Here is a 135,371-nt window from a genome sequence, read left to right as displayed (position 1 = left end):
TCGTGCCGCAGTGTCTGTCTGTCTGTCCGGGCTTCCTGTGGCTGGAGCCATCTGATACTGCGGTGCTTCACCTCTGGGCAGGGTCTGAGTGAGAGCCTGTCTGGGTTTGCTGCTGGAGGATAAACAGGCTGAGTAACAACATCCCCGAGCGCTGGGAGCTGCCAAGGAGCCGCGGCTCCGCCTCCTCGGGATTCCACGGGAAAACCTGAGTGTCCCTTTTCCACCCCGGGAACACCTCCACAGGTGTGGGACCTCGGCTCAAACCCCGGCCCTGACTCCTCTCTGATGGTTTGTGGGACTGACCTGGGCATGTGGGTGGAAGGGACCTTCAAAACCATCCCGCTCCACCCCTGCCATGGCAGGGACACCTCCCATCACCCCAGGTTGCTCCAAGCCCTGTCCAACCTGGCTGTGAACGCTCCCAGGGATGGGGCAGGGCAACCTGTGCCAGGGCAACCTGTGCCAGGGCTTTAGCAGCCCTCACGGGGAGGAATTCCTTCCCAAAATCCCCTCTAGCCCTGCCCTCTGGCAGTTGAAAGCCGCTGCCCCTTGTCCTGCACTCCAGGTCCCTCTCCATCTCTCCTGCAGCTCCCTCAGGGACTGGCAGGCCACAATGAGGTCGCCCCAAATCATCTCTTTTCCGGGCTGAACAGCCCCAATTGTGCCTAAAGGTCCTCCAGCACGGCAAGGACACAAGCGGGTAAAGCTGGCAGGGGTGACCCCGGTGTGGTTCAACTCCTTGTCCTGCCCCGAGTCTCCATGTGACATCAGGAGAGTGGTTTGAATGACCCGGGACAGGCACACCTTCCTGGGCAGCGCTCCCCCCAGGAAACGCAACAAAAAAGGTTCACCTCGAGGTGAACCAACCAGCTTCCCAACAGAACCAAAAGATCTGAGGCCGAATGGACCCATTTTCATCAGACAGCACCCCCAGCCCGCTGAGTGCTGACTCCGGGCCCTCCACACGTCCTTCCCACGGGGACCCGACACCACCAGCGCCGCTCACAGGGGAAAGGGGGGAAGAAAAGAAAGAAAAGAGAGAAAAAAACCAAAACAACACCACGTAAAACCTTCCAAAAATGTTGCACGAAAAGTGGCCACTCAGCAGAGCGAGGTTTCCTGCGCAGTGAGAGTTGGCCGGGGACAGAACAGGAAATCACTGCTTCCTGCCTGCAGAGGAAGCGCCTATCTCATGCCCGTGATCAAAAACAAACAGCACTTCAATTAAACAAACAAAGGACCGAAAACTTCAACAGCTCCAGCCTGGGCCGGCTCCAGCCGCAGGGAAACGCGTCCAAAAATGAGAGGTTTGTAACCTTGAGAAGGCCCTGCGCCCCCTGAGCAGCGGGAGGGACGTGGCACCTCCAGGCGGGGATGCCCCTCCAGAGATGGGGAAGGGGGTCCCACGCTGGGGGCTGGGGAAGGAGCACGTCCGTCTGTCCGTCCGTCAATCCGTACCTCCATCCCCATGTCCATCCACACATCCATCCACGGGTCCATGGACCATCCGTCCCTCCATCCATCCCGGGGTCCCCCGGGCCGAGCCCCAGAGCCCCAGCGCTGCTCATTCCCCTCGTGTCCAGTGCTCTGGGGCTTTTCCAAATCTGGCCTGGCTGGAAAAGCTGCCCTCCCAGCGTGGAAGTGAGCACAGAAAGAAAGACAAGGTTGTCCTGGGACTGTGCTTGCATCTCTCCATCCCCCAAGCAGCGCCTGGCGACCCCCGAGGCTCCATCTCCTCCTGCTGCCCCCTCACTCCGGGGGTGCAAGGGCAGCCCCTCGAATCCCACCTGGCTCTGCTGTAGGTTTGTACCAGGATGGGTTCTGCAGGCACGAGGAATTCTCCTCCCCCGAGTTTTGCGTTTGCAAGATGCCAAAACAACAGCAAAGCAGATCCAGCTCCAGACTGAGGGAATAACTATTCCAGAGTCACCGACGGCCCCGCCATGTCCTGGACAGCCAATTCCAAGGATGGGGGAATGCGTGTGGCCACAAGGGTCTTTCTGTGTGGCCACCACACAAAACCTCATTATTTCGCAGTTTGCTGGTGATCTGAGAACCATCAGGTGCAGCCACCACTAAAGGCTGAGCTCAGAGTTGATTTTTTGTTGCCTTACCCGCCTGGTTTGTTCAGGCAATAAATAACCTTACCTGTTTCCTGGCTCTATGGCTGCTCGCTGCTTTCATTTGCTTTGAAAGTAAACTTCCTGATGAATTAGCCAAGCCTAATTAATATTTATTTAAAGTGCATCGTCCTGATGATGCAAACACAAAGCTGTGTCTGTCCAGAAGAGACAGACCGAGGGGCAGATGGAAATAAGGTCATGGAATGATTTAGGTCAGAAAAGGCTCCCAGGCGTGCTGTGGCCTCCTGTCCCTGTGCACCATGAGGGTGCTCAGACACCTCCCATCACCTCAGCCCCACTCCAGGGGCCATTTCCACCCGCATGGGACAACCCCAAGCTCAGCTTCACCACGGGAATGCGGCAGAAAGGCCAGGGCAGTGAGTGACAAAATCCCTGCAGTCCTTCAAGAGGCCAAGAAGCTCCCCCAGGTGGGACCCCGAGTGTTCCCAGGGATGGGAAGCCCAGCAAGAACAGCACTGAGGTCCAAGAACCAGGACAGGGTTTGAACCCAGAGCTGCTGTGGGTGTTTGCCCTCTGAACGCTCATCTGAGGCTTCCCAAACCACGCCTGCTCCTTCTTCTGCAGCACCTCAGCCCCGGCCTGGTGGATCCGAGCGTGGCTGATGCTGTTCCACCCCTCGCTGGAAAATCCATGCAACATCCCTGGCAAGTTGATTGCTAACATGGAAACGCTGCCCCGTTTCCTCATTGCGCGAGCGCCAGGAGCTCGGATGGGCTCCCTTTGGGGAGGCTGCCGGGAGGGGACCGGGCCACAGAGCTGGGGGGACTTTCAGTGGGGGTGAAGTTCTTGGTGCCTCCTGAAAAGCGAGAGAGGGGAATTCTGCCTCTGAAAAGCTCTGTTAAATCTGAAGGTTCCATCTGCATTTATATTAACACAGGTCCTGCTGGAGAAATGCCCGTCCCAGCAGGAGCACAATGGTTTCGGAGGGTTCCTCCAGCCACGGACCTGAGCTCTGCTCAGTGACAAACCTGGACGTGCTCATTTCACCCACCCCATTCTGCTACTTTAAAGCCCCATTTTACCCACGTCCTTCAGCTTCAGTGCATGGGATTTAAGGTCAACCTGCCGCGCTCACCTGGAATCCCACAACACCTCGTCCATTGTCAGAGAAACCAGAGAGCTGCCCAAAATTGCTGGATTCAGCAGAGACCAAGAACAAGTGACGCAAACACACACAGCTGCCCTGGGGCAGAAGGAACTGCCCCCAGTTAGACCAGAAATGGGATTTTATGGAATGAAAAACTTAAAACTCTATCAAACCCACTCTGAGTTGCCCCACGACAGTCTGCACAGGCTCTCTAAGGTCTTTGCACCAACCATGAGCTCTGCATGTCCCCTAAAGAACTTCCAGCAGTGTTTTGAGCAGTTTTGTGCTGCAGAACACGGGAGAATTTTTACATTTGTACTACAAGAACATGCTGTGCTCCAGCAGCTACCTGAACCAACACAGAGCCCCAGACGGTCTTAGTGAAGCCCTAACGAGCAATAAAAATGTTCTTTTATGCCTCGTTTGATCATTCCCTGTTTACGAGGCCCAGGATCCTGTGAATCATGTTTTATCCCAGCCAGCAGACTCTGGAGACACACGGGATGAAGAGGAGAAGCTCAGGGGCGGCGGGGGGCAGCAGATAACAACATCTGGGCTGTGTTTGGCTGCACGAAATTCCCTCTTCAGCCCGGGGCTCATCCCACCCGGGCTGCGTGATCCACCAGCACGCCACAGGCCCCCGTGGGAACCAGTTCCAGTTTCCTGGGAGGGTAAAGGGTGGGATCCCGTCCCGGGAGATGCCCATCCAGATCCAGCAGCAGCTCCATCACCTGCCCCGAATCCCCTAAACCAACACGCGCCAGGCTCCTGCCCAGCCGTGCCGGATTTCGCCTCCTGCTTGGGATGATCCGAGCAGATCCCCGGGGCAAAGGCAGACCCCACGGCACACGCCGCGCCCCTGCCCTCCTTCTGCACCCCCAGAACCCGCCCGAGGCGTCTCCCCAAACCCCAGTCCAGCATCCCCGGCGTGCGCAGCCCCGGAGCAGCGAGCGGGGCAGATCTTCCTCCCGCAGCCCGGCTCAGTCACGCCTGATTGCATCATGTTTGTTTTTCTTTGCCTTTGAGGTCGGGATTCCTCCCACCTTGCCCAGAGCCAGGTTTTGCCCGGTCTCGCACGGCGGGGAGCCCGCGGTGACCCAAAGCCAGGGACGCGGCCGGCTGGCAAAGCCTCTCCGGCGCGAGTCTGCTGGAAACAGCATCCAGGGGGACAGCGCCAGCGCTTCCCCGGGGGGTACCGGCTGGCTTTGGGGGGTTTTACACTCGCAGCTTCTGCTCCTGTGCTACCTGATCCCTCCGGAGCCGGGGCCAGCGAGAGCAGCCGGCGCTGCGGGGACGGACGGTGCGGGGACCGGCAGAGCCAGCAGCAGGCTACTCACCCTGGCTTTGTCCTTGCATCCAGAGGAATTAAAGCCCTTGGAGAGGAGGTCTCATTGTTCAAGCTGTGCTCAAGGGAGGCAGCTGCTTTCTTTATATCTCAAGATTCACTAAAGTTCAGGAAGAGAGAGAGAGAGAAAGAGAGGGGACGGCGAAGGGGAGGGACTGAGCGCAGGGCCCAGAGGCCGTATAGAATGACAATGGAAGGAAATGCTTTATCAAACCTAGAAAGCCAACCCTGCCCTGGGAACACAGAGGGAGAGAAAAAAAAAAAAAAAGAAAAAAGAAAGAAAAAACTTGCAGAAGAAAAGCGAGTTCAGCTGCCCCGGGTCCCTCCCTTGGCAGCAGAGCCCTCCCCCCCAGCCCCTCACTACGAGCACAATGAGAGCGCCGGTGGAAATCGTCAGGCTCAAACACTTTTTTTAATTTTTTTTTTTTTTTTATTAAACAGAGAGATGTTTCAGTTCTTTAAAAAAAAAAAAAAAATCCGACAACCAAACCCTGCCCGGGAATGGGAATGTGACGCTCTTCCCCCTCCCCCGGCTGCAGCCGTCCAAGTTTCTATGAGTCAAACGTTTGCAATGTGTTACCGAAATGTTACCAAGCTGGAATGCAGCATCCAGAGGGCTCAGCTCGTAAAACTTTTGTTTGTTGGCCGGGAGAAAGTGTCACCGGCACAGAATTCGGCTCTTCGTCTTCTTGCTTTTGTTTTTCCCGTCCCGGAGAGGGTTAAGCGGCTGAGCAGCGCTGACACCCGATGGCGGCGGCTGTAACCCAGCGCTCCCGGTCCCAGCGGGAAGGGAAACTGTGGTGTTGGGGAGAAACGAAGGGAAACGGGGCAGCCTGAGAGAGCAGGTGGGAAACGAGAGAAATAAAACCCTACAGACACAAAATCCTGCCATGGTTTGGGTTGGAAGGGGCCTTAAAGCTCAGCTCGTTCCACCCCTGCCCTGGGCAGGGACACCTGCCAGTGAATCAGGTTGCTCCAAGCCCCATCCCAGGCACGGCCAGGGACAGACCTCAGCTCCTGAAACACAACTTCCCGGACAGGAACTTTGGGATTTGGGGGTCGGAAAAGGGCTGTTTCCTCATCTGACAGTCCTGGGGTTCGGCCTGAGATGGGAACTTCCACCCAAGACAGCAAAATCTCTGCCCAGCTTCGTCCAGCAGCATCTGCTCTGGGTGTGCAGAAATGCTGAGGGACAGGGACACAGCAGCATCTGCAGGGTCTGAAACGCTGAGGGACAGGGACACAGCAGCATCTGAAACGCTGAGGGACGGGGACACAGCAGCATCTGAAATGCTGAGGGACAGGGACACAGCAGCATCTGCAGGGTCTGAAATGCTGAGGGACAGGGACACAGCAGCATCTGCAGGGTCTGAAATGCTGAGGGACAGGGACACAGCAGCATCTGAAATGCTGAGGGACGGGGACACAGCAGCATGGGCTGGACCTGAAATGCTGAGGGACAGGGACACAGCAGCATGGGCTGGACCTGAAATGCTGAGGGACAGGGACACAGCAGCATCTGCTGGATCTGACGGGAGTTGGGGCCACAGCTCTGAGCTTTGCTCTCACGGTGGGGGCACAACCTGGAAGAGCTCGTGAGGATGATGAGTGCAAGAAGGAAAGCAGGAGAGAGGGGAGGAAACCAAGACTCCTGCTGTGCTTGCAAGCCTGAGTCCTTCCAGGAGGTGGCTCCTTCCACCTGGAATTCCCACCCCCAAAACCTTTCCAAGGGTGCAGCCTTCACCTGGCTGAGGGACCTTCAGGGTTCAGCTCCAGGAGGAGACAGGGATGCTCTTCCTGCCTCGCCCAGCCCTGTCCAACAACAGCAGCTGGCCTCGCGTGGGGCTGGTGCAGGTTTCACCTCTGTCCGAGGGAAGGAAAACCTCCAGGAGCCAGGAGGATCCTCCCGGGAGCCTTCCAGAGGGACAGACTCCACCTCATCCGCTGAGGCTGCCCTGCTTTGTGCAGAGAGCACAGAAACTGTCCCGGGAGAGGAGCTGGGCTCCCTGCCCCGCTCCTGGGCTGGAGAATCACGGTCAACCTGTCCTGACAATTCCAGCCCGAGCACTAATTATCCTTTCATGCCAAAGGCAGTGGAAAAGGAGGACTGTGGCCATCCTTCTCCCTCTAAAAGCCAAGTGATGCCAGCCCTGCAGAAGTCCCACGGGTGAAAAAAAAAACTGTTCGTGGCATTTTTATGACACCGTTCTCAGATAAAAGAACCTGGTATTCTGAAACAGGAGGGAAAAAAAGATAAAATAAAGATCGCGGGGAAAGATCTGAGGGGAAAGGCAATGGCCATGGGCGAGAGGTGCTGAGGAGGGAGTTTGGCCACCAGCCACGCTGGACTGAGTGCCCAGGCCAGGGTCACTCCTCTCCAGGGCTGAGCCAGCCCCTGTAATGAGCTACAAACTTTTGCCTAGTTGGACCTTTGCATCATTTGCATGTCAGGTGTAAGGAGAGGCAGGAGCTGCCAAAAGCGGAGCTGCTCAAAGGCCAGGAGGAGATAAGGGACACTGCCCCCTCAACAAAGAGACATTTCCCGACCTGAGGAAGTGAGGCAATCCTGGCTAATTGAGATGACTGACCAAAGTCTCCCAAGAGGAAGAAAGAGGGTAAAAGATGAAAATCTATGTGTTTCAAAGGTGAAAGGACCAGGAGAGCTCACCTGGGAAGGTGGGAGGTGTCCCTGCCCGTGGCAGGGGGTGGGACTGGATGGGCCTTCAGGTCCCTTCCAACACAACCCGTTCTGTGATGAGCAGGTGGAAGATCCAGGCTGCTGTTTCTGCCTCCAACGAGGCCACAGCAGGTCCCAGATGGTGTTCAGAGCATAAAGGTGCAGATGGATTTTGGAAAACCTTTAGGTAACAGTTTGAGCTTTGCTGAAAACCCCGTGCCCGTATCTCCTTCAGGACCTCCTCCCTCCCAGTCCAGGCACAGGGACCAAGCTGTGCTGCTGGGTCCCAGGGTGCTGAGCCTGGTCAGACCCATCCCAGTCTCGGCTCCAGCAGCCACAACCCTGCTCCCACACCCCTGAGATCCCCTCCCTGCCCGGGGAGCTGCCAGCAGTGCCCTCAGACACAAAGCAGAGCAGCCTGAGAGGCTGCAGGAGCAGCAGCGTGGGCAGCAGCTGCCCGAGGCAGGGAAGGGGAGCTGCCTGCAGCCACATCTCTCCATAGAAGGCAGGGAAGGAGCAGTTTTGTTTCTGCAGGAGGAGAAGAGTTATGGCTGGGAGAAACGGCGGCTAAAAATACCCCCGAGGACCCGGGAGGTCACTTGGGAGAGACCCAGGCCCTCTGCATGTCTGGGGCAAAGGTGGCAGTGCCACACGTGTGGCACCGTGGCCTCCTGCCAGCCACTGCGGGGAGGATGCTCAGGGCACCCAAGGGGCAGAACTGGGATGCCCAGACCCCCAGGAGAGCCCTGCCCTGTGCCCCTGTGTGAGGCTCTGGAGGCAGCAGCCTGGCCCAGCCTCTTGCTTGGGAATTAGGGCACAATTTGAGCTCTGCAGGTGCTGCACACCAATGTTGGGATTGAGCAGGGAACAGAGTTATGGAGCCCCAGGGGACTCTCAGGGTGCCCCAGCTCAGAAAAGGGCTCCGTGTCCATGTGACAAACACCAAGAAGGTTTTGGATATGAGACGTCCGTGCCCCTCGCACCTCTGACCCCAGAGACCTTCCCTGAGGGATGCACTCATTGACTGGAGAACCCCAGCACGTATTCCTGGTTCAGGGATGTCCCCACTGTTCATCCAGGAGCCCCAGAGGGGAGCACAGCCAGGCTGAAGTCACCTGTTCTGTTCTCCCAGCTCTGAGCTTCTCAGCATGGAGGAGGCATCACCAGCATCCAGCCCAGCACCGCCCTGGAGACCTCACCCACCAGCAAATCTGCTTGAGCCATTTCCCCTCTCAAGTTCCAGCTGCAGAAAAGGCATTTCCAATCATTTCTCCTCTTTTGGAGGGGCTGCTCCCTGTGGACGGCTCCGCAGCGAGGGCGTGAGGAGGATCGCGCCTGGCCTGGGTCCCAGTAAATCACAGTTCAGAGACAGCTGAACTCCATTTTATGATTATTAACCCCAGCCCTGCTCATTTGTTTGGCCTGTCTGAGGCTATATTTAGTGATGGGTGCAGGCATGGCCAGGGGGGAATTTTGTGCAGCTGTTAAACACAGCCCCCCCACCTTCCCAAAAAATGATTTAAAATTAAATAAATAAATAGAAAGCTAACAGAACAGGAAGACTACGCTTGGAAAATGAGAAGCAGCTGTGAAGAGGAGGGATGAGGTGTCATACAGGGAGGACTGACTTCAAACCTTGCAGGAAATGTATGAGAAATTCCCCGGCCACTTTTGTAATCCATCATCCCCCCCGTGTCCCGTGGTGGCTCTTGGCTCCTGTCACAGCCTGCCAGTGCCAGGGCCAGGAGCATCTCGGGCTGGGCTCAGCAGGAGCAGGCACAGACGTGGCTGTTTGCTCTCGCTTTGCCATCAACAAGGTCCTGCTGTGCCTTTGTGACAGTCCCAAATCACCACAGATGGATTAAATGTCACCAGCAGGCAGGTGCTGAACCAAGGGAGCTCCAGGGCTGCTCCTGGGAGTTTCAGCAATGGAAAGCTTTGAGCAGGGGTGGTGAAACACTCGGAGCTTTCTCATGTGCTAAGGGAGTGCAGGGCACGACCAGGATGGAAAAACAGAGGTGGAGAAACACGGAGGGGCCTTGCTGAGATCAGTGTCCTCTTCCTGCCCCCTCCAGGCACAGATCCTGACACAGAGGCTGCTCTTCCTCGTCCTGGTTCGTTGTGGAGCTGTCAAAGAGGGGTAACCCAGGCGAGGTGGGGTTGTCCCTGTCCATGGCAGGGACATGGAACGAGATGGGCTTGAAGTCCCCTCCAACCCAAACCATTCTGGGGTTCTGATTTATTCCGTGTTCCTGGAGGAGCTCAGAGCTGGAAGGAGCATTGTGGAGGAGGAGAGGGAACGTGACTTACTCTGAAGCCCTGGTCCCAGGCAGAGTGGCCCTGGCATGGAGGAACCCAGGGCTGAGCCCATCTCTTGGCTCTTCCCCAGTGTTCCTGGTGGCTCTAACGGCGGGGCTGGCACCTGAGCTGGGGCAGGTGCTGCAGCAGTTTAACGTTTCCTCTGGAGGCAGAGCTCAGGGGAGGCAATGCCAGTGCCCAGCTCATGCCCTGCTTTGGCTGGGGATGCCAGTGCATCAGCTGGCCAGGTAAACCCGAGTGCTGGCCTGGAAATCACTCACAGGTGGGGCCTGGCGTCCATTCCTGGAGCCTGCACCCTTGCCCTCCCACCCTTGCCGGTGTTTCCTGTTTGCCCATGGCTTTGGGGTGAGAAGGGCCTGGCTGGGTTTGTTTTGCTGCAGCACGGGCTGCTCTCAGCGAGGCTCAGGGAGCTGGCTTCCCCAGGGCTGTGGTTTCAGCAGCTGCCGGCCCCGGCCCCGCCGCAGTCAGGTGCGAGCGACCGCACAGGAGCGCAGGGGAGCTGACATCAAGGTGCTCATCTGCAAAGGAAGGGGCTCCCAACTGAAGCACCTCCTGCGTGGTCGGCTTGTGGTGACCCAGCCCAGCCCTCCCTGGCAGCGCCGGGCTCAGCCCCACGCTCTGGTTCTGCACCTGCTGCCTCCAAAGCTCCTCCCAGGGACAGGTCCTCGTTTGATTCTCAGCCAAGCACGAGCAAAGGTCTGCCATGGCAGCGGGAGATCAGATTCCCTCTGTGCAACTGTCTCAGGCTCACCATGGTTTTCATTCTTCCAGGGTGACAGGGACTGTCAGTGTCCTTCCGTGTGCCCTGGGGAAAGAGCGCTGAGTCACAGAATTCCAGAATCCCTGAGGCTGGAAAAGCTCTGAGGGATCATCGAGTCCAAGCTGTGCCCAATGCCCACCTTGTCACCAGCCAGAGCCCACCCAAGCTGTGCCCAATGCCCACCTTGTCACCAGCCCAGGGCCCACCCAAGCTGTCCCCAATGCCCACCTTGTCACCACCCCAATGCCCACCTTGTCACCAGCCAGAGCCCACCCAAGCTGTCCCCAATGCCCACCTTGTCACCAGCCAGAGCCCACCCAAGCTGTGCCCAATGCCCACCTTGTCACCAGCCCAGAGCCCACCCAAGCTGTGCCTAATGCCCACCTTGTCACCACCCCAATGCCCACCTTGTCACCACCCCAATGCCCACCTTGTCACCAGCCCAGGGCCCACCCAAGCTGTCCCCAATGCCCACCTTGTCACCAGCCCAGGGCCCACCCAAGCTGTGCCCAATGCCCACCTTGTCACCAGCCCAGGGCCCACCCAAGCTGTGCCCAATGCCCACCTTGTCACCAGCCCAATGCCCACCTCGTCACCAGCCCAGAGCTCTGAGTGCCACCTCCAGGCCTTCCTTGGGCACCTGCAGGGATGGGCACTCCAAACCTCCCTGGGCAGCCCCTGCCAAGGCCTGAGCACCCTTTCCATGGAGAATCCTCCCCAGAGTCCAGGCAGAGGTTGTGCCCCCTGCCCACCTGTGGCCAGGACCCCCTGTCCTGCTTTGGGGCTCTAAGCCCAGGTGATTTTCCTCAAGAGAAAGCAGAGCTGGGCAGTGGCACAGCCCTTGAGAAACTCTGGCTCTGTGCAAACACATTTGAAACCCAGAACTTCTTTTCCATCCCGAATTTGCAGCAGCCTGGAGGGATTTAACCCCTTGTTTTGCTGCTCCATCTCAATCCCATGTGCAGGCAGGAGAGGGAGAATGTGGGGAGAGAATCTGATTCACTCTGCAAATCCCCAGCAGGGAGAAGGAGTTTGATTTACCAAGGCCAGGGGTAGTAAAGAGCTTGGACAGGAATCTGCACTAAACCTTTGACACACAAGACATTTCCCTTTCAGGCCAAGACAAACAAAGGAAGGAAGTGTCTGGGACTTTTAAAGCGACCTAGTGGAGACAGGTAAGGGCAGATAAGGGCTGAAGGAAGAGTGGGCTGGGCAAGGGAAGGATCCAGTTTTACAGATTTGTTGGAATCCTGAGTGCTCTGCAAATCAGGCTGAGGGAAGGTAAATCCACCTGGGGAAGGGCCCTTTGCAATGGGAGAAAGAGGCTGAACATCCCCAAAGTGCTGAGCACGGCCTTTCTGTTCACTCCCTGCCTTTTTTCCACTCACTTTGCAAAGTTCTCTGTGCCTGAGGCTGGCAGGGTTTCGAGGCTCATTAGCTGCTCAGCAGCAGGCTCTGCAGCCTCCTGTCAGACCCTGGCTCATCCCTGCCAGACCTCCCGATTTCTCAGCATCGTCCTTGGTGTAAAAGAGTCTTTGCCCCTTTCCTGCACTCAGCTCCTGCAATAAAAAAAGCAGCTGGAGCTGCTCCTGTGAAAGGGAGATAGCTCTGTGTGGTGGAGAGATGGAAACAATCCCACGTGATAAAAAAGCTCCTCATTGATGCTGTTCTCTGTCCCCACACCACCTGTACAGGGGACACGAGGGATTCTCCCGCTCCCAGGGCTGGGAATGGGAGCACAAGGAGCTTTCTGTGGGGCAGCACTCGGGAGTGGCTCCCCTTGGCTGTGGCATCTCTGCCTGACTCTGCCAGGAAGCCAGGCCTCCCCCCAGCCTGGCGAGCAGTGACTTTCCTGGTACAACATCCCTGATCCCCCATCCCTGCTGAACAGGATTGCCTCAACATCATCCCAGCTGACAGATTTTAAATGCCAGGCTTAACCTCGCCTGTACAGGGTTAATTTCCCTCTCAGGATTTCAGTTTCTCCCTGGAGTCATCTCTTGGTGACTCCACAGGTTCCCCCCATGAATTCCTCTGGGAACATTTTGCTCTTTGACCTCAGATCTTCCCCTTCTCCACCAAATCGCTCCTGTTTCTTTTTAACCCTTTATTCCTCGCTCAAGATACAGCACAGTGAGGACCATGAGGAGGCCCCGTGGGATCCTCAGAAGGGATGGAGGATAATTGGTGAGACCCCCCCCAGGAGCAGGGGGGTCCTCAGTGCTGTCCCCACAGCCAGAGTCACTGACCCTGCTCCTTGGCCTTATCTCGTGGTGAGTTTTGCATTCTGAGTCATTAAACAAACACAGGCTCTGCTCTCCCTGGCCAGGACTCCCAGGGCCCAGAGCAGGGCTTGGATGAGGTTCCTCCACACGCCGAGCCTGAGACCATGAAAAACAAAGCTGCTGCTGCTTGCTGGGTTATTTATAAAGCAAACTGCACAAATAAACCTTTCCTACCCAGAACGGTCAAGGCTATGAATCCATAATTCTCCTTTCCTACGGGGACCTTGTTTGTGACTCATTCCTGGCCAGCCTCGGGGGCTCCCAGTGCATGAGCTGGGAACGAGGAGCTGCTCACAGCGAGGAAGAGCTTGGCAGAGGCAGCCGAAGGCTCCCTGCAAGGGCTCACACCCTCCTTCCTTACCCCTGAGCCCAGAAAAGCCATCAGTGGGACAATCAAATCCTTTCAAATCCCAGAAAATTGGCTGGAGCACCATCTGGAGGCAGCTCCTGGAAGGCGTGGGCAGAGCTGTGACACCTTTCCCGGGATGGGGACGTGGGTGTCCCTCTGTCCCCTCGGCTGGGGTGACGTCCCCATCACCAGGGACCCTCCATGAGGAGTTCCCATCCCACCAGGACACAGCAGGACCTGGGATTCAAGTCCCTGAGCTGCAGATCCTTGTCCTGCTCTGTCTCTCTCTGACCAAGTCTGTTCCTGGATACTCTGCCCAGACATCAGCTGCTCTGGCAGGTGGCCCCAAAATGAGGGTTTTCCACACCCAGTCTCTCTCTCCCGTGTCCCTGGGACCCTTGGATCACATTTTTTTTCCTCCAATCCCTGCATTTGCAGCCATGGTGAAACTTTTTGCCCACATTTCTCTGCCCTCCATTAGTTTGTGCTGCTGGGGCACAGACGGATCTGCCTGGAATTAGGGAGTCCTTCTCCAGAAGTCCTTGGTCTGTTTGGGCTGGATTTGCTATCGATTTTTGCTGGCCTTGATTTGTTATTGATTTTTCTAAGATTTTCTTTCAAGGACCAGTCTAACCAAAAGTATCTTCTGCTGGGTTTGACCACAACTTTGCTATCCTGCTCCATCTCCCTGATAACACTCGCGCAGCGCCGGGTGCCATTTCCCTCTGCTCTGGAGGTGGAAATGACTGCGTCGTTAAATTCTGCTGATGCTGAGAGGAGCTGTGATTTCTAAGAAGCGATGCTGTGCGTGCCCTGACACGTTTCATGTCTCAGCACTCAGCTGTGCTCTGAGCCTTCAGTGAAGAGCCTGGAATTGGTTTTTTCTTCAGGGATTTGCTTTCTGTAATCTGATCATTCATGTTGTTCACAAAGACAACTTGATTGTTCAATATGTGATCCGCTTTCTCCACGGCTTCCTGCACAACGAGCTGACTCTTTCTTTGTTGCCAGTTCCTGAGGAATTCTCACCAAACACGGGCTTAGGAAGCGTTTGCCTGGCTGCAGCTCCGTGGCTGCTTTGGGATGCCCACCCTGGGCAGCTCAGGGAATGCTTTTAAGGCTGATGCATCCCCGGGTGTTGTTTTTCTCTTCATCTCCTATGTCCATAGCATTAAACACTTCCTTCCCCTTCAGCCCTCGAGGCTTTTCTCAAAGCTGGAACCCCAGGGGCAGCTTGAGCAGGGCCTCCCTATCACCAGGATCTGCTTATCTGCAGCTCAAAGGAAATTCTGCTGGGCTGCCGAGTTCCAGCTCCGGATGAAATGATGAACTGCCCGCACGGCAGAGCCTCAGAGTGAGGGGCTCAGGAGCTGCTCCCCAGGAAGATTGGCTGGGAAAACAATCAGGGGCTCTCCTTCCACGGGGTCAGAGCCAGCCCAGTGCCACGGGACTCGTCCAAGGCTCTCAGGGCAAGAGGTTTCAGGATTTCGGTGCTTCAGAGAGAGGGAGTCGAGGGACCCGATAAACATTTACGTGGGGAGAAACGTCTCAGGGCTGAAACATCAAATAAAACCCCGTGGAATGAAATACGACCGCAAGGACTGGATGAAGCCATTAGAAAGTCTGGGCAGGTTTAAGAGCTCACTTGTGTGGAAAAGGGGGAGTTTGGTATTTTCAAGTGTTTCTACACCACTCACGGCGTTCCCCAGGGGCTGGAGCGTGCTCGTGCTGCTAAAAATAAACCACTCAGGAAGGCTCTGACAGCCTTCTCAGAGCTTCAGGTGCTCTGAGCTGAAAAAGAGGAGAAAAAGCCAGGAGAAAAAAAATGGATGAGGCTGTTAGACGTGCCTGGGTGAGAAATAACCACCTCCAGCTCCGCTTGACAGAGGAGTGAGCAGGGAGCCGTGGTCTCACTGGGGAGAAATTATAGTTTAGAGACAACAGCTCACCTCTGTCCCTTTGTTTCCTGAAAGCTGATGGAGGAAGACTCAGAATTAGGGGGGGAGAGAGAGAGTTTGTTTTCTCTTTCTAGAAGACACCGCATGTTTTTATCCTCCCCGTTCTTTGTGCGTGTGTTTAGATAAGTTAGGACACAAAGGCTTTGCTGGGTTGGTGCCAAGCTAAAGCTCAAGAAAACAAACCTCAACCTTCAAGGCCGAGAGGTTCAGTGGGTCGTTAAAGCCAGTCCTGCTCGCACAGGAAATCACATCATGTAATCTCTTGTTTGGGACTTTGGCAAAGGTAAGATCCTTCCCAGGAGGGAGCGCTGCCATTCCGGAGAGCAGCGGCCCAAGAGAAACACAGCATTTGAGGGAGCAGGGATTTTTCAGGGTCTGTCTGCAGAAATACCCAGGCTCCATCCCTGGCTGGGAGAGCAATTATTAATTTCATGGCACTTAAAATTACCTTCCTTTCCATGCTATCTACAGAAGCCTCCACCAATAGAGGTGAGAAGCGAACATTCCCCTGCCCAACCCAGAACCTGCTCCACTATTCCTGATCCAACTGTTTAAGCTCCCAAAAACAGGCTTTCCTTCTTCCCTTCTGTTCTGCAAGGAAACCACAGACAGTTGTCCCTCTGTGCAGGGCTTGTCGCAGTCTTGGATACGCTCTGGAGCGATTTCATCCGAAGCATTTCTTTCTCTTTCTCATGGGCCATGTGGAACAGTATCAAAAGCCATAAAACTTTATGTATTTACAGCCTCTTCTGGGAGCACAGCGCTCAGAACATCGTTGTAGATGTAAATTAGCTCAATTATCTTTGCTTGGGATGGTTGGATCTTGCCCAATTACCGTTGCAGTTTCTCATTCTCTGTGGTGCTGACAAACAACGCGTTTAAGTGCTTGTTCCGCTGTTTTCCCAATCCCAACACCATATAATTCTCTCTGATCTTCAGCCTCTGTTTTAAGAGAAACCTTTGGCATTCTTCCTTGACTATTTTCCACCCTCTCTGGGTTAAGGTTCCCTTCTTGTCGTTCTGGCACCTGCAGAGTGAATTGAATCATACCCAAATCACCTGAAAGTGCACCATGAATTCTAGTGCATCTCTATCTTGTTCCTTCCTTCCACACTGAGATTTCTCTCCTCCCTCAATTGTAACCCTCATCTGATCCATCACCCTTTGAAGTTTTGACATTTCTGCCTTCTTGGCGTTACCCTCCATCAGCTCCTTGTCTGGAGAACAACTGAGATCCACAGATTCCTTCCTCATACAGAAACTCCTCTGTTAATTGCCAGTGAGAACTGCTGCTGCTGCAATCTTATCAAATCTGAGCACCGCAATTTTTCCTTGCGTTTATGCCATGATAGCAGGGCCACGTGCCTTTGGACCGGCTGCTGGAATCAGAAATTCTGATTTTCCCTCGTGCTCTGGTTTTCATTAGTTAACAACACCAAAAATCCCATGGGTTCTCTTGTACCCTCTCCTGGTGGGCCTGGTCACCTCCTCATCGATTCATTTCTGGAGTGAACAACAAAGAAAGAGTAAAAAGAGAGTGGCTGCTCTCTCTGTGCCCTCATTGTGCTCTGAGCTGAACCATTCCCAGTCCCCTGGAATGACTGAGCAGGTCCTGGACGTTCCCACCACTGCAAAACCACAACGCTGACACCCTCGAGGGGTGTCTGAATTCAGGGACTGCTCCAAGTGGAGCTGCAGGAGCCACTTCCAGCATTTCACACAGAATCCCTGAATTATTCAGGTTGGAAAAGCCCTCTGAGACCAAGCTGTGCCTGATCCCCACCTTGTCACCCCCACCAGAGCACTGAGTGCCGCATCCAGTCATTCCCTGGACACCTCCAGGAGGCCAGCCCCTCCCAATGCCATGAAGAAATTCCTTCTGAATTTTCATTGCCTTTTTTTTTTTAACTTTCCTTTTTGAATTTCCTGGACTTTTGTTCCCTCTGAGATGGGGTGAAGGCTGCAGCCCCTCACAGGGCAGGAGCTGATCAAAAGGGAGAGTTTGAAACCCCCAACATCCCAACCTCTCCCAGTGCTCCCCACCAGGGTGCTGCTGCTCTCCCTGCCCCAGATGAGCCCCTGGGTCTTCCCAGCCAGGCAGAGCAGCAAATGCTCCGGGTTTATCACCCCATCAGAGCAGTTGGAAGACAGTTGAGTGTCTCTGGGGTGCTGATAGCAGGGAAGGCTTTGCTCTGGGAGATAAGCTGTCCTCCCTGAGCAGCCAGGGGAGGCCGTTGGTATCTCGGGGTCTTCCAGCCCCTCCAGACACACCCTGGCTGCTGGGGATGGCGAGGAGCTGGGGGCAGTTAACTGAACCCCCGCTATCATCGGCGCTCTGCTCCCTGGAATCGTTCCTCGCGCGCTGATCAGGGCTCTGCAGTGACCCCGCTGCCTCACCCAGCTGTAAACAGGCAGCCAAAGCCTCCTGGTTTTGGAGATGGATTAATTCAGGAGAGAGAGGCGCTTCTGGAAGGTATTTGAAAGGTTTTGAAATGCACAACAGCTCCATTTTCTGCTTGAGTGGCTGCCCAGGAGAGAGAAGCATCACAAGCATCCCCTGTCGGGTTTGGGGGGGAACCAGGGGTGTCTGGAGTGCAGCTATTCCCTGCCAGCTGCAGCCTGAGCTGCCTGTGTCACCCCACAGCAGCAAATCCGGGCTCTGGTGGTCACCCAGCACTCAGGTGTGAGCAAGGCAGAAAGTCCAGGCCAGCTTTATCCAGAGCAATGCGTCGAGCCAAGCACCACTGCTGGAGCGAGGGCGTGCACGGAGGCTGCCCACCCAAAGCGTCTGGAAACAAGGAGAGCAAATACTGTGGGGAGGCAACAATCTTGGTTTCACAGTTTCTGCCTATATTAGATTAAAAATATTTCCTTTTTCATTTTAAACACTGCCCAGTCCTGCCCTTGGGCCCTGCTCAGCTCAGGAGGATGAACACCCTCCCCAGGCAGCTCTCTAAGGTCCCGCTCTGTTTTCTTCCATGGGAAACCACCTCTTTGCCAAATATAGATATTTTCATCCAAATAAAGGGGAGGGGGTTGGAATATTGTTGAAAAAGAATCCAGCTGCGAGGCAGCAATGTAAAAGCGGTGAAAAGCATCGCTCTTTTTCACAGGCCGGGGAGAGAACTGCACTGCAAACACCCAGCAGTGTCATCCGTGGGGAGCCCCTGCCATCTGCTGGCAGCCCTGCAGCAGGGCCCGCGCTCGGGAGAGGTTGGCAGCCATCAGGCAGAGGGAAAATGGCAATTTTTGAAGTTCCTAAGCCTTTTTCTGGGAGAAACATTACCTGGTTTGGTCTCATCAAAAATACTGAGGTCATAGAAAGTTTTTTATTGGAAGGAACCTAAAAAGCATCCAGTTCCACACCCCTGCCATGGTTCCATCAGATCAGGGTGCTCCAAGCCCTGTCCAGCCTGGCCTTGGACACTTCCAGGGATGCAGGGACAGCCACAGCAGCTCTGGGCACCTGTGCCAGGAGTTCAGCACCTCGATAGCAAAGGATTCGCTCCTCGAGTTTCCAGGCAAGTTTCTCTTCCTCAAGTTTCCAAAACCTGAGACCTCAGGTTTTCAGGCAGGGATTTGTACAAAGCCATGAATGAAACACCTCTGTGAAAGAGTTAAAAGTTAAAGATCGGTAAGGTTTAAAGTCTGCTTTTGCACCTTCTTTCCCCGGAGAGGTTGGAACTCCCCATGGGAGCAGCACAGCCAATTGGAGCTGAAAAGGTGCCACAGAAACTGTGACAAACAAAAAAAACATCTTTTTGTCACCTGTCCTCTTACTCATAGCGGCCTCACCTGGACTTGATGCCAGTAAGGAAGTTAGAGACAATTCACAGATGTTCAGCCAGGACTGTGTCAGGGAAATTCTGCAGCCACACCTCAAAGTATTTTTAGCTCTGGCCTAGGTTGCTCAGATGGAGCTTCCTGAAGCTTCCCAAAGCTGCAGGCGCTCTTTGCAGAACAGCTTTTCCAGGTTCTGGCTTTCCTGCTCCATGGTGCAGCTCACCCTGGTGGTTCAGAGCCCCTTCCTCGTGGCCCAGAATCAGCTGAAGGAACTTTATTAACAAACAGGAGCTTTCTGGACAAATAAACCAGGATTTCCTTTCAACCAGCTCAGAATTTGATCACTGTTATTTGATGTAACAGAATGTTTTTAAGCCAAGGACTGTTTTCAAACCACCAACAAAAATATTTGTATTATTTTTTCCTCTGCATCTCATTGCAGCTCTTTTGCTTTTCCTTCCCACCATTTATCTTTCACAACACCAAGCCTTGCCTGTACTTCCTGTTTGGCTGCTGGTTGGTAGTTTTCTCATTTGCTGTTATTTTTGACTTCCATCCAAGCTTTGTATGATATTAATAGCTGTTGCACAGAACTGTAATCATCCTCAAACCAGCCCTAATATTAGCAGGAGTAGCCAAGAACTGTTGTCAAGGCCTGAGGGACTGGAGCAGTGAATTTTCTCCTCCATCCTGCCAGTTCTGCCCCAGCCCAGGGAGACAAAACCTCTGCCCAGCACCCAACTCACACAGCCCCATCCTGGCCATCCCAGGCAAGACAGAAGCAGCTCGGTCAAGCCCAAATGCACAGAAAGATGCTGAAAGAAGATGCTGATGTGAAGATTCAAGAATTAGATGTTGCCCGTTGTCTAATTAATGCTTCAGCCTAATCAAGATAGAGCAATCACTCATTGTTCATCCAGCAGTGCTAACACTAATAGCCAAATTACTCATTTTCTATTAAAGGTTGTCAGCAATAGAGAAAAATAAACAGAGGATAAAAGCATTTTCCCTGCCCCTCCAGCAGCAATTCTCCTCCTTCCTTTGCGCTGCTGCAGTGACTCATCAGCATCCTGAGGGGGAAATAGTGATGGGTTCTTTCTTCTTTGCTGGGAGGAATATGATTCTGAGGCTGGTGGTTTCTTCCTTCTCTGTTTAGAGCTTACTTGAGGCTACTTTTTAAAATGTATTTTCTGCTATTCTCTCCACTGGGATCTTTCTTCCCAGGGCTACAATTCCCAGTTACACCGAGACATATCACATGCCCTGCATTTTACCTGTATTTTTTCTGTCACTTCCACTGGTTTCTGTTACCTGCCAAAACCTCAGTGGTTAGCAGGGGCTTCCTGGTGAGTTGCTGACAGCCCTGGGGCCATCTCCAGCTCAGCATCCTGTGCTCTGTCAGCACTTCCTGCTCCTTAGGGAAGGAGTTGGGATTTTCCCCAGGTGCACTGCTGTACCTCACACCAAACTGTGCAACTGCAATTGCCATCCCCTTTTTGTTGGGCAGTTTCTGTGCCAGGCAGATGAGAAACTCCAGCAAAACTGCCAGGGCAGATCCAGGCAAGCCCTGGGGACAAAGTCCTGCAGAATCACATGGAGCCTTTGGCTCATCACTGATAACGGTGATGTCATGTTTCCATTCTGATCCTCCATCACCTTACACCAGATACTTGCTAAAAGCTGAACACCAAAGTCCTTTTCAGCAGGGAGCAGGTCTCCAGGGTGGAGTTCAGACCCTGCTGCTCTGACCCCAGGGTTCCCTTTCTTCCCCAGCGTCATTTTATGAAGGCAAGGTGATAACTTCCAGATAGGAAGAGAATACTTTCGTTTTTGGTTTAAACTCTTTCAGTTTAGTTTCACCCTAGATAAGTGGTTTCATTTCACTCCACCCAGGAGAGAACTTTCCTATTTAAGGCTCAGTCTCCAGGTTTCAGACTGTCCTGCCCAGGATCTGCTGCTGGGTGAAGAGGTGCAGCCAAGCCATCGTGCCTCGACAGTGACATGATGCCTGCATCAAAACTGAGGTGAGTGCACAGCATCCCTTCTTGTCACAGCTCCCACAGCCACAGGGTCTGGGGGGACAAGGCTCAGCACAGCACCCTGGCTCACAACCTCACCATGCTTAAGGCTGCAAAGGGCCTCCGAGAGTCACCTTGTCCATCCAGACAGCTCTGGGGTCTCCCTGAGGGTGGAGACTGCACAACCTGTCCAGGAAAACTGTGCAAGGCCTTTCTTCTTCTCACAGTTAATTTTCCTGATGTCCAGATGGAGCTTCCTGGGCTTGTTTGTGCTCTTCTTGCCCTGGCACTGCTTTGCACCCTCCCTCCAGGTATTTCTGCGGCTCTAAGGTGATCCTGAGCCTTCTCTTCTCTGAGCTGAACAGTCTCAGCTCTCTCAGCCTTTCCTCATGGAAGAGACACCCCAGCCTAACATCTTCCTTACCTTGTTGGGCTCTTTCCTGAGCCATTTCTTCACCCTTCAGCTGAAGACACAATCCCATAGAAGGTGCAGAAGCTTTCACTGTGTGGGTGGGGCTGGCTCTACTCTCCCTTTTTGCAGCCCATCCCAGGGCTTTTGCCTTAGGTGAGGGAGCACGGGTGACTCCATTCCTGGCTTGCTGCTCTCCAGTGGGAAGGCTCACAGAGGGCTCCCTGAAAAACAGGCTGACTGGAACAAGCATTTGCAGGTTCCTTAGCAGCCTGAGTGCAGGGGGTGTGTTGAGCAACTGGAGAGTCTCCTTCTTCACCTCCCCTCCTCTTCTCCTGCTGTGTGGGCATCCCAGGGTCCACCCTTCAATAACTCACCATTTCCTCTTTGTAGCAAGGAGCAGCTGAAGGAGAGGCTGGATGCCCTTCAGTGTCACTTCACCTGGAAGCTGGGTGTTGAATCGTGCAGTCCTCAGCATCTCCTGCAGAAGTTGGATGTTGAGATCAAGCACACAGACCACCAGAACCAGGTGGCCCTCCTGGGGCTCCAGGCCTACCTGCACCAGCTGAACAACCAGAGCGAGGAGGCTCTGCAGAGCCTCAGAGCTGCTGAGGAGCACAACGAGAAGCACGTACCGACATCTACTGCTGCCTCTTTGACCATCTACGGGAACTACGCTTGGATCCACTACCTTCAGGGCTCCTACCAGGAGGCTGAAACCTGCCTGGGACGAGCTCAGGAGCTCTGCCCATCTCCCTGGGATGCGCAGCTGATCCCGCACATCCAGGCCCAGAAAGGCTGGTCCCTCCTGGCTATCAGAGCCCGAAACGGGGAGCGGGCAAGAGAGTGCTTCAACGTGGCCTTGATGCTGGAACCAGAGAACAGATCTTTCCGTACTGGGCTTGCAGTGGCTCTTTATTTCTCCTGGAATTCCTCCTGGCAACCTGATATTGAAAGAGAAGCCAGAATCCAGTTGGAAAGAATTGTCAATGAGCAGCCAAATAACTACAGAGCCAAAATATATTTGGCCAGGCTACTTGAACGAGTAGATGGGAAAAAGTCAATTGGCTTGGTCAAAGAAAGTGCAGAGAAAAGCTCTGACCCCGAGGTCCTCAAACGATCAGCTTTGTTCTGGATGCCACGGTCGCCAGAGCGAGCGTTTGAGATCATCCAGCGAGCCCTGCAGCAGGACCCAGGCTACCACCTTCTCTACCAGGCCTTGGCCAAGTGCTACAAGCAACAGTGGGTCAAAGCAAAGGAGGAAGACAAGAATAAGATACGGTGTAAAGCCATCAGGGACCTCCAGCAAATTATTCAGACACATCCAGACCTTGACCTTACACTTGCCAAGCTGCAGCTGGCAGAGTTCATTGGTGCAAGCGACCCAGCAAAGGAAAAAGAGATCTACATGGAGCTGCAGAAGAAAATCAACACCCTGAGCCTCAGGTGCCAGCAAGCCTTGAGTCTCTCCTGGGGGAAGTACTTCCTCTACCGAGGGGGATCCCAGGAGAGGGCAAAAGCCAAGTTCATGGAATGTTACAAGATTCCCATGCAGACAGACCACAGGAGGGACTGCAGGCGCAGGCTGCTAAAGATGGCTGAGGCCTACAAGTGGAAGGGTGACACCAACGCTGCCAACGCCATCCACCGCTTCCTCCAAGAGGCCGACCGGCACTGCTGAGGGACCCTGCTGCGCTCGGTTTAGATGATGAGGATCACCCCGGCCCACAGAGAACTGGGCATGACTCCTCCCAAGGCTAGAAGGCCAAAAGGACTGCCTGGCTCTGCACAGCAGGCCCATCCCTCACGTGGACATGGTCCTCTCCTCTCGCCGTCCCATTGCTCAGCCGTCAAATGCAGGCCCACTCGTGGGTAACCAAGTGCCCAAACCTTACACACGCTGCTGTGTCCCGCTTCTCCCAGAGGGAATGAAAACAAGAGGGAAGAATTTGTCCGATGGGGTCTCAGCACAATCTTCTGCAGGTGTGGACCTGCATCACTCCCTTGGAGCTGCCATTGATCAGAACCGAATGCTGATTAGGGCAATGTGAGAAATCAACTCGTTAATTGTAAGAATTCTACTGTTTGCAGCAAACCAGGAGGTGAATTCCTCCACAAGATCAGTGAGGAGCCATGGTGAGGGTGAATCCTTCTGTACAGGACACAGATGGTCACTAGCCCGTCCAAATGCATTAAATGCTGCTGATTAAGGAGCCCACAGAGGTGATTTTATCTGCATTAATCCTCAGAAGCACACACATTCCTGCCCCTGTCTGGACATAAACCAGGAGTTTTTTGTACTGGTTCCCACCAGGAGTGATATTTTCATCCCTGTTTCTGAAGCCAAACTGAGACTTTTAAAAATCTTTGATTAATAAATATTTCTCTGCGTGATTTCTCCTTGCTGGTGTCTTCTTGCAGCCTGAAGCATCCAGATCATGGAATGCCAAAGATCCGCCCTCTCCTCACTCTCCTTCCCCCCAGGCCCTTCCCATCTGGAATTTGTGCCCTTACCTGCAGGCACAGGTGGGCACTCCCCATGCCAGAGATGTGCCCAAGCACTGCCAGGGTCACTTTTGTGCCCAGCAGTACCTGAGTGGGGGTGGCTTCCTCAGATGTCCCCAAACCTACTGTCCCCACAAAGCAGTGCCACAGGGACCAGGGCAGATGTCCCTCAGCAGTTCCCACGAGCAGGACCATGTTTCTGCTCCAGTGAGGAACAGGCAAGGCCCTGGTCTGGGAGAAGATGCTCCAAGAAAGGACCAAGTGTGCCCAGAACGAGAATCAGGGTAAGGAGAACACACCCTCCAGAAACACCCCCTTGCTCAGGGGCCCCGGCAGTGGGTCAACACCAGCGTGCAAAGACTTCACCCCCCACACCTCACAATCAGGGGAGAGAGAAACCTCCCAGGCCAGCACACCTACCCTGGCCTATTTCACCTCCCAACACAACAGTGAGGACCAAACCTGTCATCCTCCTTCCTCCCTGGCCCCAGGAGCCACAGCCCAGGGCAGGATCCTGCCCCCAGCAGCACAGTTGGCTGGGATCAGTCCTTGGGGCAGAGAGCAGCCCCTCAGCCTGCAGTGAGACCACACATGCCTGGGTGAAAATACTCGAGTTAAAACCATGAGCCAGAGAACACAAAACCGTGGGTCGTGTAAAGCATCAGGATTTACTTAACTGCACAGCCAGGACAGTTTTCCAAAGCTCAGTAAAAACAGCCACTTGATAAACTCGTGTGTGTTGCACAGGTGTCTTCACACAGCACTGGGCAAGGTCCCAGACCCTGACCTGGCAAAGCAGGACTCCCACCCCCACTGAACCACCCTCCCCTCACCAGCAGAGCAGCACTAATTCCTGTGGGCTACCCAGGAATCCTTTGGCTTTGCATCTACGGCCTCCTCTATGGAATTCAGCCCTTGCAAACACAGCACCAGGAAATGTTCCTTTAGAGGAGCCACAGTCCCTCGGGCATTCCTTGAGAGAGGCTTCTGCCCACCAGCCCAGTCCAACACTGCCATCCTCAGGATTGCAGCTGCACCACCAGCCAGGTGGGACTGACTGTGCTGATGGAAAGCCTGGATTCTGACAAAGTTCAGACACTGCTGTGCCAAGAACATCCTACAGAGTCCTAAAAACCCTGACCAACTGACCCTCATTTGTGCCTGCTCTACTTCACACAGGGAGAAAAACAGATGTTAGTGAAAATGCCAATTCTCTAGGTTTTTTAATGATTAACACTGAACAAATCCTGCTTGTTACTGTCTTCACCGATACTACATTCAGCACAGCATTAGATAATAAAAATAAATTGCACTATAAAATCCCATTAGAAGTCTCAGTTAAGCTCAAAGATAAAAGGCAAAACATTATTTCATATAAGCTTCCAGGGGCCACAGAGACAACTGTATTTCTTCTACTTGTGAGCATTGGTGTGCAAATGCCAGGACAAGACCAATTCCCAGATCTTCACTTCAGCATAGGAGAGGCAAAGAAGTTACCCTGATGCCCAAGCTGGGTTGTTGACTTGCTTTTGCTCCCAAATCTAATTCAAGAGAAACACAAGAATATCAGTTTGGAATTCTGGACATAGAGGTTCAACACTCTCCCTTTTCCAGGGAGCATTCACCCAAATCTCATCCCCCTCCCAATCCATGTTCCTCTCCCTGCCACGAGAGGATGTTTGTTCCCCAAATCTGCTGCTCCCACAGCACGGATTGAGGGAGGGCTCACTGAGTAGTAACTGCAGGCTGCCCCCAAATGTCTCAGTTCTCCTCGAGCACCCAAAATCACCTGCAGTCATCCCAAACATGGGATCCCAAACAGCACGCCCTGGCACTTACTTGGGGGTGGTCCTGCTGAAGGTGGAGCGGACCCTCTGGGACAGGGAGCTGGACGAGGGTGTCTTGGAGAGCTGGTGTTCCGGGGTGGTCAGAGGTCCCAGGATGCTCACTGCCAAAAGAGAGCAGCACAGTGTGGGGACAGCTGAAGTTTTCTTTGCCATGCAGGGAACATCAGGCATTCCCTGGCATCTGTGAAAAGCACTAGACAAATCTGGCATTTCCTGGCACGCTTTGCTTTTCCCTCTGCCTCCATGAAGTGAGAAGTGGCTGGCTCTGAGAGCCTCCCAGGCTGTGAGAATTGAGGCTTGTTGTTTTCAGTAACAGAGCAGAAGGCAGGATTACCTTGGACCTCGGGTGTCCGTGGAGTGGCGTAGGCGTTGGTGTTCTCAATCACGTGTGCCGGGTCAATGTTCTCCTGCTCCACCATCATCAGCTGGCTCCAGTAGTCCATGGGCAGCAGCAGGAGTCGCTCCACCACCTACAGAGGCACCTGTGAGTCACTGACCACAGAACGATGGCATGGTTTGGGTTGGAAGAGGGAAAATCACCAGGTTTGTGCTACCTTGGGCTGACGCTTCGTGTCTTGCAGCAGGGTCACGGGGTCAGGATCTGGTACCGCGTGGGCAACTATTGTGGGGCCAAAGACTTTGGCCAAATTGGAGATGTCCATTTTGGTGTCTGGGCTCTGAGCCACCCTGCAGTAAAAGAAATACGGAAAGAATGTAGCTTCCCCCCTTCACTTGTGATACAAGTCCCCTGTCCCACGCACACTTGGCCTCTGAGTGAGCAGGTCTGTTCCTGAATGAAGACTTCATGCTCACAAGCAGTAATCAGACCCCATTAGAAAAAGCACCAGTGGGGTAACCTTCCCCTTCCAAATCACAGAATGGCTTGGGTTGGGAGGGACCTTCGGGATCACCTGGTTCCAACCCCCCTGTCCACCAGAATGTACCTCTGCAGGTGGACCATGAGGAAAGCCAAGGTGTCCCTGTTGGCCTGAGGAAGTTCTCCGACTGCTTGGTACATAGCAGCGATGCTGTTATCCTCATCTGGGATTTCTAGCAGGAAAAAATAATATTTAGACCTAAAGAAGTGCTCCCAGAAGCTGCAATCTTCCCCTCACAGCCACAGCTAGCCTGAGAAATAAAGAAGCCAGAAGCTTCAAGCTGTGCTGATAATCTTGTATCCTGCCCGACTAGAACTCAGGCACAAGGGCTCCACAGAGCACCAGGGGCTGCTGGTTCACTTGACAGCAAAACCACAACCACTGAGCCTCAGGAAGAGCTGGAGATGCCACACAGCAATTCCTCACCTGCAGCTTCCATGAAAGTCTTGTTTAACCGGAAAGTGAGCAGGGGCTCCTTCAGGCTGCGCAGGAAGTCCTTGAGAAGGCCGCAGATGGCGTGGATATCGTCCACCTTGCTGAGCAAAGGAATGTTCTTTGCTCTGAGAAACTTCTCCTTGAGTTCCCTCACAGTCTTGTCACAGCCAGAGATGCGGTAAATGCCTGTCTGTTGGCACAAAGCTTGGCTCAGAGGAGGAGGTCAACTGGCTCTCTTCCATCCCCACACCTGAGTCACCCACTGAGCAGCACAATGCACACCATAAATAAGGGATATCTGGGTTAACAATTTGCTTCCCTAACACCACAACCCATTTCATTGGCACTGTTTCACACCTCATTTTCTTCTTACCTCATGCAGCCCTCGTTGCTCAATCTCATTAACACAGTGCACGATGATGGAAGGGATCATTGGAGGAGTAGAAGGGACAAAATCCATCAAGGTGCCCTAAAAGGCAGGAGGGAAAGTAAAAAAAAAAGATGGATTCAGTCACCAAGACATGGAAAATACTCTCTCAGGAATTCACAGCAAGATCTATGGTCTGAAAACAAGAATTGTTGCTCTTCTCAGGACTGATGAAGAAACATCACATCCATCAGCACAACGCTGCATCGCCTGCCCAGAGCTGCCACTTTCCCCACTCAACGCCCTCCTACCATCACACCCCTACACCCCCTCCCTGCTTGTGCAACGATGCATTAGCGAGCTCATTTGCATGTCATTATGCAGCTCTGAGCAACAGGAGCTTTGCTGGGGAAGGCAGCCTTGGAGCTGAGCAAGCCCCGAGGCGGGCTGGCCCCTCCGGTGGGCAGCCCCGAGGCAGGCTGGACCCTCGGGCGGGCAGCCCCGAGGCACTGACCCACCTCCCCGATGCGCACCGGCGTGCCCGTCAGCGTGGGGATGCAGGGCAGGGGGCAGCGCTCCCGGCACTCGGGGTGAGCCACCACCCGGCAGTCTCTGCACTTCAGGGAGATCTTCCCAAACTTGACTCTTTTTCCACAAGGAACGCACGATTCTGGCTTGATAACCTGGTGATCCAGAGCACACAGATGGGAGAGATTAGTGCAGCGCAGTAACTCAGCAGGAATTACACTGGGTAACAGCTCTCTGATCCATGCGGGTGACTGGTACGGGTCACAGTGACCTGAGACTAATCACAGAATCATGGAATAGCCTGAATTGGAAGAGAGCCACAGAGATCACCAGTGCAGCTCCTGGCCCTGTACAGACACCCCAACAACCCCACCCTGTGCATGCCTGGGAGCATTGTCCAAACCCTCCTGGAGCTCTGGCAGCCTTGGAGCCATGCCCATTCCGTGCATGACCCCCCCCGGGAGAACTTCTTTCCAATATCCAGCCTAAACCTCCCTTGACACAGCTGGCAGCCTCTTATCACACACATTTCAAGATGGAAGGAGATGCTTTTCCATCTCCTCCTGCTGTAGACCCACCGTCTTTGAAACAAAGTCGTGCAGCCTCACTCCCCCGTTGTGCTGCGGGGTGCTGGAGCCATCGGTGTCCTGCTTGGACTCCAGCTGCTTACTGCCTATGCTGGACTCACTGTTCCAGGGCTGCAAAGGACCTGGAAGACACAAGAGGAAGAGGCTGGAATGACTCTCTGCCCCCAAAAGCACGGGCATTGTAAACCAGAAGCAGCTGCCAGGTCCTGGAAGGAATAAGGAACATTTCAGGATAACCTCTGTAGCTGTGTTGGGACAGGACAGGGATGTTACACCTACCGCTCTTCCTCCGGCTCCTCCGAGGGTAAGGCACAGTCTGGATGGTAGAAATGGCTTCAATTGGGCCACCATCGTTGGGGACCATCACAGTGGTCTTTGCTACTATGGATTCATTAGCCTGGAATGACAAATACACCAGTGACAGGAGAGCTGACAGAACACGGGAGCTCCAGCGGCCCTGGAAACAGGCAGGAGCTGTGGCCAGGTATACACAAACCCAGCTGTGACCACCATACCTGGTCTGCTGTGTTGCTGATGGATCTGGATTTCTTCTGAGGAGCTGGGGGGCCTTCAGCAAACTGCCTGGAAGAGCGCTGAAAAGAGAGCACATCCTTGTCTCAAAGCAGGAATGCTGCTCACTCGGCATTACGCTGGCCCAGGATGACCAGAAGGACTGAACACTTCGTGCATCTGTGGTGTGTGCAGGCAAGTCCTTCAGGGCAACCTCTGCTTCGTGGCAACCTTGGCGGTGCCAGGAAGAGTTAGGGAACCTCTTTCTAATAATTTTCCTAGCCAGCTTTATAATTCAGATCAGAAAAAAAGAAACCCGACCTGAGAAAGGAGGACAAAAAAGCCTCAACAAACCCACGAACTACACACACAAAATCCAGCAACTAAGCAAGTCCCAGACTCTTCCCAGCTCCACTCAGGGATGGTTTCAGGCTCCTTCCCACCTGTACCCTCTGCTTTAATCTGCAGAATGAGCACAAGCTCCTTAACAAAACAGAAAAGTGTTCATTTCTATTTCCCCCTAATCTGGGAGCTGTTAATAATCTCCAGTGTTTTCCTGCAAACCCAGACTGTAAAAACCCAGGATACACAGAAGTCCCCTCATTTTCAGCACACAAACAATGACACCAGACCTAAATTTCAATCTAAACCCACACAGCAGCAGCACAGCCATGCGAGGTCTGACTGTGTTTGGTGGCTCAGAGGTCACTACAGGTGGCTGTGAGGTGACAGATGGTGGCATTGTGGCAGCCGGGGGGAACAAAGGAAACTGTGTGACAGGAACAATTGAACAATACCCGCTTCTCTCTCCTCTTCAGCCTGACAGCTTTCACCATCGAGGAATCCCAGTCCTGGGGAGAGACACAGCACTGGTTAATGGTAAACAGCACTCAGCCCCTGGCCACGGCTTTCATCACATTTTAGCCAACAGCACACTCGGGAAATGCAAATCGGCTCAGCCAGGTTAACATCCCAGGAATCCAAACACAAAGGGTCCCTGGAGATCAGCCCCCTCCCCTCGGGCTTTAAGGGGAGGAGAACTTCACAAATGGAGTTACATTACCAGTGAGTCATCGCTCTTGTCAAAGCTGATGTCTGACAGAATTGAGCCAGATTCATCTATTGTAGACAGCCTGAAAAACAAAAATTAGAAGAAGCTTGTATCAGTTTGGCTTTCAGTCAGTCACGGTTCCAGAACAATCCCACTGACTCAGAAGAGCCGTATTTTAAAGTGGAACAAAAAGGGAAGCTGTTGACACGGGTGAGGAATGTGTCACAGGGGCCGGCAGCTGGATTGATGCCTGACACCTCCGATAAAATGCTGCTTCCCTACCTTTTGTTGCCTGCACTTCCCACAGAAGCCCGTGGCCTGTTCAGGAAGGCGAGGACAGACTTCTGCTCCTCGCTGAGCTGGATGCTGCCGGAGGCATCACACATGAGCAGCTCCCGAATCAGCTGGATTTGCCGCTCCTGCGAGCACAGATAACATCAGCAGCTGGACGCGCTGTGTTTAATTACTGTAAGACCCGAGAGTGCTTGAGATAGCAGAGATAACTCTGGCAACTTGTGTCAATGGACTGCTAATGGCTGCAGGCAGGTAATGGCAGCTCAGACAGGGACCGGCAGCTCAGCTCCAGCAGCAGCCAGTCTCCTCTCACAGATCAAAGCAGAAGGCAGCTCTGAGGAGCCGAGCCAATTCCTCGCTTTTTATTTTTCCTTTCCTCCCCATGAGTGCCAGTCCTTCTTTGCCACTGATCAATGCAGTTTAATCGCCTTGTCTCCACTCTCGGGAGCTGATGGGTAACACAGGAATTACTCACCAGCTTCTCACAGTCCAGTTCAGCTTTTTGCCTCCGTTTGATCTCCACATCCACCTGATTGCGGGCGTGTTTCAGCTTCACGTCCAGAGCACTGCGCTCAGCTTCTGTCTTCATGAGCAGATCTTTGTACCTGCCCAGCTCCTGCTCTGTTTTCTGCCATTTCCTCCGGTTCTCCTCAAAGCTCTTGGCTAACTGAATAAACTCTGGGGAGAGAGCAGGTGAAGCCTTAGCAGGGCAAGCAGAGGAGCAGCCGACAGCAGGCATCTGCTCACACCGAACCCCAGGATTCCTGAGGCTGGAAAAGACCTCTAAGAGCACCGAGTCCAAGCTGATCCCCACCTTGTCACCCAGCCCAGAGCACTGAGTGCCTCCTCCAGTCATTCCTTGGACATCTCCAGAGATGGACACACCCCTCCAATCCCTGACTGCTCTTTCCAGGAAGAATTTCTTCCTCCTGATGCCCAACCAGCCCCCAGCTGAGGCGTGGAGAACCCAACCTTTGGGCCAACCCAGCCACACGAGAGATGCCCACGAGCTCTTCCCTTTTTCAGACCAAGCCCTTCCTGTCAGCACCAGCCAGAAAAGCTGGAGCACGAAACAAAGCCAGTCTGCTACAAGCAGAACGTGGCCCTGCACAGAAATTCAGCTGGGACTTGATGTTTCTCCACAAAGGAAAAGCCCAGATCAGACTGGTTTTAGCCTCTTCAGCAGATTTTTCAGGAACAGAACTCACGGCATTCGTTCCCTTCGCTCAGAAGCTCGGCCTGGCGCGTGAGCTGCTCGAACAGACCCCGCAGGTTCACCACGGCAACCTCCATCCTCCTGCCAAAAACACACAGCTAGACATGCAGCCCAGCCATTCCCCCCCGGAGCAGAAACCAGCCCGAAGGAAAGAGAACCACTGGCTGTAATGCTTCCAGGCGGGTTCGAGAAGCTGCACGAACTGAACTCATGTTTTATGGAGATATATGCATCTACTTTTTTTTTTCATTGGGAATGAAAATCCACAGCCCTGCACAGTTTTTGGATAACAGAGCCTTGGAGAGAGGCAGATCTGCCCACCTTAGTGCTACCACTATCCCCCAGCGCAGCACAGAACCCAAGGCAAGATGAGGGATCCCAAGTCCTTCCCTCCCGAAAGGATACAGAACACAGCCCGTGCCCTGTCTACAAATAACTTGGTACTATCTAGGCCACTAAAAACCTGCAAGTTTTCAGCACTTTGTAAGATAAAAATAGGAGCAACATTCTGGAGAATTTTAATACAGTTTTAAATTTAGCTGCATTTTAACTTACAGCTCCTCCTGCAAATAGCTGTTAAAATTCAACCAGTCAGCACATTTCTCTCAAACAGCAGTAACAACGGCATAAACAGAGGCAGCGAAGGGGAAAGTCTCCAGCTCAGCAAGACAGAAATGACTTCACGAATGCGAGAGGTGGCTGGGGCAGGCAGGGCAGCCGGGGCTGGGACATGGGCTGGCCTGGGAGAGGTGCCAGCAGGGAACACAGCAGGCTTTGAGGGACCTGTTCCACGGGTGCAGAGTTCACAGGCACACCGATACCTCGGGACTTTCTCTATTAATTGCACTGCGAGGTGCGGAAGAGCTGTGCCCTTGTGCGAGCTCACAGCACGGGGCACACCCAGCTCGGTGCCTCAGTTACCAGCATCGCCTCACCGAGCCCACCGCGACCGAGAGGCCGCAGGGACCGGCCCGGCCCGCAGAGCGCCCTCAGAGCCGGGCGGCCGGGGCTCCGACACCACCGGCGTGGAAGGGGCCTGGGCGGGGTCCGCTCCCCTCAGCCCTCAGGGGCCGACATCACCGGGATGGAAGGGGCCTGGGCGGGTCCGGGGTCCGCTCCCCTCAGCCCTCAGGGCTCCGACACCACTGGCGTGGAAGGGGCCTGGGCGGGGTCCGCTCCCCTCAGCCCTCAGGGTCCCCGCACTTCCCCGAACCCCCGGTAGCCCTCGGCCCGGCCCGGACTCACCCGAGCCCCCGGTTCCCCTCGGCCCGGCCCGGACTCCCCGAGCCCCCGGTTCCCCTCGGCCCGGCCCGGACTCCCCCGAGCCCCCGGTTGCCCTCGGCCCGGCCCGGACTCCCCCGAGCCCCCGGTTCCCCTCGGCCCGGCCCGGACTCCCCCGAGCCCCCGGTTGCCCTCAGCCCGGCCCGGACTCACCCGAGCCCCCGGCTCCCCTCAGGCTCCCTCACCCGGGCCGCGGCTCCGGCCCCGCGCTGCGCGCAGCCCCAACGGCCCCGCGCTCCGGTTCGAATCCGCGCCGCCGGCCAATCGCCGCGCGTTCCACCGCCCCGCTCCCGGCCTCCCATTGGCTGCGCGCAGCGCGCTCCTGAAGCCAGCCCGCCGCCATGTCTGCTGAGGGCAGGGTCTGTTCGCTCGGCGGGGCCGCGCGTGGGGCGCGATGCGCGTGTTGAAGCCGCCCTGGCGCCATTTTTGCTGCTGGCGGCAGCGCGCGTTGCTTGGCAACGGGGACGCCGGGAGGGCCCGGAGCCTCAGGCCTGGGCCTGCTCCGTGTCCGCCGCTCCAGAGGGGCAGGAAAAACCCTTCCCGGGCCAAACCTGGCCGTTATTTCCAGCAAAGCCACTGGCACAGGGCTCCTGTGGGCCTGAGCCCCCCGCGCCGGTTCTGCAGAGGGTCAGCGCGAGGGCTGGGTGCAGCTGGGGAGCGTTGAAATTCGCCGCCAGGCTGTTTATGGAGTGTTGTCACTCGAGAAATACGACGCCTTGCCTGCTTTTCGTCTTTAAACGTTGATTTGAGTAACAGCCGGCAACTTGTGCCAAGGGCGAAACGCATTTCAAGCCACATACGAGTCTTCCCTGTGCAGGCGTTTAATATGCAAACGGATAAAACCCAAACCTAACAATTACACAAAGGGAATTGACATAATCATAAAGCAACAACGCGCTTTAGTCTTTGAAATCTGAAACAAAACAGCGGGTAATTGAAGAATGGATATTAGCAATTAGAAAGCGGAACTAAATGCTGAAAATTGCGCAGTGGAAAGGGGAGTTCATAAAGCAGATTGCTCTCATCACCCAGCTGCTTTGTTGGAGCTGCTTTATTTAGGGTATATAGTTTGTTTTAACTTAATAATAATTAATTTGTAAAAAGCCTCAAGATCTGTGGAAAAGTAAACATTACGGAGGCTTCCTTGAAGAAGAGAGGGAAGTTATCTACATTTATGGGGGAACTGAGGCCTAGACGAGACACAGCTCGTCCTCTGAGCCAATGGCCAGTGAGAGAAAGGTTCTGACCTCGATGTATTACCTCACAGTGCAGGAAATGACCCAAAAGCCCAATTTGCCCCTGTCTGGGAAGAAGCTGGAGGTTGAAAGTCGCACCTGGCTCTGCCCAGAGCCTCTTGTGCAGGTACAGCCCCCATTTGTGGTGAGGCTCAGCTGTTCTGGGGTCAGCCCGGGGCCTCCTGCAGCTCCTGCCTGTAATTAAATCTCCACACTAAGACGTCTCTATTGGCAGATCGTATTTCCAGGCAGGCGGGTTGTTTTAGTGTCGTTCCGAAGAGTTAAGGAGGCTTTTGCTCATAAGCAAATTCTGTTCTCTCTCCAATTGTCATCCGCAGTCTCGTGCCAATAAAAAAGCACATTATTTTAGAGGGTTGCCCCCGCGGTGCTTGTTGTGAGTTACTGCAGTAGGTGCTGGGCTGCTGCTACACAAATCACATTTCTTCCGTATGCGCTCAGCCGTCGTCCCTCCAAACCCTCCTCTGAGCCAGGGGGGTCTGAGCACCCCAAAAAGCTCCTCAGAACCCCCCCACCCGCGATGTGGAGCTGGCAAATGGGCTCCTGCTCAGTGCCGGGCTCTAAAACCATTGTGGGGTCTCTGCTGCTCCTGGGCTGATGAATGGTGAGAGCACGGAGGTCAGCAGCACCTTTCCCTTGAGCTTTATTCCACGGCAGAAGAAAGGCAGAAGGGCCGAGGGCCTTTTCAGGAGCTGCTTTATGGCAAAGTAATTATATTCCCTTTCTGTTTGTGTCAGGAAAAGGGGGGGGGAGAAGCCTTGAAATGTCTCATCTGGGAAACCGTTAATAGAATTTATGCTAATTTGATGATTCCGGCGATTGCTGGCGGAAGCACTTCACATTCTCAGGCAGCAGAAATCCTCCTGCAGCTCCTCCCTCAGCTGGGTCGGTCTCCAGCCACCTGCAGCCACCCCAGACCCTTCCCTGGGCAGCAGGGGCTGACCCCAGAGCGAGACCCTGGGGTGTGACCCCGGGATGTCACCAGGCCTGGTGCCGACCCCGGTGGCATCCCCGGTGACCCCATTCCTCCATCTTCTGGGGAAAATGGAAGGAAACCTGCCCCAGTGAGAGCCAAGAGCAAAGGCAAAGCCCTGGCTGCTGGCTCGTCCTCTGGTGAAGCTTTGCAAACACTGCTCTGCCCAGCTCCTGTAATTAACTCTGCAATCGCAAACCCATTTGTGCAGCTTTGTGCTCAGGGGAAACCTTCATTAAGTTCCTTTTAATCCGAAACCAGTTAGACTACGATGGTCTTCATAAGCAGTCATTCAAAAAATAAAAAGGCAGAGGGAAGCAAGGGGAATTAGAAACTTTAAGACAGCAACCTTTCTGCAGGGGGAAAAAAGGGAGAAAAAAACGATCTCAGGTGCATTTCTCTTGGTGCACTCGTGCAGCAGGGGTGTTAAAAAGGAGTTGCTCAGTAGCGTGAGGAAAAAATCCATCAGGCTGAGCAGGGAGGGCAGCCGGGTTTAGCCAGAGGGCGATGGACCTTTTAGGAAATTAATTTCTGATTTCTCCTGGCTGGCCAGAGGCAGAGGCCGGCAGATGGCATCAGGCTCATGTGCTGGGTGGGAGCTGCAGGGCAAAATGTGGCCAGAGCATCCCCCACGGGGGGGAGGAGGGGAAGAGCCCAGGGGGTCTGTGAGGAGGGGATGAGGAGCCCATGGTCTGTGAGGAGGGGGATGAGGAGCCCATGGGGTCTGTGAGGAGGGGATGAGGAGCCCGTGGCCTGTGAGGAGGGGGATGAGGAGCCCATGGGGTCTGTGAGGAGGGGATGAGGAGCCCATGGTCTGTGAGGAGGGGGATGAGGAGCCCATGGGGTCTGTGAGGAGGGGGATGAGGAGCCCATGGTCTGTGAGGAGGGGGATGAGGAGCCCGTGGTCTGTGAGGAGGGGATGAGGAGCCCATGGGGTCTGTGAGGAGGGGGATGAGGAGCCCGTGGCCTGTGAGGAGGGGGATGAGGAGCCCGTGGCCTGTGAGGAGGGGATGAGGAGCCCATGGGGTCTGTGAGGAGGGGATGAGGAGCCCTTGGGTCTGTGAGGAGGGGAATGAGGAGCCCATGGGCGTCTGTGAGGAGGGGATGAGGAGCCCATGGGGTCTGTGAGGAGGGGGATGAGGAGCCCATGGGGTCTGTGATGAGGGGGATGAGGGAGCCCAGATGAGGAGCCCGTGGCCTGTGAGGAGGGGGATGAGGAGCCCGTGGCCTGTGAGGAGGGGGATGAGGAGCCCATGGTCTGTGAGGAGGGGATGAGGAGCCCATGGGGTCTGTGAGGAGGGGGATGAGGAGCCCATGGGGTCTGTGAGGAGGGGATGAGGAGCCCATGGGGTCTGTGAGGAGGGGGATGAGGAGCCCATGGGGTCTGTGAGGAGGGGGATGAGGAGCCCATGGGGTCTGTGAGGAGGGGGATGAGGAGCCCATGGGGTCTGTGAGGAGGGGGATGAGGAGCCCATGGGGTCTGTGAGGAGGGGGATGAGGAGCCCATGGGGTCTGTGAGGAGGGGATGAGGAGCCCATGGGGCCTGTGAGGAGGGGGATGAGGAGCCCATGGGGTCTGTGAGGAGGGGATGAGGAGCCCATGGGGTCTGTGAGGAGGGGATGAGGAGCCCGTGGCCTGTGAGGAGGGGGATGAGGAGCCCATGGGGTCTGTGAGGAGGGGGATGAGGAGCCCATGGTCTGTGAGGAGGGGGATGAGGAGCCCATGGGGTCTGTGAGGAGGGGATGAGGAGCCCATGGTCTGTGAGGAGGGGGATGAGGAGCCCAGGGGGTCTGTGAGGAGGGGATGAGGAGCCCAGGGGGTCTGTGAGGAGGGGATGAGGAGCCCATGGTCTGTGAGGAGGGGGATGAGGAGCCCAGGGGGTCTGTGAGGAGGGGATGAGGAGCCCAGGGGGTCTGTGAGGAGGGGATGAGGAGCCCATGGGGTCTGTGAGGAGGGGGACAAAGGGGTCCTGGTTTTGCCACCAGTCCAACAACAAGCCGGGTTCATCCGGGATGTCTCACCTGAGAGAACCCGGGACGTTTCTTTCATCCACTTCAGGGTGAAGATCACGTGGATGGGGTGAGCCAAACCCGCCATAAACGGTGCATTAATGTCAGCAGAGAAGCCACGGCCTTATCCTGAACTCCTTAAAAGACAAAGGGAGTCTCTATTGCCTTCATCTGGCTTTTAATGAATGACCTCTTGTCGCCGGGAGCTGCGTGCGGTGACAAAGGACCTTTGTGGGCCGATATTTATGATTTCATTTAAGCCAGGGAGCAAGCTAAGGGAGAGGGCTGGAAAATAAGAGCTGAGCTGATGGTTCTGTCTTTAAACTCAAGGGATCTTTATCTAGTTTTTGTATTAATACAGTTGTCATCTCTTAAATATTTGAGCGACTCACAGCCGTGAGGGACTCCGGCTCTCCCCAGCCCACGCCCTCCTCTGGACCCGAATGCTGGGGAGGAGGGAAGGGTTTGCATTTTCTTGGTGCCCCCCAAGCCTTACCCACCCATGAAGCGTGCTGTGAGCGCCCACACCCCGCTCGTGGGGGGCCCTGGGCTCCGGCACCCCTCCCCACACCAGCCACTTGCCAACACTGATAAATTTTTGCCTTTTCCTTGGGCAGGCCTTGGTGGAGGATTAAACAGCTGGGAGTCGGGAGTGAGAGCGTGTCCCCTCTCCTTTGCCATGCAAACAGAGAAAATTAATCTTCCAGCTTCCTCTGATATTTGGGCTGAATTACAAGCTGGGAGCGGAGATAAAGCGTGGGCGAAGGAAGGCACAGGTACAGCGGAGCCGGGCTGCTGGCACAGGCCTTTGTCCGTGCAGATAACGCTCCCCTCCTGGAGTCATGCATAATTCAGCAGCCTGCCTCCCTCGTCCTGGTCATCCCTCCCTCTGCTCGCTCGTTCTCCTCCCTGAGCAGCTGGCAGCTCCATGTCCGAGCGTGTGTTTGTGTGCAGAGCCGCATCAAACCTCGCCGACAGCGTGGGTCTTGCTGGGACAAAGGTGAGGGGACCTTGTCCCCTCTCCCTGGAGGCTGACGGAGCTGTGGGTGACACCCCCCAGCCTGTGCTGGCGTGGGACTCCGGTGTCACCCTGCAGTTCCCACCTGGGATCCAGCCCAAGCACAGCAGCATGGCCGCTCTGCCAGGCCTGGGCTGTGTTTGCAATGCCCAGCACATCCCAGCTCTGCTAACCACGCCATCTCCCTAAATCCCTCCACGTCCTACTTGGATAGAGGTTACATCCTCCGGGACACCAACCCCAGCATTAACAGACACCAACTGCATTTCATTTGGTCGATCACCCGCAGGCTCTTGACAGAACTGTGCCACACAGAGCGGGAAAGCCACGGAGGTTTTCCACAGCCACCAAGAGCTCCTCTCCCAGAACAAAGCCAGGAGAACCTCGGTCACTCCCAGCCAAACAGCAAACACACACACACACACACACGCACACACACACACGCACACACACGCACCTGCTTAATGATTTTTGCTTTGTAAACGAAAGCGGTGCCATGAGTTTAATAACCACTGCTTGGGAGTAATTGGGGCGATTATTGTATGGCCCAGGGGGAAAATTGCAGCTTGTTATCTCCAGGGAGTAGCATCAGGATCCAGCAGATAATCAGACCGTTATTTGTTGCACTTCAGATGACATTTCTCATGGATTTAGAAACGATAGTGATCAAGCCATGTTGTCAGAGCCACTGCCAAACTGCGGAGTCCAGAGACCTGGAAGCTAAATAGCACCTGAAGCTGCCTGGGACAGCTGCTCTTCCAGCAGGAGAAACAGCCTGATGTGCCACACTGAGCTCAAAGACATCCAGACCTCAGCAGCACTCATCTCTTCTTTAATCTGAGCTTCTCATGAGAGAGACAACGCTCAGGACGAGGATGCCAAGGGGGGATATCAGCTCTAACGTGCCACCAGCCAGATCTATACCCATACTCGGGTTTCTTTGAGACCTTCCCTCCTGTTTCTCCCTCTCCATCCCAATCGATGGCCTCTGCCTGTGCCCTCGCCTCCAGCAGCCCTGAAATTTGAGGCTTGGGCAGGAGCTGCAGCATCAGGGCTGTTGTCAGCATGGTCCTGCAGAGACCAGCAGTGCTGGGCACCTTCCCCGTGCCACGACCCCATCCCATGAGCAGCTCCATCGGTGCCACATCTCCCCAAGATATTTGTGCACCCCCAACAGCAGCTTTCAGCCCCTCGAGGGTTTCTGAGACCCAGATGGGGCAAGACACAGCACAGTGACACAGCTCCAGTGACACAGCCCCAACAGCAGCCCCGTTCCTGGCACCCCACACCGTGCTCCCCCAGCTCCCGGCTGCAGAGGGGGTTTTTTAGCAAGGCCAAACCCTGCCAGAACCCCTGGCACAGTCTCTTTTGTAGGTTTGCTGCCCAGGAGCATCCCCAAATCTCCTGGTTTGGGCTCTGCTCCCAGGGACGGGCTCACAGATGACACGGCAGCACCTCGGCCCCCCCGTGACGCCAGCGGCGAGGATCCTGCCAGGCCTGGGGAGCTGAGCCAAGGCAGCTCCGCTATTGATCCCCGATCAATGACAGCTCAAGGCCTGGAAATGACAGCGCCTTTCCCCGGCCCTCAGCTCCCAGCCCAGGCTGGAGGCTCACGCAGAGGTTCAGCAATAATCCGAGGCAGCAGCGGGGACGGGAAGAGCCTCCTGCAGCAGGTGGGTTGTTCAACAAATTGGACACATAACGAGACAAAAGGCACAGAGGAGGGAGATCTGGTGGGACTGGACCTTTATCTCTGGCACGCTGGCCGCCAAATCTTCGTGCAATATTTATCAAGGGTGAGCGGACAGGAGAACTGGCAGTCGATGCATAAGTGAGGAATTAAAGCCACTGCCATCCTTATCTCCCCGGCAGAGCGGCGAGGGGAGCGGTGGGCGGGAGCTGCGAGCCAGCCCAGGGCAATCGACTTTGAAACCATTTGTGGATTTAACGAGTCCAAACTTTATTAGCTCAGCTGATGGGGAGCAGAGCAGAAGCACCAAGAGGGCAAACCAGCACATCCCCGTCCTCCGGCTGCGGAGCTGAGCGCTGCCTCCGGGCAGGCGTTTCACTGGAGAGTCCCTTGTGTCACTGGTGAGACATTGCACGGCCGGGGGACGGGGCAGAGCCGCCCCAGAGGCCCCAGGTAAAGGGTCTGTGGTCTTTCGAGCCCAGTTAAAATCACTTTTTAACCGAGGAGCTGCTGCACTTTCTCTCCTAGTTTCTCTCAGCAGTGAGACAAAGGCAGACGATGCTCTGCCCTCGGGACAGTCACGTTTTGCACAGTCAGAGGCACGGCTCCTGGGGAGAGCAGACACCGCTCGGCACTTCCAGCCACCCTGTGGATCTGCCCCAAGGGACACAGCCAGGAAAAACCCAGGGAAGGGACGGATACAGCCCCCATAGCCACAGAGCTCCAGGTCAGTCCGTCGAGCCATCCCCAGGGAGGGCAGCTCAGCCCCCGGCCAGCTGCGGATGGCGAGCAAAGGGCTGCTCCATTGCCAGCATCCCCTGGGAATCCCCCGCGATCACATACCGCCTGTAATTAACTCGATTATTGGCTTTTCTTTTGCTGAGACTGCACGTTCAAGATGGGCTCCATCTGCTCCTTGCATGGGCCTGGCTGCGCGGGAGGGGACAAAGCCGCTCCTTCCAGAGAAACGTGTCCTTTGTGCCAGCGGGGGACAAGGACAAGGCCGTGCTGGGGGGCAGCAGCAGCCCCTGGACAATGGCTGTGGGTCCAGCTGCCCAACGCCCCCAGCCCTTTCACCACACACCAAACTCTGCCAGCCAGCCCTGTCCCCCTGGGCACCCATCAGCCCCAGAGCCGGCTCCACCGGGGCCGTCGCTTCGTTAAATTGTTTAAGGGGATTTGCATCTCTCTGTTTAATTTCTCTTCGATGCCAACAAGAGCCCAGGAAGCCAAGTGGGAGCTGCCGGACTGCGTGCATCGGGTGGCTGCTGGGAGGAAGATGCTCTGATCTCTGTGCCTGGAGCATCCAGGGCCACATTCCCCCCCGGCACCGCACAATCCCTCCCGCAGAAATGGGACACGAGCGCCGAGAAAGCGTCAACACCAGCGTAATTCCCAGCTACAGCCCTTTCCAGGCAGGCTCCCCCTTTGGCCCTGCTGTGGTTCTCATAAATCCTCCGCAGGTTATTCCAGCCGCTGCCACGGAGCCGTGGCAGCAAATCTGAGCTTAGCTGGGAGCGGCGCACGTGGCGCCCGCGGGTCCCCCAGCACCCATCCTTTGTCTCCGCAGCCTCTGAGCCGCTCTTCCCCTCCTCTCTGCTGCAAAGAAACGCATTAGTTGCAACATGGCTTTAATTTGTTTGCCAGCTTTCGGAGATGGAGAGGCTCCTGCTCCCATCGGTGCCGTTTGAGGATGCCGGCAGCGTTAACCCTTCGGCTGCCGCTCCCCCGAGCCGCTGGAGCGGCTTTGGCACACCCGAGACACGCGAGCCGCCTCCTCCAGCCCTGCTCTGCAGCCGACCTGGCACTTCCCAGATGGAGGGATCCATTTCCCCTTCCAGCTACCCTCAGCATTTCCGTAATGAGATGAGTTTTGTTGTGACCACAGCCGGTGTCAGAGGGAATAAAAGACAAAGTGATCCAGACGGGGCTCTGGCAGCGACAAGGACATGAGGACAAACAGCCACCAGCAAAGCCAGGGCAGTGCGGGTGGAGAAATGCTGCGGGACGAGGGGGGCAGCTCAGGGGGACGGGCTGGATCTGCACCCAGGGAGGGGCTGGGGGTTCCTGTCGTCCCGTGCCACGCACGGCCCATCCCGGGATCTCACCTGAGCACACACCTGAGTGCCATCACCTGCTCCTGGCCTGGGTGCCAGCAAGGTGCCAGCTCTGGGAACACCAGCGTGGCCCAACAGGGGCATTTCTGCTCAGGTAGCTCCAAACCAGCTTCTGATAGGGATATCAGAGCAGGAGGAGAGCAAGGAGCCAGGAGGGATGGCCTGGGCAGCACTGCAGGGCCGCTGGCAACCGCACAGATCCCTGCCTGACCCTGTGCCCTGTGGAATGAGTCTGTTTGATCTCTGCCCCACACTTCCACCTTCAGGTCCCGTCCAGCCTGAGCCTCTTCAGCCCCTCCAGCCCAGGGCAGCAGCCCCAAGGCTCTGTGTGTCCCAGGAGCAGCTTTCTCTGGACACTGGGTGGAACAAGTGGGGACGGCAGGAGCCCCCCAAGGTGGGATTTGCGCACAGGGGAAGCATTTCAGGACAGTGGTTGAGCAGGAGCCAGTGGTTTTGCATCGCCTCATGCTAATTGCTCGAGCTAATGAAGCCACACACCCATCTTGGTGATTTTCCACAGGGTTTCCATCCGCCTTTGGTTTTTAAGGTGCTGTCCACAATTCCGGAAAGATGCAGCTGATTGATTGCAAGATTCCGGGATGGAAAAAGAGTAGAAACAACCCTGAAAGGGCTGCAAAAAACACACTCAGCCCCAAAGCAGGCGAGGGGCACCCAGATGCAAGGGTGACGAGCAGCAGGAGGAGGAATTCCCAGCTATCCAGCCCCAGGCATGCCATGTTGGTGCAACACAGACACAGCGTTACGGCTCTTGCCAAGGCTCTGGTGAGGAGGTGTTCCTGCCCTCCCACAGGGCACCATCCCCGGGGAGTTTCCTGCCTGGCTCTTGGGGATGGTTCCTGCTGCCAAAAGCCCAGGAGAGCCCAAGCCACCTTCCCCATGGCTCCGTGCCTCCGCCCTGCACTGCAAGGTGCACGGTTGTTAAGCAGTTCAACCCCCTTTTCATCCCGAGCGCAGTTCTGAAGGTTTAAATAGAAAGATATCAAAATAAAAGATAATTGTTGAGAAAGATGAATAGGGGGAGAAAAAAACCCCATCAGCACGGAGGAACTCTTGTCTAATTTCTCACCCACGCAGAGCACAGCGATATTAGTGCCTTCGACTCTGGTTCGTAAAAGCTTTCATGGCTTTATTACCAGCTCCCCGAACAGCTTGTCCTTTTAATAAGCCAAGGCCTCCAGATAGCAGATCTGCCCATGGGAGATCCCATCAGGACGTGGTTAATCCAGGCAGAAATAGCACAAAGCATCATCACACTCACCTGACGGAGGAAGCCCTTGTCTGAGGCAGAAAAAGGTTAAAACCCACCCCAAGAGGCAGGGGGAGAGAGGAGGGAGGGAGAGCTGAACCTCCTCTGAGGCGGGTTAACCGGTGCTGCTGGGTGTCCTCACCTTCTCCATCAGCCCTGCTCTCCACAGCCGCTGGCACTGGCGATGGAGGCCTTTAATTATCCAAACTGCTGCCCCTCACAAAATTAAATGCTGCTGAGGATGACTCAGTGTTTAATGGACTGGCTGCTCCTCACGCCGGGAGAGCCAAGCGGGCGCAAGCGAGAGCACGGCACAACACGGCATAAATCACCCGGAGACACCGCTCACGGGCCCGCTGACCCAGCCGCCTGGAGCAGCCTCTGCTGGGCTTAAACACTGCTCTTTCCACTCAGGATAACCCGGGGGAACTCCTGGGAGCAGCAGCTCCAGGCGTTGCAGCTCGACCCTCCACCCAGGCTGGCTGCGACCCTTGCCCAGCTACCACCACGTGGATGTGCTTGATTTGGAAATCCCACGGATTCACCGGGCTGGCTGTGCTGGCTTCTCTGTTGCCGGGATTTAGATGCGGTGGTTTCCTTTGGAAAGGTCTCAGCAATGGTCAGATGTGGTCTAGAAGGCAAACGGGTGCCAGAGGATGTGATAGAAAGCTTGTCTCTGCCTTTGCACCACGCTCGGGCCAGCCCAAGCCAGCATGGCAAGAAGCAGCTCTGTTAATAGCCTCGTTAGTCTCACCAAGATGCTGAGGCTTGGCTTCCAGCAGATAATTAACGATGTGCTCATGAATTAGGAAACCCTGGACCTCTACCAGGATCTCTGTGGAGGCTCGTGGTTCAGAGCTGGAGCAAAGCGCTGCCTGGAGGAGCAGCACCAAGCAAAGGGCACGGCCAGCAGGGACTGGCAGAGGCCTTCTTTGCTCCTCTTTAATGGCAGGACCAGCTTTTCTCCAGGTACCCAACACCTGGAGCTGGCAAACAGGAAAAACTTCTCCATGGAAAATGCTGTCAGGCCCTGGCACAGGCTGTGCTGGGCAGCGGCAGAGGCACCATTCCTGGAGGGATTTAAGACACGTAGATGTGGTGCTTGAGGACAGTGTGGTGGCCTTGGCAGGGCTGGGGCAGCAGTCAGAGGATGATCTTGGAAGCCTTTTCCATTTAAAGGATTCTGTGTGGATGCAAGAGTCCCTAATGCTGGAGCTGCCCCACCCCTAAGAAGTCCTAGTAAGGCCCCACGGTGCCTCGTTTGAATACAATTTACTGTCGCTAATGACGCTGATGGTTGTTTCCCCAAGCTGGGAAGTATTTGGCCCCAAAATGGGCTCCTGGAAGCAATTTCAGACGGCAGTCTGTAATGCTGGAGCTGATGGAAGCAATTTGCAACCCATTAGCAGGGATGGGCTGTGAAGATATTTCACACATCGCTCGGTCCAGGTTTGAGGGGGGAGGGAATTTTTACCCCCTCTCCTTTGGAAGTTTTGTCCTGGATGGGGTGAACACCTGAGCGCTGCCTCTGCAGCCCCAGCAGCTTTGCCTCGTGCCAGTGGTGATTTGTAAATTAAATCCCTTAAATACACAAATACAGTCCCAGGCTGCGGGGCCAGGCACCCCCAGAGCCCCGTGCTCCAGGAAGGGAAACAGCAGCGCCCAGCACCTCCAGCACCCACAGGACTAATTGACCATTATTAATTAACTTGCCTCTGCACAGCAGGGGATGCAGGCAAAGAAGCAATTTGCAAGCCAGAGCTGCCTCCATGGAGGGAGCAAAAGCACGGCACAACCCCAAAAAAAAGCATGGAAAAGCATCACTTATCCATCCTCGCCCTGGGGATGCTCTTCCAAGAAGCAGGATGGGAGCTGGTTTCCGTAACTGGGGTGTGTGTGGTGGAGCAGGGACCAGCTCTGCTGGGAAGGTGAGGAAAGAGCCCCAGGCCTTGAGTTATCCCTTGGCCCAAGCTCCCGAGGTGCTCCCCAGACACGTCTGGGATCCTGCCTGTCTGCCAGAGCCTGTGCTGGGAGCCTCAGCTCTGCAGCACCTTCCCTTAATTACTTTTTCCATTCTAATTAGATCTGAGGGCAGGCTGAGGGGAGCCCTGGTTGCTGAATCCTCTGAGCACCCGTTTTGAACAGGACTCCACCACAGCCACTCAGGCCCCACCACCCCTCACCAACGCACCCCTTGAAGCCTTTGTGTCTTGCAGTCATCACCTGGGGCTGTTGCCTCCTCACCCATCCCACAGCCCTGGCTGGTTCCTGTCTCTCCCAGCAGGAATTAACACAACCCTCACGTGGCTTCCCCAAAAAATAACACGGAAACGCTCCCAGTCCCCACGCTCCACTCGATTCCAAGGATGCAGCTGCATTCTCCCTGGACGAGGGCCAGCGGTAAGGAAGTTTCCTCTGCCTGCTCTCCTCCTCCCTGGCTCCTGTAGAAAAGGGGTTTGGGGTGTTTGGGGCCCCAGCAGCTCCACGAGACTCCCCCAGGAAAGGTTCTCCAGCCAGGGGAAGCAGCAGAGCCTCTTCCCTGGGGCTTCTTGTGCACAAGGAATCGAGGACTCCCAAGAACGTCCATGTGCTCACCTGCTCCAGCCCCAGACCTCCTCCCTCCCTGCCCAGCCCGCGCTGCCGGGGATTTACTGTCGATAAAACCGCAGCACAGAGCGAAAAGAAGGAAGAGGGGGGAACAACCACTCTCCAAACGTCCTTATCCCAGCAGCACATCCTCCTCCGGGCTCCCATCGGGATGCTGATGGAGGGACAGCCACCAAGCAGGCAGCTGTCGGCCCGGCAAGGAGCGGTGCAGAACAGAGCGGGAAGGGAAAGGCAGAGCTGGTGCCAGCTGGGAATGCTAATGCTGCTCTCCCGGCCTCGCAGCCACGTCCCCAAGCTCCGGCAGGGTTGTCCCTGAGCCTGGCAAGGGGGGCACTGGCTCGGGGATGTCCCTGTCCCCAGCTCTGTTGCTCTCAGGTGCTCCCGAGCAGGTCCTGCTGTAAAACCCTGCTGCTCCTGCTGGGGCAGGGGAGAGGATGCTCCAGAAAAGGACCAAACCAAGTGTGCCCAAGCCGAGGGATTTTGGGGACAGGGTACGTGTGCCTCACCCTGCTGTACCCCCGAGCGCCCACGCTCCCGTTTGTGTGGTTCAGGTGGGGACAGCGTGCTGGGAAGGCTCCTCTGGGCAGGGACACGGCCTGTGCCGACCCTGGGGTCCGGCCGTCCCTTTCCAACATCGCACTCGTAAAGGACATGGAAGCATCCTTTTCCATTTGACCGCGGCCACCTCACCGGGAGCAGCGGGGGGCTCCTGCTGCAGCCTCCGCACCCAGCGCCGCTGCCGCGGGGGCTCGGCCCGGGTGACGAGGGCACCCCGCTCCCCGGGGCAGTCACGGGGCGCAGGGCGAGATGCGCTGGACTGGGGGGAGCTGGGCGGTGCAGTGCAACCCCCCCGCTCTGCCCCGGGGAGCAGCGGAGCCCCCGGCGCCTCCCGCCCCGGGAGCAAGCCGGGGACAGCGGCAGCAGGACGGTGCTGGGAGAGGGGCGGCGTGTCCTGAGCGAGGCGAGGGCCGGCGCCTCCAGCAGGGTCAGTCCCTTCATCGTGACAAGCGTGACAGGCGGCAGCCACAGGCAGCGGAGCGGGGCTGCACGGGGGGAGCCCGGGCTGGACACTCGAGGACACGTGTGCCCCTGGGCCAGAAAAGGGCTGGAAGCCACCGGTGCCCCCCAAAAGGACCAAGCCCGGGGTGTCCCGGCACCCGCCCCGGCGCTGGGGCCACCAGGGGTGAAGGCTGAAGGGCGGGCGAGGCAGAGGCGGGTCAGGGCCGTGGGATGGGGCCGGGGGGCTCCGCGGAGCGGGCAGCGAGGAGCCGGAGCATCCCTGGAAGGCGCTGGGGGATGGGAGCGGCACACGCACACGCACACACACATTACCCACATGCACACGGCAGCAGCACCAACAGCCCCTGCCAGCGCCTGCAATCGCTGGAGCGCCGCTCCTGCGCCTCTCCCTCCTCCTCCTCCTCCTCCTCCTCCTCCTTCTCCTCCTCCTCCTCCTCCTCCTCGCTGCCCACCGGCCTGCGGCACCCCTCACCCCTCCGCGGCCTCCGGCCCCACCAGCGCTCAGACAATGACTTCATGCGGATTATGCATCTGAAGAAATCACCAGCTCCCAGATAGCCACAGGGGGAGGTATCCATGTGTTTGGCAGGGAAGCAGCCTCCCGCTCGCCTTCCTTCTCCTCCTCTTATCTCCTCGCACACGGCAGCTGCCTCCTCTCCAGCGATGGTCGCCTGCGGTCCCCCCGCGCGGCGCTGAGCGAGGCCCCGGCGCATCCCCGCTCCCACGCTTGCACCAAGGTACCAACGAGGCTATTTTTATTCCCCCCCCTTCTTTTCCGGTTCACCCTCCGCTGCCGGGCTCGGTGCCTCAGCACCCCCGGTGCCTGCACATCTCCCGCTCCCGTGCTCCCAGCCCCGGCTCCCACAGCGGCAGCAGCGCCAGCCCAGCTCCAGCCACGGCCGCCGGCCCTGATTCCAGGTTCGCATCCTTGATTCCTTCATCTGTTTGTCGATGCGACAGTGCCATTTGTGCGAGGTGGAGGGGGAGCGGGGCAGGTGGGAGGGGAGGGGGAGATAAGGTGATGGGCGGTGGGGTGGGCACAGCTCCTCAGTCCTGCCGTGGGATGGGGAGGGCAGGGAGGAGGTGGGAGGGGGGGAAATGCAAGAGGCTGCATCCAAATAAATGTATTTATGTATATATGTGTGTGTGTATATATATATATATATGTATATATATGTATAAATATATATATATGTATGTATGTAGGCTTGGGGGCAAGAGCAGGGCACAGCAAAGCATCTGCCCCTGGCGGGCGCTGCCAGGCATCCAGGCACATCCCTGCCCGGGGCTGCCGTGGGCTGGGCACCCACAGCACCCACGAGGCACCCACAGGCTCCCTTCTCGGCAGAGTGGCCACCCCGGGGTGCCGGCACTGACCATGATGGACCTGAAAGTGGACGAGGAGGAGGTGGACAGCGGGCAACCGGTGAGCATCCAGGCCTTCGCCAGCAGCTCCACCCTGCACGGGCTCTCGCACATCTTCTCGTACGAGCGGCTCTCGCTGAAGCGCGTGGTCTGGGCTCTTTGCTTCCTGGGCTCGCTGGCCCTGCTCGCCCTCGTCTGCACCAACCGCATCCAGTACTACTTCCTGTACCCCCACGTCACCAAGCTGGACGAGGTGGCGGCCACCAGGCTCACCTTCCCCGCCGTCACCTTCTGCAACCTCAACGAGTTCCGCTTCAGCCGAGTGACCAAGAATGACCTGTACCATGCCGGCGAGCTCCTGGCCTTGCTCAACAACAGGTGGGTGCCGGTGCCTTGAGGTGGCCCCAGGTGACATCTCAGTCAGTCTGGAGACAGCCAAGAGCCACCAGGTCCTGCTGATGCTCCTGGGCGTGTGGCTCCACACTGGGCTGCCCCAGATGGCTCCACAGCTCCCATCCCCAGCGTGCAGCATGTGCAGCAAGGCCTGGGCCACCCCCCCGGGTTCCCGTGGGGCTGATCCAGCACACCTGGCTCCAGTGCCATGTCTGGGTGCCATCCCATGCAGCATGACCCACTCCCCAGCGTGGTGCCATTCCTTGGGCTGGGGAAGCCCCTCACCTGTGGCTGTGGTGGCTCCTTGGTGCTGCCAAGCCGCTGCCAGAGCCTGCTGTGCTCCCTGCCCATGCCAGTGCCAAGGGGCTCCACTGCTGTCCCCACTCCTGCCCCAGGGAGGGGTTTTCAGGCGTGACAGCAGAGCTGAGACCTAGCCCGCTCAGCCCCTGTCCCACAAGGCCACCACCTCACCAGGATGCCACCAGAGGCACAGGGCAGGTGGCTGGGTGGCCTCAGCCAGGGCTGGTGCCGCTGGACCAGCAGTGGGACGAGTGGGATGGGTTTGGAAGGTGGCCACTGCCCAGCTTGTCCTCATCCATCCTTCTGCCATCTCTCTTGTGCCTCTGGGCCCCTTTGTGCTGCTGGATGCTCTGGAAATGCCACGTGCAAGGTGGGGCTGTGCCGAGCCCATGCCGGGGGCGCTCCTGGGAACCCCAAGTGGCCTTTGCCAGTGGGAGCAGCCACCACAGCCGGGCCTGAGCCTCTCCCTGCTCTTTCCCCCAAGATACGAGATCCCAGACATCCAGACAGCCGATGAGAAGCAGCTGGAAATCCTGCAGGACAAGGCCAACTTCCGAAACTTCAAGCCCAAACCTTTCAACATGCTGGAGTTCTATGACCGGGCTGGCCACGACATCAGGGAGATGCTGCTGTCCTGCTTCTTCCGTGGGGAGCAGTGCACCCCTGAAGACTTCAAAGTGGTGAGTGACCTGTGGGCCCTGCCCAGTGCCACCTTTCCGCCACGCAAGGAGGGCGTTTGCCCACCTGTAGCTGCTCCTGCCTCCTCCCGGCTTGGGAAGGACCGGCAGCACCGTCACCAAGGGGGTGCCGTTGGGTTTTGGAGGTGCAGGCTGTCCCCAGGAGCACGCGTGGCTCCGTACAGCTCCGTGGGCTGCTCCCACGTGGGCACAGCTCCCCGGGATCATTTGGGCTCTGCAAAGCAGGGTTGTGCCGGGCTGGAAGCTGCCATGGTGAGGAGGCTCCAGTGGAGAAGCAGGGAGAGCACGGATGGCAGAATCCCTTGGGAACACAGGTCCCAGTGGCTCCGTGCTGCGCCCTGCCATGGAGGTTGTTCTTGCGCTGGTGGATCCAGCACACAATAAAGCCTTTATCCTTGCTCTGCCTGGCCCCATCCAGCTGGGAACGAAACAGTGCCGGCTATTCGGGTGCTGCCTAATCAATTCGGCAGCCGCCGCGGCTGTTCCCGAGCAGCTCCGGCGTGGAGCCCGTGTCCCCAGGTCCCCATCCTCGTCACCAGCCCAGGGATGTCCCCCTCGTGTCCCGCGCTGAGCACGGCCGGGTGTGTACAGAGCCCAGGTCCCGGGGTGTTCGGGTGATTTTAATCATCGGCATTAAATTCCCGTCATGGGCTCTTTCCACGAGCAGGTGTGTGTTGTCAGCCATGAGGCATTTTATTTGTTAAATGGAGGCACGTTGCAGCCCGGAGGGGGCTGGATCCCCTCCAGCAGGGCTGGCGAGCAGGGCCAGCTCCAGCCCCTGCCCGGCTCGGATGCTGCCTCTTGCCAGGGCACGGTCGCGTTTTCTGCGCCGAACCATCCTCGGGGACCTTCATCCCCGCTCCCTCCCTTCATCTCTTGGGTTCCAAATCCCTGTGTTCTGCCTCCCCTTCGACCGGCAAAAGCCAAACAGACTCGCAGCTGGTTTGTTATTCCTGCCTGGATTATTCCTTGCAAGCAGGTTGGGATGATTGAATGGATTTGATTAGAGGAAGCTGGCTCTCTGCTGCATCTCTGCTGCTCTCTGGGGTCTGGCACAGGGAGGTCTGTGTGTGGTGGGGCTGGGATGGGGTCCTGGCACTCTCAGAAGCTTGTAGGGGATTGTCTCAGCAGCAAATTCCTGCTCCTTGCTGCTCCTTGCACGGGCTGAGCCGAGCTCTGGGCCTGTGGCCCCGGCTGGGGGTGCTGGGGACCAGCACCTGGGCTTTTCCACCAGCCCACGCTGCCCTGGTGGGGCCCCACCTTCCCTGACGGGGGCTGGGTCCCCTCTGCTCTGTGGGAAGCCCCTTCAGTGTCCAGGGATGCTTTTGCACCCCGTTCTCTCTCTGATGCAGAGGGATCTGCCAGGGGGACTTCGGGGGCTGCCCAAACCCCACAGCCTGGGGCAGATGGGGACAACAGGAGGGTGATGGGGACAGCCTGGGGGTCAGTGGGGACAGCCGGGGGTCCGTGGGGCCAGGCGGGGTCCCGGGGCCAGGCGGGGGCGATGCTGATCGGCACAGGAGCGGCGGCAGCGCCCCCGACGCGCCGCGGTTCCGCCGGATCTGTCCCGGGAGAAGGGAGGGCTCGGGGCAGCCGCGGCGAGTGCAAACGAGGGGCTGCCCGAGCCCAAACACCCGGGGTGACGATGAGGCAGAGGAGGAGCCGCCTCCTGCCGGGTCCCCCCGCACCGCTGCAGGGCTGGGGGAGCAGTGGCACCGGTGCAGGGAGCTCCCCGTGCTGGGGGCACTGCCCGAGTGCCCCCCAAAGCACCCACCTGGAGCAGCCCAGGGGGGCTGTGGGCTGGTCTCGCCCCCCAGGCCAGCTCAGAGCATCACCTGCAGCCAGGACAGGGTCCCCTGGCACAGGGGGCTCGTGCTGGGTGCTGTGGAGAAACCCATCCTGGCATGATCTGAGCTCTCCCCACCTCCTCCTTCATCCTACCTCATCTCCAGCCACATCGGGGGTCCTGGCATTGCTCAGCCCCCTCCATGTCCCCCCCAAGCTGAGTGCAGGGCACAGGGACACCCCAGTGGAGCTGAGCAGGCTCAGACTCATCCCAAACTGCAGAGTGAACCCTCTAAAAAGATTGGGGGCACAATTGGCACACCCCAGCTCTGCCCTGGCTCCTCACAGCCCCTCCAGCACCAGGGCAGTGTCTGGTGCCCACCAGAGCTCCCCCCTGCAGCAGCCCGGGACAGGGACAAGGATGCACTGGGAGGTGCCCTGATCTCCTCCCCAACACTCTGGCATGACCTCAAAGCCTGGAGGGGCAAACGCAAAGCTGAGGGGCAAGCCTTGACCCCCCTCAGGACATGGGCTGAGGTTTCCCATCCCCAGGGCTGTGCCCAGAGCCCCACACGGGGATGGGGACAGACACGTTTTCCTTTGCTCAGGAGGGGGCTCGCCCTCGCTCTCTCCCCGTTTCGGGGCCACGCTCCCTGGCACCCTCATTAGCAGCACGGATCCGTGTTTCACTCTTCCTACTTCATTATTTATGAGCTGGAGCCCTCCCTCCCCTGCGGGAGCTCTCGGCCCCCCCTCGGCTCCCTGCTCGCTCTTCCTCGCTCTTCCTCCCCTCACCGGGAGGTTCCCCCGGGGCCTCGCACATCCACAGGGACTGGCGCCTCACCCAGCAAGGGAGAGTCCTGCCTCTGGGCTCTGAATCCCAGGGGAAAAGGAGAACCGCAGGGGATGAGCTTCCTCTCCACACGCCAGGCTGGGAATTGTGGCTGCAGGAAACCTCGGGAAGGTGCCCCGTGCTTGGGGAGCGCCTTTTGGGTGGTCGGTGCAGCCGGGGGGGGACAGGAGTGGCTGTGCCTGGGTGGCACAGTGTGAATTTGCAGCTTTTCCTTCTGACACGCTGTGAACCCACCCCAGGGAGAGCCCCGTCCCTGTCCTGCTCCGGGCACGGTGGCAGAGCCCCGAGCCCTGGGCAGCGTGCATGGGACAGCCTGGAGGAGCTGGAGAGGATTAAGACCTCTGGACCATTTCCATGAGGCTCCAGGGCTGAGCTGGCACTGGGGAGAATTGAGTTTGACGTGGAGATCATGCTGCTGCCTTTTGCATCGGATTCTGCATCCTCTGCCCTGGAAGCACCGGGCACAGAGAGACAGAGCCAGGCAGGGAGCAGGAAGGGGCTGCAGCAGTCCCAGCAAACCCCAGCCGCGCTCCTCCTCTCCTCCTTCCTCCCATCGATGGGGCAGAGCAGGAGCTCCCGTGATGGAGAACAGATCCTGTTCCCCACAACACCCCACTGCTGCTGCTGGGCCTCCCCACCCTCCTTCTGACCCCACTGCCCCTTGGTGAACCCCACTAGACGCCTCTGGATGCTGCTGCACCCCGCAGACTCTGCTAAGCCCCACTGGGTGCCCCTCTGCACCCCCAAAACCTCTCTGCACCCCTGGGCTCCCTGCTCAGCCCACAGGCACCTCGCTCCAGCTGGGGGGTGTTGGAGCTCTGCTCCTGCCACCCCAGGAACATGGTGGCTTCTCCCCCTGAAAAAAAAAAAACCCTTGTGTGGGTCAAACCTGCCCTGGGGTGTCCTGCAGCCCCCGTGGGAGCTCGGAGGGGTGGGCACAGTAGGACACGCTCAGGGGCGCTCAGCCGGGGGTGCTGCTGCTCCCCTGCTCTCCCTGGCTCTCATCCCTGCGGGATCCAGGCCCCAGCCCCTTCCCCAAAGCCGGCCCCGGCCCCCCGTGGCCCCCCACGGCAGTCACAAGGCCGGAGCCCCGCGGCGAGCGGAGCTCCCCCGCGGCGCAGCGTTAGTGGATAATCACGGAGCCGGAGTGAGAAGCATCTCCAACACAGCTGGAGAGACCGGGCGCGGGAATTACTGATACCCAGACATTTCCTGGAGCTTTTGACAGTTAATAAACAAACCGCATGGGTCCATCTGGCTCTGGAAAAACAACTCGGGGACAGCGTGTGGGCAACCAGGCACGGCCACTGGCCCCAGACAGTCCCGTCCTGGTTTGGGGCTGGTTCCCGGCAGCATTCCGAGCCCCAGCAGATCCCACCGCGGTCCCCAGCGGAGCCGGTGCATTTACAAATTCTGTAAGACATCCGAGTGATTTATGCAGATCACTTTTTAAAGCGGCACACAGGCTCCTAAATAACTTATAAGCGTTGGAAACTGCTGGCACGTATCCGTTGTTTCTGAGCACTGATTCACCTCGGGCATCCCGGCGGTGTCCCCAGGGACCCGGCTCAGCATCCTCACCTGGATCATCGGCAAACCCCGCCCGGGCTCTTCCCCACATCGGCCTCTCCCCGCGGCCCAGCAGCAGCAGGGTTTGACCCCCGAGGTCGCCCTGTTTTCCAGGCGAATGAAGCAAACCCAGCGGGACACGGGCGAGATAATCGGGGGTGATGGAGCAGAGGAGCCGCACGCACGGGACCGCAGCCGTTTGCTGGTGGTGACTCGGCTCTCCCGGGAAGCGCAGCGGGTTGGGAGTGCCCCAACTCTGTTGTCTGCTCGGCAGCTCGGAGATTTTCCCGTATCACTGTATTTTGCTCAAAGCAAATCATCCGGAAAGCAGCCGTGAGCTGTTTCGCCCTCGGGCACGGAGCAGAGACACTCAGGCGTTGCTCCTCAGCTGCCTCCTTGTCCCAGCTTCACCCAAGCATTCCCAGACCCGGCCAGGCAGAACGGGGGAGCCCAGGGCTGAGGCTCTGCTCGCCCCACACTGACACGAACGTGGATGGGAATTCTCATGGGAAGCTGGCTGCTCTTCGCTCTCCCTCTGCGGCAGGACAGCGCTGTGGGAGCAGCTCCACTGAGCCCACCACCACTGATCTTGGCCAAGATGGGGCAGAAGAGGATCAGGAACCAGAGGGAGGAGAACGCAGGGGCACGGTGAGAGGCCACCACGTGCCTGCACCCCACAGCCACTTCATTAGAGCCGTGAATGGCGCCTGAACCTCAGAGCTCTGGAAAACGGTGGGATTGGAGGAGAAGGACTTGCGGGATCAGGGTCAGGCTCAGCTGGGGTCATTCAGCCCCAGGCTCTGCCCGGGGGCCATGCCCAGCCCCAGCAGCTCCCCCTGCACAGCGGCACCGCGCGCACCCGGAGGGGTCACACACCCCCAAAGCTCTGCACACACCCAGAGGGGTCACACTCACCAAAAGCACCTCGCACGTGCGGAGACGTCACACCCCAAAGCCCTTTGCACACCCGGAGATGTCACACCCCAAAGCCCTTTGCACACCCGGAGGTGTCACACCCCAAAGCCCTTTGCACACCCGGAGGTGTCACACACAGCTGGAGGCACCGCGCACGCCCAGAGGTGTCGTGCCAAGAGCTCAGAGCATCTCAGCTTCACCTCTGGCCAATCCTGTTCCTCTTGCAATGCCTTTGCACATAAAGACTCATTAACAAATGAATTATTAATGATCATTAATAAGCTGTAATGGCATCTGTGGCTGCTGGAGGAGATGAAGAGGCTTTCGAGTGGTATCCGACCGCAGTGGAGGTGAGGATTTCACGGCTGAGGACAGGGCACGTGCGTCCCAAGGGATCCAAGGCTGGAAGCACAGCCCTGGACAGCACCAGCAGACGAGGGGTTCCAGGCTGTTCCCCTCAGCCCCCCTTTGGTGTTGGCACCAGCCCCAGGCTGGGCAATAGCGAGGTGCTCTCTGAGGATTCCAAAGGACCTGCCCAGGAACCTCCTGGTGCCATTTTCCCTCTCTCCCCGATATCAAGTGGGGAGAAGCCACGCTGGAGGGGGAGATCCCCTGAGCCTCTGGAGCCACAGATCTCCACAGGGAGACCAAGTAATTAACTGTCTCGTGGCCTTTTTGCCTCAGTTTAATATCTCTGGCTGTTTAGAGCCACCTGTGTTTATTGCCTGTGGAGCTTGGCCGGGGCTCCCGAGGCAGAGCTGCAATTCCTGCTCCAGCCAGGGTTCAAGGAGCTCCTCACTGGCTCTTATTTATTTATACAGCCCTGACACTTGGATATTATAACCGATTATTTATTTTTGGAGGGTTTTTTTCTGTATGGAGTGTTTGGTGTGTTTGCATCCAGGCTCTCAGCCCAAGGAGGGAGCTGGGGCAGGGTGTTCCCACCCACTCTGTGATTTATCAGGGATTTTAAACCCCTGCTCTCCTGGCAGGGACAGGGAGACCCTTCCAGAGCCACCACATGCCAGGGCTGTGTGACTGCTCTGCTTGGATTAGATTAGATTTGAAAAGCGTGATCCGTGCGGAGCCGGAGCGAGCGAGCGCAGCAAGGAAACCAGACCGGAGCACCGTGGGCTTTCCCCCCTCCAATAAAACCGCCGGCTTGAATCTGCCTGCACGAACTGGCTGAGCCACGGTGAAGGATGTCAGAAAAAATCACCACCTGCTTACGGGTGACTCGCGACCGGCAGGAAACACGGGAAAGCGTTGGGATAAGGGTCGGCGGGAATAATCCTGGAATTAGCGACACCTCGGCAGCGCCTTCCACGTCCTGGCAGAGCCCTGGTGACCCCTGCACGGCACAGAGGGACACTGCCAGCGGGGAAGTCACCGCCAAGCTCTCAGCAGTACAAACAGGTTCAATTATAGCGTAAACAGATCCTGAGGAGGAGGATGCAGAGCCGTCACGGCGGATCACAGCCGAGGCTCCAGGGACACGCTGGACTGCACACGGAGCTGCGGGGGGGTCCCGGCCGAGCCCCCAAAACCCCGGGCCAGCGTGGCCCTCAGTGCCCGGGGCAGCAGCACCGGCACCCGGCAGGGCTGGCTGGGAAGAGCTTGCCCAGGAAAGCTTTGAAAGATTAATAGAGTTTAAATGGAAGCGTTTGGAGAGGAGATAAGGCTCATCTGATATGAAATCATATGGAACAACGGGATCCAGGGAGGCCCTGGCTCTATAATGAAGTCCACTTAGCACATTACTCTCCATAAAGTGCTTTTTATTAAAGTCCTGTGCTGCAGGTGCTGAGTCTGCAGCCGGGAACACGGGGCTGGAATGGCACAGGCACCTGGAGTTCCGGACCCCGCCACCAGAAGCAGCCATGGGATGCGGCGTGAAAAAGGCACCTTCGGCTTCTCGTTTCCCACCCCGTGTGATCCAGGGATGCGACTCTGGCATCACCCAGCGCCGCGGCATCGCCGGTGCCCGCGGCTGGGGCTGGTGGGCCTGCAGGGACGGGGTGGAGAGGAGGCGGAGGTGGGGAATAATACAGAGGAAAAACTCCTTTTTAATCATCAATTTTTCTGCATTAGAATGTGACATGCTAATCCACTGTGAAGCGTCTAATCTGGGGGATAAAGGGCCGGATAACACAAGCTGCGCCCGGCTTGGCTGGCGGAGCGAGCCGAGGCAAGGTGGCAGCATCTGATAAGGGGTGCAGGATTAGTCCCGGCACAGATCCCGCCTGCCCGGGCAATCCCACCTTGCTTGGCTGCCTCTGCTCTGTCTCTCGCCAGGGTCAGGGAGGAATCCGCAGCCCTGGAGCCGTCCCAGAGCGGCTCATCCCGCCCGGAGCGGCGGTGGCAGCGCTGCCGGTGCCTCCACCACCATCTTGGCAGCTCTGGGAGCTGCAAAGCACATCCCTGGGCCAAGAGACGTGGAAAACCTCATTTTGCTCCCTTTCGATTCGCACACCCGGGTGCGTGGTGGGAGCAGGACAACCCAGCCGTGGGGTCTCCATCTGCCCCAAATGTCCACCCCCACGTGCTGCTTTGGCTGCCTCATCCCACCCCTCATCCCATCCCTTCCTAGCACTCCCCGGGATGACGTGGGCAGCTCAGCCGCGGCTCAGCCAGTCTTTGGCAGGGATGGGCAGCGCCCGTCACAAAACCGAGCGGGTCCATCTCCCGGGGCGCTTTCGGCGACAGCCTCCCCGGGGCTCCGAGACCTGGGATAACAGAGCTTGCAATGTTGTTTTCTCCTCGCCTCCTCGGGGATTGGTTTATCTCTATGAATAACTCCATCCCGGCTTTGATCTCCTCTGCCATTAAAGCGTGACAGGCTGTGAAATGTGCTGTTGCTGCCGTCAAATCCCGCTCCCGCTTCCCCCCCGCCGCCTCCGTGCTCCCCCGCTCCGGGAAACCTCCTTTCCCAGGCCCGTGAGGAGCCGCAGAGCAGCGAGCGGGGCCGGAGCGCCCCGGGACAGCGGCCGAAGGCGGTGCTGGAGGCAGGAAAAACCCATCTCCTCCTCCCATCCCACCCCTCTCACCGGGGAGGGGAGGAGGGCGCGGAGCATCCCCGGTCCCAGCGCCCGCTCGGGTGTGGCGGCATCACCCCGGCACCCGCCACGGGGGCTGATGTCACGGCTAATTATAGCATCCCCCGTCCCTCGCCCCCGCCAAAGCTTTACCTGAGAGAGGGTAAAAATAACTGCCGGCGAGGGAGGAGCTGGAACGAGCCCAAGGACTCCTCCAGCATCTCCAAAACTCGCACAAACCAGGACGGCACCCCCCTGCCTGCAACGCACGGCCGCACTTTGTCCCCAGTCCGGGGGTCAGGACGCGCTCCCCTTGGTGCCGCCGTGCTCCGGGCTGCGGCTGCCCCCGGTCACCTTCACCCCGGCTCGGGTGTCGGCGCTGGGACAGGTGGCGGTAACCGGAGCCGGGCCCTGCCGCTGGGAACCAGCCCCGGCGCACCCCGCGAGCTGTTTAAGCCGAGCGAAGCAGGTTAATGGCCCCAGTCGATGATGGAATGTTTTCATTACGGCATCTTTCTCTCTCTCCCCGCTGCAATCGCTCCCAAGAAGACACATTAAACCTCCCCGCGCCGAGGGAGCGGATCCGCCCCTCGCTCGCACCGTCAGGGGCTGCCTGACGCCCCGGGCAGCCCGGCTCACCTGCCCGAGCCCCGCCGGGGCTGAACAACCCCCTCAGCCTGCAGTTCCTTAATTCCGTTTCCCTTCTCCTCTCGCCCCGACAGCCGTGGCACAGGAACCCAGGGCCAGAGCTGGGAGCAGCAGAAATGCCAGCCCAGCCCCGGGCAGCTCCTGCCTTCTCCTCCCTGTCCCCAGCATCCTCCGTGTCTGTGTGGGATCAGCCCGGTGTGTTCCCAGCCTGCTCCCACGGGGCTGGACCAGCCCAGCCCTTCCAAACGCCCTGCCAGAAGCAGCCCTAATGCCCCCATGGCCTGGTGGCTCCCAGCCCCCCAATTCACCTTCCTGACTCTCTCTTCTAGGAAGAGTTTTCATCTCAGCTTCTCTGGGATGCTCCCAAAAGGTGTAACCTTGATCTTGGCCTGATGAAATTTCATCTCGTGGCTCTGGTGCTCGTTCCCAAGGTCATCCACTCTTTCTCCCAGGTCCCCGAGTGGCATCTGCCAGTGTCCCTCTTACACAAGGGCCCTCTTGAAGGGAATATTGAGCTTGGGGAGCCCCAGGATGGGACGCCCCAGTGTCACATCATGGATCATCAGGCAGGGATCCCCAGCGCCTGTTCCACCAGCATCACCTGCCCAGGAATCTCAGATAACTGTGCTGATATCAGATCAGATTTTTACTGAGCTCCTGACTGATTTGTTCTCCCAGTTTGTGGTGTCCATGTGCGCCAGGATGTGCTCAGGGACCAGGAACCCCGCAGGGTGCACAGGGAAGGAGACACAGCAGCTGAACTGAGGGCTTGGGGTGAGCTGCTCCCCCCCAGGCACCAGCCCAAAGCTCCCATCCAGCCCCTGCACATCCAAGTGCTGCCGGATTTAGATTCTCCCCGGAGCCGGGATGGGGCTGGAGATTGCTCTGTGGTCTCTGGATGCTTTTATGAAGTGCTGAGTACAGGAAAAACAGCAAACCACGAGAAGGGGCTGCGCTGCTGCAGAGAGGAGACGCCCGTGCTCCCGGCAGCTCCATCCCAGCATCCTGCACCAGAGCTGCTCCCTGGGACCCTCAGCCCGGCTGGATCAGCAGCACAAGGCCTGGAGCCATCCCTTGAGGGAAGAAGTGGCTTCCCGTGCCCCACTGGAATCCAAAACATGAGGTGACGTGCCCAGCACTGACTGGGCTCTGCAGGAGGACTCGTTGCCTGGACAGCACCCAAATCCTGCCAAGACCAGCCCTGCTGGGAGGAGGACAGACCTCACTGCACTGGGAACGTTGGGTTTGCCGGATTCTCACGCGCACACGCCGGTGCCCGGCAGCACAGGGGCATGAGCCTGCAGGGATGGGCACTGCCAGGGCAGGAGGAGCATGAGGACACCACGGCATCCTTCCCCCCACCTGGACCACCACTGAACCACGACAGTGTCACAGGCATTTTGGGAAAACCTCTGGCTCCAGCTGGCCTGGGGACGAGTGCAGAGAGCCTGGCATACGGCGGCTCTGGAGACAGCCGGGGACCCAGCAGGGAGGGCTGGGCCTGGCTGGAGCAGCCGCTTGGGCTGCCAGGGCCAGACCATGCAAGGATGGAGGGCACGGCGTGGGGATGCGGCGCCGGGTACCTGCACACCTGCACACACCGTGTGCCCCCGGCCTGGCAGCCCCTCGGGGCCCCAGGCAGCACCGGGAGCTCCCACGGCGCCTCTGGAGCCGGTGGTGTCTCTGCTCCGTCCTGGCAGCCGGAGCCGGGCGGTCCCAGGGGGCCCGGGGAGCCCGCGGAACCGCCCCTCGCTCCTCCTCCCCTCCTGCTCCTGATATACCCTCCTCACTCCGAGCATCCCTCTGCTCCTCTCCCTCGCTCCCGCTCGTCTCACTCCTTTTCCCTTCTGCGTTTCTCCTCTCTGAACTTGCCCCTTCCCCCTGCCCTGCTCTCCCCAGCCCCTCTTTGCTGAGGAAGTGACTGAAGACCCCCAGGCTGGGGCAGGGCACAGGCCAGGACCCCCACACCAGAGCCAGGAGCTCCACACTGCAGCTGGGACCCCCAGGCTGGGCAATGCCTCTCCAGATATTCTGCACCATCTCCTTCTCCAGTGAGGAAGCACCAGAAGATGCTGCAGATACTGGGAAGGGAGAAGATGAAGCAGACGAGTTCCTGTATGGGCAGGAGGAGGATGAAGAGGACGAGGAAGACGCAGGGGCAACCACGGACTTCGTGGCCTTTGCCAGCAGCTGCACCCTGCACGGGCTGAGCCACATCTTCGTGGAGGGCAGCCTGGGCGCCCGGCAGGCGCTGTGGGCGCTGGCCTTCCTCCTCTCCCTCTCCGTCTTCCTCTACCAGGTGGCCGACCGCATCGCCTACTACCTGGAGTACCACCACGTCACGCTGCTCAGCGAGGAGGACAGCCCCGAGATGACCTTCCCCGCCGTCACCTTCTGCAACATCAACCGTGTGCGGCTCTCGCAGCTCAGCCACGACGACTTGCTCTACCTGGCCCCTCTGGTCGACTACGAGCCCGGGATGGAGCTGGGCTTCACCCCGGCCCAGCCGGGCCCCTGGGAGGAGGACGAGCCCCTAAATTTGTACGGGTTTTTTAACCGCACTTGCCACCAGCTGGAGGACATGCTGCTGAGCTGCAGCTACCGCGGCCAGCGCTGCGGCCCCGGGGACTTTGCGCCGGTGAGTAGCCCCAGGGTGGCCCGGCACGGGGAGCAGCTCCGGAGCTGATCGGTGTCGGATCGGGCACGGCAGGTGATGCTGCCCTTGGAGCTTGTTCAGGGACGGGCTGATATTTCAGCCCATCTGCCAGAGCTGGGGACGGCACCGGCTGTGGAGATGCTCTGGTGGGACATGGAGCGTATCCCGGGACTGTGCTTGCTGAGGTGGTGCCTGGCACCTCCATCCTGGTGCCATCAGGGCTTGTGGGGCACCATGTGGTGAGAGCCCACTGCCCTCACATGCCCCTTGCCCAGGCTGGCAGCAGCTCCATGGTTTTGGGGCCATGCCGGCTGCCGGAGGTGAGAGCTGGAATGGCCGAGGAGGGATGGGGAGGTTCAGGATTCTGTCCAGCCCTGTCCTCTGCAGGGATGGAGGAGGGCTTGGAGGAGGCGCCGGTGCAGGCATCAGGCCGAGTGCCACCACCCTGGGGAGCCACAGCTGCCGTGGGCAATCTGGGGCTCTAAATCTGCAGAGTCTCCTCTGAGTCCACCCCTGTGGGAACATCTCCTCTATCAGGGCCAGGATGGGCAGCTCCAACACTGAGAGATCCCGTGGGTCAGGAGCCTGGGTCGGACCATGCCCAGGCTGGGATGGCTGAGTTTTGGGGCTGGGGACGCTCTCCTGGCTCTGTGCTGTGGCTGCACACAGAGGGGCCTCAGCCTCAGCCCTGTGTCCTCTCCTGCAGGTCTTCACCCGCTATGGGAAGTGCTACACCTTCAATGCGGGGCAGGACGGGAAGCCCCGGCTCATCACCATGAAGGGAGGCACTGGCAATGGCCTGGAGATCATGCTGGACATCCAGCAGGACGAGTACCTGCCAGTGTGGGGGGAAACAGGTAACCCACTGCCCCAGTGGGCCCACTCAGCCACCGGCAGTTCCTGGGGTGCTGCCCAGCCCCTACTCACCTCCCCAGCCCCTTCCCAGCTCCCCAGACCAGAGATCCACATCCCTGAGGCTCCCTTCTCTTCCCTCCTTCCATTTCTCATCACTTCTGGTCTTTTCTTTCTCTTTTCCTCCTTGTCTTTGCTCTTTGCCATGGCAACTCCCCATCGTTTAGACACGCAGCCATCGCTTGTTTATAAATAGAGTCAAATACTTTCCCTGCCACACTCCTGGGTGTGGAGCAGGGGGGTCGGGGCGGAGGGGACAAGGACATGGTGCAGCAAACGGATGGACAGATGGATGGACACGTGGATGAATGACTTGGCCCAGGGGAAGCACGGGAGGCAGGAGTTGTGGTCCCTCTCCCAGCAGGCTCGGCACAGCCCCTCGCAGCAGGGACAGTGCTGTGCTCACCCCACTTCTGTCTGCCACAGATGAGACCTCGTTCGAAGCCGGGATCAAGGTGCAGATCCACAGCCAGGACGAGCCCCCTCTGATCGACCAGCTGGGCTTCGGGGTGGCTCCCGGCTTCCAGACCTTTGTGTCCTGCCAGGAGCAGCGGGTAGGAATGGGCAGGTGTGGGATGTCCCCTCCCACCCTGCGCTGCGGGAGCAGAGGCTCCTCACTGTGTCCCTGTCCCCACGCTGGATGGAGGGGAGGACCCCGTCCTGAGGACAGCGCCATGAGGGTGTCTGTCCCCTGCCACACTGAGGGGGGTTCTCTCCTCACTCCTGGCTTCTCTCCCCTTCCAGCTCATCTACCTGCCACCTCCCTGGGGCGACTGCAAGGCCGTGGCAGGCGACTCGGAGTTCTACGACACCTACAGCATCACGGCGTGTCGGATCGACTGCGAGACGCGCTACCTGGTGGAGAACTGCAACTGCCGCATGGTGCACATGCCAGGTGAGCCCCGTGCCCGGCCCGGCCCGGCCCGGCCCTCCAGCGTGCTCCCAGCTGGAACACCTGCTCTGTGTCTCCCCAGGCGATGCCCCTTACTGCACCCCGGAGCAGTACAAGGAGTGCGCGGACCCGGCCCTAGGTGAGGCTGCCCGGCCCCGAGGGTGGGACGGAGCTGCGGCGTTGGGTTTCTCCATCTCGCCATCCCCCTCTCTCCCTGCACAGATTTCCTGGTGGAGAAGGACAATGAGTACTGCATCTGTGAGATGCCCTGCAACATGACCCGCTACGGCAAAGAGCTCTCCATGGTCAAGATCCCCAGCAAGGCCTCAGCCAAGTACCTGGCCAAGAAGTACAACAAGTCGGAGCAGTACATCGGGTAAGGCGCCGCGGCCACGGCGGTGGGGCAGGGTCTGCTCCCTCCATCCCAAACCTCAGCCTGAGGCCACTTCTGTCCTGCACAGGGAGAACATCCTGGTGCTGGATATCTTCTTTGAAGCCCTGAACTACGAGACGATCGAGCAGAAGAAGGCGTACGAGGTGGCAGGCTTGCTGGGTGAGTGTTGGTGGCTGTGGGGAGCCCTGTGACCGTCCCCAGCCAGAGTCCCCCAGCGAGGTGGTCTCGTGCTGGCCCGTTCCCAAGGCACGGGATGTGCCGAGAGCACAGATGTGGAGCAGGGCACCCCACTGCCATGACCAGGCCCCAGTCACAGCGGTGACAGGTTCTGCCCTTTCTCTGCTCCCTCTGCCACCCGGCTCTGGACTCAGGCCACCCTGATGGTTTCCCTCTGCTCTGCAGGTGACATTGGGGGGCAGATGGGGCTGTTCATCGGGGCCAGCATCCTCACAGTGCTGGAGCTGTTTGACTACGCCTATGAGGTGAGTGTCTCCTCCATCCCAAGGCTGTGCCCGTGTGGGACATGGGGAAGGGCCACCCGTGAGCTCCGCGGTGCTGAAACGTGGCCCTGGCAGGTGATAAAGCACCGGCTGTGCCGGCGGGGCAAGTGCCGCAAGAACCACAAGAGGAACAACACAGACAAGGGCGTCGCGCTGAGCATGGACGACGTGAAGCGCCACGTGAGTGCGGGCCACAGCACGGTCCCCTCCTGCCCGTCCCCTCCTGCAGCTCGGGGGGTGGGGAGTCACTGTTTTGGGGAGTCCCCGTTTTGGGGAGCCCCTGGGAAAGGAGCAGAGGGCCCAGGCGGAGATGCTGTGGGGGGATGGCGCTGGGTCTCTGCAAGGACCTGGATGAAAGCAGCAGCCCCAACATCCCATTTATCTTGCAGAATCCCTGTGAAAGCATACGGGGGCACCCAGCAGGCATGACGTACGCAGCCAACATCCTACCTCACCACCCGGCCCGGGGCACCTTTGAGGACTTCACCTGCTAACCGACGTCTGGATGTACAACCTGAGCTACCAAAGCCCTGCGAGAGCTGCCCTTCTCCCCGCCGGCGCCAGCGGAGAGACACATCTAGGGGGCCTTTGCTCCTCGGCACGGTGGGACACGGACAAGAGCGACGGCCTCGGATTTCGGGGCGGGCAGTGGGGTCGGGCAATGCCAGACCCCGGCGCAGCCCCCGCGGCAGCTGCTCTGCGCCTGCCCTGCTCCTTCAGAGACTCCAGGATGCTCCGGCCCGGCCGTCCCGCGGAGCGGGAGCGACACGCACAGTGGGCCAGGGCACGGGCCTGCCCCGGCTCCCCCTTGGCTCCCCTCGGCCTTTTTAACTAAAACCCAGAAGCCAAGAAGAAGCAGCCGTTCGGCCGCGGTCTCCATCCACAGCCCTGTCCGTCTGTCCTCCGTCGTCTCCACGCTCATCCCACTCCAACGCCTCGGCCACGCCTGCTGGGCCCCCTGTGCCTGGCGGGGGGCTCATCGGGGAGCCCCCGGTGTGCCCGGCACGGGGCAGCAGGCTGGGGGTCCCTGGAGAGCGCCTCAGTCCCCTGGGAGCGCGGCCCCGGCTCGCCCGGGCGCTCCCGGCACAAAGACGCGGCACCTCCACCTGTCCAGAACGTCTTCCTCGGGCCCTGCCCCGGGAGCAGCCCCGGGAGCACCGGAGGGGGCTCCGCTGGGAGGTGCCACCTCGGCTCTGAGGACACCGGGCACTGTCCCTCCCTGCCCACCCCCCTTGGGCTCTGGGCAGCCTGGCCAGTTCCAGCACTGCCCCGCGCTCCCTCCCGTCCGCAGGGAGCCCTGTGGCCCCAAACCCAGCCATCCTCGGGGAGAAGGGCACAGGGAAGCCCTTGGCCTCATTTGTCCCCAGCTGGGGACACCCCCTTGGCACCGCCGTGGCCGGGCAGGCAGCGGAGCCCCAGCCCCCCCGGGGTTCACAGGGGGCTCTGGGGGTCCAGCCCTGCTGCCCCGGGGGGTTTGGGGTGTCTCTGGGCTCCCAGCGCCTCTGCTGCCCCTCCCTGGCACAGCCCTGCCCTGGCTGGGGTCCATGGCCACCGGGCCACTGCCCCCCAGGCCTGTCAGCGCCCACCAGTCCCTTCTGGGGTCCCCGTCTGGACCCCCAGCCCATCTCCCAGCCCCCAGGCCAGAGCCCTCCCCGGGCCCAAGTGCTACTTATCTTTAAGAGCTTTTGCAATAAGTCTTTTTAGTAATTTTTTTTTTTCTAAACTGCAGTTTTGTTTTTTATTCTTGTCATTTCTATTCTTATTATTTGCTTTCTGACCAAAATTAGGAACTGGGGGTCAGTCCTTTGTATCCAGCGATCACCCAAAGACGACGGGTCGGCCACATCCATAAATTTTCTTATGGATTTCTCCTAATGTTTCATCACGTTTCATTTATTTATTTTCTTTCTTTCTTTCTCTTTCCCATTCAAGCTTTTAAAGATGGGGCTGGGATTTGACCTTGAGGCTCACCTGTTGAAGAAAACGCTTTTTTGTTATGTCATCGGCATTTTATATTTCTTATATATAATATATATGACTATATATATATGTGTACATATATATATATATATCTATATGCATCATGCCAGTGTAGATACCCATCCAGTAGCATTTAGGCCTTGTTCTTGTGCCATTTTTTTTTTCTGTTACTGATCTCTGAATGCCTTCAAGTGTATAAAGTGTGGAATTCTCTCCGGTATCTGTACTATGTACACACATTTTCATAGGAAGCACAATAAGATGACAGATGCATTGTACATCAATACCTGCTACTCTTAACAACGATGATATAAAGAATGATATAAATGATATAACTCCCCCACGCCGAGCCTTTCTCTCTTGCTGAGCTGCTGGAAATGCTCCCCTGAGGAGGCAGGTGGGGACAGCCTCATCCCGGCATGGAGCTGAAAGGAAAGGGGGGAAAAAAAGGGAAAGTTAAGGCGAGGAAAAGCTTTGGGCCAGATTTCACGAGCAGAGCGTGCCCTGGGTCAGAGCTGAGCCTCCCTTTCCTGGGAGCTGCGGTGCCCGTGGAGCTCCAGCCCCGCTGCCTTCCCAAGGAACTCCTCCCAAGGGGGGAGCTGATTCCTGCTCCCGAGCAGGGAAAGGAGAATTAACCCTCACAGAGCTCTTAATCCCTGACAGCTCCAGCACCTCCGTGGTTTGGGACCCCCCTGAGGTGCCACAGGGGTCGCCAGGTGGAATTTCACCCTGGGAGCGCAACCCAAATATAACACACGCCTTTTGCCCTGAAAATTTCCAGCTACGAAGAGCAACAGTAACAGCAGAGCAGATCCAACGGTGGGCATCCAAAAAAAGCCCTCAGGACTCCATGGAGACTGAATAATAGCGAGTGGGAGTGGGCAGGGAACGCTGAAATGCCAACGCACACCCACACCACCCTCCCCCGGTCCCTTGGCTCCGACCGTGTCCCCCGGCTCCTGGAAATGGCAGAAATGCAGTTTTGCATCTCAACGAGAGCGCTCTCACCCCGCTCTGGCGCTTCCCGGCCAGAGCTGGAGCCGCAAAGGCCAGGGGGGGATTGGAAGGAGAACGCCGGGCCAGGAGGGCGTTAATGAACCCGGTAATCGCAGCCGAGCCGTGCCCGCTGCCTCCCCGGTAATCGCAGCCGAGCCGTGCCCGCTGCCTCCCCGGTAATCGCAGCCCAGCCGTGCCCGCTGCCTCCCCGGTAATCGCAGCCCAGCCGTGCCTGCTGCCTCCCCGGGCACCCCCGGCTCCGGAGCTGTAATCCCCCGGGAGCAGTGCGGGGAGCAGCTCACCCCGTCCATCTGTCACTGCTCGGCTCTCCGGGGGCTGCGGCAGGGCTCGGGGGAGGTGTCAGCGCCCCGGGGGCAGCCCGGCCCTGCAATCCCCCTGGAACGCAGCAGGAGCCGGGCAGGTACCCCCGGGATGCGAACGCTGCTCCTTCCAGGCACGAGTCTCCAACGCGTCCTTCGGAGCGTGGTGGGGCAGCGGGAGAGGGCTGGGAACATCAGCCGGCTGGGGATGCCGGGCTTCAGGCTCTCTGGGATCTGGGCACCTGCAATCTGCTCAGGATCTGAAGCTGTCTGGGATCCAAGCAGCCTCACCCTGACCGGGATCCAGGGAGCCTCAGCTTATTTGAGATCTGGGGACCCTCAGCCCGTTCAGGATCCAGGGAGCCTCAGCCCATGGAGACACCCAGCCCACTCAGGCTCTGTGGAGATCCCGAGATTCCACCACCTCCCCTCGTGGGCCAGAATTCCCGGTCCCCCCTCGCCGGCTGCCAGGGCAACAGGCGCTGAGGGACAATGCCAGAGCCCTGGGTGCTGCTGTCCTGCTGTCCTGCAGCCGCAGCCAGGCTGGCCGGCCACCAAAGTTTCCATGGAGCCACCAGCAGGTGCAGGGGAGGCACTTCCAAAGCTGTTCCACCAAACCCTCGGGGCAGAAGAAAGGAGGAAGGGCGCAATGAGGTCACCCCGGAGCCTCTCCAGGCTGAAGGATCCCAATTCCCCCAGCCTTTCCCCCCAGCAGAGCTGCTCCATCCCTCGGATCATCCTGGTGCCTCCTCCTGACTCGCTCCAGCAGCTCCACGTCCTCCCTGTGCTGGGACCCCCAGGCTGGAGGCAGCGCTCATCAGAGGATCATCATTAATTGTTTAATTATTACTCGTGGCGTGACTGCGCACTTGGCTTTTTCCATGGATTGATGCTGACTGGGTTTGTGTCCCTTTTCTCTCTGAGCACAGGAAACTGCTTCAGGGAGGAGGAACTTAATGTTAATACTTGCAGAACGTGGCCTTTAACTCCAACCTCCTGCTCTCCGAGGAACCCCAGGGGAGACAGGAATCCTTTTCCTGCTGCTCTGCCTGAACCTGCACAAACTGGACCCATTCACGGCCATTTGTTTTCCCCATGAACTTCATCCCCAAGATCCCAGAATCCCCGAGGTTGGAAAAGATCACCAAATCCAAACTGTGAGAGATCCTCACCAGAGCAGTGGATGTCACGTCCAGCTGTTCCCTGGACATCTCTAGGGCTGGCGCCTCCACCACCTCCCAGGGCAGCCCCTCACCACCCTTTCCATGGGGAAACTCCTCCCGAACGTTACGGAGGGCAGCCCAGGTGAGGGGTGTCGCTGCCCCACCTGCACATCAGAGCCCTCCATCCCTGCGAAAGGCACATCCAGCTCCTTCCGAGCACAGCAAGGGAGGCTCCAGCAGCAGGGAACAGGGGCTGTAATCGCGGCCGGGGAGCGGGGGCTGACACCCCCAACCCTTCCCAGCGTTTGGGACCATCCCGCGCCCCATTCCCTTCCCTGATCCCGCAGGACGTGCACCCCCAATCTCAGCCCTCATGGTCCCGTTCTCGAATGTGCTTTTCCTCACTCTCTGTCCCACACCCTCGCGGTGCTCATTCCCTTCTCGGATCCCCCTTCCCGCACCCCCAAACCCCTCACGGCCCCGAAGCCCCCCGACCCCCGCCGCTCGGTCCTCCCGGCCGGCAGGGGGCGCCGCGGGCGGCGGGCGCGGGCGGCTCCTCCCCGGCGCTCCGCGCGCCGTGCGGGGCCGCTTCCGGCTCCGCTCCCTTTGTGCGAGACAAGATGGCGGCGCGGGCCGGGTTCCAGTCGGGGCCTGCGAGCGGCGGCGGCGCCGGGGCCGCGCCCGGGGCCGCGCTGGGCCCGGGAGCGCCGGGCGGAGCGGTGCGCATGGGCCCGGCGCCGGGGCAGGGCCTGTACCGCTCGCCGCTGCCCGGAGCCGCCTACCCGGTGAGGCGGGGCGGCGCGGGGCGGGGCGCGGGGCCGGGCTCGGCGGGCGCTGACCGGGTCTGTTCTCTCCGCAGCGCCCCGGGATGCTGCCGGGCGGCCGCCTGGCGCCGCAGGGCCCGGCCATGGGCCCTCCCGGCTACGGTGGGAGCCCAGCCGTGCGGCCCGCGCTGGCGCAGGCCGGGCTGGACCAGGCTCGCAAGCGGCCGGCGCCGCAGCAGCTTCAGCAGGTGCAGCCGCAGGCCGTGCCCAACCGCAACCACAAGTAAGGCACGGGGAGAGGGCGCATCCCGGGGCTAACGGGGACATCCCGGACAATGGGAGCGTCTCGGGGCAGCAGCAACATCCCCTGGGCTGCCGTGGGGATCGGGAGGAATTTCTTCATGGAAATTGCCAGGCTTTGGAAGGGGCTGCCCAGGAAGGTGGTGGAGTTCTCATCCCTGGAGGTTTTCAAAGAATGGTGGACATGGCACTGAGTGCTCTGGGTCGGTGACAAGGTGGGGATCAGGCACAGGTTGAGTCAAGGGTCTGGAAGGGCATTTCCAGCCTCAAGGATTCTGGACATCTCGGCCATCCTGCAGTGCCCAGGGGGCTGAAGGGTCCTGCCGGAGCCTTGTGCATTCCCCTGGCACTGCAGAACACTGGGCAGGGCAGGGCTGATGTGCCTGCATCCTGATGTGATGCTCCAGTGAGAATGAAATTCATCCTGGATTCAAAATGCTGCCCCTGGAAAAGCCAGTCCAAATTTGATTGAGGCAGAAGGTCACTTGGTATGGGTGTTGTGTCAGGTCCTCGTTCCCAAGGGATGAACCTCCTTCCCAAGAGATGTAATTCCCTTTCTGAGTGCTCAGAGGGGTGGGGAGCAATGAGATAACCAGTTAGGCACACTGAGCAGGGCCCAGGTAGCTGGGGAGCCCGTGGCCAGTGGGTGCTGCAGGTCTGTGAGTTCCTGTGCCCAGAGCCGTTCCCATTTTCACGCCTCTTTTGCCTCTTGCCCCTGTCAGTGCCAAGAAGAAGAAGATGGCAGATAAAATCCTCCCACAGCGGGTGAGTGGGACGTGGGAAGGGCTCACGGGGAGGTGAGGCAGCCCGGGGCACTCTGGGGAGCTGACGGGCATTTCCATCCTTGCCTGGCCCAGATCCGTGAGCTCGTGCCCGAATCCCAGGCCTACATGGACTTGCTGGCCTTCGAGAGGAAGCTGGACCAGACCATCATGAGGAAGCGCCTGGATATCCAGGAGGCTCTGAAACGCCCCATCAAGGTAGGGCAGCCCATGGCTTGTAGCTCCGGAGGCTCCTGAGTTCAGGCAGCAGCAGGGCACTGGAGGGCCGTGTCCTGGGAGTGTGGCACATCAGGGGTCCCGGTGCTCCGGGCACTGCAGGACTGGGAGCAGAGCGCCTCTGTCCCCACTGTGAGCTCCAGGAGAGGGGTAGCTGAAAACACCGGGCTTGGTTTTAGCCAAGGCTGTGCAGGACAGTTGGCCCTGTGCAGGAGAATTAACGCCGAGCTGTGTTTGTTCCCCTAGCAAAAGAGAAAGCTGCGTATTTTCATCTCCAACACCTTCAACCCCGCCAAGTCGGACGCGGAGGATGGCGAAGGAACCGTCGCCTCCTGGGAGCTTCGGGTGGAAGGACGGCTGTTGGAGGATGTAAGTGAAAGTACCCAACCTCAGAGGAGACTGTGGATCTGGAGTTGGCAGTGAAACCAGTTTCCTAGTGTCTGAGAGCACAGCTGGGGCTTGATATCCTCCTTCATCTCTGTTTTCCAAGGAGTCTGATGGTGACGAGACCGAGAGCCCAGCTTGCAGACCGATGGGTGTCCCCATGGCAGGACACGAGTTGTCCAAAGTTCTTAGAGTTGTGAGAATCACTGGTGAGAGCAGCTCAGTGGCACTTGTGTCCCCGGCTCTGAGAAGCAGGGCACTGGCATTGTACGTAACTGCTGAGGGGTTTAACTCCTGCGAGCTCATCTTTAACTCCGGTCTTTCCCTTTCTGACTTGGAAACTTGATTTTTGAGCACACGTTGGTGAATTCAGGTGTTCAGAACTTACAGGAGCTGTTGTGCACGGTGGCTGTGCTTGAGTGCTGAGACTTGCTGCCCTAACCCTCTTCCTCCCTGTGTTGCTTGCAGTCTGCTCTGTCCAAATATGATGCCACCAAGCAGAAAAGGAAATTTTCGTCCTTCTTTAAATCTCTGGTCATTGAACTTGATAAAGACCTGTATGGCCCTGACAATCACCTAGTAGAGGTGAGCTGCTTTTTGCTGTGTTTCCTCTAAAAGTGGGTTGGTGTTGCAGCAGGTGGGGTTTGTGTGTCATTTACAACTTGGGAGGTGGGAATCCTTGAGGCTCCTGGGAGCCAGGAGCTCTTGAATTCTCACTTTGGCTTTTTCTCTCACTTGCTGAAGGTTGGAACAAATGTATTGACTCTTGTTGCAAACTCTTAAGTAGGAAGAATTGGAGCTTTCTCTAGTTGGGTGGGATTTACTGGCAAAGCTTTTGGGTGCCCAGCAGCAGGAGCAGGGGGAATCATGTTGGGGGGGCTTCTGAATTCCCTCTCATGTTCCAGTGGCACAGGACTGCTACGACTCAGGAGACAGATGGCTTCCAGGTGAAGAGGCCGGGGGATGTGAACGTGCGCTGCACTGTCCTGCTGATGCTGGATTACCAGGTAGCACAGTAGGGAAAGATTCCTCCCTCTGGGGGTGGTGAGGCCCTGGCACAGCTGCCCCGGGAAGCTGTGGCTGCCCCTGCATCCCTGGAAGTGTCCAAGGCCAGGATGGACAGGGCTTGGACCAGCCTGGGATAATGGAAGGTGCCCCTGCCCATGGCAGGGGGTGAAATGAGAGTTCTTTAAGGTCCATCCCAACCCAAACCATTCCGTGACTCCCTGCTGGGAGCAGCAGTGCTGGGCATGCACCATTACCTGTGTCTGGGGCTGCCTCACCCCTCCGTGCTCTTTGTTCAGCCTCCCCAGTTCAAGCTGGACCCGCGCCTGGCTCGGCTGCTGGGCATCCACACGCAGACCCGGCCCGTGATCATCCAGGCCCTGTGGCAGTACATCAAGACCCACAAGCTGCAGGACCCCCACGAGCGGGAGTTCGTCATCTGTGACAAGTACCTGCAGCAGGTGAGCAGCGGCAGGGCCGCAGCAGCAGCAGCTGGGTCGGTCTCCAGCGTGGGCAGCCGGGGGTGGCCGCACCGAGCCCCCGCTCCTCGCTCAGCCCTGTCTCTGGCACAGATATTCGAGTCGCAGCGGATGAAGTTCTCTGAGATCCCACAAAGGCTTCATGCCTTGCTGATGCCCCCCGAACCGATCATCATCAACCACGTGATCAGGTGAGGCTGCTCCACGGCAGTTCTGTTTCCAGGGAGGAGTGGGAGGGAGGGATGGATGAGGCTGGCACGGGAAGACGATGTGCCATGTCCTGATTTTCAGCAGCAATTCCCACATTGCCAGTCACTGTTCCTTTGTACGAGAGCAGCCGCCTCTCTCATTACCACATCCCTCTTCCAAAGGCACTCCCACATCCCTGCTGTCCTTTGCTGGGGATAGAAACCTTTGTGGAGCAATCAGTCTTTTCTTTTGCTGCAAAGCCATCGGCTGGGGCTGAGGCTGACAGTGGCGTGGCTTGTCCCTGTCCCTGCCTGCAGTCTGTCTGCTGCAGCATCCCAGAGGAGCTGCACTTGCTGCTTTCTTGAACCGGTCCCAGATTTTGCCTTCTTAATGGAGCTGCTCCCTGATTGTGGCTTCTTGTGGATGTCCCCAGTGTTGACCCAAATGACCAGAAGAAAACAGCCTGCTATGACATCGACGTGGAGGTGGACGATACCCTGAAAACTCAGATGAATTCCTTTCTGCTCTCCACAGCCAGTCAACAGGAAATTGCTGCTCTGGATAACAAGGTAGGAGAAGCTCCTTCAGGTCTGCTCTCCTTGGTGCTGGGCAGGGATGTGTCTCTGGACACAGGATAGGAGTGCTCTGTTGTTTGGAAGCTGCAGTGGGATGAGCCATGTTTACAAACGTGGCTGTACCTGGAAATGTAATTTTTAAAGCAACCAGTCTATGGGAAAATTGATAATATTTAGAGAGCAGGAAACTGGGAGCTGAACATCCTGGTAAGTATAAGTTAACTAGAGAGTGTAAGAATTTGCCTTCATGTGTTGGATCCCTTGATGTTTCTGACTTCTCCCCTGTTCAGCAGTTCCATTCTGTGTCTCCTTCAGATTCACGAAACAATTGAGACCATCAACCAGCTGAAGACACAGCGCGAGTTCATGCTGAGCTTTGCCCGAGATCCTCAGGGCTTCATCAACGACTGGCTGCAGTCCCAGTGCCGGGATTTGAAGGTAGAAGCTTTGTCTTGTGTGGAAGGTGGTCCAGTTCACACGCTTCCCTCATTAGAATGAGCTCCCACAGAGAGAAGGAGGCGATTTCCTCCTCGGAAAGCGAGGCTGGGATTTGAGTCAAGCGTAAGAAGCTGACCTGAGTGCACTGAGATGTCTGTGAGGAAAGGGAAGGGGGTGGTTTTGCTCAGCACAGCCAGAGCTTTCGCACTCGCTGAGCTGTTGTGCCTTTGTGCTCCCAGACAATGACTGATGTCGTTGGGAATCCCGAGGAGGAGCGCAGAGCCGAGTTCTACTTCCAGCCGTGGGCGCAGGAAGCCGTGTGCCGATACTTCTACTCCAAGGTGAGTGTCCCTGGCAGGGGTCCCTCTCTGTGCTGGCGCTCCGTGGGGCACACAGTGCTGGGGGAAGGTGGGGGTTGCATCTTGGTCCCAGTTTGAGCTCGCCCTTTCCCAGCTGGCCCCTGTGTGTTAACTGGGAGCTCTGGTGCTGCACCACCCGAGGGTGTTAACGCCGCAACTCGGCTCCTCTTGCAGGTGCAGCAGCGACGGCAGGAATTGGAGCAGGCCCTGGGCATCCGGAACACATAGGCTGCTCTGCTCCTCCCCAGGCAGAAGCATCACAGCTGTTTGTGGAGACAGAGCTGCAGAGCTCCCTGTTCCAGCTCACCGAATCCCACTCTGGCAGCGAGGCCCATGTTACTCATCCTGGCGTTGTCCCTGCAGGGGCAAGTCCAGGACACCTGGGGCAAGCAGACAGGCTCCAATGAGCACACATTTCTACCTGGTTTTCTTCCTGACTGTTGCCTTGTCAGTCCCAAGGCTTCCACAAGCATCCCTGTGACTCTGCACTGCCCGTAGTGTCCCCGGTAGCCAGAGTGGCTCAGAGCCTTCTCTCAGCCCATTCCTCCCCAGCCAGCATCTGGTTGGGCACTCAGAGCTGGCTCTGAAGCCTGGCTCTGCTTTAAGGTGTGGCTGGGCTCTTCCCTGCCACGTTTTACAGCCCGTGCCAGGCGCTGTCGTGGGCAGGATGCCATGAGCTGACATACCTCCCTGCCCTCACCCCCTCCTCAGAGGGTGCTGCTGCACTGGGCTGCCTCATAGGTCACTCTCCTCCTTGAGGAAGTTACTGAACTGTATAGAGAATTGCTTCTTCCCTTCTCCCCTGCCCCACTCCCTTCGTGTTCCATGACGGACTGTCCTGGGCTGGGATCACAGGGAGACAAGGCCTTGGCTTCCTGCAGGGATGTGGAAGCGTTGGAGTGATGCAGCACTCTGCACTTCAAACACCTCCCAGTGGGTTCCAGCAAACCACGTGGCTGCTTGTGTTCCCTGGAGCAGGGAGAGGAGATGGAGCAGCTGCCTGGAATTCTGCAGGGACAGTGTTGTAGGCTCATTCCTTCAGGACAGTTGTCCTGTGTCACGTGCTGTGGGGACCAGAGGCTCCTTCGTGTGGGTCCAAGGGTCCAAGGACGGGACAGTCCTTGGAAATGGACATTTTTCCAAGCATATGTGAGTTAGCAGGTGTTTCCATGCTGAAGCTCCTGTGGTTTTTAGTCAAGTTTTAGGCTGTGGGGCTGCCATAGGGCCCAGCATGGTTCAGGAATGTACAAATAGATTTTCTCCACTGTGAGGAGTAGCAGCCCCGATGCCTCCTCCTGGAATGAGGTACTGGTGGTCAGGCTTAGGAGAATGAAATAGCTCCTTTTCACTCCAATCCCAGTGTTTGTGCTCGGGACTATAATGCAAATGGACTCAAAAGTTGGTCTGACTCTTGGAATAGCTGCAGGATCATGTTAGTGATGAGCACTGACCCAGTTCAGTGTGACTGGGGAGGCTGCTGTGAGTTGGAGCACCTGGGTGGCCCTACTACTCCTTGTGTCTGTGTTACTACATGTCTGTGAGTAATAGACTCTCGACTTCCCCTCTCCTTTGCCCTTCTGAAACGCTCCTCCGTGGTACTGGGGTGAAGGTCTTGGTGCTGGAGAAGCAGCCCCTGACTCCTCAGGGTACTCCCACAGGAGGGATGCTGAGTCCTACATAGGCAAACGTAGCTGTTGCAGAGTAACTGCTTTTCTTAACTGAGTATTACGGTTTTTTCCATGGACCAAATTTTTTTTTTTTTGTACTGTATCCTTGTAGACGTCACCCAGTTTTAATAAAAGACTCCTGTGAAGGAAGCTGTCCTCCTCCTTCCGTGCTGACAGCTCGCACTCTCCCAGCTGCCATGGGGGATGAGCCTGGTGGCTCCCAGGGAAGGGACACGATTATCTCTGCTCTCTTCTTCTCAAAGCCAGCAGGGTTAAGTGACTGGAGAGAAAATGTTCTTCATATTTTGGCCTTTTATAGCGAGCCCTTCGTGGAGGGATCTCCCAGCTTGCAGACTGCTAAGCCTTTGCAAAGTGCTTTTGTGGTAAACAAAGTAACTTGAGCAAAACTGGAAATCCAGTGGCCAGTGCTAATAAATCCTGAACTGCCTCGTGTCCACTTGGCTGGATTGTGGCAGCCTGGATTGTGCCCAAGGGAGTAGGGCAGAATTTGAAGGAAACTGAAGTGCAGTTTACATGCAAGGTTTAAAATGATGCAGAAGGGGATTTATTCTCTTCACCCTGCTTGTTTATAGAACATAATTGCTCTGATGCAGACCTGGGAGCCCCTGGGGCAAGGGAAGGATCCTCTGTGTGAAGGGGAAAGTGCTGCTGGTGTGGTGGGGGCAGGAGCTGAGTCCTGGGGCTACACCAGGTGGTTCCTGTTCCTTCGTTGGGGGGGGAAATAGCACTTTTTAGCAAGAGGGGGACAATGAAAAGCTTTAATGCAGAAAGGCTCAGCAGTCACGAGTCAGCTTGGCGAGTGCCCTGCCAAGGGTCTGCAGCTTCCTCAGCAGGGGCAGCAGAGGGGCAGCTCTGATCCCTGCTCTCGGGAACAGTGTCAGGAGCCCGGGGAACGGCTGGAGCTGTGTCAGGGGGGTTGGGGTGGATATTAGGAAAAGGATATTTTCCCCCAGAGTGCTCAGGCACTGAACAGGCTCCCCAGGGAATGGTCACAACCCTGACCCTGCCAGAGCTCAGGGGGCGTTTGGACAACGCTGTCAGGCACAGGGTGGGATTGTTGGGGTGTCCCGTTCAGGGTCAGGGCTTGGACTCACCAATCTCTGCGGGTACCTTCCAGCTCAGGGTACTGCACGATTCTGTGATTCTATGACTCCTGGTTCTGGGGGATCCGAGCCGCTCCAGGGCAGCGCTTTGCACCTGCCGCGCACGGAGAGGGAGCCCGGTGCCCCCGGGGCGAGGCGGGGCCGGGGGCGGGCCGGGGCCGCCCCTGCTCCGGGCAGCCTTGAAATAGCAGAGGCGGGTTCCAAACCCGCAGCGCCCCGCTCCCGGCACCATGGGCGGCAAGAAGGTTTGCATCGTGGGCTCTGGTAACTGGTGAGCGCCGGACACCCGGGTCCCCTCGGCGGGCACAGCGCGGTCCCTGTCCTCCCCTGTCCCCCCTCGGCACCCCCGGCAGCCGGTGCCAGCCGTCCCCATGACCTGCAGTGCCCTGGGCTCCCCAGTGCCCACAGCCACAGCCACCCTCTGCCCTCGCAGGGGCTCGGCCATCGCCAAGATCGCCGGCAGCAACACAGCTCGGCTGGGCAGCTTCGAGAGCCAGGTGAACATGTGGGTGCTGGAGGAGGAGGTGGGCGGCCGGCGGCTCACGGACATCATCAACACGGAGCACGAGAATGTCAAGTACCTGCCGGGGCACAAGCTGCCCCCCAATGTGGTGAGTGTGGGCTGCCAGCAGTCTCTCTGAGAGGCAGAGCTGATGGCCAGGCTTTGGAGAGAGGCCAGCAGCTCTGGGGGGCTGCTGGAACCCCGGGGTGTGAAGGCAGGGGATGCACCGGGCTGTGCGGGGCTCAGTTATGCCCTCCCACTGACCTTCATCTGTGCTTGGATGAGCTGCAGCCCTGGCTGCTCTCACTGCCCACCTTTAACCCTGCTCTGGCATCCCACAGGCTGGGCTGGAGGCCATGTGGCTGCCTCTGAGCTGGCATCATCCCCCTCTGCTCTGGCATCATCCCACCAGCCCCTCTGCTGGCAGGGACCTCGGCATGGTGACTTTGGGCCCTTCTTTCCCATCCATCTTCCCAGTCCCTAACAACAATCATCACGCTCTATTCAGGTGGCAGAGCCAGACCTGCTCAAAGCCTGTGCAGGGGCTGATGTCCTCCTGTTCGTGGTGCCCCACCAGTTCATTGGCAAAGTCTGTGACCAGCTCAAGGGCCACGTGAAGAAAGAGGCCATTGGGATGTCACTCATCAAGGTGTGAGCAGGGGCAGCGCTCGCCAGGGTGCGGGGCCAAGGCAGGGGAGCTGGAAGCAGCCTGGCTTGGAGTGGCTGCTAAGGGAATCCAGGGATTTTGGAACAGAAATGGACAGTGGGGGGAAGAAGGGAAGCGGGGGCAGAGTCTTCGTGGGGATTTGGAGGTGTTGATGGAGAAGGGTGAGGGCATAGGGGGGATCTCAGGTGCTGAGAGGAGCAGGGCACAGCTCTGCACCCCAGGACCAGTCAGAGCACTGCAGCACAGGGAATGGCAGGATTGGGGTGCAGGGCAGGTGTCCAGGGGGGGCAGGTGCTCATTGTCTGGTTGGCAAGGTGGTGTTCAGTCAAAGGCTGGACTCAATGTCCTTAGAGATCTATTCCAGTGTAACTGATGCTGTGATCTCTGTCCCTGGCTGTCCCCCAGGGCGTGGATGAAGGACCAGATGGGCTGAGGCTGATCTCAGACATCATCCATGAGAAACTGGGAATAGAAATGAACGTGCTCATGGGGGCCAATATTGCCAATGAAGTGGCAGAAGAGAAGTTCTGTGAAACCACCATCGGTAAGGAGCCAAGAGCCCTCCTCGTTAGCAGCTGCCATTTGTGATTAGCAGGAAGAAGCAAAGGGTGGAGTATGGTGCAGCTCAAACTCCTGCTGCCTTGGGTGGACTGGCCCTGTTCCCTGGGAAGACGGGAGACTCCATAGGAGCTGGCTGAGCTCATTCCCAGGGTTTGTGATGGGATCACTAGCTTCAGTAACGGAGTTGTTCAGCTAAAAGTTCCTGCCAGCATGGAGCCAGCATCAGGCAGCTGCCTGGCACAAATTGAAGGGGTGGGCAACAAGAGGCCCTTTAGGAATGATTTCCATCCTTGATTTCCTTGGGCTTCACAGGATGCCCACCTGGATCTCACGTTATTGCCAGCTGGGGCTGCTTGGAAGTTCATCTGGCGACAGTTCCAACACCCTCCGCACTGTTGGGGACTGTGCTCAGAGCCAGAACAAACAGAACCGTCTGCTGGGTCAGAAGTTGTGGCATTCAAAGTGTCTGTTTTATTAAACAACAGCAAACACACTGGGCAGGAGGCTGGGGAGGTGGAGCAGAGCCCACAACCCCTGTGAACACACAGGACCCTGCAGGGACAACCAGGACAGAAAGCTGCAACCCCAAATTTGCAACCTTTGAAGATGCCTTTAACCTACTGAGCATTCAGAAAGTAATTTCTGTCTTGTGTGACACAACAGCATGGATTGTCCCCTGTCTTCTGGGAATGCCAAAGTTGAACATTGCTTATCTGTCAGGCAGTGTGTGCCTGACTCTGTGTGGACCTGCAACCGTTTTGCAACATGGGTTGGGCAATAGATTCCTCTCACTGGATGACCTTCAGGACAGCATGGCCCTACTTCATGGGTCTTCCCCATCATCTTCTTCCTCGTCCCTTTGTCTCCTCAGGCTGCAAGAACATGAAGCACGGGCAGATGCTGAAGGACCTGATGCAGACCCCCAACTTCCGTGTGTCGGTGGTGCAGGACGCTGACACCGTAGAGATCTGTGGGGCTCTCAAGGTGAGCAGACCTGGGGCTCTGCAGGGAGCTCGGGGCAGGAGGGATGGTGGGCACTGGCACAGACAGCAGCCAGTGCTTGGGATCACACAGGCTGCTCAGGGATGCAGCCAAGCCCCGGGCTCTGTTGGGAAGAGATCCCTCCATGTTGTCATTGTTTTCCAGAATGTGGTGGCTGTAGGAGCTGGTTTCTGTGACGGGCTTGGCTACGGTGACAACACAAAGGCTGCCGTGATCCGCCTGGGCCTGATGGAGATGATTGGCTTTGCCAAACTCTTCTGTAAGGGCCCTGTCAACTCCTCCACCTTCCTGGAGAGCTGCGGTGTTGCCGACCTCATCACCACCTGCTACGGGGGCCGCAACCGCAAGGTCGCCGAGGCTTTTGCCAAGACTGGGAAGGTGAGCAGGGCTGGAAGCGGCTGGCACTGATACCTGTGTGGGTGCAGCTGGCTCAGGGGAGGTTTAGGTGGGATAGCAGGAAAAGTTCTTCACCCAGAGGGTGGCTGGGCACTAAACGGGTTCCCCAAGGCTGCCAGAGCTCAAGGGGCGTTTGGACAACATTCTCAGGCACAGGGTGGGATCGCTGGGGTGTCTGTGCGGGGACAGGAGTTCAACTGGATGATCCTTGTGGGTCCCTCCCAGCTCAGGATATTCTATGATTCCTGCATCAACCAGAGGAGCAGGCAGGGAGGTGATCCCCCTTAGCACTGCGGGACCTGTCTGTCAGCTTCAGGGCAGGAACGTGGTGCAGCAGCAGGGCTGCAGGTCCAGCTCCTCACTGCTGCATCGTTTCAGTCCATCGAGCAGCTGGAGAAGGAGATGCTGAATGGGCAGAAGCTGCAGGGTCCCCAGACATCTGCTGAGCTGCACCGAATCCTCAAGAGCAAGAATGCAGTGGAGAAGTGAGTGCTGGAATCGCTGTGCTTCCTTGGGGTGGGGCTGGGACCTTTTCAGGAGCAGCAGGAGGGGAAGGCCCCACGAGCTGGGCAGGAGTGGCCTGTTGGATGGGGCACAGTGCCATCGGTCCAGTCGAGGTGCTCTGACTCTGCCATCTGTGGTGACTTTCTTTCTTTGCCCACAGGTTCCCCCTCTTCACTGCTGTGTATCGGATCTGCTACGAGGGAAAACCTGTCACCGACTTCATTGCGTGTCTGCAGAACCACCCTGAGCACATGTAAGGGGCTCTGCCTGAGAGCACAGGTCCTGCCGGGATGTGCTGAGAGCTCCTGCCCACACCAACCTCATCTGCTGCCACAGCCTCGGAAGGAGTCCGGGTCTCCTGGGAGCCTTTGCAGATTGCTGGGAGAGCAGAGGTTCCCTTCCCCAGCCCCAGACCCTGCCCTGGACACTGAGCCTGGCACAGAGGTACTGCTGACCTCTTCCTCTCTTTGAGGTCTCGTTTAATTGCTGCTGCTGAGGTTTGCCCTGAGCAGGGCTGAGCATCTTCCTCCTTCCACTTCCTCATAGTGGATCCAGCTCTGGGAAGGACTCTGCCAGGCCATCATGATAGATTAAGGGCTGGGCACTGCCTGACGGGGAAAACAAGTGTCCCAAGTCCTCCCTCTTCGCCCCATGGGCCACTCTGGGTGACACCAGCTCTTCCCTACCTGCTGCTGCTTTTGCATTCCCTGTCTGGTGGAGAGGGCACAGTCCCCTGCCAGGCTCCACCTGCTGCGTGGAGCTCTCAGGACTTCCAAAGGCACTGAAGATCTTTCTAAGAAGCACCAGCACAGACAATGGCATTCTTTGCCACCCAGCCATGTGCTGCTCTCCCCCAGCTGCTCCTGCTGACCCAGGGACACTCTGGAGCTTGTTTGCTTAGAGCTTTTGCTCTCTCCATCAGACCTGGCCCCAGCCCTGGGCAGCTCCCCTGTTGTCACAGGTTTGCCTATGCCAATTTCATGCCTGCTGACTTCTCTCCCTGTCTCAGTTTGACCTCTGGGGCTTGGCACTGCCAGGGACCAACTGCCCCTGAGTCTGTGTGAGCAGCTGGTGTGACCCCTGCCTCGTACCCTCACATCAGGCAGGTGGGTCAGCACAAGGCCCCTGAGTCACGTTGCTGTTAAGTAAATGCTCCACGGCCACACTCTGCCTTCCTCTGGCTCGCTTCAGCCCGTGCTCTAGACCGCTCTGTGCTTCCACGTGTGGCCTTCAGGAGCTGAGGAAGGAGGTCTCACACCTTCCCTCGTGTGGGGATGCTGCAAGCTGCCCTCTGGCACAGGGGCAGGAATAGGCATATGATCCACAACAGGTACGTGGAGATGTCCAACATCCCAGACAGGACAGAGGTCTTGGGCCTCACACTGAGCCTATGAAATTTGCCCCTTGTCCGGACAGGTGCCACATGTGCCTCTGCTCCTCTGAAGCTGGTGGTGTTTGCTCAGGCCAGAGTGTCCAGCAGTCACTGCTCCTACCTGGGCTGGAAGGCTGGAATGCTGCAAGGCTCCCTGTTCTCCCCCTCTCAAGTCCCAGAGCCCAGGGGTCTCTGACCAGCAGTGTTTGAAATAATAAATGGAGAGGAGACAGGAGATGCTCTCCTTGCTCTGTGGCTCGAGTGCATCGCTCGCTGGGTTGGTGCCTGCTGGACGTGCTGAGTGCTCAGAACAGGGCACGGCCCGTTCCTCCTGGCTCTGCACCCTCCCGTGCTGTCCCAGAAACAGCAAGAACGTCCCTGTAGGTCCCTGTTCAGCCCCAACGTCACACAGTGTCCCACTTGCTTTGTCTCAGCAACGGTTCCAGGATTAAAATTTGGCCGTAGGACCACGGCGGGTTGGGATTGCGACACTGAGCCGGGTCCAGAGTCCTCACCTGGGGCCAGCAGGAGCCAGGCCAGGGCCGCACTGTGCCCCACACACCCCAGGCCTCCCTCCTCTGACGTTTGGGGCTTCCCAGGACACGCTGTGAGATTTTATTCATCTCTTCCCAGCTGCTTTTCCCAGACTTGCCTTGTCCCCGTGTGTCTTTAAAGGAGCCCCGTACTGAGTGACCTTTCCAGGGCTCTGAAGCCTCTGCTCGGTGTCTTACAAGGGGAATTTAATCTGTTGGCACTGCACTTGTTTCTGTGCCTTTTATTAGCCACGTTTTCTCAGCAGGCACTCCGCGACCTTTAAATTCAGCAGAACTGTCGTGTGGGGGGAGCCAACACGGCTTCCTCTGCCGAGGAGCTTTATTGAGCTTGGAGGAAGGATAAAGGAAGTCCAGCGTGTTCCTGCAGGGCTGGCACGACTTCTAGTTCTCTTTGTCTTCAAGGGCTTCAAGGAATCCAAGTGTTTGGATACGAAGCTCATGCAGGAGAGAGCGTCCCTGGGCTCTGCTCCCTCACACAAACTCCTGTCAGCACCTGCCTGCAGCTGCAGCAGAACCCAGCAGGGATTTGTGTTTAGCTGGGAGCTCCTCTGCCATGGAAATGCTTTGTGCATCCCCCTTGTCCATGTTTCTTTGACCCTGGAAGCGCCCGAATCCCTGCAGACCCTTGCTGAGGGTCCCAGGTGTCCCACGATCTCTTGCTTTTAAACACACCCCACTGGAGCTGGATGTCCCGAGCTATAAAAAGTCTTCCCTTTGCCATTTGGAATTATGTTCTGCAGGCTCAGCACATCCCAGTGCTGCAGCCCTGGGAGCTGCTGCTGGGGGAAAGAAGGATGAGGAGGGGAGAAAGAGTAACCCTGGCAGCTCCAGAGCTCGAGGGAGCCCCAGATAGAGCAGGGCTGGGACAGCAGAGTTCAAAGGCTGGAAAGGAGCTCCGTGAGGGGAGCAGCTGCCACAGGGGGGGACAGGAGGGGACCAGGGGGAACGTGGCCTGTTGGGAAGGAGGCTCTGGGCTGGGGGCACCCGGGGCAGACACCAGGGCCCTCGGAATGGCACTGGGACCCTCAAGAAACTACTGGGACCCTCAGGATGGCACCAGAACCGTTGTGGAGCCACCGTGACAGTTGGGATGGCACCGCTCCTCTGAACCTCAGGGCTGCAGCACGGCCCGGAGAGCCTCGGCCCCGTCCACGCGTGGCCAAGGACTGTCCTTTGAGGGCTCCCGGCGCCGCACCTCAGAGAGGAAGACCCGCGGGTTGAGTCGCGCAGGGAGGCCCGTGTGGGCTCCGCCGGCGGACCCGAGGCGGCGGCGATGGCGGCGGGAGCGGCCCCTGAGGGGGAGACTGCGGCGGGGCCGCCAGGGGGCGCTGCGCGCACCGCGCGCGCTTCCCGCGCTCGCCGGCGGCCGCACGTGACCGCGGCGCACGTGACGACACGAGGCACGTGACCGCCACGTGACGCGGGCCGGGAGAGCGGCGGAGCGGGACGGGAGCGGTGAGCGCGGAGCGGAGGGGACGGGACGGGACGGGACGGGATGAGATGGGATGGGACGGGACGGGATGGGATGGGATGGGACGGGATGAGATGGGACGGGACGGGACGGGACGGGATGGGACGGGAGCGGTGAGCGCGGAGCGGAGGGGACGGGACGGGACGGGATGGGACGGGACGGGAGCGGTGAGCGCGGAGGGGACGGGACGGGAGCGGGGAGGGCGGAGCGGAGGGGACGGGACGGGACGGGACGGGACGGGACGGGACGGGATGGGATGAGATGGGATGGGACGGGACGGGATGGGATGGAACGGGAGCGGGGAGTGCGGAGGAACTGGACCGGACCGACCCGACGGGATGGGAGGGAGCAAAGAGTCGGAGGGAGCGGACGGGACGGGATGGAATGGGACGGCACGGGATAGGATGATGGACGGGACCCGCGAATCCGCGCCCCCGGGCCCGCTCTCCGCCGCCTTCCTGCGGGCCGGCAGTCGGTGAGTCAGCGGGGACTGCTGCCGGCTCCGGTCTCATTCACCGTGTCCCAGCCGACCTGGATGAAAGCACGGAAGGACCCTGAGCGGGGCTGCTGCTGATGCGAAACGTGGGGCAGTGGTTGAGCCAGCCACAGGCTGGAGAGCTGGGCAAAGAGAAACCTAATGGTTTATTAGAATAACCTCATGAGGCTCAGCAAGAGCCAGTGTAGGAGCCTGCACCTGCGCAGGAATAGCCCCAAGTACCAGTGGGATCCTGGAGTGCACGGGGAAGAGCGTGGCCAGCAGGTCAGGGAGGGGATCCTGCGCCTTGGCCAGAGTGAGCATCCAGGGCTGGGCTCCTCACCTCAGGACAGACAAGGAGCTGCTGCAGATGGTCCAGTGCAGGCCACAAAGATGTTGAGGGACCTGGAGCATCTCTCTGAGGGGAGACTGTGGGAGCTGGGCCTGGTTAGTCTGCAGAGAAGACTGAGAGGGGATGTTATTAATACATATAAATACCTCCAAGGGTCAGAGGATGGTGCCAGACTCTTTCTGGTGATGCCCACAAACAGGACAAAGAGCAACAGTCATAAACTAAACCACAAGAAGTTTCACCTCAACACGAGGAAGAACTTCCCGAGGAGGGGGGCAGAGCACTGGAACAGCTGCCATGGAGTCCTGGGAGTCTTCCTTTCTGGAGACACCTGAACATTCTTTAGTGTCACCTGCTCTGGGTGACCCTGCCTGGGCACGGAGGGCTGGACTGGATGATCTCCAGAGGTCCCTTCCAACGCTGCCTATCCTGGGATCGTGTCTCTCTCTCACAGGTGCAGCCATGGTGTCCAAAAAGCAGCTGGCAGACTTTGGCTACAAGGCCTTCTCGGGCTCCATGATGCTGCTGACGGTGTACGCCGGCTACCTGTGCAGCGTCCGTGTGCAGAGGATGCTCCAGCACCGCCGCCAGCGCGAGAACGCGCCTGGGCCTGAGAGCTGAGCCCTGCTGGGACCGGCCCCGGGAGCTGGGGCTGGCCCCGGGAGCTGAGCCTGCCCCGGGAGCTGGGACTGGCCCCGGGAGCTGGGACTGGCCCCGGGAGCTGAGCCTGCCCCGGGAGCTGGGACTGGCCCCGGGAGCTGAGCCTGCCCCGGGAGCTGAGCCTGCCCCGGGAGCTGGGACTGGCCCCGGGAGCTGAGCCTGCCCTGGGACCAGCCCCACCTTCCCAGTCCCCCCCTGGGCTGGGGGAGGCAGATGGAGTGCAATAAAACCGTGTCAAAGTGGCCAGTGTGGTGATGTGTGGTGTCCCCCAAATCGTAAACTGGTCTGGGTTTAAAGGTCACTGTTCTACCCCTCCATGAGTCCATCACTTCTGTTCTTCCAAAAAGCTGTTGCTCCCGTGTTCCTGGCAGCAGCCCAAGTGCTCAGAGACAGCCAAGGGACACACGCTGTCCTCTGTTCTATTTCCTCAAGATGAAACACATCACCCCAGGTTTCTGAAGCAACTTTTAATTGGAGATAAGAGTAAACAACAGTATAAAATGGTAACAACTTGAGAAGTTTCCAAAATTCTGCTCCTGATTGACCATTCCATTGCCCCCAAGTACCATTGAGTAAAAAAAAAAAGAGAAGCAAAGCCCACAGTGTGGCTGCTCTTCCAGCCCTGGGTTCCTCCACAGCTCTCACATCAGAGCAGCAACAATCACTTGTCTCAGAGTACAGGACCAAAACATCCCATTTTTTGGAGAGTTTAACCCAGCCTACCTTTTCTGATCCTCCCTCGGATCCCAGCTTAGCCAACTGAATCCAGTAGGTCTAGAGAAGTCTTCAAACCCACAATTTGCAACAGGAAGAAAACAATTTAAAACGCCTGGATTATGCTGGTTGTCTCAGGGGCAATAAACCACCCCCCCACCCCCTTGCAGAAGGCTTTGGTCAAGACTTCAGAGGGGTTTGCAGCACCAAAAGAGGCAGCAGACGCTGGCCTGGTCCCTGGTGACAGCAGAGATGAGCAGCTGGGACCTCCCCAGCAGCCTGGGGCGAGGCAGAGCAGTGGTTCTGGGTTAGCACAGTTCAAAGCTCAGCTGGGAGCAGAGTCTCTGCCTCACCCAGGGCAGCTGGGACATGGAACCTGCCTTCTCTGTGCTCTGAAGTGGCTTCTGGAGTGCATCAAGAGCTGCTGCACCTGCCGGGAGTGAACCGTCGCCGAGCGGCACCGAACCCCGCGCTCCAAACCTGCTCTGCCTCGAGCTGATCCCAGTAAAAGCCAGTTTGCCACAAACAAAGACACCTCTGCAAAGATCAACGGGACTCAGGGCTGTTTTCTTGTACTTCTGAAGTACAAAATGGCTTGAAGTGAAATCTGCAGCTTTGCTTTCGCCCCGGTCGTTGGCTTCATCCCGTGTGCCGTGCAAAGCCTCTGACTGCTCAGGGTTGTGCCCGTTTCGGGTCTGCCGGAGGTTTCTGGGGAAGGGGTTTTTGATTAAAGATCACTTGGGAACGTGGAGCTCAACACAACTAGATATTGAAAGAGAAGTTCGTGTTTGCTCAAGGCCAGCCCGGGGCCTTACTCCTCTCCTGTCCACTGGCCAGCGGCCACGTGGCCGTTCAGGCGGTTGGAACCGTTACTGGAAGTGCTGAAAATTCCTTTTGTGCTGTTGGAAGTCACATCCTCCTCCTCGGAGCTGCTCTCCACGTCACTGCGGTCATCCTTGGACACCTAAACATTGCCAGTGCAATTGGGGAGTGGGAGAGGAGGAGGGGAGATGAAAATGTGACAGAAACCAGCAGTTAGAAGGTTGTGTCCCTGTGATGAACCACCTTCACTCACATCTACTCCTACATCTGAGTCTGGCTCAGTTCAAGCTCCCAAGAAGGAGCCTGTCATCACATTAGGAACAAGACAGACACTGAGAAAGACAATGTGGAAAGATGAGCTCCATTTTCCAAAGATTCTGTGTATGTGAAAGCACTTCACTCTTGTTCTCACCAGATCAGATGATATTACAGATCTGGTGTTCTTGTCTTCCAAGGGCTTCTCTCTGGATCACTTAAAGGCCATTTTTCTAAACCATTTGTTTTGAATCAAAAATTTCTCCTGCCACGATCACAAGTGGGTCCGACGACCAAAAACCAGGATTGTGTCAGTTTGAGAGAGAACATTTTGTCCCACAGGGAGCAGCTTTGCTATTTTAAAAATTAGGCAGCTTTATTTATCACATCACTGCTCCAACAAAGCACCTCCATATCCACAGCCCGTGCTTCACCTGGGAGATCCCCTTCAGGAGCAGGAGCCTGTTTGGACAGGGGATGGAGAACAAAGGCAGGGTCTGATCCAGCACACACCCATTCAGGAGCAGCCTCGGCCCAGGGAGCCAGATCTGCTTACAGAGCATGCCTTAGTTCAGAGATGCTGCAAACCCAGCTCTGTCTGACCTGCACGTGGCATTCTGAACCTTCCCAGCAGGAGCGTGGTGCCAGCTGCTCCAAGTGCCACAGCAGGGCAGCCCTGCAGAGCCAGGAGGGGAGGGAAGAGCCCATAAACCCGGCCCCAGCTGCAAACTCACACCTTGGGTGGTGGCAGGTGCCACAGCAAACCTCCCCAGCACGAGCTGGGCCTGGAGAGCAGCCCCTGCTCTGCCCAAGGCAGCTCCTCACTCCCCTCCTCAGTAACTCCATGTGCCAGCGCTCTGGCTTGCAGCTTTCCAAGGATTCCAGGACTGCACTCTGCTCCGCTCTCTTGGAGTCAGGGTTAGGGCTCTGCAGCAGCAGGAACTCCAGGGAAGATCTGGCTGGAAGCCAGGTGAAGTTAATGATCTCCAGGAGCTTTTTGGATGTCCTGGCTTCTGCCTGTTGCCAGAACTTCTGCTATCTTTCCCCAATCTCCTGCTATATTGGAAGTTCAAAGGGTCACTGGAAGGAAGCAGAAATCCCAGGACATTTTTTCTGTTCTTGGGGGAGAAGTGAGTGTTTCACTCCTTTTCACAAAGAGTAAATTCCTCCTGCCCTCTCCCCCTGCGTGTGGTGCTGATGGGGAGCACAGACAGAAACTGGAGTGTGTGGGTGTGTAAAAGCACAAAGTGAAGGTTGTGCAGGCAGGTGACAGCAGGTGAGAACAGACCCCAGGACACTGCTCTGACCTTTGGAAAAAACAGTATTTTAGCACTCTGTCAGGACCAGGGAGAGAAGGAGAAGGCACCAGGGCTCTGCTTTTGTCTTGGGGCCTCGACACAGACGTGTTTCAGTGAACAAACAGAAACACAGGTCACACTTACATGCACAGGGTGAAACTGTCCAGCTCCAATCTGGCACAGAGAAAAGGAGAAAAGAATGAAGAAGACAGAGCTTAGAGTCCTTTCTCTGGCTAGGTCACCTGGACAGGAGAGAACCAAGGAAAGGGAAAAGGTGTAGAACTCAGGATACAGAAACAGCTGCAGAGAATGAAAATCAGGCATTTGTAGTAGCAGCTGTGGGGAACAGATGAAGAGCTCATACCCTGAAACCTGCCTGCCCCCAGAGTCAACCAGAATATTTGTATTTTTCAAGGCCACATTCCATGTGTAGGGGCAGCTAAAGTCGAACACAAAATAATGCAGAGCCATCAGGGAAACCCAGATCAGAATATCAGTATCTGATAGGAAAAGGCATTTGTGCTACTAAATCAGCTTTTTTTGCTGATTTCATAGAATCATGGAATGGATTGGGTGGGAAGGACCTTAAAGCTCACCTTGTTCCACCCCCTGCCATGGGCAGGGACACCTTCCACTATGCCAGGCTGCTCCAAGCCCTGTCCAGCCTGGATGATCTTTAAGGTCCCTTCCAAGCCAGGCCATTCTGTGATTTTTGACAGCCAGCAAACCCCCACTGAATCCCTGGGAGGTTATTCTCTCAGCTCAGTGCCTGCACTGGCAGCCAGAAGCCAGTGAAGCAGCACAATCCCCAGCACATCCCAAGGACCAGCTGACACTGGGGAACATCCTGAGTGTTCATCCTGTTGTCCAAAAGAGAGCCTGCTACCACCTTACACTCCAGAGTGCACAGCAAGAGTGTCATAACTGCCATTTCAGGACATTTGAATGTACTGGGAAATGGAGTGATTCCCCTGCATGCCCAGGAGAGACTCCCTGCCTTTGAGCACACCTGGCAACTCACACGTGCAGAGCAATCAAGGTTAAAAAACGTATTTGTGAACTCCTGATGCAAATCCCTTAAGAAACAACACCAGCCTCACTGAAAAGCTCAATTTCTCACGATTCCTTAATGGGGCTTGTAGGAAAGAGGAGCCAGAAGCCTCCCTCAGCCTTACCTTGCCCCTCACCAGAGCCTTGGAGGCCGTGCGGATGATGAGGTAAGACCAGATGACATGCAAGACCTGCAAGGTCACCAGGAGCCCGTTGAAGAGCCACCAGGAAGGGTAGGGACCGATCAGCTCCCAGCTTTCAAACAGGGTCGTGTTCAAAATCCTGAAAGAGATCCAGAAACACATTTCAGATCAGCTGTGCTCAGCTCTGACTGGAGGTGCCAGGCCAGATGCACAACAGTTTGTGTCTCACTGAGCATCTGCTGCTCTGCTCCTGCCAGAGTCAGGAGACTGAGTAAAGCTCATTAGGAGCATTTGAACTGAGCAACAAAACAGAACATGTCAATGTGCTGCAATTTGGTTACACACACGGATCTGCTGCCAACTTTCTTCTCCAAAGCACAAGCATTTATTTATAACAACTTCACAGGAAGTGATGTCAGGCTGCTCTGGTCACCAAAACAACTGTTAACACCTTCCTGCTTGGGCAGCTTTCACCCAGATTTCAAGATCAAAAATCATATCAAAAACAGGTGGGCACAGGAGCTGGGTAGGGATTGTCCCTCTGGGCTGGGCACTGTGAGGCTGTGCCCAGCTCTGGGTCCTCACAGAAGGCAGATATTGAGGGGCTGGAGGGTGTCCAGAGCTGGAACAGCTGGGGAAAAGGGGGCTCAGGGGGGGACCTTCTGGCCCTGCACAACTCCCTGACAGGGGGGTACAGCTGGGGGGTGTCAGGCTCTGCTCCCAGGCAACAACAGGACAGGAGGGATGTGCCAGGGAAGGTTCAGGTTGGACATCAGGAGGAATTTCTCCACGGAAAGGGTGGTGAGGCATTGGCAGGGGCTGCCCAGGGAGGTTTGGGGTCCCCATCTCTGGAGGTGCCCAAGGAACCACTGGATGTGGCACTCACTGCTCCGGTGGGGATCGGTCACAGGCTGGACTCAGTGGTCTTGAGGGCTTTTCCAACCTCAAGGATTCTGGGATCAGGAAGGAATTTTGTCCCCAGAAGGCCTCCCTCCCTCCCTGGGTGCTCTTCTCTTCCCTCAGAGTTTTATAGATTCCTCTGGCCAGGCTGGAAGACTCAAAACTGCTTTATGGCCCAAGCCTTGTGTTTCTTTCATTGCTGTTTTGCTGTTCTTGTTGCTGGGAGTTATGGCCAGTCCTTCAGCAATTCAATAAACACTTTAGATTTTATGATGCAGAGAGGTATGGAGAGACCTTTAACAACCACATTAATTTCACACAGCTTTTAACACAAGAAAAACAAAACAAGCCTTTCAAACAAGAACCAAAATCCCCCAAAAGGCAGCTCCAGAAGTATTTAACTCATAGCAGGTTTATGAAAGAATTAAATGCAATTGCAGAGATCTGCTGATGTTTTACTTTACTAATTAGGGAAGGGAATACATGGGCAGGGTCTGCAGTGCTGCTGCAGCTTGCCAGATTCCTCTACAAAGCTGAGGAGTGACATTACAGCCAGTGGAAAACACATTAAAGATTTACAGGATGCTGAGCACTGGTGTGAGGTAAGAGCATCCCCTCACGACAGACAGCAGCTGCTAAAACAACTCTCTATTTTGTCCCTGGAAGGAGCCTACGAAGAAATAGGAATTAAAGCTCTTCTTCATCCAGAGTCCTTTGGTGCATTTACTGGAAAATAAGCAAGAGCTTTAACTGCAACCCTGATGCTAAAGGGAAAGGGGTGTTGCTGCCTACCAGGCACCCAAAAAGAATGGGAATAACAGGTGTCCATGGCCTAGGAAATAAATGCAGGCAGTAAAATGGTGTAAGCAAATTACCACCACACACGATAAACGGACAACAGCTCATTAACCAAAGCACTGCTCCAGTCTGACCTACTGAGGTAAGGGGGAATCTCATTATGGGATGATTCTCTCTAAGCCATTTATCCAGGTTTTACCTCCCAAGAAACCTCAGACCTATTTCAGGCTCTGAACAGTCACGACACAAGGACAGGACAGAAGTGTCATAAGAATCAGAAGCTGCAGTGATGACTAAGCCAAACAAAACAAAAATGACCTCAAGAGGCTGTGCCTCACTTGTAATTATTTCTAGAACTTCTTCAGAGAAGCAGAGAATCCTTCAAGCCTCTCAGCGCAGATTCTGGCTGACTCTGGCATCACTGCAGCAGGGGAGGGGCAGCTGTGAATGGGATTCTGGGATCCTCCCCCACTCCCTCAGCTGACTGGGGAGAGATTTCTTCACGTGCCTACCCAAACCTCCTGCCCCAAACAGCACTTGGGCCATGTGCTGCTTCAGGCTGCCTCGAGGGACAGCTGGAATGCTTGGGAAAAGCCTAAAACAAAGGCTCTGCTGAAAGGACTGGGAGAACAACCAAGCTCCCAGCTCCAGGTGCTTACCAGAAAGGGTAAATGCCCAGGCGGGTCACGATGAACACGACCCCAAAGAGCATGAAGAAAGCATCACACAGCCGTTGGTACTTGGCATAATTGGCCAGTTTTGCAGCCTGCAAGAGACAATAAACATGCAAATATCACTCCCTTTGTGCACTCCGGTAATTACCCATCTGGAAAGCTGCAAAAAACTCTCAATCACGTTTGTACAGTTTGGAACAAAGAGGGATTATTATATTGTATTACTGTTTTTATACTGGTATTTATATGGTCCCACAAGAATAATGGGAGAGACTCCAGCAAGGGCTGGAGTGACAGGACAAGGGGGAATGGCTTCAAACTGCCAGAGGATACAATCACCCTGTCTGAGGGTGGGGAGGTCCTGGCACAGGTTACCCAGAGAAGCTGTGGCTGCTCCATCCCTGGAAGTGTCCAAGGCCAGGCTGGATTGGATTTGGAGCAACCTGGGATAGTGGAACTGGATGATCTTTAAGGTTCCTTCCAACCCAAACCATTGCATGGTTTTGTGACTCTCAGCACCCAAGCAGTTTGGAGGAAAAGCTGACAAGGCAGGATCAGCAGCACGAACTGCACGGCACATTTAAAACAGTTGATCAAGAAGGGGAATGTCAGCTTGCTCCCCTGAGATCACGCCAGCATTAGGGATGCAAAGATTTGAGAGGAAATTCACCTCCAAGAGGAAATCTGAGGCGTCGTGGAGGCACAGCACCAGAGTTCCAACCCGCACCATGTTATTCATGTACGAGAATGTGATGAGTCCAATCGTGGCCAAGTGATGGACAAACATGATCAGGAAGTCCTGGAAGCAGCAAAAGCACAAATGAAGACTCTTTGGTTGTCACACAAATGCAAAAGTTTGGAACAGAGCCACCCAACTGAGTCACCGGGGTCACAGGATTCTTTCAGTTCAGGCTGTGACTCTACAGCAATCACAGCTCATCACACTCCCACCATCTCCACAAAAGCTTCCAGAAAGATCTCTCAGCTTTGGTGCTGCTGAAGCCAGAGCTCTGCCTGCTCAGGGATCAGCGCAGTCTCTCTGGCACACACACAACTGCAGACCCCACAGATGAGATTCTGAGCCCAAGATGACCCTTATTTTTATCACCTTCTGGTTTTCCAGGCACACTGAAACCCCTCAGCTCCTGGGACACATTTAAGTGCTGCTACTGCTGTCAGTGACCAAACCCTGCCAGGGCAGAGCAGGCACAGAGCACCAGGTAAACTCAGCAGGAAGAACAAAAAATGTTTACAACGCACAATACTCAGGGCTGGTTTGCACCTCAGCCCCTGGCTCCCTGGACCTCACCCAGCTGCCGTGGGGAATCTCATCCACTTGTTCAAGCCAGAATGAAATATTACAAGCACAGTCCCCGAGGCTGTTCATCACTCCCTGTCTGCAGCTCCACTGTATCCCACAGTGCCTCACCTGCTCGTATTTCAGCACAGAAAAAAGCCTGGGTAAACTTGTTTTTTAACAGCCAAAGCAAAAACTGGGATAATTTGCTGCTTTGCAGCTCATGTAAAGGAAGCAATAAGCCAGGATTTACTGGGGACTGTTCTCCAACAGCAACAATAACCAAACCCTGGAATGCAGCATGACAGAATTAGATTTGAACAACTGCAACCACTCATCATCTGCTCCTCTCACAGATGAGAATTCCTTTCAAAACCCCATTTATTATTTCCTTAGCAGCTTCAGCAAGGTGCTGCTTTGAGCAGCTCATTTTCTTGCAAGCCTTCCAGTTAAATCTATTTTTAGGCAACGATTTGTTAACTTTTGATTGGGAGGTATTGAGTGAAGCTGCTCTGTCCCCTGGAAGGTGAAAGGAACTCAAGGATACACCAGGTCAGCCTTGCTCCTCCCTTCTCCTCAGGGCTCACAAAGGTGTAAATGAGAAAGAAAACATAATTATCACTACATTTTGGTTTCCTGGCCAGCCACACTCCCATTTTTTGTTAGTCCTACCTATTATTATTATTATAGCCATTGAGTGGTTAATGCAATTCTGGTTCATCTCACCTTCCGTTTAATGTCTGTAAACTGAGAAAACATGAGGGACCAGTAGAAGGCCAGCTCCAAGATATAGTAATAATAAAGCCTGGATGTTAGAGGCTGGAAAACAGACAGAGAAAGCACAGTTACAAGACCAAATAATTCAAAATTTACTTTAAAATCGCTTTTTTCCTTCCTCCTATTCCATCCCACTTTGTTCCTCCAGAATTGCTGAGGCATAAGTTAAATCATCCAGGTTTAATAAAAACAAGCTTAAGCAACAGGCATCTTACTCCAGGCTTACACAAATATAATTGTGTGTTTCAGCCTTCTTCTAAAGGAGTAAATTCCCTTGTCAATATTTAGAACTCCTGCTGAAGCCTCCTGGAGTAGGAAAACCAGGCTCTGGAACAGACTGCTGGCCTCTATACAGTAAATAAATAAATTACCACTATGATTTTATGCCTTTTTCTCCTACTTTTAATAATCTCAGCAGCAAATAAACAGAAAGTGACTGAGTCAGATGTACCTGAGGAAACCCTGCTGCTGCCAAACCTAACCAGGATGTAAAGGCACAAAGAGTAAATGGCAGAGTTTTAATCCAGTATCAATAACAAAAATAAAAACGGGAACTGTCCAAAAAGTTGGAATTTAGGAGGTGTTTCTCTCATACCTGGAAAGGGTAGTTGTACCAGCACTGTCGTGTGTCCCAAAACCAGGGTGCCTAAAGGGAATAGATGGGTTTTTATTATAAATAAATAAGAAGTTAAATAAAACCCCAGCTTGTACAGGGTGGTTTCCTCCCCAGCACACTGCCTCACTGAAATTTCACCTTTATTCTGCCATTCAAACTACATTTTGTGTAGAAAACCCTAGTGATTTAAAATCTACTTAGTACTGTCAATGCGAGTTCTGCTGCAGTGGCAATTTCTGGAATAATCACACAGCTCTAATAATAATAAAGAGCCAAGGAGATGAACCTGTATCCCTTCAAGAGAGAAAGAGAAAAAAAGGAGCAGCTCTCCACAGCAAAGAAAACCCAAAACCACCTTGTTTTTTTCCAGCATTCTGGGGTAACACATCAAATAATTTTCTATTATTTCCAAAATGACAGATCTGTACAGAAGCTTCCCTCCAGTGTAAAGAAGGTCTTTAACAGAACCCCCAGGAGCCCAAATCAGGGATCATTCAACTGCAACCACACAGAACAACAAGGTGGGTGACACAGCAACTCACCGTCCAGAGAAACCTGATTCCATAAAAAAATATACTGAAATAAAATGTAAATCTCCACCTGGAAAAAGAAGTAAAACATAAATTTAGGACATAGAATCAGCTTTTGGTTAGCATTTGTAAAATTAATTGAAATAACTGGGAAAAATCTGACAAGATCTGACACCTGAAAAGCCTTCAGCCACCTTTCTAAACATTTCAGGTAGCATAAACCCACTGAAGAGTTTTCACAGCACACATGGGCTTGCATCAACAGGCAGGTTTGAAACCCGGGGTGAACATGCATCATTCCATATTTAATAGCTAACAAGATAACAAGCAAAGCCGTTGTCACCCAGAGATAGCCTGATGGATGTGTTTTCCCCTCTTACCTTGTGGCTTTAGGTAGACAAAACCATACTGGGGGAAGAACTGAAAGTTACTGGAAAGGAAAGAAAGCAGCAGAGGAGAAACAAGTCAGGAAAAAGTACTGAGGTTCTACTGCACTACAGAGAAACCTGCAGGAGCTTGGAGGGAACGGGAACAAAGAACGGGCTGGAGAGAGAAGACAAGGAAGCCAAGGAGTGTCTGGGAAAGCCAGAGGGTGGGAATGGGAACGAGCTCTGGGTGGGAACGGGGCCTGCAGGAGAGTCCCAGGGGATTCACAGCCAGTGCGGGCACGGGGACACACGGACAGGGACACAGACACAGGGACATGGAGACACACAGACATGGACACAGACACACGGACACAGAGGCATGGAGATGGACACACGGACACACAGACCCTCTCAAGTGCCACGAAGGACCTGGCCCAGTGTCTAAAGCCACCCAGCACTGACCCCTGTACCCCGTTCTGGTCTCTCAGGCATGCCCACAAAATATTTTAGAATTTCAAAACCTCCTTGAAGTGCCCTGTTTGCTCGAACAGGAATTTTGGCCCTGGGGTGGCCGAGCAGCTGCCCCAGGCCCAGCCAGAGCTCTAAGATGAAGCCCCTCTGCACAAACATACATGCTCTCACAAAATTTCGTGAGGGTGGTGGGTTTGTCCTGGTTCCTCCGATGCCGAAACCAGCGCTGGATCTTTCGGACATCCCAGTCCAGCTGCTTGGACAAGCCTTCTAACCTTTTTCCATCTGGAGACTGAAGGAAAACGAAACAAATGTCACTTCTCCCACTCCTCAAGCTACCTTCAGTCCTGCACTGTGACAGAAATAATGCACAGATAACAAAAGACACACCGGGAAGTGACCACAGAGTCTGGAAGCAAGAACCCACTGCCACAAATGGTCGCTCAGGTTTAACCTTCATAAGCCACTAATTACTTCATTACTCAGAATGGTTTTGGTTGAGCATTTCCTCACCTATTTCATCACTTGACAGCACATTAAGACGAAGAATGTGAACGTTCTCTCTGTTAATTTGGGGGGAGGAGCTGTTAAAGTGTCGTGTCCTACCTGTTAAAGCTGCACATCAATTCACACAGCCCAGAACTCGGGAGCAAAGCTAAAGATCTTTAAGGTTTGCTACTCACAGCAAGGACAGGGAAACTTTAAAGTAAGAGCTGGCTTAACACAGTAGATATTTGTATATTCCGTAAGGGCACTGTAGAAATTGTGTTATTTCTGTTATCAAAGTTCATAAATGAAAATATATTTGAAGACTGAAATACTACCATGACAAATATAGATATAATATATCCCTGTTCTCCACCTGTCTGAATGAACACAAATGGATTTATCAAAGGGAACCAAACCTGGTAGCTCCCTCTATAATGGCCCAGGAGTGAGATAATTCAGCCCAGCTCTGCCAGGGAGCTCTACCACTGAAAGATGATAAACACATTTTACTAGTTGAGTTACATATCACGCACAAAAGCTATGCAGAATGTTGATTTAATAAAAAATCATCAGTTCACCCAGCTGAAAATCAAAATCAGAGTAATTTGATTTTCAGCATTGAGACCATGACTGTCCTGTCAATCCATCACACATCTCTCAGCGCTTTCCTGGGATTCAGTGCTTGGGAAAGCACCTTCCTCTTGAGGAACCCAGAGCTCCAGCTCCGAGCAGCAGTGAAATCCTTCCCCTGCACCAGGGCCACCCCCAGCCTGACCCTCCAAACCCCACAGCAGCCACAGCACGCTGGGACAGTTAAAGGTTTCATCAGCCAGACAAATTCTGCACAGCCTGTGACCTCCTGGGTTTCCTAAACATTCATTTCAAGGACATCCCCTGCATTAAAGTTCTCCCACCAAAGGGCATCAGATTCTGGGGATTTTTCAGTTCACACATCATTCCAAATGCCTCAAAACTTTAATGTTCCCACAAGGCAAGTTTTTTGAAGTTTTTTATAGAATTTCCCTTTATCTGCTCCAGTAGATGAGGTTCAGCATCACCAAATCTCAACAGGAAACCTTCCATTTCGTTATCTTTAATGAAAATCTATTGCACTTATTCACTGCTGGATACAGTACAGTGGGGTTCTGTAATTCTGTAGGCCTGTGAGCTTAAGGGAAAGAAGGAAACAACCCAAAGAAACATCTCCTGCCACCATTAAATGTCCTGTCCTTCATCAGGCCATCCTTCACCGACTGAACACCTCCCTGAATAATCCCCTGCCACTGACAGCTGCTGGCCAGGTTTACAGTAAATGCCAAAAATGAGAGGAAGACATTCACAACAAAACCAATAAAATCAGAAAAGGAGCCGAGCTGCAGAAAAAGAGGAACACTTTCCCAATAAAAGTGGAAGATGCTGGGAAATCTCTGATTAAAGCAAGAATCCCCACTGTACAGCGTGGACCAAGGGAACTCAAGGAAGCAACTCAGGCCTGTCGATCAGGGGAACATTTGTACCCCAAGGATTCTTCTGTGCACAAAACCATGGCTCAGCCATACAGGGAATTCACTTTGCTACCAGAAGGACGTGCCAGAGGCAAAGTGAAACCAGAACGAGCCCACTTGTGGATGCAGAGTGAAATGTGCATCTCAATCCAGAAAAGTGGAAGCAAAAGCCCCCCCTGAGACACTTCCAGGCCTCCATCCCCTTTGGAATGGAGCAGGAATTTGAAGCGTGACTCACCTTAGTGATGGATGTAAACACTTTCTCTAAAATTGCATTGGGCTGGGCTCTGTGAGGTCCACTGTCCTGAATGCCAAGGTTTATGGCACATGGCTTGGCAATAAACCTGCAAGAATTGCCCAGAAAGAGCTGGATTAAAACAAGATATTTATTTCCTTCCTCTCCCTGAATCGCAAGGACCTGGCTTTGTCACCAGCTGCAAAACCTGGTGGAAAAGCTTTTGAAATCTCCATTCCACTGCTTCCCAGGTGAAGAAATTTCTTTTATTAGTCCATATGGTAACTACAGACAGCACATACTGTGCACACCAGAATGAAAAATTAAATCTTAATGCCCTTGGCTTGCGAGGAGCTGAATGTGCTCCCCAGGGAGATTCCCATTCCTCAGCAATAAAACAATAGACTGATAGCAGTTTGCTGTGAACAGAAAAGCTGGAGATGAAGCCCTAAAACAAAGTGTCTTGTTTCCAAAATAGGCCTTGGTGTCACACAGCTCAGAAAAAAGGGAAGTTCAAGCGACACAGCTCCCAAGAGTAACTTTTCCTTGGGGGAAAAATAAAGTGGCTTGTTTGCTTCAGGACAGACAGGACGATGCAAGTCCCCCGGGCTGAAAGATCCCTGATCTTGGGATCTCATGCATCCCATGTGCTCTGTGTATTCCAAACTGAGTTAACTCTTGCTGGATTTTATAGCACACTCTGGAAACAAGCCTGGGTTTGAAACTAAAACAAATATAAACATGTTCCAAATGACCAGGTTTTGTTGCACGTTTGTGCCAGGATGGGCTCGGGGTTCCAAGGGAAATGTCTGCATTACCTGACATGTGAATTGCTCCTCTCCTGTTGGTGGGCAAGAGGAGCAAAGTTCAGTATCTTTTAATCAGTTATTTTGAGGAAGAACCTGCTTCTCAAACCGATTTTGAAAAGGACACAACATTTGAACCATTAAAACCATTTTGCTTTCACAGAGAGATTGTTTCAGAGAGAGCTAAGCTGAAATTACACATATTTAGGAGCCTCCCAGTGCCACCAAGCAGAAAATGCAGCTTTTTCTGACCACAATTGTTACAATTTCTCCTTGTGTTTAAAAGGAAAGATTAAAATTCAGGAGAATCGTGGCTCTAAGTGCTACAACAGTAATTATTCTCAGGAATACTCACTCACTGCTTCAGGAACAAATATCTGTGGCTGTGTTTAAGAACAGTCCCAGGTCGTGGAGTTTTCCCTTGAGGAATTACAGATCAGCTTGTGACTGATCCCAAAGGAACACCCAGCTCTCAGAAAGCACTGAACAAACGACAGACACTGTGGGCCCAGGCTTCCCTGTCTGCCCCAGTTCTTCCAAGGTCTCCATCCAGGATCCCTGAGGTTAAAAATCCCTCCAGGACCATCGAGCCCAAGCTGTGCCTGATCCCCTCCCTGTCCCCAGCCCAGAGCACCAACGGCCACATCCTTGGACACCTCCAGGGATGGGGACTCCAAACCTCCCTGGGCAGCCCCTGCCAAGGCCTGATCATCATTTCCATGAAGAAATTCCTCCTGGTGCCCAACCCGACCCTCCTGTCAGGAGCTGTGCAGAGCCACAGGGTCCCCCTGAGCCTCCTTTTCTCCAGGCTGAGCCCCTTCCCAGCTCCCTCAGCCTCTCCTCATGCTCCAGACCCTTCCCAGCTCTGCTCCTGTCTCTGGACAAGCTAAACTACATTTCAACGCCCACAGCTTACAAAAAAATAATTAAAAAATAAAAAAGGAAGGAGTGATTTCCTTTGAGCTTGGCTCCAAAGGCTCGCGGCTTCCGCCATAACCCAGACCACCAGCCAGAAATCCTGTCCTGATGTTATGAAACAATTGGCAAGACCCCCACAAAAATGTAAAAAATATCAAGTATTAAATGTCTTTACACTCTGCTTTCCTACAGGATATGCCACAAGTGCAGCACAGAAGTTCACACGTGAACTTGCAGGTGGAATATGAAGCGAGGGCTGAATCCCCTGCTCAGACAGGAAAATCCCAAGCTGACCTGCTGTTTAGGTAAACTCAGCAAGGTAAACTCACACTTCAAACTGCTGTGGCACTTCAAAGTTTTGGCCCCAGAGCAGGTTTTCAGATGTGTTTTGCAGCGAACCCCACAGTGACAGAGCTCTGCACAAGCCCCAAAACAGACAAAAATGCTGCCCAGACAGCAGAATTTCCATTCTCAGGGATATTCAAACTGAACAGCAGAAGACCACGGGTGACCTGAGCTGCCTGAACACTGGCCTTGCTTTGAGGAGAGGACTGCCTGAGGTGGCCTTGAAAGGTCCCTTTTAATCTAAATGATTTTATGATTTTATAGAAATCTCAACGGCAACAAACTATACCCAAGGTCAACTTACTGCCACACCTTCCAGCACGAAATTCTCATCACATAAATACTTCTAGTAAACCTTTATCAACAGGGATCAGCTCACAGCCCAGCCGACCCTTTCACACTAGCTGTTAACACACACTGATTTTAAAACCAATTTTCAAGTCCACGGAGGAACAAATAGTTCTCAGGCATGTTGTGCTTGACAAAAAGGCAGAATCTTTCTTTATGAACGTTCCAGTTTGGCTGGTGACTCCCCATTACAGCTCTTAAAGGAAGAACAATCTCCACAGTGAGATGTATTGAACATGCACTTTTGAGTTTGTATTTCCATAATCTCTCCATTTTGCTGTGTTTTTAACCACCTCATTCCATAACAGATCTCATTAAGGGACATCTCAAATCACCTTTTTCTCCCCCTCCCCAGCTGGAGCACAAGCTGCAGCTCCTCCCTCAGATCTGTCCAGTAACGACCACATCTGGTTCCAAAGAGCACTCCAGTGCCCTAGAAACCCATCACATCCAGGTTTTTGAAGACACCTGGGATTTTTCTTTTTTGCCTGCAATGGGACAAGATGTGCAAGGAGAAATATTGAAAAGGATAATCAAGGATAAAAAATATAAACCAAATGTATGGGCAGAAGTCTTTCTTTTTGCTGACTGGTCAAAAATCCTCACCCTCTCACTTTCCACTGTCTTTACCTTCCTCTATGAGTCCTGCCTCACCCTTACAGTCATAAACTGCCCACAGACAGACAAACTAATGATTATTTTGTCAATGCCATGATGCGAAAGGCAGTTTTTTAGTGGCATTCTAACTAACAGAAACGTGTCAGTGGTGTAGCACAAAGCACTTCCTCACAGTGAGGAGCTGCAAAAGGAGAGAGAAAAGAAGCAGTTCAACCAAAAGAGCTGCAAGAGTCTGTAATTCACATTCTGAGTCACCAAGTCCAACTGTGAAATGTGTGTCAAGAGAGACATTTGACACAATCAAAGCCTGAATTGGGATAAATGCACCACAGGAGTTTATTGAGACAAAGCTGAACTTTTATGACATGTTCAAAGTGGCTGGAAGAAACAGAAAGAAGTTTACTCACAGATATGTACTTTTAAAATAAACACACTAGAAACTGCCTGAGATGGGCTGTCACAATTTGCTTTCACTTTGGGACACCACCAAGACACAGCTGAGATCAGGAAGAACCCCCTCAGGAACCAGACCTCGGCCTCCGAGCCTTGCTCTGCAGGCTCAGGAGTTAAATCATCATTTGACTCCACCCTAAATTAACACCACAAAAGAAATTTCATAAACCAGGGAGACATTATCAGGACAAAGTAAACACTGCCTGGAGCAGTGTGCCATCAGGTGTAGTGCATCTTCCCCAACAACTCCAGGAAAAGAGATTATTCTGCACCTCATCCCCAGACTGACACCTGGATTAGGAACTCCCCACAACATTGTTTTTATTGTGCCTCACAACCTCCTTTCCTTATGTCCTGGCAAGTACCAAGGTTTGGCCAGAACCAGCACACACCAAGCTGAGATGGGATTTTGGCAGTGCCACGTGTGTTCCTGGGTTCTCTGAAGCCTTTTCTTAGGGGCACAAAGACAGCAGGGAGAAAACAGAGCCTCTCAGGTTTCTCACCTCTCTGCTGACCTGCTTCATTTTCCTCCATATTTGCCACCTTTTTACTTCATCCCAACTACCTCTTCTTAATTTTTGAAAGCTCAGGAAAATTCACACTTCTTAAAGAAAACCCACAGAAAAAAAACCTGACTCAATTCCCATTCACTTCAGTCCTGCAGCCTTTTCCATGCTCAGAAATACCTAGGGAATCATGGAACGGTTTGGGTTGGAAAGGACCTTAAAGCTCACCCAGCCATGGGCTGAGACACTTCCCACTAATCCAGGCTGCTCCAAGTCCATCCAACCCGACCAACTTCTGCCCTTTCAAGGCAGAAATTTAAGATTAAATCAATGTTTAATGAACCACCTGCACAGCAATACAGGGTGTCTTGGTCCGTTTCACCTAAGGGCTTCCTAAGTAAGCCGCTTTACTAATTAATATCTCTGCCACCCACACACTGCGTGTGGCTGTGGCAGATCCACACCACACACGGATCTACCTGTGCCCCAGGGCTGAGTTCACATGTTTATGGATGCCCAGGGAAATGAGGAATCCCGTGTTACACCTGTTGATGGGCAGAGATGAAGATCCGCGCTCGCATCCATCGTGCCTGAGACGAGGGAAAGCCAGCAAGTATTTAATAATTCATCGGGCCATGTGAACGAGCCCTATTTCCTCATCCAGGAACTCAGGGAAAGTACAATAAAGCACACACGGAAGCCAAGCGCGGAGCAGCAGCAGCAGCCGCCAGCTCTGCCCGTCACCCAGCGAGGTTCTCCCGGGCAGGAGCAGCAGTAAAAGTGAATTCCTGTATAAAACATGGGATTTTTCTTGGCACTACCTCAGCACCGCCGGACTGGAGGGGCCTCTCGTTTCAGATCCAGGGCGGTAGAACCCCACGGGCTTCTGCATGTCGCGACAGACACGACTCCCGCGACAGATTCCCGGGATTACACAATGTCCCCTTTCCACGCACGAAAGGCCTCGCGGAGGCCCCGCAGGGTGCGGGGGAGCCCCCGCCGAGCCGCCCCCCGGCCCGGCCCGGTGCTCACAGACCCCGGCGCCTCCCGGCCCCGCCGCCCCGGGGGCGGCCCCGCGCTCACCTCTCGAAGAGCAGCCGCACCGCGAAGATGCCGAGCGCCAGCGGGAAGGCGGAGAGGACGTGAGCGGCCCGCGGGTACTGCAGCCCGCTGCCCGGCGGGCCCGGCTCGCCGGCCAGGTCCGCCCACGTCACGTTGTGCGGGAGCCAGAACCGCTCGTTCCAGAACCAGGCCCGCAGCGCCGCCGCCGCGGCCGCCGCCATCTTCCGCCAGCCGCCGCCGCGCTCGGGCGGCCGCCACAGACACGGGGGCGCGGCCGAGCGCCAGCCCCGCCCCGCCCCCGCCCCGCCCCTCACGGCAGCAGCGAATCGGGCGGCAGCTCCGGCCCCGAGGGGGCGGTGCTTGGGCAGACCGCGCCCCTCATCGCCTCAGCCGCCCGGCCCGGCCCCGCCGCCGCCACACGGGTGGGCGCCACCGACACGGCCGGGCGGGATTGGAGGAGGCCGCGCCTCTCACCGCCCGGCCACGGCCCGTAAGGGGCGGGCTTGGAATACACCGCTCCCCTTATTGCATCGCCATCCACAGGCGGGGACGAGGCCGCGCCCTTTAGCGCCTCGTACCGCCCCTCCCGGCGGCCGCAGTTCTGGCGGTCGTCACAGCCACTAAACGAGGCCAAAACGAGGACCAGACGCTCACCGCCACACCCGAGCCCGGCCCTCACCGCTGCCGCCGCTGACGGGGGCGAGGCCGTTGCTCACGGGCGTGCCGGCGGGCGCCTCGCGCGGCCCGTTACTTTGGAGCATGCGCGGTGCGGCGCCCCCGCGTTCCCGCCCGTGCGGCGCGCGCGGGCTCGTGAGGGGGGAGCGCGCGCACGGCCCCGCCGCCGCCTCAGCGCTCCCTGAGGGAACGGAGCCGCAGGGACGGAAAAAAAGTCACAGAACCTCTGAGTCACTGAGCCAAAAAGTGACAGAAGCACAGGGTCACAGAATATACGGAGTTGGTAGGGACCCACGAGGATCATCAAAGTCCGACTCCTGGCTCTGCACACAACACGCCAAGAATCCCACCGTGTCACGGCCGTGATGTCGATGCTTCACACACCGCTGAGCCCTCGCGGTTTCCACAGGCAGAGACGGCTTTTAACTGGTAAAAGTCCTCAAAGGCAGTAAGACAGGGCAGCAAACGATCCATGGTTAGTGTAATGTCTCTTTTGGCACCTGTCCAATGGAGAATAGATTAAATGGCCCATTAAGCACTCAAATGCTATGATAACTAATAGATTCAAGGATAGAGTAATTTATGATCTAGTCACCTTTTTTTTTTTTTAATCAATGGCTTTATTTAGAAGTACCCAATGTGCTAATTTCTCCTTGAAGATGTTCAGTTGGATGTGGGCCCCTGTATGTCAGAGACTCACAGATGCCTCAGATTTAACTAGAATTAATGATTTTCTGATTAAAGTCTCTGGTAAGTGCAGCCAGTATTGCTTCAGTATCACGTAACTGGGAAGACACAGTAAAATTCAATTGCGTTTCCTTAGAAACAAGCAGTTGGCAAATTCCATAAATCCAAGTCCACGACAAATGATCTTCCCTCCCTTTTCAAATAGCACAATTTCCAGTCAGAGAGATCTCTGGTTGCTTAGCAATTGGAGGAAATCTGATACTAAATGGATTTTGTTAGCAGCAGAGAAAGGTGACAGAAAGCAGCTTGGGTTTGCACATCAGGTTTTTTAGTTTTTCCTCTGTACAAAGCAAGCCTCACTTCTCCATTTAAAAGAAAGGGAAATGAGCAGTAGGTTCTGGCTGCTAACACCTTCCAACTAGGAAGGAGGCTTTTCCCTTCTTCCCAATATCCATGTCGCACACACTTAAATTAAATAACTTAAATTAAAAGCAGCTGATACGAAGGGGGAAAAAACCCTCAGTTGTCCTCAGCTGCCCTCGAGAGCCACCTGGAGCCAGAAATGGAAGTGAAAAAGCCCTGTGTGTCCTTATTCCTTTTGCCAGTCCTGTTCTAATCCCTCTTCAATCTGAGAGCAGAAACCGCTCATTTGAGTCGAGCAGCGAACCACGGACACACAGTGTCACCTAGTGGGGCCCCAGAGCCAGCCCGGGCTGCCTTCCAGCGGAGAACTGGGAATTCACCCATCTTTTCCCTCCATTTTTATAGATGGAGAGCAGCCCTGGGGAGAAGTTTGAGGTGCTGGACATGCCCCAGGAACCCCCCGAGCCTGGGCTGAGTCCCCAGCACAGAGAGCAGGGGAAGGGGGGCTGCCCTGTGCCCTGCTCAGGTGAGATCCCACTGCAGAGCTGCCCCCAGCCCTGGGGCCCAGCACAGGGAGGACGTGGAGCTGCAGGAGAGAGGCCAGGGGAGGCAGCAGGAGGAGCAGAGGAACCGTGCAGCTCTGCTGGGAGGAAAGGCTGGGAGAATTGGGATTGTTCAGCCCGGAAAAGAGATGATTGGGGGGGACCTCATTGTGGCCTGCCAGTCCCTGAGGGAGCTGCAGGAGAGATGGAGAGGGACCTGGAGTGCAGGACAAGGGGCAGTGGCTTTCAACTGCCAGAGGGCAGGGCTAGAGGGGATTTTGGGAAGGAATTCCTCCCCGTGAGGGTGGTAGGTCATTGGAATGGATTTCCCAGAGGATGCCTCATCCCTGGAAGTGCCCAAGGCCAGGTTGGTCAGGGCTTGGAGCAAGCTGGGATAGTGTCCCTGCCATGGCAGGGGAAGGAATGGGATTTAAGGTCCCCTTCAACCCAAACCATTCCATGACAATTCCATGACCCTTTAAACACTGCCCCTGTGAAACAAGATGAATCCAGACTTCAGTTATAACAGAAATGACCCAAACTTTATTGAAGGTTTTCTCATTAGCAGAACTGTTAAGAAAGCAGAATATTTTACACCTCAAGGAATCATTAAGATCTAATTCTCTTGAGAATACAGTACAAATAAAAGCTAATTTTAAAAAGGGCCTCCTCCTCCCCCCATTCAAGATTTTATTATTTGTAAAATAAATGAAGTCAAGTTTAAAAATGTTCTGATCTTCAACACTGGCAATCGGAAAGTGTCGCTGATTCCAGAGTTTTGCAATGCAGCACAATTTCACAGCTGTAAGGAAAAGATTTATGGCAGCTTGATAAAAGTAGGATTTCAGAGTTGTCAAAAGGCCTTAAAAATCTTATCTGCAGTTTAAAACGATGACGAAGAACTCCAAGTAAAAAAAGAAATGACAACAAAACAAACAAAAAACTCCACTTCAAATGCGTGTGAAATGCAGAAGTAATGCCCTGCAGGCTGCTCAAAGTGTTCACTTGTCTTTTGCAGAGACCTGGCAGCCAGCACAGCTCCTGGGATAGCACTGAAATACACATGGTCCAGCAACGGGCACCATTCCAGTTGTGCAGGGACTCCTCAACTGAGCACAGGCAGGTTTGAGACAGAAATTCACATTGCACTCGGTTTAGGATGCTTTAGTTGTTGGACATTACACACAGAAATGCTTTTATTATTAAAAAAAAAAAAGCCCAGTTGTGCCCTTTCCATGTATTAAAGTGCATTAAGTGACCATTTTAAAGCATGCCAGAAAGTCCCTTTGGAGTTGGTCCCTAAGCACTGCAGTAGCATTTGGAGTGGCACGGGTGGTGTGTTCCAGAGCCCTGTCCCACACCAGCGTGGCAAGTACAGTGGAATTCCATGAATTGTTAGTGGAACACCTATTGAAGCTCAAAGGGATAAGACAGAGAACAGCTCTGTTCTCATGCTGGGGACAGACACTACCTGCTGAAGCCATCCCACAGCCAGACACTTGTTCCATGCTCCTAAAGAATTCGCAGGCTTCCAGAGTTTTCTAGCTGAGATCATTTGTACGTAGATTCCCTTAATGCTGATGTGCAGTGCAGCATCACTTCATCCAGGAGAGCTGTTTGTTAAAGCTAAAAATACCCATTTCAAAAGGCCCAGCACCTTGCAGCAAATTTTCTAGAAAAAGGCCAATTTATTCATCATCATCATCTTCTTCATAGTAGCGATTCCTTTTGATCTGTTCTTCCACAGACAGATCTTCCATGTCTTCACCCTCCCAAAAACCAACGTCTTGGGATTTGCGATTCTGGTTTGGAGATGGTTCCTTAGCGCTCACAACGTTGGCTAAGCTGGAATGTTTAGGAGAATTTGGTTCAAGGAATTCTTCCTTTGGAATTTCTGGCTCCTCTGTAGCGTGTTCTTCCTCGTCTGTGTCTGCATTCATCTGGCCATTCTCCACAACGTTATGCTCTGCCGTTTCCATACCAGGCAATTCCCGTTCTTCCTCCACATTTTTCTCCCCGGCATTCTGGATGTTCCTATGCTCAACCGTCTTTTCCTTTTGCTTTTTCTCTACGACGACCTCTCTCTCCAGTTCCTCACTCCTTTTCAGTGTGTCTCTCTCTTCCTTGGAAGGAGACGGTGAATTCTCTGGTTTATGGCCTCTAACAGATATTGTTCTAAACGAGGCTGCGACTGTAAAGGGGCGACTGCGCTCCTTCAGCGAGGAAGACCTTCTTAACTTTTTGAGATCCAGATCCACATCCTCCTGCACATCGGGCTTGGAAATCTCTTCTTCTGGAGGCCACTTGGGTTTGAGTACTTTGATGCCCTCATCTAAGGCACTTCCTTGGATACTTTGGTCAGACGGAGGTGGCCATGCGATCCTGAGCTTTTTTGTTTCTGCTGGTCTTTCTTCCCTTTCAGGCACAGCTGAAGCTTTTGCTTCCATACTTGCTGCCAGAACTCCCACTTTTGCAATCGGGGCATCCTCTACTCCTGGGCTTTGTGGTGTTTCTGGTGAATTCACACCATGGACGGTTTTCTCGGGGGATTCTTCACATTCAGTTTTACCTGCCCACAACTCCTTATGCTGCTTGTGTCCAAAGCCCTCATCATAATTGCCTTTGGACTTGAAGAGCTGATTGAAATGAGGCTTGCAGTAGATGTTCCCCCGCAGAGAGGCGTACGTCCCGAGGCTGTTCAGGAAACACAGATCAAGCATTAGAGCTCAGGGCCACCAACACCAGCAGCTGTTTGGTTGTGTTACAGAAGAGATTCAATTTCAGTCTTCCACATGTTCAAACAGGCTCACAGCCCTCAGGGTTTGCATGGCTCTTTCTAGGAATTCTTTACAAAGCTGGACAGTCTATTTTCCCCACGTAAAATTACATTAAGAGTTTAAAAATGGCATCAAGCACACCAGGCGCTGGCAGAAGCAGGCCTGTGTTACCCTCCTACACAAATCACTGGGTTATGGTGACTTCCAGCTCAGCTAGGCCTGAGCAGCACCTTCCTCAGCTGTGACAGGAAAATTCACTTCCCAGAGGGCAGCCAAGGGAGCAGTGCATACCTGAGCTTGCTGTTGCAATAGGAACAGCGGAAGCAGCTGATGTGAAACACCTGCTGGTTGGCAAAGAGCCTTTCCATGGGGTACACAGTCTTCTGACACCCAACACAGGTTTCCTTCATTGGCAACTGGAATTTCTACAGGGGGAAGAGAAAGTTTGTTAACTGGAAAACACATCAACTGCTGGGGACTTGGCGTGGGTTCATGCATGGCTTCCTGAACTCTCAAGAACTGCAGAGTTCACTTTCTCTAATTATGGTGCAGGGGGGTCTGGTGGGCAGTAAGAAGCTACAACAGGGATTGCTGTGGCTTGATGGGGAACCAGGATTTCACCCCAGTGAATCCCACAGCTGGAGCATCACATGCTGAGCAATGGTTGGGAAAGAGCAGTGAGAGCACTACAACTGATCCTGTTCCCCAAAGCTGTCTCACCCTTTCCTGCAACCTGTTTTTATTGATAGGAGAATGATGAAGCATTCCATCAGTGTGAGACTTACCAAAATAATAAAAATAGTGCAGAAAGAGAGAATCTTGAAATGGTTTGGGTTGGAGAGGACCTTGAAGATCATCTAGTTCCAATCCCCTGCCACAGCCAGGGACACTTTACACCAGAAGAGTTGAAACAGCCTCAAAAGGTACAGGGTGGGAGAGGAAAGGAGGGAAACAGGCTGCCCAATGGTTTGAATGTTCCATTTTTGTTAAATCTTTTCTCTCAAAGAGGAGGAAATGGTCTCAGCACCAATACAACAGCAGGAAACACTCCTGGCTTCACTTGTAAACAATTCCAGCTCTATCCCAAAGAAACCCCACTCAGGTTTCAAGACTCACAGCCCCCCAAACTTGCACAAGCTTCAAAGTGAGCAGAGCTTTGAGATTAAACAGCTAAAATTCTTAGGTGCTCACTGAATTTCCTGAGGGTTTAGTGCAAGATGGACTTGAGCCTTGAGGAGTTGAGTGTCACTGCTGTGCAGCAATGATCACGAGTTTGTTTTCAGACAGCATCAAGGAAGCAAGAACATCGCCCATGAGAAAAGGTCAGTGGATGCCATTTGCTTCTTGAAATCTATTAACTCTGACCAATGGGGAGGACACTTTACAGGATAAATTAAATAACACAACATTGGCATTTTGAGGCTGCATGTTGATTAAAAGTGATTTAGCAGCCCAGCCTCCACTCCAGGATGTGCTCAGACACACTTATAAATGTGGCTTTTCCTTGGCAAAGAATTACCTGCTACCAACTTACAAAAAGCTTTACGGAAAAGTCGGATGGCTAAAGAAAAAGCAGGAAGGTCACAGGAAGACATAATCACAGAAATTTATTTATAACAGTCTAGAAACAATGGTTAGGAATGAAAGTTCCAGCATGTAAGGGCAGATTGCTGAAGATGGAGCCAGCTCAAGTCACTTTGTCACAGCCATAAAGTTTGCTGCCAATTTAATTCCATTTTAATATGTATTTCAGGGTTTCCAGGCATTGCTTGAAGTTACAGTAAAGTTCTTATGATAACAGCTTCACTAACAAAATTTAGAATTCCTTTTGAAAAAGAATCCACAGTTTCTAGATGCTGCCAAAACTCTGCATCTTGAGTCACTAAACAAACTCTCAAAAAAATGAGATTTACTGGTGCTAAGAAAAATCTAATCGCCCATGCTTATCCCATGGAGCAAGGCAGTAAAAATTTGCTTGCCCATCAAAACGTTTTCTCCCTGAAAGCTCAGTTTTGCACGGTGACACAACAGTGCTGGCACGTGCTTCTGCAATCACATCCCCACCCAAGGAGAGGGACTTACTTGCATACAATGAGCCCTATGTCTGTGGAGAGGCGTTTTGGGCTGTGAAGAGACAGAAATTCCTTTCCAGGATACTACAAATAGGAGCTACAGGAGGAAGATGAGGCCCAATAAGTATAAAAAGGACTTGAGAGAAAGCTGAGAGTTGAGCTCACATTAGGAGGAAAGCAGAAGGCAGGAGGAGAGGTTAGGAACCAAGAACAGGAGACAGAAGCTGGAAGAGACAAATAGGAACCTTGCATGAATAAACAGAAGCTTCTATCTCACACAGTGCAGCATCTAAAGCAGTAACTGGGCAGAAGCTAAAATGGTTTTGATAATATCGAGAGCATAGAGCACCAGGACGTGCAGGCTTTGTGTCACAGACCAGGATCACACAACTCTCCCTGGCAGCTCAAATTTCCCATACTGGCATTTCTCCCTTGCACACTGGGAACCAGATCTCCCCAGTCTCTGAGCCCAGGGCTGTTCCTCCCAAAGATGGGGAAAACAACAAAAGCCCAGTTGTTTCCTTAGGAGTGAGCCAGGAAGTGTGTGGCAGCCTAGGGAATCAGCATCCCAACCCCAGACAACACATGTGATGGGCAAGTACAGCCTGACCAAAGTGTCCAGTGCTGCCATTTGTTATCTAATCAGATTAGCAAATACATCCCTGAACCAAAGTTCTCCATCTGCTTTATCGCTCCCTAAGGAAACTGTAACATCAAAGACTCCTTACTCAGAAAGCCAGACCTGATTTTTATGAAGTCAGGCACCACAGTGCCCTCACTATAAAGTTACTACCAGTTGCAGTTACCTTGGGAACAGCTGGAAGAGGAGCAAAGCCAAGCCCCAGCCTGCTAAAGGCTCTGGAGATCAGTACCAGGACCTCAGGGCCCTGAGACCATCCCCTGCTCGAGCCCCTCTGCCACACTGAGCTGTCCCAGGGGTGCAACAGACAAGCAAATCCCACCCAGTCTCTGGAAAAACCTGACTGCTTTGAGGTGCTTTTCCACCCGCAGTGAAAGTGCCCTCACAGTCACATGAGGAAGGAGCAGGTTTTGATCCAGGTACTGCCAGACCTCTATGCTTAAGCACATTTAGATTTTCCAGTATGAAACAGGGCCGTCAGTTGGTTTTAACCTTCACCAGGCTCGAAGCCTGAAGAGCTGCGTTACCTTCACGGCTTTCGGAGGGGAGGCCTCTGTCTGCCCAGCTGCTTTAGCACCGAGGTTCTGCTGCTTGGAGCTCACAGGTTTCTGAGCTTCTGCCTCGCTCTCCGACTGTCCAGCTGAGGGAGAAAAGGCAATTACAACGGCTTTAAACTGTGGGCAGCTTATGCTCAGCAGGCCCATCAGAGTCTCAGTCCAGTTAAATGGTGAGGGAGCTACTTAAAAGTGTTCAGTCAGGGCAAAAGGAGTTATAAATGTCTTAAAATTACAGCTGCATATGAACTTCTAAACATGAAAGAAATTCTTACAAAGTCTGTGTAAGGCACAGGACAGATTTTTAGTACAAGACAGTTTTTATTATCACTTGATAGGGCTCACCATGGCCATCCTCCAGCAGACCAGAGTGCAAAGACAAGCTGTTCTCACCCACAGAAACCTGCAAGAGAAAATGAGACAATGAGAACCTCTGAACTTCTGAGATCTGAACAGTCAAGGCCCCAGGAAGGCACCAGGCAGTTTGAGCACTGAGACAGGGAGTGACCTGAGTGGCTCAGGAAAGGAGATGTTTTTGAGGCACAAAAGGGTCCAGCTGAGTGCCAAGAGAATCCTTGCTACAAGGCAGACACCCTCACAGGCTTCACTCATACAAACATCAGATTTCTGTTTCCTTGTACACCTTTATTAGCCCTCAGAAATCTTGGTTGATTTGCTGAGGTTCCTCGCAGGTTTTCTCACTTAAATCCCTTGACCCCAAGCAGCACATTTACTGGAAATCTCATGGTTCCCTCCAACATTTGACCAATCTCTGACATTCAGACATTCAGCAGAGACTGTGCTCTTGGGAAAAAAAATTAAAATAACACCTGAATTGAAAAAAAAGCTTTTGTTGAACCATAAGCCTGTTCCAAGGTTGGGACAAACATGCCGGATCTTCCTCCTCCAGAAACAAATTAGTAATTAAAAATAAATTAAAAACTAGAGGAGTTGGATCTAAAGCAGTTTCAAATACTACACAGAATCATAGCATTGTTTAGTTTGGAAAAGACCTTTAAGATCATCAAACGCAACCATGAACAGAACCTGCTAGAGAAAAAGCTCTTGATGTATAACTCTTTATTAAACTTGGCACTATTGCTATTAAATCAAATAGTTTTAAGTAGCTACACTGAGGAACTAAAGTACTGTAACAAGATTAACTGCAAATCATCACTAATTCACCTTAATGATTGAAAAGTCCATTGCAAGCAACTGAAATTTGTAAATTAACGAGGAGGCAAGTTACATGTATGGACATCCTCTGGTCTGCTGAAACCAGAACTGTACCCCAGCGTCCTGGGCAGAGCACGAGCGTGTTCTGAGGCTGCTGAAGTCACACACGTCTGCCTAGTGAATGTGCCACGGGTGCAGTGTGAAAAATGACAGAGTGAAGTGTCTTTTGTTTCCTTTTTGCCAGAGGATTCCCATTTCTGACACTAACGACAAGCAGTTTTAATGAGGCTCATTTCCAAGTTCCCCACGTCCCTTCCAAAGGACAATCCTGGCTCCCAAACAATGCTCCCTCTATTCAGGTTCTCACTGCACCTGGACACCTCGACAGCTCTGCAATTACAGCTGAATACAAGAAATTTTATTCAAATCTTGCATTCACAACAGGGAGATATTCTGATTTAACAGGTGCTCTTTTAATTAACTCACCTTGGAGCAGGAAGCAGCCTCGACCAGTCAGACACGAAGCTGCTCAGCTGTCTCTGAGGAACAGCTGAAAGCAAAGATTTGGCCCCTTGCCCAAGGAAGGCTGAAAAGCTCTAAAAGCCCTCCTGGCATTAAGCTGCCACGTGTTCAGCCTGGATGGAATACACAGTACCCCAATTATTATTCAGCTACTTTTATCCCGTCTGCTGCCCCCAGTTCAGGGAACAAATGCTCGAGTCCACATTACAGAGTCTCAATTTAGAGCTGGAGCTCAAAACCAGGAACAAACCCAAACTGCCATTCTCAGTTACCCTAAAATTTAGCCTCTAAATGCAGGAGAAACAGTGACAAACTCCTTTGACTTGGGTCATACAAAGCTGCTCATGGTTTTTTTTTAATTGGTGTGGGTTTTTTCATTTATAAAAATCCACCATAAAACAAACCTACCAAGACAGAAAAACTCTCCCAGAAAACTTATCTCTAGACATTCTCCTCCACAGGCACTGGTAATTCAGAGACAGTCTAAAAAGAACAATTTTAAAACCCCAGGAATTTTGCAGCATGTAACTAATCTGCATCAGCTGCTCACGTTCAGTTCCCAGATGGCGTGTGGAACACGGAACCAGCGTATCAGCTGTGCTTCCACAGCCAGTTCCACTTAAAATGAAATCCTTGATCTCCACCAGCACAGACATCTTACCTTCTCCCCATCCTGACACGAGCTGGAGTCCTCAATTGGTGCCATATTCTCCTTCTGCCCAGATTTGTAATTCTTGAGTTCACTCTCACTGGCTTGAATCTCACTCTATAGGACAAAGCACTGGAAAGGTGACAGGTTCTTTTCCCCTAAGAAAATACTTGCTTTCTATTTTTCTTGAAATGTTTTTAAAACCTCTTTTCTAGGATGTGGAGTGATAATTGAAGGAAGGGCCATAAGAATGTACAGACACTTGTTTAGTGACATCTACTGAGGGAACAGGACTGGGCTGTAGGATTTTACTCTGCTCTAAGGAGGTAATGCCAGGGTTTTCCTGAGCAACCTTTTTCTTCCAAATTCCTGTTTAAAATCAACTCCTAAGTATTCCCTGCTCAATCCACATCTTCCTTTCCAAGAAAGGTTAACTTTTCACTTGGAATGACAAGTGTTGCCAGACAAGCACTGCCTAAAGTACAGTGTAATTGCTAAATACAATTTGACATAAAAGCAAATCCCACATTTGCTTCAATTCTAGTCAAAACCCTGACTGTGTTTTCCTGAGATTTCTGTTCTTGATAGACTGACTGACGACTTTCACAGAAGGATCTTTCAGACTTCAAAACCAATAAAATCCAGTGAAACCTCGTGTTTCTTTCATTGCCACAGGACACAAGATCATTGGAAGCCTCGTGCTTTTCACAAGGCGTCTTCTCTGTGACATGAAAGAGGAAGAGCCACATGCCAGCAGCAGCATCTCCCTGCACTGGAAACAAATCTCCACAAAACCAACCACATCCAAGAGGTTCGTACCAAATGTTGGAACTTTAATGCTTAGATCTCTGTATCTGCTGTCCAGCACCTTTCCCTCCCTTCCAACACACAGAACTGATTGTTCCTCATCCCTACTCAAACCAAGTGTCCATCAGGTTTAATCCAGGCCTTATTACACCACAGTGCCCTAAAATAGTAGAGATTCTGGCTTTCTGGCTAGCCCAGGTGTGAGAAGGGCAGCACAAACACCACACTTCCATAGCAAAAAAGCCCCGGTTGCCTTGCCAGCAGGGAAGGAGAAGATCCCAAGGTCAGGGCTGCTGTTGGAACAGTGGCACTGCAAACACTGGCCTCAGGAATCCCTGTCTGCTCCATCTCACACTGCCCTCATCCACATGCCAGGGCAAACTGGGAAGAGATTGTGCCCAAATGGAGCATCCTGAGAGCATCAGGCTGGACTGACTCTAAACCAAGAGCACTGGGGGGCTGCAAACAGGAGCCTCTGGAGAAACTGCAAATCTCTTGTATCAGGACAGAATTTAGTTGACTCAGCCACCACTCCGAGCCCCAAACTGGAAAAGGCATCAGGAAATGAGAGCAGGCAAGGCACAGGAGGCAGAAATAGGCAATTAGGTTAATCAGATTTGTTGCAGTGGCTGCAAGGACTTTCCATTCATGTAGGAAAGGTTTTACTGACCCTTCTCCCACAGCTGGGGAATCTGACCCCGTGCAGATGAAATTCAGGAATCAGTTGAGCTCGGAAGAAGCCCTTGGCTCTCCACAGACACTGCTGGAAAGCGGGCTCTCCTCTGAGGGAGAAGCAGCATTTCGGGCTCTCATTTCCAGGGCAAGTTTCCCTACTTAAAAAGGCCTTTCCTCTTCAAATCTATTACTCTGGTTAATAAAAATAATACTTGAGCAATATAAGTTCCCATCATTCAGCAAAAATATCAGAAACTACAGCAAATGTACCTAAGCAGTTTTTAACAAAAGCTGAGATTCCTGAAGCCTCCTCAGCTGCAACACCTCATTAATTGTTCAGCTCCTGGTCAAATATTTGCAAAACAGGCAGAGGTTCGTTCACTGCAAGAGTCTAATTGGATTCAGAGAGTGGTGAGAAATCCTGAAGGGACGTAAAAAGTGAGGAAAACTGTCTGGAGATCCCAAAGCTGCAGGCCAAGAGATCCAAGTTCTGAGCACTGTGTGACACAAAGTCACTTCATCTCACTGTGCCTCAGTTTCCCACGCTTAGAGCTGCTGGGCAACAGAATTGAGTTTTTTTTTTTTTTAACAAAAACAACAAACATGTAGAGAGCTACAGACACTCAGAAAGTAGAAGAATGTCAAGTATGCCTCAGAAGGACCTCAGTGAGGGTGCCAGCAATTAATTACTTGGAAAATTTTCAGCATTATTCCAGGAAGATGCAAATACACTTATTTCTTCCTGCAGTGTGTAGAGGCAACTCTTCATCAGAAATTACTCCTATGGGCACAGAGTTATTTCCCAAAAAGAATGGCACTACCCTCAAGCAGCCTGGTTTCCATAAGATCTTCTTTCCAGTCTCAGGCTGGGACAAAAATTCACTTCCACACAAACCAAGACTTACCATGGGAATGATGCCTGAGGAACTGCCCTGCTTGGACACAGCTGCCTGGTACTTGGCCAGCCTGTCCTTTATGGATGTCTCCGATAAACGAGGCATGTCCAGGTTCTTCCTGGTCTCTGCCTTGTCGGGGCTGACTCCTGGACTGGTCTCTACAAGATACCCTGGTAAAAAAAACCAAACATGAATAACAGATAACTCTCAGAACACTCCCTAAGATACATTCTGGGGAGAATAAACACATTGCCCCTCTCTCCAGGATCATGCCAGTGAGGATGCAATGTGTATCACTAAGGAGTGAGACCCAAGGGAACAGCTGCAGCTGTGCCAGCCATTGGTGGAAACCCCAAAAGATTGCAAATGGGTTGCTAGAGAAAGGTCTCCAAACAGATAAAAATACATTGTTTTGTTTAAATCAAAGCTCACAGTAGCTCCCTGTGTCTGGTCAGGATAGGAGGGATGAGGACTGAAGCAAGGAGGCAGAAGGAACATTGTCTGTTCACTGCTTCCTAAATTACCTTGACTATTAAAACTAGTTCTAGGATTGAGACACAGGAAAGACTGGGCTGTATTCCTTAACTTATTGGTTATTCCCTGTGCCTTGGTTTCCCATGCTTAAGAGTGGAATGGTTTAAAACTCCCAGCAAGGTTTCACTAATTAAATGGACTTCCTTCCATTTTGGAAAGGCAAAAGTTATTCCATAGAATCCTTGAGACTGGAAAAGCCCTCCAAGACCAGCGAGTCCAACCTCTGACTGATCCCCCCCTTGTCACCCAGACCAGAGCACGGAGCACCACATCCAGCTGCTCCCTGGACACCTCCAGGGAAATTTCTCTTGTGTTGTATAAGGTAGTTTTGTCTGTTAAACGAAACCAAACCCCCCCAAAGCCCAGCCCCGAGGTTTCCTGACCTGCTGTGCCGTGGCTCCTGTCTCCTTGCGCGGCATCGCAGTCCTCCAAGGAGAGGCTGTTCTCCGAAATCCTCCTGCCCGCGGCCGCCCTCCGCGGCTCCCGGGGGCCCTGCCGGGGACAGACCCTCCCATCAGCTGCCTGGACACGCAGGGATTGCTCTGGGTAATCCCTTAAGAGGCACAGGTGTCACTAGCAAATCTGCTTTACTGCAATAAACAAGTCTAGCAGGTAACATCTTATTTAACCAATATAAAGTTTGATCACAGAGTGCCTGACCCTCTGTCACCTGGGAAATGCTTTCTGGAAGAGGTCAATCGGTGCCCTTTGGAAGTTCTCTTGGTTTAAAAGGTCCACAAAGATCAGATTTTTAGGTCATTTCCACTACATATCCAAAACTTCAGCCTAGATTTTTGCATTTCGTGCAATTTCTGTTGAGGCCAATAGTCACGGTCATTGTATGAAGATGTAAAATCAGAAAAAGGATGCAAGCAATCACTTATCCAAAATCTGCATTCATTTTCAGCCACGGAAAAAGGAATTAATAGTATTGTAACAAAAGTTATCTGGAGTTATTTGTTTTGATTTGGATAGTTCATGCATTCGATACCAAATAATTCCCTAATTAGAGCTGATAAGGCTGAAGCTTAACAGGAGTGTTGGAGATAAATATTCTCAGATCTCCAGGCTGATCACTCTCTGCTGCAGAGCTGGACAGGGTGTCCTGGTAGCACCACACAGATGCTCTGGCTGCCTCAATCAGACTTTGTTCTTACTTGTTGAGACCAACTCCCCAAATCTAAATCTCAACAAAAGAAAGCACAAAAAGAAATTTCCGCAGCTTTGATAAAAGTTGTTGAGCACAGTTAAACTGGACTCCATCAAGGTAGGATGTATTCACAGCTGAAAGTCAGCCTATAAAACCCCAGAAGGTGCTGGACCTTTGTTCTCTCTCTAGGAAGAGTTAAATCACAGTTGGAAATTCAGACTGAGGCTAGTGTAGAGAAAAAGGCAGGTTTGGCAAGATGCTCCAACCACACATTCCCCCTCAGTTCCAAAGACTTTCTTATTTGCTGGTCACCAAACTGAAGGAAATTCCAAAGTTTTATTTTTGCAGAACTGCAGTGTAAGATAATCACTGTGAAAAATCAGGCTGCTTTCCATACAAACAGCAACTCCACCAGGAAAGGAAAATGCAGCTGGAAAACCTCATTTTCCATTAGCACGGGAAATAGTTTCTATTTCTGTGGTTTAAAACTTTGGTAACTTTTCTAACTGGAAAAGAGCTTTAGCTCTGACCAATAGGCTCAGGTCTGGGAGTGTCTGCACACTTGTAAAGACTTGCAGGGCCCTCATTCCACGAAAGCTGAAAATGAAAGCTATTCTTAGATGATTATTCAGTCAATGTCCCCTTCAACATCACCCTGAGCCCACGAGTCTGGGGTGCTTGTAGCTCAGAAATTTGGGGTGCAAAGGTGCATCAGGAAAAGTTCCATCAGCAGAAGCAGCTAGAGTGCTCCAACGGCACCACTGCAGAGCCCTGCCAGCTCCTCCTCCTGCCCTCTGCCACCTCACATCTGCAGGTGCTGCAGCTTCACCTGAAGAGCTTTTCTGTGCGTGAGCTGCAGAACACAGAGTAAAAATCCCAACAACCAGAATGCAAAAGCTTTAGAGGTCAGGCGTAGTTCAGTAAGCCTACAAATATTCAATAAATCTACAGATATCCTACAAATATGCGTAGGTTTTATATCAACAGTTTTATCTAGGGGAAATAAAAAAGAGTAAAAGGAAAAGAAATGTTTAACAGAGAAGATGAGGGGCTTTCCACATTACAACTGATGGACTGACCAACTGCAGGGAATCAGCAGGATCATGGCTTGTGGAAGGTAACTCCTCTCACATGGAGGAAGCCCCCTTAGGGATTTGTCACTCTGGCTGGGCCACAATTCCCAGGGCACAGCTTCGGCTGCTTTGGAAAGGAGACAAAATATTCCTCGTGTGTGGAAAGCCCCAAGTTCTCAGACTTGGGCAAGTGCAGAAGCACTGTGAGCACAGGTAAAGCTTCGCCTGGGGCACAGAGTTGGGCAAAAACCCAAATCAAAGTTACACCTATTTCATTACAAACCACCTGTGTCAGACATGACCCCGCCACGAGGTCACCTACACGCCACAGCCAGGCTTTGCCTCAAAGAAAAAACACAAACCAGCCCGGAGACAGCTTTTTTAGAAATGTTGCAGACCTGATCCTCCTCCCCCCGGGTGTGCTTTCACTATCACTTACAGGAAGAACCCTTTGAACATCAGGTCTTTTATCAGTTCCAGTCTTTGCTTAGTGCTGAACCAATCCAGGCTGCCGTGCCTGCCCCTAATGGGATTACAGCAGTTTGTTTCCATGAAAATGAAATAAAAGATCTGCCTCCTATCTATTGCAAAGACAGAGAAAGATCTGAGTGAATAAATGAATAAATGACGAGATTTTACTTATAATCCTGAAAATGAGAGTAGGTTTGTTTAAAGGGAGAGATGGAATCAGGAAATCCAGGCTCTGACCTGGATCCCTGCCCCAGACCTGCCCAGCAACCATGGGAGTTGATTTATCAGCACTGCCACGAGCCTCCAGCCGTGGTGCTGCTTAGTTCACACACAGGTTTTGCCAGCAAAGCTCTGACAGCACCAACACATCAAGTCTTCCGTAAAGTCCAAGGAAAACTGCCATCCCTCAGCTGAATTTACAGTTGGACTCAATGACAGAAAGGAATTTTCCACCAAAACGCTTCCACGAAGCCTCGCTCAGGAAAAAGCACAGGAAGCAAATGGGAGAGGCAACTGCAGAGCTGCAGTGCTGGCGTGGCTCCCACCTCACCGAGGCACACCTGGGTCCCCACAGCACCCAGCTCCCTTCTGGGCACTGACCGACCCCATCCTCCCATCACAGACCAATTCCCAGAACGAACGAGGAATGGAATTCCAAACACACCCCCTCTCCCCCACAGCCGAACTTCAGAACACTCCTTTTCCCTTCTACCGTAACAGATTAACTTGGAATAGGGATTTTGAACTGAACCTGACCAGTTTTGTGCCTCCTGGATGGTGTTTACTGGGTCTAGGTGGTTTTCAGCAGTGTTTGAATTGCTAAACTTGACAAACTATCAGTTTCAGATTCACTCAGCGCCAAAACAATTTATTCCCCAGGCTGAGATAAAGTTACTCGAAGCCCATCTGCAGAATTCCTGGGGAATTCTGAGTGATTAATCCTACAGCAAGAGTTCAGGGAAGGTCTGTCATGGGCAGCTCTCATACCATGACAAAGACTACAAAAATTCAAGTTGTGAAAAGACTTCACACAGACCCAAAATTCCCTTTAACACCGAGCTGCTCCTCTGAGCCCTGAATGGTTACATATTGAAACAACTTTTGGCCAAAATGCGTTTGTTTTAGTCAATACTTCAAGAAAACCAGTCGCAGTAAAACAAAGCCAGGAGGAGAGGAAACTATGAGAAAACTGGAAAATCCACCAGCATCGAGGCCTCGGGACTCTGTTGCAAGTCCCCAGCATATGCAACTCATTTTGGAGTTAAGCAATTCCCCCCGGGACACGCCGGCTGCAGTCCACATGCGGGATCAGATTTCATGAGCAGTTGGAAGAAAAATGCGAGCCCTGAGCATTTGCAAGTCAAAACTAGTGAGGGCAGGAGCTGCTCCGGCCATCGGCTTCGTTTTCCCTCAGTGAGATTTTTTTTTCGATAAGAAACATTTTGTAAGACACAAAGATGAGGGAAGATCGAGGGAAGGATGGGAGTATTTCACTATGAGTGTGTGAGTTTGTGTACTGATACAGATATCAAAACCTCTCACTTCTTAGGGCTTCATCTCGACTGCAACAGTCCTGATTGCTGAGCTCAAACTCACTTACTCTTCATGTATTAAAAAATACATAAATACCTACATGTGCATTTTACACAATTCACGTTTGCATGCCTCATTGTAATCTTCACACGAGACACAAACAATCCCTACTTACTTTACAAAACTTAATAAATTCCACACTTCTTTTCCCCTCTTCCACTGAACGCTATCAAAAGCAAATTCACTTTACTCCAAGGAGCAGCCACGGGCTGCCACAACTCCGAGCACCACGCACACACTTGCGTGGCTCGAGTAAGTTACTAACACCACGATGTTCTGTTTTCACTAGCACAATGAAGACAATCTTTGCAGAGTCAATAGCTGGAGCCACTCCCTCCCGGGATTTTCCTGATGCCGCCGAGGCAGCAGCTTCAGTTTCTCCGAGACTGCGGGGACAGATCCTTACCTTGGGCTGAGGGGCGTCCCCCTTCTCGAACATCATCTTGAGCTTGGTCAGGGGCACGTTGTACTTCTCGATCCTCCCCGGAGACTCCGACCTCTCGCTGCCTTCGGGCTTTTCCATTTCGCGGGGCTCTCTCGCACAGTTTTCCACGGTGCCACCCTCCCGGGAGCGGCCGCGGGGCTCTGCGCTGTCACCGGCGGGACACTGCGGCCGGCCAGGGGCAGCTCCAGCGCCCGGGGATGGCGAAGGGGCGCGGCCGGTCCCGACCTTGTGCCTCACCTCAGCAGAGCTGCCCCGCACCGCCTCCTTGCCAGGCTCCGCTCCCAGCACCGGATTCTCCCACTTCTTCTTCAGCACGCTCAGATTCCCCCTGGTAAAGTGAGCGGGCAGGTTTTCTGCGTTCTGCAAAGAGCAGGGAGTTGTTAACTGCAGCTCTCCAAAGCACTTCCTTTCCATGCGGGAGGAAGCTCAGCACCGATCCCCGCTCCCGGCCAGCTGTGAGCAGTTACAGCTGTGCCACATGGAGAAAGCATCCAGGACAGGGAAGGAAGGAGGGGGGAGAAGAGAAAAGTCAGGAGTAAGGCAGGAAGTGAGCAAACAGGAATGGCCTTATAAGGGAAAAGGGAGCCGAACCCCAGGAGTTAAATGCCACACAAAAGACCCGAATCCACATATGAAGGAAATGGGACTCGAATCCACACAAGGAGGGTCTCCAGCCCCAGAACGAGGAAACGGGAGCACAAGCGGCCATAGGAGATGGCTGGTGTGCCAAATGCTGCAGTGGCTTCAGAAGACAAGGCCTTCCAAAAGCTACAAATTAGCTCTCAGAAACCACTAAATCCTTGGAGTTACCCATTTCTGCAACACTTCAGTTCCCAGAGACCTGCCCGGGGTTTTACAGCACACAGCCAAAGCTTAAGCCAAGCACCCACAACAAGCATCCTTCTGCTCCAGTTTAAAAATAACCAGTAACTTGCTGGGATTTTTGTTCTATTTCACTCAAGCCATTGAAAGCACCACTGGGGACACACATGCGAGTCACTGGCACTGCCTCACCCCCAGGGGAACACCCGGAGCAGCATCACCTCCCACCCAGCTGCTCCCCAGCCCACTCCTGCTCCCAGCAGTTCCCTCTCCCCAGAGCAAGAGCCCAGCCCGTGCTGGAGCCATTCTGACCCAATACCTGCCACCATTGCATGTTTCCAGTCTCTCCCTTACAGAGACCACTCCAAACTCATTGCAAGTGGAGCAGGGCTGCCAGGCTTACAGGAATTAACCAGCATTAGTGGCTATATTGGGATTTAAGTCTCTCACCCTATTACTCTTCTGGTCACATTTTGAATGCTGCTTTGCAAATTGACTTGAATCCACTTACACTTAAAAAAAAAAATCAGCATGTTTGCTGGCTGTATTGAAAAGAAAGTATTAGAATTGTAAGGGAAGTGTGGTAATGGGACAGACATATTGAGAATTGTATGGCAGGTTTCTGTGGGAGCACCTCCAGAATTCCAGCACGCTTCCTAACACAAGTCCCTCCTGCTTGAGACTTGCCTGTTCCCTGATCACAGGAAGATTGACAGACACAAGCACAAGCACTGAAGAAAATTTAAGACTGAAAAGTCATTTTTAGAATGCTTATTTTATCCCACCTACATCCCAAACAGCAGCTCCCCAGGCATTAGAGAAATCAAGGCAGCAGCTTTCCTATAGATCCTGAAAATACGGGCAGTGCTTTAAAATACAAATTACCCTGAGGATCGGGACAAAGCCCTGCAACCTTTGTCAGCCAAGGTTCCCTGACCTCTGAACACCTGAGGGCAATGGAGGTTACAGGAGGGAATGTGGGGCTGTAACAGAGCCAAAAAGGTTGGTGCTGCCTCATCCAGGGGCATTTGCAGCCCTGGAAGTCCTTCAGAGGAGATCCTGCAGCTCTCACAGACACATGTTGGATTCAGGGAGGCTTGGAGGCTCCTTTTCAGGACTTTTAAATTTAGTTAAGAAAGGAAGAGGCACCACACAAGTGCCTCCAGCTAAGAACAGGAGGTGGGTATTCCTGGCTTGTGGTTAACTCATTTTGCCTTTTGCTTAGGAGAGAACTGGTGATTCAACACAGCTTTGGGCAAGAAACTTCATTTCCTTTCCTTTCCTCCACACTGAGAAAAAGCATGGACCATGAAGCAAAAGCAAAACCTATGTCTAAGCCAGGTTTTCTGTAGGATACACAGCAGCAATTTTGATATTCCAAAAATCAGCTGTCACAGCGATATTCATGCAGGTGATCCGTCCTGACTGCAGGCTGTGCTTATTCCCAAGGAAACAAACACTCATGCAAAACACTTACACTTCTCTTCTTCTCAGCAGTGGCTTCTTCAGCAGCTTTCTGATACCTTTGAGAGAGTGAAAAACAAACAAAACCCAAGTTGTAACCAGAATACTGAATGCTCCTGAAGACAGCTGAGACTTTTCTTCCCCCACCCCCTGGATCAACTAAAACAGAGGCTGGACAAACAGCAGCAAATAACACAAAGCCAAGTGACAGACACATTTTCAGTCATCCAGTTTGCAATAATAGCACCCATTAATACTTTTCATTCCCTAAGCACTCCGATTCCCAAATAGAGACGGTTTACCTTGGAATAGCTGTATTGTCTCCGCCACCCAGCTGTCTGCTGTGCCCCCTTGCAGGAATAATTCAGCTCTTTATATAGCAGCTGCTGAACCAGAACAAATTCCAGCTTGGCACATGCCGAGAATCTCCCTAAGTGCCAGAGGATTTTACTCCGTGGGCTGGGAACTGCCCCCATTCAGCATTTTCCTCCTGGGCAGCTGAGCCATCACAGCCCTCTGGAGATAAGCCACCCTGGATCATGAATCAAAGTCCTTTAAGGAGCTGCAGGAAACTCCCAGCAATCTGCACTCCTCTGGGTGTGAGTCCCTCCACACTCCTCACTGGTTACTACCCTGCACAAGGTGACTGCACTTGGCCTTTGAAATAGGAAAATCAGTGACAAATTTTGCCATTTTAAGGAGAGTTCCACCTTTCAGAGAGAAGGAACCCAGCGTCTGCTTGGGCAAAGGAAGTTTCTGTTTCCCTTGTTTGTGGAATTCTGCTTTTGACACAGCAGTGAGCGTGCTACAGGCTGTTGCTCCTCTTTAATCCGTGCAAACACACTGACCCACATCTCTGCACTATAAAGGGTTTGATTTGAACACAAGGTGCTGAGAAAGCGATGCTGGAGGAAGAGGAATCAATACTGGAAGAAGGAACAAAGAGGAACACAGATGAAAGTCAAGTAGCACCTGGAAAACAGATGATGACTGAGGAGTCCCAGCCCGCGCTCTGAGAGTCAGCACAGCATGGGGCACTTTTCTAATCCCTGCCGTTGCCTTTTGTGCCTCTGACCTGACAAAACTGATTATGTGGGATGGAGAAATACGTTTTCACATACAAATATTTAATTAACAGCACTTAAATGTCACACTCCTCCCTGTGGGCATCAGGGTGGCAAAGCCAGAGAGCAGGACGGTGTTTTTCCAAGGCACTGACCCTGCTATGTAGAGGGACACTACTTGATTAAGGAATAGCATTTTGGATTACTTCCCGTAAGCCTTTTTCAAGGGATTATCAACATTTAGCAAGATGACCAGGTTCTATAATCAAGCTTCAGCAAGTGAATAAATTACCTTAAGGTGGGGACAGCAAACAGCTTCTCCCTGAGCCAGAGCTCCCTGTGGAGCTGTGGGTGTGTAACTATCCCTCTCCTAAAGATTCCATCAAGTTTGTCCCACTCAAGATCCAAATACTCCAAAACTTTGTTACACTATTAAAGCAAGAGCCTCAGAGACTCAGTTCCCCAAATCCCATTGAAAATCCCAGCTGAAGCCTATATAATTCCTTAAGGAAATAAAAGCTTTTCCAGGGAATGCATTGGTTATTGCCACTCAGCTTTCTCAGGGTATACAATATTTATGGTTTGAGTTTCACCTTTTATCCATCTCTCAGAGAAAAGGGAAGCTTAATATTCCTTTTCTGTCTAAGTCAGGAGAGGTTTAAGCTGGATATCAGGAAAAAGTTCTTCCCCAGAGAGAGGTGAGGCTCTGAAAAGGCTCCTCAGGGAATGGTCACGCTCCCAAGGCTGCCAGAGCTCCAGGAGCATTTGGATAACACTCTCAGGCACAGGGTGGGAATGTTGGGGTGTCTGTGCAGGGCACAGCAACTGTGAGAGCAGCAGTGCCTGCTCAAGGTGCCAGCTGTCACCTACACACACAGCTGCTGCTCCCCAGCCCCACAGCACTTACTTGGAGAACCTCTCCGCCAGGGCCGAGGACTTGTTCTTGTTGACCAGGGAAAGCTCTTTTGCAGTGATTTTCAAAGACTGGGAGGTCCATTGCCTTCTGTTGAACGGGGAAGGCTCCATCTTATCTCCCCAAATCCCTGCTCAGGAGGAAGGAACAGTGTCAGCAATAGGAACTGTGAGCAGAAAAGAAGTTCCACCAAGCGATTTGCTCCCAGCATCCCAGTGCCACCAATCCTAACCCCTCGGGATCTCGTCCATCAAGTGACTTGAAAAAGGCAGCAGATAACAGCTATAATTTCCTCTGCAGATGCCATTGAGATGGTGCCCTGATAAAGCCATAGGCACAATGGGGAGCTGTGGACACAGAGCCATGACCAGAGGACGCCAGAGTGACAGTCCTGTGTCACACACACAGAGGAGCTCCAGGAAGTCCCAAAGTGCCCTGGCTTGTTCCAGTTTCAAACCAAATGTGCTGGCATTTATGTAAGAGGGTTTGAGTTACGAAACTAAGAGGATGTAATTACTATACAAACATTTTTCATTCACTCTTGTGCTCACTCTCAGCACAGCAGCATTTCCTCTGTGAGCTCAAACAAGTCTCGTGTTCATGGAGGCAGCTGTGCCCCTCCTGTCGCAGTAGGTACCACAATATCAGTTAAACAGTATTAATTACCTAAAAACCAGCTCCAGCCATCCTACCCTCCTGCAAATGGGAAGAGATTTTGTCCAGCTTTTCACCACAGAAGCCAACAAGACTATATCAGATTTATTTTTTACACAGTTTTCTTTCGTGGAGGAGGAAAGGAGGGGAGATTAATTTAAAGAGTTCTCTGATAAGACAAAAATAAAGCCTGTAGGGAACGCCTTTCCTTTTTTCCTCTTTTATTTTATCCCTGCTCCCCTGTCACACAATGCCTGCGGCAAGGGCGTGAACTGACCCTGCAATGCCAGCTCCAGGCAGGCTGAGCTCTTCCTTGTATTTTCCATTAATTCCTTTAACGGATTTGCACAGTCACGGAACTCTGGATCCAGCGTGAGTCCGGACAACTGGTCACACACAAACAGAAACACCTTCAGACAAGGTGGCACAAACAGCCAAAGGGAGGAAAGACAGCGTTTCTGAAATCCTCACAGGTACAGAACGCACCTGCTCAGCAATGACAGGGACGTGGGATTCTGCAACACCCCAGTGCAGGGGAGCTCAGGGGCCCAGGCAGAGTCTGGCAGCTCCCAGTGCTGGAATGGAGCCCTGGGAACAGAAAAGCCTCTCCAGTGCTGTTCCCTGCCTGGAACAGGCGGCAGGTGAACTCATCTCTGCCCTGGGAGATGCAGTCAGGAAGAATGGGCCTTTCTCTCACATTCCATAGCTCCTCTGAGGTCCTGGAGAGAACAGCACGCCGTGACGGGACAGGATTTATCAGAACAATGATTTTGGTGGCATTTTCAACGTGCAGGTTGAACTATCGCTGCAAACAAGTGACGCTGCTTTTGTGGGGATGTTGAAACACACTGAAACCACTTATCAATGTGGCCTTTCCAGGTGCAGCTACCTGCAGCCTCAGCCTCTGAAAGGCACACAGAGCCCCTTCCAGCCAGCAAGAGAAACCCAGACTGGGGTTACTTTCTGAAATGCCAGCCTTTTGGAACACTTTCTGCATCACCAAGTCCCCTGTAAGTCTCCTTCCAGGCTGCACTGGGAGTGCTCTGCATTTAACCAGCCTTTGACAACAGCACAAATCACCATCCACAAAGACAAAGGATCTCATTTCCACCCTCTCCCTTGCTAAAAGTCATACTGCATACCCAAATAAACGCAGCATTTCTGTGATGCAGCATGCAGCCTCCTCTCTCAATCCCCAGGAGCCTCAGGATCCACACAGAGAGATGTTCGCTGCTGGAAAATCCCACAGAAAGAATTCTGTCCGTGTTAAACACCAATGCTGAATGAGCCTGTCATGCCACAGTTTGAACTTTGTTTTATGACTAATCTTGAGCCAAAGGGAGCTCACCTGAGGCCCCGCTGCAGTTTAAATGGCCTTTCACAGAGCAGAGTCAGCTGTGCCCAGGAAACAGGAGCGGGGCATTCATCAGAGCTGCCCTGGCACACGGAACAGGTGCCCATTGACACACGGAAGGAGCAGTTCAGTGAAACACTGAGAAACAAAACTGAATGTAATTGTTTGGAAAATAACCCTGGTTTGGATCCCTGAGCATCCCACTGCACCTCCAACCAGCCCTGCTCAGGGCTGCCTCTTCTTATATTGAGCTCTATTTCCCTGCCATTCTCCATCAAAGGCACAGGTACATTGAGTTAATCTGGCCTGTTCAGGCAAAAATTTCTTCATAAAGTCAGTATCTGCTGCTGGGACATTCAGCTGGAAAGAGAAGCAGCCTATCTGGAATCTCAGTCACTAGAAATGACATGAAACAGAACTCTGACATGCCTTGAAACTTGCACTCCCACATTTTTATGCCATTCCATTCTTAGCACTCTCATTCATTTACAGTTTTGGCATGTTCAGGTATCTCTGGGCTTTCTTTAGTGCTCTTTCTGAGAGGTTTACTCAGAGAAATTAAAAAAAACCCACATATTAAGGTTTAAACAAGACTATGAATGTTCTGCCTGCTGCAATGGAAGCAGGTTCTGTGGAAGGTGGCAGAGACCAGAGGAGATGGAGACAGGGATGCCAGAGGTGTGCCAGATGTTAGGGAAGGACTGTGACAGAGCCACAATCCATCACAGCACATCAGATCTACCTCTAACAACTTTACCCACAAGTCTAACAGCAGAATCTAAACCCCTCTGCCTGGAAAGATCCTGAAAGGAAAACCGACTAACGCTTGCCCAAGGTTGAAGCGGCCTATTCACGACCAGCGGCCACAGGAACGGGGCCACCCGCGGGCACCACGCTCCAGCCCGGGGCACGAACCCGCCGAGAGCCGGAGGCTGCGGCCCCGCGAGCCCCCGGGCGGCTCCGCCGCGGGCCGGCCACGGGAGGGATGACCGGGGAAGGATAACCGGGTTCGCCCCGCACCGCCCGGACTCACCCGCGGCGGGTCCGGCTCCGGATGGCTCCGCTGTCGGGGGGAGGACCCGCGGATCCTCACCCCCGCCCCGCGCTCTTATCCCGGCCCAACCGGGGGGAGAGGTCCCACCGCACCTGTCCCGGCCCAAGCCGAGGGGAGAGGTCCCACCGCACCCGGCCCGGCCCAAGCCGGGGGGAGAGGTCCCACCGCACCTGTCCCGGCCCAACCGGGGGGAGAGGTCCCACCGCACCTGTCCCGGCCCAACCGGCGGGTCCCGGCACACCCGGCCCGGCCCGGCCGGCAGATCCCAGCGCACCTGTGCGTCGTCTTCCCGCCCCGCCCCACGTACCTGTCCCGGCGGAACTAGGGAGATCCCACGGCGCCTGTCGCAGCCGAAACAGCGGCTCCCACCGCACCTGTCCCGGCCGAAGCGGCCACTGCACCTCCGCGCCCGCCGCAGCAACGGGCAGCGGCTGCGGCCACGCCCCGGCCACGCCCCGGCCACGCCCCCGGCCCCATTGGCCCTTGCCCCGAGCGCGCGGTCACGCCCCCGGCCACGCCCAGGGGCTCGGGACACGCCCCTGGCACTGCTCTGTCCCCCTGGCACTGCTCTGTCCCCCTGGCCTGGTTCTGTCCCCCTGGCCTGGCTCTGTCCCTCTTGCCTGGCTCTGTCCCCCTGGCCCGGTTCTGTTCCCCTGGCCCGGTTCTGTCCCCCTCGCCTGGTTCTGTGCCCCTGGCCTGGTTCTGTCCCCCTGGCCTGGCTCTGTTCCCCTCGCCTGGTTCTGTTCCCCTCGCCTGGTGCTGTTCCCCTGGCCTGGTTCTGTCCCCCTCGCCTGGCTCTGTCCCCCTCGCCTGGTTCTGTTCCCCTGGCCTGGTTCTGTTCCCCTGGCCTGGTTCTGTCCCCCTCGCCTGGCTCTGTCCCCCTCGCCTGGTTCTGTGCCCCTCGCGTGGCTGTGTCCCCCCTCTGGCCGCAGGTGCTCCCCAAACCCGGCAAAGTGAGAGTGCAATGAGGGGTCTCGGAGCTGCGGTTCCACCCCGCCGTGGCTCCCGAGGGCTCAGGAGGGGCTCTGCCGGGGGAAGCTGTGCCCGTGCCAGGTGTTTGGGTCTCCTGCAGCCTTCATTTGTTTGGAAACAAGAAAAATTGGCTGTAGCAGCCATATGAGACAGCTGGCATTCCCGAGATTTAGAACATCCCTGTGTTCCTTAGCAGGACACCAGTTCTGCTCCCGGCCAGCCCTGCAGCTCCTTGAGGGATTCATCTGAACAATTAATTGTGTTTCTTTAGGTCTTTCTATTTCTTTCCTTGTTAGTCTTCCTAATGTGTCAAGTACCAAATTCCTGAGTAAAAAAAAAAAATAAAATTGTACACATTTGGTGCTCCAGCTCCTTCCCCAGCTGCAGGTCTTGGATGTTGATGTTGTCCCAAATTCTGGGCTGTCCCAAATTCCTTGGGAGCTGCTTGCAGAGCAGCAGCCATTAAGACAGGAAGTGACTAATTAAATTAATATGTTGTTGTTACTTTTATGACAGTCTCAGCACTGGTATGTGAAATTTAGTCATTCCAGTAAAAAGTCTGAATTATAGCCCAGAGAATCCACACACTGTAAATTACAGCTCCTTGGATCCTGGTGGGATGGAGGCAGGTCCATCCAACCTGGATTTGGATGGGGCTTGGAGCAACCTGGCATAGTAGAAGGTGTCCCTTCTGGACTGGCATCCCCTTTTTCAGGTGACAGGAACACCACGGGGCACCTCAACTGACACCAGATACCAACGCTGAGGCACTTTTGGCAAACCATCCCTGCTTTTCCAATGTGCAGCCTCATCTGGAATGCTGCAGTGATGTGCTTTGACTCCGGGTTTTATGGAAAACTTCTGTTCCAATAGACTCTCAGATTTTCAAAATGAGAAATGGACATAGGCAGAGGGAGAATTTTTAGGTTACATAGGATGGAGTAGTTCTTTGGACATGTTGGGAATACAGGATGCACCGCAGTAGCTCCTGGAAGTTTGATTATCCAAATATCAAGGATAAAAGAATGGATCTCACTGCTTGCATTACAGCAGCCCACAGACTGCTGATTGGAATCGGGGAGGAAAAACAACATGGATAAAAAATCAGACTGTGCATCAGAGACAGTGTAAAGCCTCAGCCCCTGTGCCCGTGTGTGAGAGCTCCATGTGCCAGAGGGATCTGCTGTGGGATTAGTGTCCAAATGAGGCCACGCCGGAGCGGGAGGCACCTCACAGAGCCATGGGATGGGCCCTCAGGAGGAAGAGAGCAGCACCCAGGGGATGCTGCCTTGCCTTCATTAATTGTGCACGAGGTTCCCAGGGTTTAATTTAGGGTGTTACAAACATCCTCCTGGGTCAGACCATGACCTCTCCAGCACAGGGACCCACCTCAGGTGGCAGCAGGAGATGCTGTTCGGGCAAGTGTATGGGCAGGGAACGGGTCACAGAATCATGGAATCCCCTGTTGGAAGGGACCCCCAGCCTGCGGCTGCAGAGAACTGGCAGTGACAGCGCTGTGATCTCATTGCTGAGGAGCAGCTGAGGCCTCTGAGCTCTGAGCTCACTCCCCAGTTGCAGCTGAGGGCTCTGAGCTCAGCATTGATCTAAAATGGGGTCGCTGGTGCTTTGGTGAGAGGTGGGGAATTGCAGGCTGATGAGTCAATGGGATAGGAACAGTCCTCCTCGGGAAACAGCCCCAGGTGTAATTATTAATCTGTTGGTAGTGCCTCTTGCTTTCCAGGGATATCTGGAGTCACTCTTGGAGCTGCAGAATGGGTCCACTCTGATAGGTTTATACCCAGAGGGGACAATCCAAAGAAACACTTTCTGTCTTCAGCCCTGCCTTTCTGCTGTTTCACCTGAGCCTCGCTCGGGCATTTCCTGAGGAGCCAGCACTGACTCCGAGTGTTGGGGCTCCTGAGCTTCCCACAGCCCAGGCCCAGCACCAGCAGCCAGGGTGAAGAAACCCCCACGACAGCCTGGGACACCCTCATGGCATTTTTTTGGTTTTGAAGTCCCCACCCAATCCGTAAACTCCAAGTGACCCCTCCCAAGAGCACCGCTGGTTTGTTTAATCAGTGATTAAATTGGAATTTTATTTCCATTTCCAAACATACTCTGTCAGTCTGTACATTCCCTTTTTGCTTTGTGATAAAACCAAGGTAACAGAAAAACACCCTCATGGAGCTTCTGCGGCGCAGCTTTGCTGAGGCAGGGCTGCACACCTGTGGTTCTGATGCACAGCCTGAGCTCTTCCCTGAGCTCTCCCCTTTCTGCCTGCAGGTAACTTTAGCCAGGAGCTGCTCACTGACACTCTTTTATTCCTGGACAGTCAGAGCTGCTGCTTCTTCTTGGGTTACAGAATCCTTTCTTCCTCAGCCTTGGGGACTGGGAGAGACGTTGGATCCACCTGCTGAACACGGCTGATTCCTCCCCACCCGTGCCAGGCTATTGCAGAGGCCACAAATGAACAGGAGGGATGGATTCCCTGTAGGATGCGTGTTCCCTGTGGGACAGAGGCAGAACTGCTGAACCCTTGGCATCCTGGCTGGAGGAGCAGGAAAATCTGAGTTCCTGGTCCTCAGCGAGGGAGCATCTCACAGCCACTCATCCAGTGGTTTTGGACATTCCTAATTAGCCCTCAGACATGGCTCTGGCAGCGTTGGGAATTCAGGAAGCACCATTCCCACTCTACAAGGGTGAAGCGAGGAACAGGAATCCAAATCTGCTGTTGAGTAACCTGAGCTGGGATAAACGTCCTGGCTCCTGCCCTGCCCCCGGGGCACTATGTGCTCCTTTTAGCCAACACTGTCACTCTGGGTTTAAATGCCCTTGGGAAGAGGAATGAGAGATGGGAAAGAAGGGAGAGCAGGAAGTCCGGCGGCTTTGCCAAGATCCTCGGTAACAACATATCCAAACAACTCACAAGCTTTTCCTTATTGATGCTGTGGGAACTGCTGTGTCCGGGGCAGGGCTGCCCAGATGAACAAATTAATGCCATTAATGTCATTTATCCATCTCTTTTCTGGTGCTTATCAGGACACTGTGAGGCTCTTTGGACTCTTTTGCCTTTTGACTTAACTGCCTTTGAGGCACAAGTGCAGCCCTGCAGGACCACCCCAGCACAGCTCCCGGCCAAGCAGGATGTCCCTGGTGTCTCCAGGGCCTTTTGCTGAGCCGAGGCCTTTGGAGCAGTTAAACATTAACTCCTGGCCAGCTCCATCTGTCCAAGGTCCAGGAGGAGCCATGCTGGGTCAGCCCTGCAGCTGCACTTCCTGCTCCTGCCTTTTCCTGGTGATTCACTCGCTCCTCCCTGCCGGCAGGTCTGACCTGGTGGAGAGTGAGAAGGTGGGACAGGAACACCTGAGCTCTCCTGAACGTAACTCTGGAGATCAGCTCCTGGTGTCCGGATGCCCTGGAGGGTTTCCTGGCTGGAATACAGTGTAGCAAGAAGGGAAAATCCTGGGTACAGAAAAATCCCCCCACACTGTGTAGCAGCCCCAAGCTGTGCTCCACGGCAGCTCCCTGCTCCTGGCAGGCAGCTGGGAGTCCATGTGAGCCTGCTGTTGTCCTGCTGTCCCCTGCATGGATTGTTTTCTTTGATCACGTTAAATAAAAGGGTAAAACCTTTTCCCTGTGGCCATTTGAAGAGTGTGGCCCAGCAGCAGGGCAGGAGGCAGATGGGAAGAGCTGGTTTATTTGAAATGGTAGCACGGTTTCTACACTCCAGCCCTGCCGAGGCTTTGGGTGTAGCCAGAGTCTGCCACGGGAGATGGATTGCTCAGGGCTGGCTGCCCCTGGAGCTGGGCTTGCCTGGCATGTTGGGATCAGACCCCGTGATGGCTCTGAGCTGCCCGAGGCACCTCTCCCACAGCAGGACTCAGTTTTGCCTGGAAAAGCCAATCAGTTACTTCAGCGCCGATGGGAGTTTGTGAAAATACAATGGCACAATCTCTGCTGAGCTCAGGCCCAGAAGCAGAGCCAAGAGTCTCCCTGGCTTTGGATAAAACTCTGCTGTGGTTACCGGCATCACGGGATCATGTGATGGCAGCTGATCTCTCCAACCTCCAAAGTTCTCACTCCAGGCCTCTTGTACTGCACAAAAACACCCTGAGTGTTCAAAACATCTCCCTGCTTAGCAGGGGTAGTCATTTATTGATAGCAGAATTATCAGCCAAGTGTTGTTGAGTAAACTGCCACTGTTGTGTTTCTGATCCTGCCAAGGCCTTTTCCCAGCCCTCTTCCCAGCCCAGCCACAAACCTTCAGCTGAAGAGATTTCCAAACAGACACAGTTTCTCCCTCCAGCCCAAGGACACGCCCCGGCCTGCTCAGCACAACATGTCACATCTGTTAATTCTTCACATTTGGGTTCTCAGCCCAGGGAATTTAGGGGCAGTCAGGTCTAAGCTGGACTCTGAGCCCCTTTGAACCATGCTGATGGAGGAATGTGTGTCTAGAAATGACTTTAAAGGAACTCTAGGGAGAGAGAAGAGCAGGAACCTGTCAGCTGGGAGCTGCTGCCCTCTCCAAGATCTCTCCCCTGTGAGGAGCACAGCCCCGAATTTTCTGAGACCTTCTTCCTGCAGGATAATGCAGGGTAAGGACAGGCAGAGTCAGCTCTGCCACAGGGCTGGTCCTCTGGAGAGATGAAAGGGACATGGTTTGGTGGCCAAATGAAAGTCGTGGCTTTAAGGGAGAATTAAAGCCAGATGTTTCCAGCAGCTGCCGAGCCCAGCCTTTTGTGTCAGAGCCACCAAGGAGGCCCTGGCAGCATCTGCACAGCTCCGTGGTGGGAACACCCTGTAATCCTGCAGGCTCTGCCACGGTGCCTGGGAGGAGGCAACAGGAGCTGAGGCAGAGATAGTGAAGCCAGCTCAATATTTATTCCATGTCTAAAAATATTTATTCCTTGCTGATAGTGAGGATGGCAGCAGAGGCGTGGTGACCAAATTTAGCACCTTTGGACAAAACACTGGGGCCCAGAGGTGGTTGAGCCACGTTGGCATCAGCTCTGCAGGCACAGAGCAAGATGTGGGGAACAGGGACAGAACATCCCCCCTGAGGCAGGGACTGGCCTTGGACCCCTGGGGCAGGCTGATGCCCAGGTAAGGACAGATAAATCTGCTGTGCAGGGACCTCATCAGAGTCAGGGACAATAAACAGCCCCTGCCTTTCTGGTGGTGTTTGTACTCGGCTGGGACTGAAGCGAGCGCCCATTCCAGAGAGCATGTAACACAGTGGAACACCAGGAAAAGGGAAGCTGGCTCCTTGTGTCAGCACAGTTGTGGAGGGAGCAGCACGGCGAGAGAGCCCAGGCCTCGGGGCTGCCCGTGGGAGGTCCCAGCTCACACCCAGGAGCCATAAATCTCTCTCAGCACTGCTGCTCTGCCTCGTGGTTTTAACATTCACTCCTGGCCTCCTAAGGCCAAATTCCTGGTGCCCTCTGCTCTACCCTGAGGTGGAGTTTCCTCTTGCGAAACCAGCGGGTGTCCCGCTGGCTCTGAGGGCTGGGAAAGGCTCTGCTCGCTGTTCAGGTCTCTGTGTCATGGTCCTCATCTTCCTCCTGCCCCATCCTGAGTGCTGGGTTGCTCCTGCTTTAGAGGAGCAGGGGAGATGCCCTTGAATGCAGCTGGATCCCTTCTGCTGGGAAATGAGGAATAAATCCATAAGGTACGCCCGAAGCAAGGAAAAGTCAATAGAGCAGAGGGAGGCTGTGACAGGAAATCCCAGTTTTTACTGGCATCGGCTCACATCAGATAATCTGACTCTAACAAGAAAGAAACGGCTCCATATTCTGATTCCATGGAGCTGGGTGAGGGGCTGCTGCAGGAAAGGAGCTTCTTGCCTTGCCCTTTGCTTGTTCTCACACCGGGATGTCTCATCTGTGTGCCCACCAGCTCACTCTGCTCTGGAACACCCTGGGCAGGAGGAACAATTGCTCCTGCCGTGATCCCAAACCCAGCTGTTGGGAGAAGGCTTTGGAAGCTCCTGGGCTGCCCTGGATGGGGCTCAAGG

General features: G+C 54.6%; 10 protein-coding genes and 1 long non-coding RNA gene across 29 annotated transcripts in view; 6 read left to right on the top strand and 5 right to left on the bottom strand.

The window, feature by feature from the left end:
• HDAC7 (histone deacetylase 7) overlaps positions 1-4,878 on the bottom strand; it is a 61,853-nt gene extending 56,975 nt beyond the window's left edge. The window contains exon 1 of the mRNA XM_038164256.1: positions 4,569-4,878. Coding sequence (XP_038020184.1) covers positions 4,569-4,587 — 19 coding nt within the window. The 5' untranslated portion in view covers positions 4,588-4,878. The remainder of the gene's footprint in view (positions 1-4,568) is intronic.
• A 12,770-nt stretch (positions 4,879-17,648) lies between these two features.
• On the top strand, positions 17,649-24,091 carry LOC119712669 (interferon-induced protein with tetratricopeptide repeats 1-like). The gene is given in 4 exon segments (XM_038164184.1): positions 17,649-17,710; positions 20,675-20,731; positions 21,528-22,807; positions 22,810-24,091. Coding segments are annotated over 4 exon segments (1,485 nt in total). The 3' UTR covers positions 22,896-24,091.
• A 368-nt stretch (positions 24,092-24,459) lies between these two features.
• On the bottom strand, positions 24,460-32,880 carry RACGAP1 (Rac GTPase activating protein 1). Of its 6 annotated transcripts, none has more exons than XM_038164278.1 (17): positions 32,787-32,874; positions 31,345-31,433; positions 30,612-30,814; positions 30,125-30,261; positions 29,855-29,924; positions 29,589-29,642; positions 28,797-28,874; positions 28,561-28,678; positions 28,273-28,403; positions 27,700-27,849; positions 27,173-27,268; positions 26,791-26,989; positions 26,431-26,536; positions 26,041-26,173; positions 25,821-25,956; positions 25,479-25,587; positions 24,460-25,180 (listed from the first exon to the last, which is right to left on the bottom strand). In XM_038164278.1, the coding sequence occupies exons 2-17, from the start codon at positions 31,427-31,429 to the stop codon at positions 25,105-25,107; spliced, it is 1,881 nt and encodes a 626-aa protein (XP_038020206.1). In that variant the 5' UTR covers positions 31,430-31,433; positions 32,787-32,874; the 3' UTR covers positions 24,460-25,104. The 6 variants fall into 6 exon arrangements, with proteins under 6 accessions (XP_038020206.1, XP_038020203.1, XP_038020201.1 ...); XM_038164275.1 differs by having other exon boundaries at positions 24,462-25,180; positions 27,685-27,849; positions 32,819-32,880; XM_038164273.1 differs by having other exon boundaries at positions 24,462-25,180; positions 27,685-27,849.
• A 14,110-nt stretch (positions 32,881-46,990) lies between these two features.
• On the top strand, positions 46,991-64,340 carry ASIC1 (acid sensing ion channel subunit 1). Of its 4 annotated transcripts, XM_038164283.1 has the most exons (13): positions 46,991-47,324; positions 47,440-47,505; positions 47,936-48,330; positions 49,130-49,325; positions 61,511-61,661; positions 62,143-62,270; positions 62,461-62,611; positions 62,691-62,747; positions 62,831-62,984; positions 63,070-63,161; positions 63,405-63,484; positions 63,578-63,682; positions 63,892-63,996. In XM_038164283.1, exons 3-13 carry the CDS (start codon positions 47,966-47,968, stop codon positions 63,994-63,996), a joined length of 1,584 nt encoding a protein of 527 aa, XP_038020211.1. In that variant the 5' UTR covers positions 46,991-47,324; positions 47,440-47,505; positions 47,936-47,965. The 4 variants fall into 4 exon arrangements, with proteins under 4 accessions (XP_038020211.1, XP_038020212.1, XP_038020210.1 ...); XM_038164284.1 differs by lacking the exon at positions 47,440-47,505; XM_038164282.1 differs by having other exon boundaries at positions 46,991-47,505.
• Positions 54,554-58,225, bottom strand: LOC119712713. 3 transcript variants are annotated; one of them, XM_038164294.1, is made up of 2 exons: positions 56,727-58,225; positions 54,554-56,470 (listed from the first exon to the last, which is right to left on the bottom strand). In XM_038164294.1, exon 2 carries the CDS (start codon positions 56,438-56,440, stop codon positions 55,523-55,525), a length of 918 nt encoding a protein of 305 aa, XP_038020222.1. In that variant the 5' UTR covers positions 56,441-56,470; positions 56,727-58,225; the 3' UTR covers positions 54,554-55,522. The 3 variants fall into 3 exon arrangements, with proteins under 3 accessions (XP_038020222.1, XP_038020220.1, XP_038020221.1); XM_038164292.1 differs by having other exon boundaries at positions 54,554-57,191; positions 57,654-58,221; XM_038164293.1 differs by having other exon boundaries at positions 54,554-56,886; positions 57,654-58,221.
• A 4,209-nt stretch (positions 64,341-68,549) lies between the features above and the next one.
• On the top strand, positions 68,550-75,269 carry SMARCD1 (SWI/SNF related, matrix associated, actin dependent regulator of chromatin, subfamily d, member 1). Its single transcript, XM_038164279.1, has 13 exons — positions 68,550-68,746; positions 68,821-69,008; positions 69,748-69,790; positions 69,883-70,005; positions 70,270-70,392; positions 70,876-70,992; positions 71,313-71,414; positions 71,712-71,873; positions 71,985-72,082; positions 72,514-72,649; positions 72,971-73,093; positions 73,333-73,434; positions 73,627-75,269. Exons 1-13 carry the CDS (start codon positions 68,582-68,584, stop codon positions 73,678-73,680), a joined length of 1,536 nt encoding a protein of 511 aa, XP_038020207.1. The 5' UTR covers positions 68,550-68,581; the 3' UTR covers positions 73,681-75,269.
• A 1,100-nt stretch (positions 75,270-76,369) lies between these two features.
• GPD1 (glycerol-3-phosphate dehydrogenase 1) lies at positions 76,370-81,508 on the top strand. The gene is made up of 8 exons (XM_038164296.1): positions 76,370-76,514; positions 76,677-76,854; positions 77,254-77,394; positions 77,818-77,956; positions 78,845-78,957; positions 79,120-79,353; positions 79,750-79,856; positions 80,036-81,508. The coding sequence occupies exons 1-8, from the start codon at positions 76,474-76,476 to the stop codon at positions 80,130-80,132; spliced, it is 1,050 nt and encodes a 349-aa protein (XP_038020224.1). The 5' UTR covers positions 76,370-76,473; the 3' UTR covers positions 80,133-81,508.
• A 1,626-nt stretch (positions 81,509-83,134) lies between these two features.
• Positions 83,135-85,003, top strand: LOC119712720 (cytochrome c oxidase assembly protein COX14 homolog). 2 transcript variants are annotated; one of them, XM_038164304.1, is made up of 2 exons: positions 83,135-83,256; positions 84,554-85,003. In XM_038164304.1, exon 2 carries the CDS (start codon positions 84,562-84,564, stop codon positions 84,718-84,720), a length of 159 nt encoding a protein of 52 aa, XP_038020232.1. In that variant the 5' UTR covers positions 83,135-83,256; positions 84,554-84,561; the 3' UTR covers positions 84,721-85,003. The 2 variants fall into 2 exon arrangements, with proteins under 2 accessions (XP_038020232.1, XP_038020233.1); XM_038164305.1 differs by lacking the exon at positions 83,135-83,256 and adding an exon at positions 83,561-83,747.
• Positions 85,004-85,211: 208 nt separating this feature from the next.
• On the bottom strand, positions 85,212-103,091 carry CERS5 (ceramide synthase 5). Of its 4 annotated transcripts, none has more exons than XR_005259859.1 (11): positions 102,779-102,978; positions 97,705-97,810; positions 95,634-95,764; positions 94,646-94,703; positions 94,083-94,133; positions 93,437-93,529; positions 92,084-92,212; positions 91,399-91,505; positions 89,024-89,180; positions 87,993-88,090; positions 85,212-86,437 (listed from the first exon to the last, which is right to left on the bottom strand). XR_005259859.1 is itself a non-coding variant. In XM_038164288.1 (11 exons), exons 1-11 carry the CDS (start codon positions 102,976-102,978, stop codon positions 86,285-86,287), a joined length of 1,215 nt encoding a protein of 404 aa, XP_038020216.1. In that variant the 3' UTR covers positions 85,212-86,284. The 4 variants fall into 4 exon arrangements, 3 of the variants coding, with proteins under 3 accessions (XP_038020216.1, XP_038020217.1, XP_038020215.1); XM_038164288.1 differs by having other exon boundaries at positions 87,993-88,022; XM_038164287.1 differs by lacking the exon at positions 85,212-86,437 and adding an exon at positions 87,388-87,857 and having other exon boundaries at positions 87,993-88,022; positions 102,779-103,091.
• A 107-nt stretch (positions 103,092-103,198) lies between these two features.
• LOC119712721 lies at positions 103,199-115,237 on the top strand. The gene is made up of 2 exons (XR_005259861.1): positions 103,199-103,861; positions 114,090-115,237. It is a non-coding gene; the product is annotated as an uncharacterized LOC119712721 (long non-coding RNA).
• Positions 105,545-128,847, bottom strand: LIMA1 (LIM domain and actin binding 1). Of its 5 annotated transcripts, XM_038164259.1 has the most exons (12): positions 128,691-128,842; positions 127,324-127,467; positions 125,316-125,451; positions 123,358-123,403; positions 121,020-121,418; positions 116,710-116,818; positions 115,802-115,962; positions 113,427-113,531; positions 111,413-111,470; positions 111,041-111,153; positions 108,093-108,226; positions 105,545-107,718 (listed from the first exon to the last, which is right to left on the bottom strand). In XM_038164259.1, the coding sequence occupies exons 3-12, from the start codon at positions 125,432-125,434 to the stop codon at positions 106,713-106,715; spliced, it is 2,250 nt and encodes a 749-aa protein (XP_038020187.1). In that variant the 5' UTR covers positions 125,435-125,451; positions 127,324-127,467; positions 128,691-128,842; the 3' UTR covers positions 105,545-106,712. The 5 variants fall into 5 exon arrangements, with proteins under 5 accessions (XP_038020187.1, XP_038020186.1, XP_038020188.1 ...); XM_038164258.1 differs by lacking the exon at positions 127,324-127,467 and having other exon boundaries at positions 128,691-128,847; XM_038164260.1 differs by lacking the exons at positions 127,324-127,467; positions 128,691-128,842 and adding an exon at positions 127,118-127,137.
• Positions 128,848-135,371: the final 6,524 nt, after the last annotated feature.

The sequence above is a fragment of the Motacilla alba genome, chromosome 29, assembly GCF_015832195.1.
Source record: "Motacilla alba alba isolate MOTALB_02 chromosome 29, Motacilla_alba_V1.0_pri, whole genome shotgun sequence".
Lineage (NCBI taxonomy): Eukaryota > Metazoa > Chordata > Aves > Passeriformes > Motacillidae > Motacilla > Motacilla alba.
This window is presented reverse-complemented; position numbering and strand designations above follow the sequence as displayed.

What these genes read in the sequence shown, in the direction of transcription:
- GPD1 (XM_038164296.1), top strand. Translation starts at nt 76,474, where the DNA reads ATGGGCGGCAAGAAGGTTTGCATCGTGGGCTCTGGTAACTG. An exon ending in ATCGTGGGCTCTGGTAACTG is followed by an intron (nt 76,515 to 76,676) that starts GTGAGCGCCGGA and finishes CTGCCCTCGCAG; the next exon opens with GGGCTCGGCCATCGCCAAGA. An exon ending in CTTTTGCCAAGACTGGGAAG is followed by an intron (nt 79,354 to 79,749) that starts GTGAGCAGGGCT and finishes GCATCGTTTCAG; the next exon opens with TCCATCGAGCAGCTGGAGAA.
- CERS5 (XM_038164287.1), bottom strand. Translation starts at nt 102,978, where the DNA reads ATGGCGGCGGCCGCGGCGGCGGCGCTGCGGGCCTGGTTCTGGAACGAG. An exon ending in CTGGGCATTTACCCTTTCTG is followed by an intron (nt 89,181 to 91,398) that starts GTAAGCACCTGG and finishes GATCTCTTTCAG; the next exon opens with GATTTTGAACACGACCCTGT. An exon ending in AGGCTCTGGTGAGGGGCAAG is followed by an intron (nt 88,023 to 89,023) that starts GTAAGGCTGAGG and finishes TCTCTGTGCCAG; the next exon opens with ATTGGAGCTGGACAGTTTCA.
- ASIC1 (XM_038164280.1), top strand. Translation starts at nt 60,163, where the DNA reads ATGCCTCTCCAGATATTCTGCACCATCTCCTTCTCCAGTGAGGAAGCA. An exon ending in GCCAGTGTGGGGGGAAACAG is followed by an intron (nt 61,662 to 62,142) that starts GTAACCCACTGC and finishes TGTCTGCCACAG; the next exon opens with ATGAGACCTCGTTCGAAGCC. An exon ending in CCGCATGGTGCACATGCCAG is followed by an intron (nt 62,612 to 62,690) that starts GTGAGCCCCGTG and finishes GTGTCTCCCCAG; the next exon opens with GCGATGCCCCTTACTGCACC.
- SMARCD1 (XM_038164279.1), top strand. Translation starts at nt 68,582, where the DNA reads ATGGCGGCGCGGGCCGGGTTCCAGTCGGGGCCTGCGAGCGGCGGCGGC. An exon ending in GTGCCCAACCGCAACCACAA is followed by an intron (nt 69,009 to 69,747) that starts GTAAGGCACGGG and finishes TGCCCCTGTCAG; the next exon opens with TGCCAAGAAGAAGAAGATGG. An exon ending in ATCATCAACCACGTGATCAG is followed by an intron (nt 72,083 to 72,513) that starts GTGAGGCTGCTC and finishes GGATGTCCCCAG; the next exon opens with TGTTGACCCAAATGACCAGA.
- LOC119712713 (XM_038164292.1), bottom strand. Translation starts at nt 56,668, where the DNA reads ATGCTGCCACCTTGCCTCGGCTCGCTCCGCCAGCCAAGCCGGGCGCAG.
- LOC119712720 (XM_038164304.1), top strand. Translation starts at nt 84,562, where the DNA reads ATGGTGTCCAAAAAGCAGCTGGCAGACTTTGGCTACAAGGCCTTCTCG.
- LIMA1 (XM_038164258.1), bottom strand. Translation starts at nt 125,434, where the DNA reads ATGGAGCCTTCCCCGTTCAACAGAAGGCAATGGACCTCCCAGTCTTTG. An exon ending in CCTCAGGCATCATTCCCATG is followed by an intron (nt 113,532 to 115,801) that starts GTAAGTCTTGGT and finishes TTTGTCCTATAG; the next exon opens with AGTGAGATTCAAGCCAGTGA. An exon ending in CCCCTCCGAAAGCCGTGAAG is followed by an intron (nt 108,227 to 111,040) that starts GTAACGCAGCTC and finishes TTCCCCCTGTAG; the next exon opens with AAATTCCAGTTGCCAATGAA.
- RACGAP1 (XM_038164275.1), bottom strand. Translation starts at nt 31,429, where the DNA reads ATGGAGGTTGCCGTGGTGAACCTGCGGGGTCTGTTCGAGCAGCTCACG. An exon ending in TGAAGAGGAGAGAGAAGCGG is followed by an intron (nt 28,875 to 29,588) that starts GTATTGTTCAAT and finishes CTCTCTTTTCAG; the next exon opens with CGCTCTTCCAGGCAGTTTGC. An exon ending in TCAGCAACACAGCAGACCAG is followed by an intron (nt 28,679 to 28,796) that starts GTATGGTGGTCA and finishes TTGTCATTCCAG; the next exon opens with GCTAATGAATCCATAGTAGC.